The following is a 144,179-nucleotide window of genomic DNA, read 5'->3' on the forward strand; positions in this document are numbered from 1 at the left end:
CCCTCGAAAATGGCAGAAAATTCATTTGTACTGGAGTTTGCATGTTTAGAAAGAGTCCTCTCACAGTTGCAGAGTTAACCATTCTGCCAACCCACAGAAACTGGAAGTCCCACTTACAGATGGGTCACAATCCGTCTGTTTATGCTGATGATCTCCAAGAGTTAATAAAATATAGAAGAGTCTATAGTGAGCTTTCAAAACAACAGCTAGCTACTTTCTACAGCTCCTCACAGCCAACCACATCAACCAGGTTTACAAACAACAGTGTGTGTGTGTGGGGAGTCTCAACAAACCCTATGAGGGTGATAATTGTAATGATGGTTCATATCTTCACCCTATGTAATTTTATGGGAATTGAGAGTCTAGCCAAATAATAAGTTCCAGCCCCTTTTATCTGCCCAGTTCCCAGCACACTCCCGAGGTGTCTGAGGCACTTCTCACCCTAACCTCTTACAGCAGATTGTAACAATAACAAGGGTAATGACAAGTTCCCAATCTGCACCGTTCCCTTCATTAAGGAGCCCTGGGAGCTTCAAAAACATTCATTAATGGAATCTGACGAAGCTTAGAAGGTGGGAAGACTCACCCATTTCCAGTTTTCAGGTGGCTACGTGGAGACGGGGTCCTAGAGAGGTCTGAGTTTCTGTCACGAGGCTTAAGGGCAGAGGGGAACTCGGGGGTCCTTGGCTACTTTTATTCCATGTGACCTGGGAGTCATCTCTGGATCTGGGGGCACCCCCAGCCGTATGCCAAGTGACTTTCCTTCTCTCGGCCTCAGTTTCCCTTCGTACAGAAGGACATTTGGGGCCAGAAAGTGAGTTTGGGCCAGAAGGTTTCCAAGGTCAACCCTGAATCTGCCAGCACGGACCCCCCGCCCCGCCCACGCGGCAGTTGGGGGTGGGGGGGTCCAGAACCTCCCGGTTTAGGGTTTGATTAGACTTGTAGCAGAACCAGCTTGGGGGTGGGGCAGGGGGTGTGTGGGTGGGCTGAGAATGCCAGCCAGATTTCCAAACAGGTGAGCACCATTTGATGGAAAGCAGGTCTGAGGAGGCCAGGTGAGGCTCTAGGGCCAGCTCGTAGTCACAAGTCCCTAGGCTGCCTGCAGCAAACAATGAGATTAATGCCAGCGTTTTCCATTCCCAGCCCAGGAGCTGGGTGGTGAGGGGCGTCCTCCTGGCTGCGGGGCGGCAGCGGGGGTGGGGTGGGGGGGAATGGATTGAGGAGGGTAGGTATGGAGACCAGAGGGCTCGGTCCGGCTTTGGCCCGCGGGCAGCGGGTCAGGGGGCCGCGGGCAGAAGGCCTAGGACTCGGACGTGGGTTTCAAGTCCCAGGCTCTCGGCCTGGTCCCCAGGGACTTGGGCCTTTCGACACGGAGAAGTTAGCCGGTCCTCTCCGGGTGGGGGGCGGCGGGCAGGCTCCCCGCCTCCCGGGAGGAGGGGAGGAGGGAGGAGCCCGGCGGGGCGTGTCGCGCGAGGGAGCGCCGCGCGCCCGGTGCGGCCCCCTAGGAAGTGGATTTGGTTGCTCCGGATCCAACCCCGCTTCCAGGTTTTCTGCCGTCCCGGCCCTGCGTGCTCCCGCCCGTCTCCGGCACCCCCCCCCCCGCCCCGCCGCCCGCCCCCTCCCCCTGAGTGCCGCCCGCTGGGCCAAGTTTGTCGAGCGTCGCCGCGCGCGCCGGCCAGTCAATCAGCGGTAAAGCTGAAGAGGGCACAGCCGCGCGGCCGAGGGCAGAGCGAGCCGAGCCGAGTCGAGCCAGCGGAGCGGACCAGCGCCGGGCAGCCCGAGCCGCGCGCCGCGAGCGCCCGCCGCCGCCCACGCCCTCCTCGGCCCCCGCGGCGCCTGCCACCTTCCCCTCCTTCCCCGCGCCCCTGTCCCGCCGCCGACCAGCTCGCCCAGGTCGCTGTCCCCGCGGAGTCCGGAGGTCACCGGCCCGCGCCTCCGCTCCCTCTGGGCCGCGCAGCGCCTCCACGAATTCCTCCTCCTCCTGCTCCCCGGGCCGGGCGCCTGGCACCGGGGACCGTTGCCTGACGCGCGAGGCCCAGCTCCACTTTTCGCCCCGCGTCTCCTCCTCCTGCTCTCCTTCTCCAACTCCTCCAACTCCCTCGCCCTCTGACTCCGCTCTCGAGCCCCTGTCTCCGAGCCCGCCCGCCCGCCACTTTCTGTCCGGTCCCAAAGGTGGGAGCGCGTCCGCCCCGGCCCGCACCATGGCACGGTTCGGCTTCCCCGCGCTGTTCTGCACCCTGGCCGCGCTCTGCGCCGCGCTGCTGGCTGCTGAGCCCAAGTCGAAAAGTTGCTCGGAAGTGCGACGTCTCTACGTGTCCAAAGGCTTCGACAAGAACGATGCCCCCATGCACGAGATTAACGGTAGGTGGGAGCCCCCGGGAGGCGAGCTCCGAGACGGGCACCCCGTGAAGGGGCCGCGGCAGCCCCCTTGCCCCGCCGGTCTCCGCGCCGCGGGACGCAGGTAGTCGAGACGGAGAAATGGACGGGCGCGCTGGAGCGAGCCCCGGTGCAGAGCGTGCCCCGCGGTGCGGCGGCCCCCGGTGCGCCGCGGGCGGAGAGGCATCCCGGAGTTGCCCGGTGTCACTCTCCCGCTCTGCTTTCATCCCCCACTCCCCTCCCACGGTCTCCCGGGTCCCAGGAAGCCCCAGAGGACTCTGGCCCGCAAAGTGCATGTCACCGGCTCCCTCGCCTTTTCCGGATTGAACTCCTTACTGGGCTCCCCGCTTTGTTGTCAGGGTGACTAGAGGTCGGGTGGGGGTGGGGGCCGCCAGTGAGGGGGGTTTCTAGAGCTTGCCAGAATCCCGGGGGCGCGAAACATGGAATTTGAGTTGATGTTTCATTGATTTTCTTTAAAATCTCCCCGCCTCTCTCCACTCCCCGCCTCTCCCACCCCTGACATGGATTAGGATTTTTAGTAGCTCCAGCGGCTTTAGAAGTGGCCTTTAAAAAGAAAAACGACTCTCCAGCCCTCCAAACCCTGACTTTTGGGAACTCTCCTGCTTTCCGGAAGGTGTTGGACGAGAAGGGTATCCCCCCCTTTCTTTTTTTCTCACCTCATTTTAAGGGTTAATTGCACTTTCAATTACAAACCTTTGAAAGGACTGATTACAGGAAACCTGAATCTCAGTTTGGAGATGGTTATGCAAATAGAGACGGTTTAGCCAGTGAAAAAGTTACCCGGATTTCGGCGCTGGGGATGCGTGGGTTGTTTGTGAAAGCCCTTCTCCGAGCGCCGGGGAGACAGGTTTGCGTCGGGTGTCCTTCGGCCTTCCTATCCAGGCGGGCGGCGGTGGCCGGGCGGGTCCCCTCTGGGTGGCACTCAAGCATTCGCAGAGAGGCCAACTGTTCCACATAGCCCCGCGGGCCGCGCCGGGGCAGGTAGCCTGTTCGCCCTGAGGGTTCAGAAAGAATCTCGAATCTAGCTGGCCGATGGCCAGCTTAACCTAACGGAGAAGTGAGCGATTCGAGCCCCGGGGGCCAAGCTCCATTCCGAACCTTTCATGGAAGTGAGCAGAGCGCGCCTTTGCCTCGCGGTGTTGGTCACCCGGGTGGGGCGGGCAGGGGGGCGGCAGCCCCAGAGGAAATACTGTAATTTCAACCAGGCGCTTCCAAAGACTTAGGAAGACTTGGGGGTCATTTTTTGGAAAGGGCTATTAATACCCTTGGAGATTAAGTGCAGTCATCAATTACACATAAATTACAAAGGTAATTGAGGGAAGTTGCTGGGCACTTTTAAGAGTGTGACCGGCATCTATCTAGAAATAGAACCCAAGAAATCGGTGGAGCAGCCTAGGAGCCCACGGCACCTGGGCAGTTATCAAGTAACTCGCACATTACTGATTAGAGACTGTTTGCCCTTGAGCTGCTTGTCTTTTGGGGAGCTCAAGTCTGTCTTCTCAGCGGGACGAGTTTATTGGCTGGAGAGCCCTAAAAAAGCCCTCTTTCTTTCCCCTCTCCCTCCCGCCCCTCTTGAAAAAGTAAAGTTAAGCCAGCAGCCACTGAAGCTTGGAGGCTCCACAGGTCAGACCTGGGGTCTTTGTGCTCTGCACGGTTTGGGCCCCGGGGCCCAGCGGAGATGATTGGCGTGAAGGTTACAGTTGTCATTCCCACGTTTTGAAGGGATAGATGCAGCGATGCACTTAATGGGGATGTGACAAGTTTTCTCTTCTGTCCATGCAAAACAGTATGTGCCTTTGAGGTGCACTGGAGGCGTTAAGGGAGTGGATGCTGAAATTGCCCTCCCCACCTTCTCAAGCTTTGCTCTGTGCAGCCTTGCAAGGGAGGGACATCTTTCCCAGCCAGCATCTCAGGAAAAAGGAAGTTTGCAGGGTGCTCAAGGACGGTGCTAGGTGTTCCCTTCGATTGTCATGGTCCCCAGAAAACACCTGAGGAATACTTTTGCATAGATGTTTCTCTGGACGTACCCCCCCTAAAGATAGGAGCGTTATTAGTGACCAGCAGCAGGAAATGGAAGCTAATGTGCTCACACCCAAAACATTTTATTCTTTTTGTCTTGTCCTTCATCTCCCTCCCAGGGCTGCTGCTTTTATTTCCCCTTTTGAATGACCTACTGGACTGCATTCTCCCAAGGAACAAAGGAAGTGCCTTTTTAGCTGGAATCCTTGGAAGACCACCAAGGACTTTAGCTCATGCAGTGCAATTTCGCACCACTTTCAACAATAACAAAAATGCATGACTGAATGGCTCAAAAATGTGGAGTGTTAGAGGCATTCATTTGAGTCTAGGACACTGTCACAACACAGACAGACCCAAGTAAATACCTTTAGATGGTCAGTATAGAAACAGGGGTAATCTTTACTATCACCCTGGTCTCTCCAGATGCCTACATTGTCCTTGTCTCCCCTATGCTCCACTCAGATAATTTTGGTCATTTGGGAGACCATAGTCAATGGGGTGATTTGAATGAATTAACTGCCAAGCACTTTCCTTGGTTGAGGCGGGAGGTGTGTGTATTTTCTTAAGTGCAAAAAGTCCGCGATTGTTTTCCAGGCAAAGGGTCACGGGCGTCTGAGTGCCTAGCCCCAGGCTTAGCCCAAGTTGAAGGTTTGATTCCCAACGGCCTTGCACTTGCCTTCTAGATGTTTGAACAGGCTTTGAGACTACTCCACGTTCTTAAGGACTCTCGGTCTTTTAAGATCATAATTAAGATAATTTGATGTGCTCTCAAGGGTGTCAGGGAACACATCAGACTGACAGGGCCTCCTACCTAGGTCTTTCTTGCATTGCCTATCCACTTGACCCCTGTACTTACCAAATAATGGGCAGCTCAGATGCCATGATCAAAAGAGATCTTTAACACAAAATATAGATTTTGATTCAGCTTTCAAAGGGCATACCTTCTGGAGCACATACTAGGTATGATTTTCCGTGGAGGCACTCAGCATTGTGGAGGCAGCAAAGAGGATAGGAGGGCTCTGCCACTAGGACCTTCCCAGGTAATAGGGAGATAAGCTGTGTATATACATGATGGGAATACAACATGGTGTGTGATCAGTACCATATGAGTGGTACAGGTGAGGAGAAAGGAGGGTCTGGGGAGTTCAGGGGAGAAGGGATTTGGGACTAGGGTATTAACTCACTAATGGTAGTTCAGTAGTTAAAAAAGAAAATATTTATGGTGAAAAGTTGTAAAATCTTAGCATTCTCATTGTGCCTCTCTCTATATGGACAAGATAAAGGACATGTAACAGTTGACATTTTATTACTCATCTAATCTTTGCTTGAAATTATCTTGAGGAGTGAACCAGTTTGGTTAGAAACCTTAAGCTTGCCAAGGTGAGATCGAAGGCTACCAAGGAGAACTTGGCATCATAGTTGTGATTTGGGAGCTTTTGCTTCCCTGTTCCCATTTGGGTTTATGACCAGCGCACCTGTGAGTGTGCTCGCAGCCTCATGCGTATATCTCCAAGGGAATCACATAAGCTATGCTAGGATTACGTGGGAGAATGTGTGTTGGAGAAGTAGGAATACTTTCTGCTATTGCATTGATTATTACATGTAAGACACACAGCATGTCTTCAAGGTTGTAATACCTCTTAAATACTTAAACTCTGTGGGTTAGATTTTGCTGAGAACTTGTGATTTTTCTCACCTGTCAGTATAGAAGTTATCCCAAGTTTCCCGGACATGCTCAGAAAAGAACTTAGGAAAAGTTCTAGCTTACGCAGCCCAGTCTCTAGTTAGAACATACAAATATAAAATGTTTGATTCAGCATAATTACTATTTTCCTTTTTGATTTGACTCACATTGGGTTGCATGCAATTTCAGGATTAGCTGGAGACTAGACTGAGGAATGAAAAAGGAAGTTTTCTTTTGTTGTCTCAACAAGGGAAGCAGCATCAGTGTTCATCTAAGTCAGTTGGCTCCTGAATAACATCATCTGTTTTAGCACTGAATTGGTTGCAATATATGTTTTCCAAAAATGCATTTTGGTCTGAGTGAAAAGATGGGTGGCTATTAAGTGCTTTCTCTGGGCCTGATCCTAAGCATGATCGTCCCAACTCCCATAGAGGGCTGGTTTTGAAAACATAGGCTATGAGAGAACCTATACTTGTGCACTCTCTGCGACCGCATGGGCTATAGCCCACTAGGCTCCTCTGTCCATGGGATTATCCCAGCAAGAATACTGAAGTGGGTTGCCATGCCCCCCTCCAGGAGATCTTCCTGATCCCAGGGATCAAACCTGTGTCTCCTGCATTGGCAGGCAGATTCTTTGCCACTGAACCACCTGGGAAGCCCATGAAAGAACCAGTAACTAACTAGTGAAAGATCATTATCACAACACTATGCTGATGCTGTACCCTAATGGAGACAATCTAATGTTAGCTGTAAATTGTATTTCCTGGGCCATGGGGAGCCAAAGATAGCTTCCGAGGAGGGGAATGTTATTAGTCACACTGTTTCTGGAAGATAACTAATGGCACTGGGAGTTCAGGGTTGGTGAGGCAAGGGGGATAAAGGTAGGGAGGCTGTTTTAAATAGTTCTTAACTGGTCTACCTGCCTCTTGTCTGTCCCCCTCCCCCATTCCATCCTTAGTCTCACCAGCTTCCTTTCCCTTCAGTGCTGTGAGTGGAGTCATTCCTCTGCTTTGAGCTTCCCTGGCTTCAAGCATCTCAGATGATTGTTTCATTGAGTCACTCCTGAACCCCCCAGGGTTATGTGCCTTCTTCTGAAACCCTGGCTTGAATCGGATCCATGGTCTTTGCACCCCAGCTGTCTTGTATCCTAGTTCATCGTGTGCGTAGGCACATGTGTGTCTTCTTGCCTCAGCTGTAAGTAAACCGAGGGCAAATGGCAGCTCCTGGTGTTTTGTGTGCCCAGTGGTCCCAGGTACAGGAGTGCAGTGAAGTATTTGTTAAACAGTTGTGTGTATGGTGGGAGCGGGGAGGGAGTCACATAGACAATTAGATTGCGTTGTCTGGCAGGACACCAGGGCAATCATCAGATTATGCTGCCTTGATAATAGATCGTCATCCCATGTTCTCTTGCTCTCCTGGGAAACTTTTAGGTCTAAACATTCTGAAAAGCAGTGAATGTAGAGTAAACCTCCTAGAAATGTTATTATAACTTGGAGACTGTTTTTATTTTTTGATGGGACTACTCATCTTTACCACTTCATTAATAACTGAGTGTCATACGGATTTTTCAGAAGGATTCAGAATTCTGATTTTCTTCCTGGTTTCTTTAAGAAACAAACAGTTGAGACCTGTGATTAGGCAATTTAAAGCAAATGGAGAAGAGTAATTGAACACCTTAGATTCAGCATATAGAGCTGTTTGATGCACATCAGTGACCTTTTAAAAAGAATCTTGTTTGTTGTCTTTACCAAGGTGAACAACACAGGCTTCAGAATATCGATAGTTTATATAAGCTGGGACTTCCCTGGCGGGCCAGTGGTTAGGACTCCATGTTTTCATTGCCAAGGGCCTGGGTTCAATCCCTGGTCAGGGCACTAAGATCCCACAAGCAATGCAGTGTGACCAAAAAAAAAAAAAAAATGTTTTTTAATATAAGCAGACACACTAAAATGTGAACAGGTAAAAACTAGCATTTTCAATTCCACTTGGTTAAACATCTGTTTCTTACTATAGAGAACATGAAAGTGCAGAACATTCATGAAGTGATTCCATCCTGGAGGTAATTTGAAATATTATATTTAATTTCTGATGCATTTAATTCAGCAATCTGGTGGGAGAGAAAAATCAAAGAGATCCATCAGCCAGGTATTCAACTTTTGAAAAAGAAACTCTAACAAATGTTAGAAATTAGGAAAAAAATTGAATGGAAGAGTTAAAAAAAAAAGTCAATAACCTCCAGGAAGCCTGGAAACTATGTAAAAACATCTTATTGGAAGCCCAGATAAATGTGTGCCAAACATCAAAAAGACCAGCTGCTTGGGGGAAGAAAAAAAGAACCCGGCATGACTAACTGGCAGAGTGAAAGAGGCTGCTTCAGGGAAAAAGGCATCTTTCACAAAATGGGAAGAGTTTAGGAAGTCCATGAGGTATAGCAGGGCAGGTACAAACTAGAAATTAAGTGAGTCGAAAGAGAATCGGAGGTGAGCCTTGCCAGGGACTTGAAAGAGGGCCCAGGTGATGATAATGGTGAAAAGCGTGGGCTAAGTGAGTCCAGCCTCTCAGAGGAAAAGCAATATGGCTTCTTTAAGGGGCAGCCATGCCTGATTAACCTCCCAGAGTTCTTTGAGAGAAAAGAATCAAGTGCATGCAGGGAAACAGACCTAGTTTAGACTGTCAAGAATTAAGCAATGGGATTCCAAGGCAGAGTATATTCAGGAAATTCATTTACTTTGGGATAGGTGAGAATGTTTGCTTCTTGAAAAAAGGAAAAGGGAAGGGAGGGGGAGAGGGAAGAAACCCCACTGTCCTAGGTAGAGTAGTTTACATAGAAAGACCATGGTTTCTTAGCAAGAGCAGGTCTAGCCTATCTCTGTGTCAAATTAGTTATTTGATCCCTTTGGTCAGGTTCTTTCACCTCCATTTGAAAAATGGGTGTGGGGTTGTTAGAAGACTGGATTACATCAGGGATTCTCAACCCTGGCCATGCTTTAGAACCACTTGGAGAGCTTTTAAAATCTACTAGTGCCTGGGCACTACCCCCAGGCCAATTAGATCATACTTTTTGGCAGTAGGGCTAGGTAAGTTTTCAATTTTTCTTTTCTTTTTTTCCTTTGGCCATGCTGCCCAGCACGTGGGATCTTAGTTCCCCTAGCAGGGGTTGAACCCTCACCCCCTTCGTTTGAAGCCCCTTGTAATTTTTTCAAAGCTCCTCAGTGGTTCTCATGAGCAGCCATGGTTGAGAAACAGTGCCCTAGATGATCTGAGGTCCCTTTCACTTCAGATTCTGTGATTTTGAATAAATAAATTTCATCATAAACTTAGAAGAGCGCTTTGATTGCGGTCCAGTGCATGCTTGTTTTGATTTTGGTTAACTTGGTTTTAAGAGAAGGATCTGTTAAACTTGGGGAAAATATTTTGTAGTCAAGATGCAAGTACATGCCATCACCAGTGATGCTTTGCTGATGGTTGAGAAATAAAGACTAGGACATTGAAAGTACTTTGGAGAGATTTAGACAAGAATCCAGCCTTGCTGTTGTTTATTGATTAAGTGTCAGTGTGCTGGGTGATACTTCTTCCCTTTATCTTTATTGGTAAAATAAAAAAAAAATCTCTTTATCCCTTACTTTAATGTCCTCTTTGCCATGTGTTTATTCTCTTCAAGTATCTTATCAAGAAATAGAAGTACAGTAAATCCCTAGGCTTCTGGCCGGCATAGTCATCCAGAACGCAGCTGGGAATGTGGAAGTAAGCAGAAAAGCTAAATGATGGAAACAGCTGTCATAAAGCCCATGCATTCTACTTGGAGAAAAGGCCTTCAGAAATTTATCATCCCCGATCATTGATTGAATGCCTTTTGTATCGAGCAGAATGCTAGGTGCTGGGGATTCAAAGATTTTGTTCAAAACCAGAATCCAGCTTTTTGGAGGCACTTATATTCAAATTTGGTAGATAGGATTTATAGGTAAGAAGATAAAAAGCTTAAGTTACCTTGCTTCCCAGTCCAAAACTGATTAAGAGTAGGTATAGGAGTAGCCAGTAGTGTCGGTTAGAGAGTGGATGGGTCAGAGGAATGGGTAAGTTTAGAGGCTTGATATCTGGGAGGACTGAGAGATGACAGTGTGAAACAGGTTGGGCGGCCAGAGGCTGAATAGTAGACCCAGAACTTGCTGATCCTTGGCAGTTGGAGCCCTATTAGGATGGGTGAATACTCAGAGACACCTCTCTAACCATTGAGGGCACTGGTATATTTCAGGGCAGTATTAAATAATTGTGTTTGGAATATTCTGATTTAAAACTTAAGAAAGTGTGTGTGTGTGTGTGTGTGTGTGTGTGTGTGTGTGTGTGTGTGTGTGTGTGTGTGTGTGTGTGTGTGTGTGTGTGTGTGTGTGTGTGTGTGTGTGTGTGTGTGTGTGTGTGTGTGTGTGTGTGTGTGTGTGTGTGTGTGTGTGTGTGTGTGTGTGTGTGTGTCTATACTGCATAGCTTATGGAATCTTAGTTCCCTGACCAGGGATCGAACCCACATCTCCCTGCAGTAAAAGCACAGTCTTAATCACCGGACTGCCAGAAAAGTCCCAGAAAGTATATTTTAGAAAAAGTGGATGCCTTCAAAATACAGAAATTGCCCTTGAAAGCATATGGCCTTTTTAGAGCACCTAGTTTCCCCACAGTGCTGGGTCAGTAAGGAGTCAATTCTGTGTGTCACTTTGTCGTTTTCTAGGGGGGAAAAAAAAGTTAAAGGCTGTGTATCTTTCTGACCCAGGGATCAAACCTGGGTCTCCTGCATTGCACACAGATTCTTTGCCATCTCAGCCACCAGGGAAGCCCATTAATAATTCAGGATTTACTCACGGTCAGAACTTTTGGTTGGTGATTTTGTTGCTCTGAACTTTTGTCTTCTAAGCCCCCTGGAACGTCCCAGGTAGATTTTGTTTTTATACTCTCTCCACCTGCTAAACTCACCTTGGGAAACTGACATTCTGACCTGAAGTCATCAAAGGCAAGGGTTGGTTTTGAGTTAGGGGTGACAGGTATTTTTTTTTAAATTTAATTGAGTGTAGATATTCCTTTTTCATCAGCCAGCTTTTCTTTCTTTTTAAAAATGTATTCTTATTTATTTTTGGCTGCGCTGGGTCTTCACTGCTGCACAGACTTTCTGTGGTTGGGGTGATCGGGGGCTACTCTCTAGTTGTGGCGTTTAGGCTTAGGGTACATAGGCTTCAGTAGTTGTGACACACCAGCTTAGTTGCCCCATGGCATATAAGATCTTCCCAGACTGGGGATTGAACTCATGTCCCCTGCATTGGCAGGTGGATTCTTTACCACTGGACCACCAAGGAAACCTGTGACAGGTTTAAATATGTGTATGTTGGTTTCGCTTGTAAACATTTACCAAGCTGAGTAAATGGATAATCATATATAAAGAAACAGTAGAAGTTAAGGACGGGGGTACTATATTAAAGGTGAGGACACATTGGAGGGTTCCCATCTCTGATGAGGTGGCTGTTTGAACCTTTAAAGAAAAAGAAGCCATTCCTGACGGATCACACGTGCTCTGAGAGGCTGTGTAGCTCCAGGTTCTATCACACTGCCTGGCACATGATAGGTGTTACAGAAATGTTTGTCGTTGACGAATAAGTTCAAGCGTGATTTGTGACTTTGGTAAATTCCTTCAAGGAATGAATATTTCTATTCATCCATCCCTTTTAATTCAATTAATTTTAACTATTTTAAAATTTCGAATACATTCAGTACTAGATGCCTAAGTGAGAAAAAGAAATAACCTTTTTTTAAAAAAACAAAAACCAACTTGTAGTGTTTATTTTTCAGTACGTCCAGAGATGGAAGCTAAGTATTTCATGTGCTTTGTTTTCATCCTGGTAGACAAATGGTTGCTGCTTTTTACATTGTCTTTTCCAGACATTAACAGGAGTTCCACGGTACCTGTCGAGGTGCTTCTAGAGAAAAACAACCATTGCTCCTGTTTCTTGCTTTGGCTTCTCAGCCTGGTGTTCATGTCCTTCCCCTTCTTCAGGCGGCTCAGGTTGGGCCCCAGGCAGGATTGCCTGTCTTTGTCTAGTCTAGCTCAAGGTCACCTGGTTCCCGCCAACCCCCCGGCCATTGTTTTCATGCCAGTCCTTTCTCCTCCCAGCTACTTTGTCTTTAAGCCTGGCTTCTTCTTGATGTTGGGTTTCTGTCTACAGGAGCAGCCTGGGAAGTGGTTTCTCTTGGACTGCAGAGGTTTCCTTAGTTCTCCAAACCCTTGACGTCGGCATCCCAGCAAGCATCAAGCCACAGGAAAAATTTTTTCCCTTTAGTTATTGTTTCTATTCCACCACCCGGGTTTGTCTCCATTGAGTTTTCAGTCTGGTGTTTGGTTAGAGATGAAAACAAAGCACTGTGTCCTTGCAAACTGCAGTGTGAAGCATGTGGTTAACAGTTACTACTTGCAATGGTCCAGCCTGAGTGGGAGTATCATTTTTCTTGGCAGTCACTTCACAGAAAGTCCTGCCTCTTTGGTGCCAGAATAAGCAGTCATTACATTCCTGACAATTTATAGTCAAATTATTATCTACTATTGTTAAAATTGCCTTAATTATAGAATATTTCCCCATGCGAAGATTTTAAAAAGCAATGCAAGACAACTTTTCACTGGTGTACTTCAGAAATGGTCCTTAAAAATCACTTGCTGACTAGAAGGTCAGAAACTATGATGAGGAATAGTTTTTTGTGTGTGTTTATGGGGAGACTTTTTTTGTCTTAAGGGGAGGTGTGTGGTGGGTTCACTTTAAACTGAATCTGAGCTAAATGCCCCCAGCTGGCTGGTTCATTAATATTCTGCCTTGTTTATCCTCAGTTTGGAACTAATGTTTTTTTTTTTCCCTGCCCCTTCAGGTCCCATGGGCCTGGATACATTCTGGGAGGAAGGCTCTACTGGTGGGAGGTGGATTGACCATTAAGCCATGTGGCGATGGGAGAAGATGGTCTTGTAACTTTCAGTTCAGAGGGCAAATGAAGAAACCAGAACCTTCCAAAATAAGAGACTGTCCATTTCCTTGTGATCAGCACACAGATTGAGATGACTGTGGGAAATGTTTCTGTTTAGATTCTTTCAGAATCTCTGCCTTTGGGCTCTGCTTTCAAGATGTATCCAAGAATCTGTCTTCGTCTTTACCACCCCGATAACTACAGTCCTGATCTCATCCCCCATCACTTCTTCCCTGGATTATCACAGTTGGCTTGACACATCTCTGCTCTGGCTCTCACTCCCTCCTCCTCCCCATCAGTCTATTCCCAGCACATCAGCCAGTGTGATACTATTCTGTTAAACCTCACTGGGATCTTATCACTTTTGCTCAAAGAGCTCCAGTGACTCCCCTTGCCACCCACACGGAAAGCCAGAGCTTAGGGAGCCTTACAGGGTCTGCCTCTTGCCCCCTCCCATGCCAGATGGTACTGTCTTCTTTGTGTTTTTTGTTGTTGTCTCCACATGCTGGTCTGTCTTCCTTCTGGGTTTTGCTTACCTGTCACCTTCATGGGGAAGTCTTTCCTGACTTCTGTCAGGAACTAGAATGCCCACCTCCACATAAACTTTGTCTCTCTCCCTCACTGCTCTATTCAGATCTCACAATCTGACCCGAGGGCAGGGACTTTGCCTCTTTAGTCACTGTCCTATCTACACCTGGTGTCTAGCACATTGCTTGGTACTTGGGTGTTCACTGAATAAATGAATGCATGAGTGAGTACTCCTGGTAAGTAGCATGCGGTTTACCCTCCAAAAGCCTTTTCCTAAGAACATCCTACTTGTGAGTGTGAGGCTACTACATACCTTACCCTCCCTCTGTAGAAAGAGAGTGCCTAGGCTAAAGGTTTATTTAACAACTGTTTACCAAGTGCCTCTGAGTTGAGGGGCATCATTCTGGGCACTGGGGGTAAGGCAGCCACTAGTGCCTTATACAGTCCTGGCCTCACACGCATGGGGCTCACGGTCTCGATGAGGCGACTGATATTGACTTGACAAATCTCCAAATCAGTATCTAGTGACAGCTGTGATAACTTCTTCCAAGGAGAAGCCCTTGGGCTTGGGTGAATGATGATCAGAGTGAAGCAGAGTGTTTTGGGACTTTTGAACCTGCACTTAGGCCCATAGGGCTCTTCTCACTTCCTAGGAGGTGTGTGTTTTACACCATCACACCCCGCCCCCCCCCCGACACATACACTTGAATGGCAGGGTCTTGAAATGTAAGTCTGCAGCACTTGGGACAGCACGGGGGAGATGGGGCTGCATTAGCACTCTTCTCTGGTTTTGTCCCTTGGCCATCACTTTAGAGTCAGAGTTTCCGTGGCACCAGGAAATGCAGAGAACTCTGTGTCACTTTGCACCATTGTCTTCTGTCCTCGGCGTGCTCTGCAGAGGAACCACTAGACACTCTTGAGTACTGAACCCTCCAGGTTTCTGTGAAAGCTCAATGTCCATTCTTAATCCTGTAGAGACCACAGAAGTGCAAGTTAAAAACATTTACTGAAGTATAGTTGATTTACAATGTTGTATTTAATTTCTGTTGTGCGGCAAAGTGACTCAGTTATACATATTCTTTTCCAGTATGGATTATCACAGGATGTTGAATATAGTTCCCTGTGCTATACAGTAGGACCTTGTTGTTTATCCATCCTATATATAATAGTTTGCATCTTGTTTTTGTTGTTCAGTCTCTCAGTTGTGTCTGACTCTCTGACTCCATGGACTGCTGCACACCAGGCTTCCCTGTCCTTCACCCAGAGTTTTCTCAAACTCATGTCCATTGAGTCAGTGATGGTATCTAACCACCTCATCCTCTGTCGTCCCTTTCTCCTTCTGCCTTCGATCTTTCCCAATAAGTCAGCTCTTTGCATCAGGTGGCCAAAGTATTGGAGTTTCAGTCTCAGTCTTTCTAATGAATATTCAGGGTTGGCTTCCTTTAGGATTGACTGGTTTGATATTATCTAAGCTTTTTTGACATTATCTGTATCTCATTGTGCCTCCGTCACGTCTGACTCTTTGCGACCCTGTGGACTGCAGCTTGCCAGGCTTCCCTGTCCTTCACTATCTCTCAGTTTTCTCAGATTCATGTCCATTGAACCATCTGCTAATCCCAAAGTCCCAATTCTTCGCTCAGAAACCCCTCCCCCTTGACAAGTCCATTTTCTATATTTGTGTTTGTTTTTGTTTTGTATATATGTTTGTTTGTGTTGTATTTTAGATTCTACATATAAGTGATATCTTATGGTATTTGTCTGGCTTATCTCAGTATGATAACCTCTAGGTCCATCCATGTTGCTGCCAATGGCATTATTTCATTCTTTTTAATGGTTGAGTAATATTCTGTGTGTGGGGGGGCGGAGGGGGTGCTTCCCTGGTGGTTCAGTTGGTAAAGAATCCATCTGCCAAGCAGGAGATGTAGGTTTGATCCCTGGGTCAGGAAGATCCCCTGGAGAAAGAAATGGCAATCCACTCCAGTATTCTTGCCTGGGAAATTCCATGGACAGAGGAGCTACAGTCCATGGGGTTGCAAAAGAGTTGGACATGACTTAACAACTAAAGCAACAACAAATGTGTGTGTGTGTGCGCACATCTTCTTTATCCATTCATCTGTTGATGGATGTTTAGGTTGGTTAGATTTCTTGGCTATTGTAAATGGTGCTGCAGTGAATATAGGGGTGCATGTATCTTTTCAAATTAGTATACTGTTGTCTGGGTATATGCCCAGGCATGGCATTATAGGATTATATGGCAACTCTGGGGCTTCCCTGGTAGCTTAGATGGTAAAGAACCTGCCTACAGTGTGAGAGACCCAGGTTCGATCCCTGGGTCGGGAAGATCTCCTGGAGAAGAAAATGGCAGCCCACTCCAGTATTCTCGCCTGAAGAATTGCATGGACTGACCATGTGATTGCAAAGTCAGACACCACTGAGCGACTAACACTTTTCACTTTTTCACGTCAACTACTAGTTTAAGGAACCTCCAGACTGTTTTCCATAGGGGCTGCACCAATTTACATTCCAGTCAACAGTGTATGTGGGTTCCCTTTTTTCCACACCCTCTTCAGTATTTATTATTTGTAGACTTTGAAGTGATGGTCATTCTGACTGGTGTGAGGTGGTGCCTCATTTTAGTTTTGAATTGCCTTTCTGTAATAATTGAAATGCTAGGGTTTTTTTTGACCAAGTGGCTCAGAACAAAGCCCCCTGGCCTCATGGTGACTGTTCCAGTAGAATTCTGGTTCAGCAGAAATGGATCTGATGCTTCTGCCAGTCGGCAGCAGGATTCCTTACCTCTGCAGGCCTTTATGAATGGCAACCAAGTGTGCATGTCTCCCTGGCTGTGTGTGTGGGTGGTGGGGGTGGTGAGCGTGGAGGCTGGCCAGGAAGATAGGATTGTAAGCAAATGCAGTCTGAGTGATAAGTGTTCCCTGCAGTTATCAAGGGAACAGAATGGGAAAGAGCCTTTCCTGCCATACACCGTGCCCCTCAGAACAGGGTTGACTCCATTTCAGAGTTTGATACTATTTTATTTTTAAAAAAATTGAAATAGGATTGATAGTTTTCAGAATTTTGGATGAGTGCTCTGGATAAAAATAGGGCCTTATTTTTGTTAGTATGTTCAGAAATTCCAGGCTCTAATGAGGGACCCTGAGGCTGAATTACGCATAGGCACCACCTTGCATGCTTGATAGTTTCACGTACTGGTATACAAGTAGTCATGAGATCCCAATATTACCAGTGTTTTGCAGTGAACTGACTGTATCTCTAGTAAATAGGTTGTATGCAAGGACCAAATCTTGTTTAGATATGCAGATTTACGTGTGCCCTATTTTATATATGGATTAAAATATGAAGCTTTTGGTATATGTCCTATTCTAAATAATATAGGCTTGCACTGTCACTATATAAGAAAAAGTTGCCTGATTAAAAATAGACATAAGCATTTTGTTTCTTGTTGTCCAAGCAAGCAAATGGTTCATATGCTATGAAGTACTCATGGTGTGGACTAAGATATGTAGGTTCATGTTGAGGCAAACCAATCATTAGCTCTCTAAGCATAGCTTTACCTTTAGGGAGAAGTGATTAATTGTCTCTGCTTTTATTTTAAAACAGACACAGCATGGACCGTTTTCGCCAATAACCTAGTGTTTCTCTTGGAGCCCGGAGATTTTCTCTTGGTTCCTTCTAAGTTTTAGAATGAGAGATTCTGGGATGAAGGAAGCTGAGGCTAAGCTTGTTTATCTCTGCTGGGTCTGTAATAAAAGGGTTTGCTAAGCTAATGAATAAGTACATTAGGAGATGTTTGACACCTGCAGAGGGGAAGGGAGTTATCACCAAACACCTCAAGGACAGCCATTTTCATTGAGACCATTGTGTTCATTACAAATACGTCTGTTTATTGAAGTAGGTCTCTAAGTTGCTTTAAAACTTTGGTGGGGTTGGGGTGGGGAGAAGTCACCTTGTGTTGAAAAAGTGATAAGTCTGCGTTTCTTTAAAATATTGTATAATTCAACCCATATTCCCTCCAATTAGTCAAATCTATAGAAGGCATTTCTATAATTGACCATAGCAACATGAGTGACTAATGGCAGTTCTGCTGTTAGGGTAGGATATTTGTTTTCTTTCTTGAAATCCCAGCAGCTGTTGTATCCTCAGAGTTTGCAGAAGGGAAAAACAGCCCCCCAAATTGAGATGTGTTTTTCATGTGAGAGGAATGCAAGCTGATCACTAAGAATAAAGGGAAATGATTGCATTGGCATAGTTATTAATTTCAGAAATGTCTTTGAATCTGTGCTATATGCTGGAGTGTTATGCCAGAGCTTTGTGGCTTCCTGGGGTGACATTTAAGAAGTTTAAGACTTAGATTGTGTATTTTGCCAAATATAAATTGCCTCTAATATTAAGTGTTTTTCTTAACAAAAATTGGTTGTAAAGGAATTTTTCACCATTTTCAGTTTATTTGATGTGTGATCAAACCCTCAATTTTTATCATAGTGTATGTTTAGTAGTAGACACTCTTGTGGGAGAAAGAATGCCAACTGTAGACAGCTTCCTAAAGGTATGTCACTTATGATAGTCATTCTTGGAAATGAGGGACAATCTTGATCATTAATTTTAAAAAGGAAGAATAGGGACTGCCCTGGTGGTCCAGTGGTTAGGACTTTGCTTCTGCTGCAGGGGGCATGGATTCAATCCCTGGTTGGGAAACTAAGATCCTGCAATGCTGCACAGAGTGGCCAAATAAATAAATAAAAACCTTAAAAAAAGGAAGTATAGGGCATTTTATTCCAGCTAAATGTAAAATGCTGGCAATTTCTTTTAATAGCACATCACTCTAGTATGTTTCTTGGTTCTATTGAATTCTGTCCACTGAAGCAGTTGACTTTGTGCTTTTGTTCCTTTTTAAACAATTTATTGTAACCTTGATGGGACCTTTCTGACCTCCTTTCTCTTCTCTTCCTTTCCTAATATTTGTTTTGTTTAATCAGTCAATATTGATATATTTTCCCATTAAAAAAAAGAAAACAGCCGAGAAGAGGCTAACATGATTTCATCAGCTTTCTAATTGCTTTACTAATGGGAATCTGTTGGTCCCTTCAACATCAAGGGTGCAGTTTTAAAAGGAGCTCGTGACCGATTCTTCAGCCATATGTCTTTACTTTTTAAAAATCTGGCAGGGCCTGAAATTTTGAGAAGTCATGTCATTTTCTTCCAAGGCTTTAAAATTTTAATTGTAAAATAAATCCTACCTACTTAAGATCATTTAATCCATATTCAGTAAGATTCCTACAAGCATAGTGATCATTATTATTTTAGTTACAATAGATAGCATATACTGAGTACTCGCCTTCGGTCTTTTTAGAAAGCATTATGTAGATTAACCCATTTTATATAAATAAAATAAAAAGACACATGATGGAAGGAGAGGGGAATAAGGAATTCTAAGAGAGAGGCTTATGCCAGTGAATGGGCAAGCTGATAGGCTTTCTAGGTAGCTTTTATCAGCCAGTGGGAATTTGCTGTATGACTCAGGGAGCTGAAATCAGGGCTCTGTGACAACTTAGAGGAGTGGGATGGGGTGGGAGTTGGAAGGAGATTCAGGAGGGAGGGGACAGATGTATACCTATGTTGATGTATGGCAGAAGCCAACACAATATTGTAAAGCGATTGTCCTTCAATTAAAAATAAAGACAAGAAAAAAAATATAAATCCAATCACATTGAGAAAAAGAAACCTGACAGTTCTTAAGGCAATACATTTCCTTGTTGTTACTAAACCTAGAAAGAATTTATTATATAGGTTCTTAAGTAAAAGACATCAAACAGTATAATAATCAGTGTTGTCAACATGATTTCATTTCTTGTACTGATCTCCCATAAAACCCCAAGAAACAACATTTGAGAAATTCAGTCTGGCTTTTGATCCATGGGATTATCTTTAGTTGAAAGAATTCAACTCTTCTATCATTCTAGATAACTGCTTCCTTTTCGTGTATGAATTCATATCTCTTGGTTTCTGAGTCAGAGCTCTCCTGTAATGGCCCCCTGATAGCAGCTATTACAACCACCTGAAATGTTCAGAAAACCAGGAAGAGTTACACACCAAGGGAAGTGAGAGCCTGTGGGCTGAAGCCACTTTAGATCTAGGGATTGAAACCATTTGAGGGAAGGTGGACAGCATCTTTGATTCTTCAGCCATTTTCCTTCTCCCTGTCCTGATTGACTCTGCTCTTAGGACTTTGTACCTGGCCCTCAGAATTGTCACAGCGTCATTTGATCTCCAGAAGTGAAAGTGTTAGTCACTCAGACGTGACTGACTCTTTGTGACCCCATAGATTGTATCCCGCCAGGCTCCTCCGTCCATGGAATTCTCCAGGCAAGAATACTGGAGTGGGTTGCCATGCCCTCCTCCAGGAAATCTTCCCAACCCAGGGATCGAACCCAGGTCTCCCTCATTGCAGGCAGATTCTTTACTGTCTGAACCACCATGGAAGCCCATTGGTCTCCAGAGATACTGTTTATAGTAGGCTAAATTTTTTCCAATTGAAAAGATGGTATGACAATAATAATAAAGAGTAACTTTTATGTCCTTTTCACATCATAGTTCAAACCCTCTTCACATGAACACGTTTTTATGTGATTGAAATTATAGTGCTTGGTGTATCTGCTGTTTTTCTTCCAGTTTTATTGAGGTATCATTGACATACAGTATAATGATGTTATTTATATATACCATGAAGTGATTATCACAAATTTAGTGAACATTCATCATCTCATGTAAATATAACATTAAAGAAATAGAAAAGAACTTTTTCTTATGAGAACACTTAGGATTTACTCTTTTAACAACTTTTATATATAATATACAGCTATCATGCTGTACACTACATCTTTAGTACTTACCTTATAACTGGACATTTGTACATTTTGACCACCCTCATCCAATTTGTCCTGTATCTGCTACTTGAAACAGAACATGGAAAGTGCTTCTGTAGCTCTATACAGTGCAGATTTGCTAATGGCCACATAGATGTCTGTGGAGTTGATGCACCTGAATCTTTTACCTATGCCATGCGACTGTGTAGTTATTTTTGGCGGTTTGTAGATGCACGTGTTTATGTGTGTTGGGTATTACATTGAACGCAACAGTGATCATCTACATACCTATGTGTTTGGCTTCTGTTGAAGAACTTCCTTCAGTTAAATTTTATGTAAATCTGTTTTTTTTTTAAAAAACTTTCAGAAAGCTTGGAGGAAAAAACCCAGACACATTCCTCTGGTGTTTAAAGCCTTTTGGCAGCACACACCAGACTCCTCTGTTTCAGGTGTGCAGGGAAGAGAGGAGAGAGGAAATCTGAGATTTAACCTAGGGACTTGGTCATTACTGACACTTGGTCAGCTCTAAGAGTTCAGTTTATTCCAGCATTTCCCAGATGCACTCTCTCAGCTCTTGTCAGGAACCTACATGTACTTTGCTTCCTAAAAACGTAGTTCAGCAATATTTCGAGAAACAGTTCAAATGTTGGCTGGTCGGGGGATGGCGATTAAACCTGAAGGAGAGTATGGATTTTTTGCTTGCAGGGCATTTTTCTGTGGTTCTTATGCCCTTTGGAGGAAAGTTTCCCACATGTTTGTGCGTGATATTTTAAAAAAAGGTATTTGGGGGGGAACCCAAACAAAACCCATTCTAAAAACATTTGTCGTCTAAACAGAACTTCCTAGAAAGCAGTGCCATTGTTTCTCAAAAGAGGGGCTCGTAATAACCCTCCTTCTCACTGCTCTCCCAGTTTTTGACAATGAAAAGATTTTATGACTATTAGTCGTGAAATGGCTTACTTCAGCTTCTTATTCTTTATGGAAAATAACTTTGCTATGCCTAGTGTCTGTCTCTGGTCAAAGGGCGTTTCCTCTGTCATTGGCTTCCACGGTTTGTCTGCTTTCAGCTTTGCTTGGGAGGGTACAGTCTCGCCTTTTAAATTGTCAGCTTCATCTTTTATCTTTCAACAGGTCCTGGAAGAAAAATCATCCAACGGCTTCTTTCCAGGGTCAGTTTTTGAAAGATCCAGGGCTTGCTTTATTTTGACAGGTGGCTGGTGAAAGAGGTGCTTACAGGGTGGGGTAAAGAAGGAGGGGCGTCTAAGTGCAGGAAGAGAATGGTTGGCTGTTGCTTCTGGGGCTTTCTGACACAGCGGCGAGTAATTATGATGCTCTTTCTCCTCAATGGGGCGTTGAAGGAGGAGTTTGCCAACAAGTCCTCCAGTTGGAAGACAGCTGTACCCTTTTTAGAACCATTTTGGGGTCTTTGGGAACAGAATTAGGATCTGTAGAAGATGCAACTGTGTAGATTAATTGGCTGCAGTGATGCACAGGAGTGATGAATCATTCAAAAGGTGTCCTTCTCCCGAGGACCTGTCACTTAGGATCAGTCCCAGAGGCCAGGCCAGCATGGTATCTCAGGTGGTCTCAACGACCCTGGTGTTCTGGGATATCTTCCAGTGGTGCTGACTTGCTTTAGCCACGCTTACTTTAGTTTATAGCACCCCTGGGGATGGCTAATTACTGACTGCCCACTGGATAAGGTAGTGCCTCTTTGTTATAACTGAAGCAACTCCCCAGGTCATTTAAATTTGGGTTATTTGTAACTTCCAGAGATTGCCACTTATAGGGTTCATGGGTCTTTGTGATGTTTGAGACGTTAGACCAACATGTGGATTCCTTACATCTTCTTTCCTGTACCAGACTGCCCTCACCCCTCTTCCCACTCTACATCCGACTCTTATCACTTCAGCTTCTCTTTCCTGAGCCATCAGTTCAGTTTATGTCTTGTTTCATTTGCACAACTCAGAATTATACAACAATATTTCAGGTGGTTGGAGGAAAAGGAGGAGAGTATTTTCTTTTTTGATTCCTACAGCCTCCCTAAAACAGGAACAGTTTTATTTTTGGTGTTTTCGACTACATTTAACAGATTAAGTCCTGTTAATAATTAAGAACAAGATGTAAGATGTAAACCGGTCTAAAAAATTAACTAGTAAAACAAGTGAAGCTCAGACAGTTCAGAACTGAAAGGATTCGAGATCCAGGAGGTGCTTTTTCAGACCCCCTTTTCTTGCTCTAGGCCAGTTCAGGCTTCCAAGTGGCTTCGTGGGAGGATACAAAGTGATCAGTTGGGGTGAAAGGAGGGAGCAGAAGATGGTCCATGTTGCCTTTTTGTACTAGAATACTGTGATAACAAAGGCCTCTTGGAAAGAGGGCCATCTGCTGAGGCAGCATAAGCCTTCTATCATGAAGGAGGATGCTTGTTACCTGGGGTTTTAGGAATTCACTGTAAATTAAAGAGTCTTGATATTAAAGAAGATGGCTCAGTTTCCTAAGTGAAGGCAGGTGCTGGCAACAACAGTAATAATAAATTTTTTTATGGAGAGGTTTCAAGAAACTTGACAGTATGCTTTTAATGGCTTTTAATTCCTTTGCTGACCTTTCTGGAAGTTCTAAGGTATTTCATTATGCTATTCAATTTCAATATTTACATTAGACTTTAAGCCAATTTGTTTGGTTTGATTTTTTTCCCCTAAGTGGACACAAACTATAACATAAGCACAGAAATATAGCACTGCCAGGCAGGAGAGAGCCTTCCTTGGACCATGTGTGACTCAGGAAGCCTGGGTCCTGTGCCCTGTTTGGCCCCTGACCAGCAGGGTGATGGGCATTCAATAACTCATCATATCAGGGCCTTGTTTGTCCCTGGGGTTCATTAAAGGAGGGCATTTAACTAGATGATCCCTAAGATCCTTTCCAGCTCTGATACTCTATATTTCACTGCAGATGTGTTGAGAGCTGATGAGATGATCTGGAAAGATGAGAGGAATATGAGGAAAGCCCTTTCCTCATTGCATATGTATTCTTGAGTACAATAAAACCTTGAAATGAGCAGTTCTGGGTAAATGAGCTTTCTGAATGGTTTTTGTCTCCTTGCTCGCTGTCAGCTGTCATTCTGTACCGCTGTCAGCATGCCCGCTTTTAGCAACTCCTGTCCATCCCCCCCCCCCCGCCCCAACCCCCGTCTTGGCTGCTTCCCTTGTGGTCTTAGGAACCATAGCATTAACGCTCATCAGGACTCTGTGCCAAGTAAGCATACAGAAGCCATGGGGGGAGGGCCTCTCCTATGACCCTAGCCCATGGACTTTGGCCGATCAGAGCCTTTGGAGGCTTATTTTTAGGTTCCAGATAGGCTGTGTGTCACTCTATCACTGTTTGTCTCAGGCTAGACATTAGTGTAGTTAATAATCACATTTCTTCTCTAAGCTAACTAATAAGAGTAGGTGGATGAGAGGAGGCTAGGATGCACTGAGACTGGAAAGGGGCTGGGAAGGCAATGTGTATCCCAGGGCCTAGCCAGACGGCTCATCTTGTAAAAGATCAAAAAAGTGGTTTGGAGAGGGAAGTAAGTCACAAAGAGAAAAACAAATTGTGTATGTAAAAACACATATATATGGAATCTAGAAAAATAGTACTGATAAACCTGTTTGCAGGGCATGAATAGAGATGCAGACATCGAGAACTGACTTGTGGCAAGACACACAGCAGGGGAAGGAGAGGGTGGGACGAACTGAGAGATTAGCAGTGATATATATACACTACCGTGTGTAAAATAGATAGCTGGTTGGAAGCTGCTCTACAGTGCTCTGATGACCTGGGGTGGGGCGCGATGGAGAGGTGGGAAGGAGGCTCAAGAGGGAGGGTATATATGTACGCGTGAGTGCGTGCTAAATTGCTTCAGTCGTATCTACCTCTGTGACCCTATGGACTGTAGCCCGCCAGGCTCCACGGTCCATGGATATTCGCCAGGCAAGAATACTGGAGTGGGTTGCCGTGCTCTCCTCCAGGAGACCTTCCTGACCCAGGGATCGAACACTGTGTCTCCTGCAGCTCCTGCATTGCAGGCAGATTCTTTACTGCTGATTCACTGGGAAGCCCTGTAAAGTAATTACCCTCCAATTAAAAACTTAAAAAATTTTTTTTAAAGACAAAAAAAGTGGTTTGGGGTGAAGAGCTAGGCTAAGGAGCTATTTGAGAAAGTTGGAGTCACGTAGCTTGGATGCTTGGATTCTAAAGAGAAACATGCCCCAGGCGTGCCTCTCTGCTTGAAGCAGGATGCTGGCAAGCGCAGGCTGCCCCAGCAAATGTGTGTATGTTCAGGGTTTGCTTGTCTGGCTGGTGCCTGGAATGTTTCATGCGAGCTTCTGAAAGGCCACAGACATCTTGCTCCCTGTGACTCAGGGCGTAGTCCCAGAGTGGGAGTTTGAATCAAGTTAACCCTTCAGCAAGTTCAACGACTAGGCATTAACATCCCGATATGCTTCCTTATTCTGAAGTCAAAGGATTCATCATTATGGCACAGTAGCATACATAACCCACAGTCGAGGGTGCTAGCCACACAGTGTATTTTGTGGTCACTGTTTCTGCACAATGAAGTCTCTGCATCTCTCTCAGACCTTTGCATCCATTTTCTCTGATACGCACAGTTGGATAGCTCTTCTGCTTACCCGTAGCATTTTGTGAGGAAGAAATAGAAGGACGAATGAGTGGATATTAGAATAATGAGTATTCATTCACTTATTCTGTAAGTGTTTATGCAACATCGTCTATGTGCCCAATTAAGTGGCAGTTACTAGGAATATAAAAAGACTGCATCTCAGTCCTCAAGGAAATAATCCTCACCTATTAAAACTGGCTATCAGTTTTATTACTTCTCCAGGTCTGGAAGCTCCTTGAAGTCAGGCACCCTGTCTTGCTCAGTTCTATAATCCCCCCATCTTGCCTTGCACACAGTACAGGGGCTCCATAAGTGTTTATTAGCTTCATCTGAAAAACACCCAACTTTTTGCCCATGGGGGGAAAAAAAAAAAAAAACAGGCTTACATTCCCAGAAGCTTTTTCCAGACCATCGTCTTTGGCTTGATGCTTTCTTTGATCTAATAACAGCAGGCATGTTAGTCTTTGAAGCACACACTGCCCTCGACATCAAGTGGACTGAAAACACTGATCACTGTCAGCCAGGTACCGAAAGGGTCTTCTTTTTATTGTGAAGCCTTCAAAGTAAGGACTTCTGCCCATTCGTACTCCTGGATAAGTGCACATTCCAGCCCACCACCAATCTTGTTATGCCCCGAGTTCCTAAAGTGCTTTAGCTACAAACATGTGCATCTATTGAAAAGATTTGATGCCATCTACTCAGCTGTAGGAAAGCCCAGCAGAAGAATTGTCCCAGGAAGAATAAGGCTTTTAGACCACACAGCAGTGTTGGAAAAAACGTCTAATCATCTAGTTCTTGAGCTTAAGTCTAGCGTGAAAATAATATAGCTAGGGATAATTTACGCTGAGGGTAAATGGGTGTTCAGAGTTAGCAACTGAAGAACTTACTGGGGGAATTCAATTCAAGCATTGGAGCCCTTTAATTCAAGCATAAGTGCTGCACGGAACTTGAAGGGCTGCTACCTCGCAGGTCACATGATTAATAATCAGCAAGCCTTTCGAAGTACAATGATAAAATTAAATCCAGCTCTCATTTACAGGAAATGCTGCCTCTAGTACAGATTATAGACTTATTAGGTTTATCTGGCAAGGCCTGTCCTTTAAGTGCTATATAATTATTCCTAAACCTTTCAGGAAAGAATTTGAGAAATAATATTTGAAACCCATAAGCTATAATTCACTAACAAGGTGGAAATTTCATTTAGTCGTCTGTGCTTGCTTGCTTATTTATTTATTTTATTGTTCAAAAATTAACCTTTACTCACCAGAATTGCTTCCAGTTCTCTGCTGTTTCCATTCTGGCAGACAACTATAAATAACACAGAATTAATATCACTACAAAATGGTTTATTTGCAGCATATAATTGAAACCCACTGCTGTTTGCACAGGGCATGACTGCAATAACAGGAAATGCTGGGAGACCAAAGGAGACACTCTCAGCCCACCCCAAGGATAACTGGAGGCCTTCTCCCATAAAACTGCTCGGCCCTCGTGAATGGAGGCCGGTGTGTTTTGGCCAAGGATGATTTAGCGGACATCTGTGCAAACAGGCTCCTGTCAAGACACAGTTGGTCAGAAGTCACACAGCAGACTTGAACAGCCCTTTGGCCAGCCGCGCAGGTATCTGCCTTTATGGGCTGCAGGTCCCAACCTCTGCTACCACTAGCAGGCCGGGGTGCATGAAATTTCTTGATTGAGCCCTCAGAGGGAGGTGCTGGGGGCTTCTGGCTGCTGTCCCCCTTCAAGGCTTACAATAGAATCTGCTGTCTAATCGCCATGAGAATTAGCTTGGGGTCCAGAAGCACCGGGTGTGAGTTCTTTCTTCCTAAAATCAAATTTCTGCATAAAACGAGCCCTCGTCTGAAACACATAAACTAAACGGAGTAGAAACTGGGCGGGGTTGGGGGGGATGTCCTTTGTACTCAGAGAATAGGTACTTTTACTTCAAATGTGTCAGCGTGAATTAGCACTATTAATGCTTTCACAACTCAGCTAGTTATTGAGCCGGCCCTTAAAACAAGGGAGGCGAGGGGGATTTGAATAGACAGATCTCTGACTTAATAGCCACTTCTCAGGTTGTTCTTTAGGCTCTGAGCATGTGCACCTGCCTCCCATTTCCATTAACGTCATTAAGAGCTGCGTATCGTGTGTAATACAGGACCATCAGGGTTCTTTATGGCTGTTCTTTGAAAGGGAATAAAATCATGTTCTTTTCATTCTCCCTAAAACATGACGTGTTAAAATTAAGAGCCGTGGTGCTTTTGCCCAATTACTTTTGCAGATAAAGTTTCTTGATAATCGCCTAGAAGTGAATTTTAATTTAAACAAGCAAATTGTGTATTCTTTGTTTAAACATTTTCCAGTTCCATTTTGCCCTGGTAGAATCCTCTGAAAGAACTGCTGAGATTTAGAAAAAAAAAAAAAAAAACACCCCTCCATCACCAAACACAAGTAAAATGGATGCCAGTGCCCTTACTGCTATTTCACAGCCCACTACCTCCCCACGGGGCCCCAGTATCAAAAATCTGCTGCACAAAGCTGAAACCCCCATCCTATCCCCTCTGCCCAACTATTATTTTAGAAATTGCCCTTAATTTTAGCATTAGCTTAATAAGATACGCCATCCACAAATCAAACATGAGGGAGTTTTGGCTCCCTCACTTTTGGAGATGTAGGTCAGAGCAGCAGAAAGACCTCAGCAGTTAAATGACCTGCATTGTGACTAGTACTGAGCACCTATTCTGGGATAAGCTTCAGGGAATCTTTCATCAACTTCATAAGCATCTTAGAAGATGATTATTATTTTTTTTTCATTTTTCTGATCAGAAACTGAGCCTCAGTTTTTCTAACTGTAAAATAGGATACTACTTTCAGGGCTTCTGGCGATGACAGAATAAAACAATATATGGAAAAATGCTTCAAGAACCATATGAACCATACCAGGCGCCATTATTGAGACAGCTACTTCTGATTATGCACAGGTGCTTGGAGTGAAAAAATGAAGCAGAGCAAAGGCTAACAGTTTTTTCAAGAGAACACATTGGTCATAGCAAAACCCTCTTCCAACAACACAAGAGATGACTCTCTATACATGGACATCTCCAGATGGTCAATACCAAAATCAGATTGATTATATTCTTTGCAGCCAGAGATGGAGAAGCTCTATACAGTCAGCAAAAACAAGACCAGGAGCTGACTGACTCAGATCATGAGCTCTTTATTGCCAAATTCAGACTTAAGTTGAAGAAAGTAGGGAAAACCACTAGGCCATTCAGGTATGACCTTAGGATTATACAGTAGAGGTGACAAATTGATTCAAGGGATTATATCTGGTAGATAGAGTGCCTGAAGAACTATGGATGGAGGTTTGTAGCACTGTACAGAAGACAGGGACCAAAACTATCCCAAAGAAAAAGGCAAGATGGCAAAGTGGTTGTCTGAAGAGGGAGATAGCTGAGGAAAGAGGAAAGGCAAGGGAGGAAGGAAAGATACGCCTAACTGAATGCAGAGTTCCAGAGATTAGCAAGGAGAGATGTGGTTGAGTTGCTGAGTTATGTATGACTCTTGCAACCCCATGGACCATAGTCTGCCAGGCTTCTCTGTCCATGGGATTTCCCAGACAAGAATACTGAAGTGAGTTGCCATTTCCTCAAGGAGAGATAAGAAAACCTTATTAAGTGAACAATACCAAGAAATAGAGGAAAACACTAGAATGGGAAAGACTAGAGATCCATTTAAGAAAATTGGAGATACCAAGGAAACATTTCATGTAAGGATGAGCATGATAAAGGACAGAAATGGTAAGGACAGAAGCTGAAGAGATTAAAGAAGAGGTGGCAAGAATACACAGAACTATACAGAAAAGGTCTTAATGTCCTGGAGAACCATGATGGTGTCCCATCACTTTATGGCAATAGGGACAAAAGTGGAAGCAGTGACAGATTTTGTTTTCTTGGGCTCCAAAATCACTGGGGACGGTTGGTGACAGCAGCCATGAAATTAAGACTCTTGCTCCTTGAAAGCTATGACAAACCTAGACAGCATATTAAAAAGCAGTGACATCACTTTGCCAACAAAGGTCCCTATAGTCAAAGCTATGGTTTTTCCAGTAGTCATGTAGGGATGTGAGGATTGGACCTTAAAGAAGATAGCGCTGAAGAATTGGTGGTTTTGAACTGTGGTGCTTGAGAAGACTTTCTGAGTCCCTTGGACTGCAAAGAGATCAAACCACCAGTCAATCCTAAAGGAAATCAACCCTGAATATTCATTGGAAGGGCTGATGCTGAAGCTCCAATACTTTGGCCAACTGATGTGAAGAACTGACTCACTGGAAAAGACCCTGATGCTGGGAAAGATTGTTGCCAGGAGAAGGGGACGACAGGGGATGAGATGGTTAGATAGCATCACTGACTCAGTGGAGGTGAACCTGAGCAAACTGTGGGAGGTAGTGAGGGACAGAGGGGCCTGGTGTGCTACAGTTCATGGGGTCACAAAGAGTCGGACATGACTTAGCAGCTGAACAGCAAGTTTCAAGTAAAGATCACAACCAAACGAGCCCAATCTTTTGACTGTTTCTGATGTTTAACAACAGAATTAAAATTTTTAAATCATTTCTGACATTTCTCCTAAGACCACCTCGATAACATTTTTAGACTCCTTTTCCCCAACCTGCCACCCCATAAAAATTGATTTGTAAATATCACTGTGGATCACCCTATTTGTGAGCAATATTGAGTCCTTAAGGACATATTCCTGTGAGGCAGAGGTTGTGTCACCCCTAAATACATTTTGTTTATTCACTTACAAGTTGGAAAGGTGCAGGGACTTGGTAAGGAAGTAATCCTAGGCTCTTGGAGGCATCAATTACCTGTATTAAGGTACATTCTGATACTCTTTTGCACACAGATGTGCATTTGTTATGAGTCCTGGCTTAGGGTTCTCTGGCCCTGATCTGGGTTCAGAAGGGCTGCTGAGGGGATCCTCAAGGGCAGTGCCTCCCAAGAGGCTCTTAGAGACTAGAGAGAGAGGGACTTAGTCTTTTCAAGTTGGATCCAGTTAGTCTTCCTGTTTTTCAGGGGTTGGGGTTATACCCCTGTGCCCAAGATCTGACATCTGTGCTAGGAGCTTCTTAAAGTGAAAGTGAAACTCAGTCAATCACGTCCAACTCTTTGCGACATCATGGACTATACAGTCCATGGAGTTTTCCAGGCCAGAATACTGGAGTGAGTAGCTTATCCCTTCTCCAGCTGATCTTCCCGACCCAGGAATCGAACCAGGGTCTCCTGCATTGTAGGTGGATTCTTTCCCAGCTGAGCTACCAGGGAATCCCAGGATCTTCTTAGGGCTCCTGGTTACTGGTAAGGTCTTTGATGACACCCCCGGGGAGTGATGTCTGACCTAGGACCTTTCAAGGTTCCTGCTTGTACATATAGCCCAAGGTCTGAAGCCTTCCAGAAAGGCTTTCCATGTGCCAAAGACAGGGCCAGAGTCTGCTTTTGGCTTGGGCTCTCCCTCCCACTCAGGTAATTGTGCATCCTTAAGTAACCTTTCAAACTGAACACTGAGACATTTATAGCAACCCTAAAGTTCCTCTCATCTCATCCTCTGTCTTTCCCCTTTCAGAGTTTGAACTTTGAGATCCAGGGTGGGGGTAGGGGTGGGGTTGTGTGTGTGTGTGTTTTTTTTTTTAAAGAAATGAGTTTAATTCACTGAAGATTTAACAACAGGGTATGGCCCTGCTCCCAGCTTCAGCTGAAGGACATGGCCTTTGTTTGACAAAGATCCCTAAGACTTATTAACTTGTAAAAAACTGATAGCATGATCCTTTCCAGGAAAAAAGGAGAAAGAAAGATTGTATGGGTCCTTCTCATAAAGGAGTCAAAATTGTCCCAATCAGGGCTTTTTTATTTTGTGCATGGCCATTTGCTGTAGGTGGTAGGTTCCTATGGACACATTAAAGTGCAGTTCTTTGTGCATTTTTAGTTCTCTGAAGAAAATTCTCATGTTGCATGATCATGATAATAAGCTACATGATTTTGAAAGGGCTTTTTAACTTTAAGAGCACCTCGTAATATTTTTAATGGACTTTATTTTTTTAGAGCAAGTTTAGGCTCAGCAAATTTGAGCACAGAGTGCAAAGAGTTCCCATATAGCTCCTGCCTTGCCCACATGCACAGCCTCCCCCACTATCAACATCTTGCACCAGGGTCGTACATCTGTTGCAGTCTGAACCTGTGTTGCTATATCAGTGAGCCTGCATTATCAGCCAAAGCCCATCCTTTCTTTACATTAGGGTTCTCTGGTACATTCTGTGGGTTTTTGACAAATGTATAATGACAGGGATCCACCATTACAATGTCACATGGAATAGTGTCACTGCCCTAAAAATCCTCTGTGCTCTGTGTATTCATCCTTCCCTCCTCCCTGCCACCCACCTACCCCACCCCCAACCCCTGGCAATCCCTGATCTTCCAGTTGTCTCCATAGTTTTGCTTTTTCCAGAATGTCCTATAATTGGCATCAGATAGTATGTGGTCTTTTCAGATTGGCTTCTTTCAGTTAGTAATGCGCATTTAAGCTTCCTTCATGTCTTTTCATGGCTTGATAGCTCATTTCTTTTTAGCACTGAGTAATATTTCATTGTCTGGATGGACCACAGTTTGCTTATCCATCCACCTACCGAAGGATGTGTTGGCTACTTCTAGATTTTGGTAATTATGAATAAATCTATAAACATCCTGTGCAGGCTTTTGAGTGGACATAGTTTCCAGCTCACGGATAAATACCATCTAGCATGTTTAGCTTTTTTTTTTTTTTTGTCTGTGTGTGTGTGTAATAAAGTTTTATTAAAGTATAAAGGAGATAGAGAAAGCTTCTGACATAGGCATCAGAAGGGGGCAGAAAGAGTACCCCCCTGCTAGTCTTCAGCTGGATGTTACATGGTCACTAAGTAGGAAAGAAAGTGTTAGTGGCTCAGCCGTGTGACTGCATGGACTGCAGCCCACCAGGCTCCTCTGTCCATGAGATTTTCCAGGCAAGGATACTGGGGTGGGTTGCCATTTCCTTCTCCATAGCATGTTTAGTTTTGTAGGATACTTCCAAACTGTTTCAGAGTGACTGTGCTGTTTTGTATTCTTATCAGCAATGAATGAGTTATTTTTGTTCCACATCCTCACCAGCATTTGGTGTTGTCAGTGTTTTGGATTTTAGCCATTCTGTTAGGTGTGTAGTGGTATCTCATTGTTGTTTTAATTTGCAGTTCTCCAGTGATGACATGGAACATTTTTTCAAATGTGTTTTTGCCATCTGTGTGTCTTTGGTGAGGTGTCTTCTTAGGTCTCATGTTTTTAATCAGGTTGTTCATTTTCTCATTAAGATTTTTTTCATCCTATGATGTTCATTTGTTCTCTTCTAACTGGCAGCTGGACTTTTTGATTTTGGTTACATATCTCACCTAAGATATGTAGGTTTTAAGGCAGATCATGCCTGGTAAATGTTCCCCCTGGGTTTGCTGAAGGATTCACTTTTATTACCACGATTCTGGTGAAAGGGCAAGTAAAAAGTTAGTGATCAACTCAGTGTGCAGCTGCCAGTTAACCTGTTGAATGTATAAATCTGTTGAATGTATAAACTTGTTGAACGTATAAGCCCAGTTGGTTCTGCCACTTTGTGGTAAAGTGGTGAATGGAAGGTTATCTGAAATCAGATGGGAAATGAATGTGAATGGGTGTGACTCAGCAAAGTGAACTGAGGGAACTGGTCGATGTTTGTGTGTTTATGTGTGTGCTTGCATACACATTTTGTGGATTCCTACATGATTTGTTTCAGCTGGTGGAATTGTTTGCTTTCTTTTCTTTTTTCTTTTTTTTTTTTTAACCTAGGGTTTCTTGATGAAATCACCAGTGAAGGAACGATGTGGGAGCTGTGAAATTCACATTATGCCCAAATTGTTTCCTAATATAACAATTGCAGTAGAAAAAAATTACATTTTCAAAATAAGCATTGTACCCTATTAGACTAGTCAGTTTCTTGAACAGGGTAGGGGGGGGTTAATTTCATCCTCAGAGTAACTGCTCACATATGACCTCCTTTGTCCAGCTGCTCTTGACAGCCCACCGACCAAGGCTCTTATCACCAGTCAGTCCCTCCACGAGAGGCCTCTTGTGCTGCCTGGGGAAGCTGGTTAGCATGCAAAGAGTGATTTCTGGTTTTATATTGATGGGAGAACGCTGGGTTGTTTAAGACCTCTAGCTTACTCAAATTGCTGGTGTGGATGAGGCATTGGCCAGCACTGAGTGGTGAACGGGCTTCGCTGGAGTGGACTGTCTTCCTAGAATAATTAAAAGCATATTGAAAGTTGGTCTTCTTTGCAGTCTCTGGCATGGATTGTAACAGGACTGGATTCCAAGTGTCTTTCCTGTGTACTTTTCCCCTTATGGATTACAGAAACCATCTCTTGCTAAGGAGAACTTTCAATCATGTCAAAACCTCATTTTCCAAGGGAAAACAACACCTTAGAGAGGAATTTATTTTCAAAAATAGACATTCACTTTGCATATAGACAAGTGCTCTAACAACACCATGTTGCCCTTCTGTTCTGGGGAATAAATACATTATTGTTAGTTTGGAGGAAGGGATTCTTTGTAAAAGACAGACACTCTGCTCTATGTGTATTTCCAATGATCCCCCTCACTAAAGATGCCATGGCTCTATCATTCTTGGGGAGCTTTGGGGTTTCCTGTAGATTGGCTGAGACAGATAGGTCTGTAGCCTTAAAACTTCTTGCTACCTGGGAGCTACATCAAAGGTATGGCACTGCTCTGCTTGATTGGGAATGGGTCCTTGGAATTAGGAGCTAACATTTTAAAAAGGTTTTGTGAACAAAATTCAAGACCATCCTATCTCCGGGTCAAAGCTTTGTAGTTCTCCTGGAGGCCCATGTTTCTCTGTTATTACTCGCTCTTTAGAACCACTCTCTTCTCTACAGAAACTCCATTTCAGCACTGCTTTTCATGTGTTTCTCCTTTCATCCTCACAAAACATTGTAAAGTTACTCTTCTCCACAATTTTCCACTTACGGGGCTTAGCTCCAAGTCCCTTGCACTGGATCAAGCAACATGCAGTTTGAACCCAAAACTTTTGTTTTTAACTCTTTTTGTTGTTGTGTTAGATTTCATATAATAGAGAATCTACCATTTTTCACCCATTTCCTTCTTTTTTTCTTTTTTGGCCATACCGTGTGGCTTGTGGGATTTTAGTTCCCTAACCAGGGATCAAACCCACGCCCTCAGCAATAAAAACGTAGAGTTCTAACCACTGGACCACCAGACAGGTTGCCATTTTCACCATTTTAAAATGTCACAGTTCAGTGACATTTAGTACATTCCACAATATTGTGCAACAGTCAACACTCTAATTCTTTTCTCATGTCAAAAATTCATCTGCCGCCCCCCCCCCCCCTTGGCAGTCATTAATCTGCTTTCTGTCTGTAAGCATCTTGTCTAATCTGGATATTTCCTATAAATGAAGTCATACAATGTTGGAACTTTTGTGTCCAACTAATTGACTTAGCAAAGTTTATCCACACAGTTGCATCTATTGGTATTTTGTTCTTTATATGGCCAAATAATAGTCCATTGTACGGACATACCGCATTTGTAATCCATTCCTCTTTTGATGGATGACCTGGGTGGTTTGTACCTTTTGGCAATTTCAATAGTGGTACTATGAACATTCATCTACATGTTTCTGTCTGAACACCTGTTTTAATTTTTCTTGAGTCTATATGGAGGAGTGGAGTTTCGGGTCATATGGTAATTCTATGTTTCACTTTTTGTGGAGCTGCCAAACTGTTTTCCACAGTGGCTGTGTTGTTTCATACTCCCATCAGCAGGTGTGAGGTGCACGCGGGTCTTTTTGAAGCCAGAGGCTGTGTTCATTTTCTTAGGCCATACCATCTCATAATAAGTCCCCAAAGGTTCCAGCAGCCCCTTGCCAGGTGTCCCCTCCAGCCAACAACAGAAGCAGGTTTCAGGGGGTCTTGTGTTGTGAGGGGAAGTTGTTGTTGGTAATTACAACTTGGGCTTGGGGTAAAGAACAGGTGTTTGCCATCTTCCTCTTCCTCTGTGTCAGACAGTGAAGAGTGTAGGTGCTGGAACCACACACTGTGTGAGCTGCCAGGGAAGCCGAAGAAATACCCAGAATGGGCAAATCAGTTACTACCTAGGATTTAGGGAGTGATAACTGTGGTATCTTCCCTAGTGGCTTAGATGGTAAAGAATCTGCCTTGTAATGTGGGAGACCCGAGTTCAGTCCCTGGGTAGGGAAGATCCCCTGGAGAAGAAAATAGCAACCCGCTCCAGTATTCTTGCCTAGAGAACTCCATGGACCGAGAAGCCTGGTGTGGGCTACAGTCCATAGGATCACAAAGAGTCAGACACGACTGAGTGACTAACACACAACTGTTGTATGGAGTTTTTAGGAGTCACAAAAATATTTTAATCTTGGCTGTGCTGATGGTTGCAGTAATTCTACTGAAAACCATTGTGTGGTATATATTTTTTTGCCACACTATTCGGCTTGATTCCCTGAGCAGGGATTGAACCTGCATTCACAGCAGTGAAAGCACTGGATCACCAGCGAATTCCCTGTGTTTTACTTTAAATGGATACATATTATATTAACATCTCATTAAAACATTAAAAACCAGAGTTCGCTCTGGAGCCTTACTGCTGCTTATTAGCTCTGGCCTGGGACAAGTTCATTAGTGCCTCTGTTCCAGGGTTCATATGTATAAAAGGTGGTAAAATAATAGTTGTATCTACCTCATAGAGTTGTGAAGATCAAAGAGGCTGATATACATAATATAGTGCTTGGCATGGTGCCTGACATATAACCAGTGCTCGGTGCATGCTGGTAACTATTAATATTAGCATCATAAAATAGTTTCTGAAGGTCCAACTGATAGATGGTGTTCATGATGGGACAATGAGGACAGGAATTAGGTAGAATTCCTCTTAAATTTTGAATTCTTAGTTCAACCCTACTGCTGAGGGCAATCAGCAACACAGGACCGTGTAATGAGGCAATAATTTGGATAGTAATGGGAGATGAGGTCATGTGGCAGGGGGTGTTGGGTAGACCTAAGGGCTAGAAAAAGAATATTGGTGCTGATGTGGGGGAGGAAATTGTATTAAAAAGGCTGCTCTGCCTTCACTGACAACAGATGTTGGGACGTCTCGGGCTCTGAGCTCCAGGGCCTCTGACCCCCTTGGAATTCTCTCCAGTTCCTTTGGAGGTCACGATCCGATAGTTGGAGGAGTCCTCGTGTGGAGGAGTCGTGGTATAGAGTAGCTCCCTTGGATAGGTTTTCTTCTCGCTTCGCCTAATGTATCCCATCCCCAGGAACCTGGGAGGTGGTAGGTGCTCGTGCTAGCAAAGAAAGCAGCCACTTTTCAAGAGCAATGGAGGAAAAGGCTGGAATGGGATGGAAGGCAGGCACCTAAAGGACAGTGAAGGACCTGTGAGTGAAAAAGAAAGCTGAACAAAATGCTGAGCTGCTTCTGCCAGTTGCTCTCAGGCTGGAGGGCCTTCAGAGACAGCCGAGCCATCATCTGTGTTCACACTTGCAGACTCCAGGCATGGGACAGCCTCCTGTAGGAGGGGCACACAAGAGCCAAGACAGCCACCCTCCCCCCAGTACTTGAGAGAGACTCAGAGTAAACACATAAAGGAACTGAAGATCGTGTCCAGAGAACAAGCCCACAGGTGCCACAGGCTGGCCATAAACTGAGTGTATCAAGTGCCCAGAGAGTCAATATGGTTGCGTTTAGGTTCACCGGGTGCTTTCCTTCTACCTCTGCACCTCCTTTCCATAACCCGGCGTCCTACATGGACTGATCATGTTTTACAGCTGGGAACACCCTGGATTCCCGACCCGCCAAGTGATTTGTCACCAAGAGATGGTTCAGCATTGCTGTCTGCTTCTGCGAGGGTATTTGTGTTGGATTCCATCATCGGGGTAGATTGCCTCTGCCAGCTGAAGCCACACACGCACACGCCGTGCCCGAGCCCAGGCCCTGGGCCGTCACGGCAGATACATTGCCAGGATGCCGGCAAGTGTGAAATGCCATTGGCAAGGACCAGGGGCTGGAGCGTGCAGCCCTGTTCCCCTGGGGAAGGTGGTTGTGGGCTCAGATGTACAGCTTCTTCCTGCCTGCTCGCCAGCCCCTCCCCAGCCTGCTGTCTGTCCGTCAGCTGCAGGACCGCTGGCTGGTGCCCGTGGGCTGCTCCTTGGCACCAAGCCAGTGGCGAGCTAGGAGCCTGTGACTTTGAGACTTGGCCCTTTTCAGTTCTCTTTGTTCCGAAAGAAGTTTCATCCTGGCTCTCTTCAGTGGCTGCGGAGGATTAGGAGAACCCCGGGGAGACTTGGCTATAGGACAGCTCTCAATGCTGTGCTGGGAAATTTGAAGAGGGGCCATCTCTCTCTGTCTTAGTTCAAGTGACATTCTTCTCTACTTTCTTAAATGGGTTTTTACTGTTGCAAACACTACAGCATAATCCCTGCGTGTACTTTTGTGATTTTGCAGCTATGGAGGGGATTAGACCAGTATCTGGACCAATAAAATATGGTAAGGACTGTTGAAATGGACAATGTGAAGGAAAGTTCAAATCTCAGTGCTTGTTTTTAACACTTGGACTAGTTAGAATCAGTGCTAACTTTTCCAGGTTAGGATTTCTTATTCTTTTTTTTTTTGTTTGTTTTAAAAGAAAACGAGAAGTCTGCTTTTCAGTGCCTTGATAAAAGAAGGGATGCTTTGCTCCCCTGAACAGAGCTTGACAATCGGATCACTAAATGGCCAAAAGCTATGGTATCCCCAAGTACAAGTGGGCCATTTTCCAGAATGTGTAACTACTTGTACTTTTCCCGGTTTAATATTCTTAAGAAATGGAAATCGCCTCTGTTGTAAAGTGGTTTCGTATTAAGCTTTTTTACTAGTGTTAATGGCTTTTAGCATTTTTTTAAAAAATGCTATTTACTCCATGACTATGAATAACTTGTTTTCTGAGCATCTGATTATTAAAATAGATGGACAGACCTTTCCATTTTCCTTAACTGTCCTTTGGTGTAAATATGAGATAAATGCCTCTATCCATCTTGTTAACCATGTTTCTTTTGGTATCTTGGGGAGAACTTAACTGTGAGCTGCTTCTGTTAGATTTATTACCTTGAGGACACATTAACAAATCAAAAAGCTATAACCGACTGCATATATACATACCAGAGGTGTGGAGTTCAGTTTCTGTAATCCTGCAATACACAAATGTTGGCAGAATTTCCATGATTGTATTAATCCTGTGAGCTACTCCATCATGCATGGTAGCTGATATTTACAAATTGAGGTCTGGAATGGTCAGAAGCTTTGAAGATGTTTTATTATGCAGTATGTGAAAGTGGAACTGTTTTAGACTCTATTGGCTAACCGGGCAGCAAAAAATACAGTCTCCTAATAGGCTGCAGCAATCTCCTAACAAACCTGAAGGCTCCTGGAGAGTTTTTATAGCCTAAACCAACAATGTTTTGTCAAAGGTTTCACCAGGGTCTTACTCCCTATGGATGGGTTTTTGATATCTGCTGTGAAATGTTAGAGTCTTCCCCGGTGGCTCAGATGGTAAAGCGTCTGCCCGCAATGCGGGAGACCCAGGTTCGATCCCTGGGTTGGGAAGATCTCCTGGAGAAGGAAACGGCAGCCCACTCCAGTACTCTTGCCTGGAGAATCAAAATGTTAGTTCATTTCTGTCATCCACCTACCTGTTGACTGACTTGCTTAGTAAATTTCTGTATTGTGGAATAGGATAGCCCTGCTACAAGGAGCTCCTGGGTCTTTAAGGGCTCTTCTTGATTAATGGGCGGAGAAGGTAATGGCAGCCCACTCCAGTCCTCTTGCCTGGAAACTCCCATGGACAGAGGAGCCTGGTGGGCTGCAGTCCATGGGGCCGCTAAGAGTTGGACACGACTGAGCGACTTCACTTTCACTTTTAACTTCCATGCATTGCAGAAGGAAATGGCAACCCACTCCAGCGGTCTTGCTTGGAGAATCCCAAGGACGGAGGAGCCTGGTAGGTTGCCGTCTATGGGGTTGCACAGAGTCGGACACGACTGAAGCGACTTAGCAGCAGCAGCAGCTTGATTAATGGGAGAGGATTTGAGCGTAATTAGGAATCACATTGTTTGAAGACTGGAAGTGGAAGCCCAAGAAGAGTCACTGATTTGTCCTCAAGGTCATAGAGTTAGATTGAGTCAGCCTTGCTTCCTTGCAACATATGTAACAGTTTGTATAGAGGTTGCTTTTGCCTGCCCACCCACCTCCCCCACCTTGGATACTTTCACCCTTTTGAAGGTTTCTATGATGAAAGAAAGCCTTGGCTCACCCTGGCCGTGTTCTTTGTGACTTTCCACATTTCTCTCTCCTCCATTCACCTTCCACCAGTTGTCTTTTTCTCCCATCTGCCTTCTCCCTTCTTGTTCCTTTCATTTTGTTGTTGTCGCCCTTCTCTAGAAAGTCTCTAGGTAGTGTTCAGTAGTTTCAGAGCAGCAGATGATATTCCAGGAACAAATGAATTACCCTTTGGTTTGTCTAAAGAGTAGGACTTTCTTTTTCCTTTGGTGGCTATGAGGGGAGTGTTTGTTCTGGTTTCTCAAAGCCTTCCCCAACCACAGCAGTCTCATGGATTGGAGTATTTTTCCGCCAGCTCTACAAGTCATACTATGAAAGTCATCATGTTAAAGTGTACAATTCAGCGGTTTTTAATACAGTCACAGAGTTGTGCGACCATCACTAACTATTTTAGAACATTTTTGTCACCTTCCCCAAAGAAACCCCTTTAGCCATCAGTCTCCCTTTTAGCCCCTGCTTAGTCCTAGGTAACCACACATCTGCTTTCTGTGGACAGAGGGACGTCCTGAGGGCCCTGTCTCCAGTCCCTTCCCTGTGATAAGAGAAGTCGTGGACAGTGGCCTTCCTGATTTTTGCCCATTTTGCCTCAGTAACTTGAGATGAGTGTGCCCTGTATTCCAATTCCTATTCTATAGGCTCTACAGTTGGACTTTGCAGAGCCTCCCTTTCTGATGTCTGACTTCTGCAACCTTGTTGTCAGATGATGGCATCCCCTTTGCTTTGGAGCCCTGGTAATGGGAAAGCCCAAGACTGGAAGCTTCCTTAAGGCAGGGACTTGGAGACCCCAGCTCTGAGCCCAGTGCATGCTTGCCACATGGGAGATGCTCAGTGTTGACTAAATAAGTGAACTTATTCACTGATATTAACAAAGATGAATGCCATTGTGTGTGTATGTGTGTTTTCTTTAAATAACCCAACTTTGGAATCATTTTTAAAATAGCATGTAAAGCTGTTGTCAGAACAAATTTGAAATGTATGTCATTCTGTGTACTAGTGAGACATGGGTGCTTTTCTCTCAGCCGTTTTGTGTATTGTCTTGTGAGTCTGGTGCTCTGTCTGTTTGAAGGGGGAAAAATAGAAGGTTTAGAGGATACAGTTAGACTAATGCTATAGACATACTCCATGTAGCTAGTGCTATACTCCATGTAGCTGCTTTGGTTCTTTTTAGCATTGTTCTCCTTTATCTGAGGATGAGCATCTGGTAAGGAATGCTTTTACTTGCCATTGAGGACATGCATGTTGTGCATTCAGAAAATAAGTGGTATTGAGAGATTCTATAAACTCCTCTGAGTACCGTAACAGGGGGCCTGGCGTCCAAGTTGGTGTCGATAAAACATTAATGGGGAGAGTGCAGAAGTTCAGGGCATTTTGAAGCTCAGCACATGTTTGCATCTCTCTAAAATTGGTGAAGACTCCAAAGTGAAACCTGTAGGATCATGTGGTTTTAATGTTGTCCTGCAATAAGATATGAAAAGCCACACACTAAGGAGCACAATATTGAAAACTGCTTTGAACTTGCAAACCCCGCTATCTCGGCTGTCCCGGCAACTTTCAAAACGTGATAAGCAGGAATGCAGCAGTTCCAAAGACATGTGCTTGCTCTTAAGCAAACGCCTCAAATGCTCCTAATTTGTACCAGAGACCTTATCAAAGGCCTTGGCAAAATTTCCAGCTTGGCAATTATGAGTATTAGTTGAGCTTAACCTCTGAGGCGTGGGGTAGGGGTGGGGAATGAGCATTTCATGCAACTCTCATCAAGTCAGGTGGACAGAGAGTGGAAAAGGAACTGAGCAGCAAAGGGGCAGGAATTTGAGAGGACCTTCTTTTTTGAGCCACCAGAACTTTCCCTCCAAGAGCACTGTCCCCACCGGGCAGGCTGTGAGAGCTCATAATTTATGAATAACAACGTTAACCCCATCGGTGAACACTTGGCTTCGTGTTAAGCTTTGGATTGTCGCTGCTCCCACCCTTAGGCTCCATTTAGGAGCCTGATAACGCTAGGAATCAAGCCTTTCTAAAGAAATTGCTTTCATTGTTCATTCTTATTAAAGACTTTTTAACAGTCCAGAAGACAAATTTTGTGTTAGGAAAATAAGTGACACATATCTGGGTGTCTGTGACCTTGAAGTAATGACTGTTTTTCCTAGAATTAGGATCTGTATTTCTTGAGAAGCTTTTAAGTAGATTGTGAAAGAGCAGGTCAGAGGAATATTTTCAGAGATGCAGAGTATCTATAACTTTGCAAATACAATGGTCAGCAACAAGAATTTTGAAATAACTCCATCTTCCTCAGGAAGGCTGAACAAATAGTGTTTATCAGTAAATGGGGGCCACAGCAGTTTTTCTCTAACATGTGACAGGGGAATAAAAATCTTTCACTATATTTTGGCATTTAGGAAAATGCTGTAATTTGCTTTTTGGGGGAGTGGGGAGTGTGTGTGTGTGTGTGCATGTGTATGTGAGGAGGGGGAACACATTTTCCTTTATACCATATGTTTCAATCTTTATTCATTTTCAGAAGATGTAAGAAACAGGAAGAATTTTGAAGGAACTAGTAAGTTAGGTGTTACTGTTGAACCAGAAACCACATTTGCTGATATTTTCTCCATAAACATGTGAGAGTTTTGGTTGTCAGGAGCAGTCCTGAAGCTGACTGACTGTGGGGGTGGGGGTCGTTGGTCACAAGTAGGGGTAGATGACTCAGAAGAGAGGGGCCCGAGTGTTAAGCTTGAGAGTGGTTCAGGAGGTTTCTTTCCAGAAAATGAACACCAGCATGTTATGATTGCCCTTAATTTATACCCTTAGGGCCTCCTTAAAAAACAAAAAGACATAAATTGAAAAGCAAAAGTTGGGCTTCGTGGAGACTCCTCAAACTGTTGAGCCAGAGTCTGGGTAGAGTGGCTTGGTATTGGCCTTGGGTGTTGAGGGAATGGAGGTGCTTATTTAGGGTAGGTGGCCTCATTCATTGCTTTGAAAGCACCTGCAGCCCTTGGCTCAATCTTAGAACGACTTTTAGAATGTTCTAGAAAGCAAATTATCTTGGGACCTCAATTTCTGTTGGGTCAGTGAATTGCCTCTCCCTGTGAGAAACCTTGTAACTCATATAATGGCCTAAGGGTTTTCTTAGATTTATATGAACCAATTTGGAAAAAGAGAAATCAACTCAAGCTTGTTTTTTTCCTATCAAAGAAAGGGTATGCCCATTAAAGACAAACTTTGTGTATGAAGATGGCTTTATTTATATTTAGAAATGATGGCTGCAGGCTTCTCTTTGAGTTTATTTAGATTCCAAAACCTGAGCATGTTTCAGCACTGGAGTTGGGAGGACACTGACACTTCCCCGCAAAAGACAGTAGTGATTTGAGTAAAGCAGAAGTTTGAGTAATATGTGTGTGTGTGAGAGAGAGTTTTTAGTCCTGCAACTGAAAGTTATTTAAGATAATGAACACTGTGATTCAAAGGACTGCATATTTCCCTTAAGAATATCAGTGAGAATGAGTTGCTTCTTAGCAATTTTTGTAGTTCTGCCCTGTCTTGTTTGTTGTGGGGGTCATGACAGACTCTGAGAGAAGAGATATTGAGGCTAGTTTAGGCCTGGAAGTCAAGAATAAAGTAGGCTTTTAATGAACAGTTTCAAAATGTGCCATAGTTTCCAATTACATTTATTATTTGAACACGAAGATGGCTTAGGACTTTTAAGAAAAATGATGTTCATAAAACACACTGAAGAGGAACTTGCTGAAAGATTAATTTCATATATGTGTGTACACACACACACAGCAGCTAAATTGGGATGCCACAGCTTGATGAATTTTTCAAATATTTTAGCAAAGGTTTCAGAGCACTCATGAAACAAGCTAAGGATTGCTTGTCATAGCTAATAAAGTTTGCTTGGATCTCACTTAATTTTTCTGCTTCACTTCACAAAGTAATTGAAACTTCCTTTTTGCTTCGAAACCCCCGCCCCTCACCCCAAGAGCTAGTCTTAAAAGAACCTCTCTTTTGGTTAGCAATTCTATGGAATTTTTCTGAATGTAGGACTAGGTCCTTAAATAGTTACTGAGCTAGTGGTCGTTCAGTCCTCGAAAGGGAAGTTAGTTAAATCTGTAAGTGGCTTCTGGAGGCTGAAGAACATCCAAGGAGGAAAAAATGGATTATTACAACTGGAGTATTTAAAGCATCTCTTAGGTAAGACTGGAAGTATGACCCAAGTCGAAAAGTAGAGAAGGAACTGTCCACCTGGAACAATGAAGGTATGAAAAAAGGATCTCCAAGCAACCTGAAGAACTTACGTATGGGAACTCTGAATTGATGCAGATGAGTCCAAATGATGAGCTTGCCCAGTGTTCCAGCGTCTGCTGGTTGGCTTCTTTATTTCAAGTGGTTCTCTAGAAAATTGCTTTTTTCCATCAAGTAAACCAACCCAGAACCCTTAACCGACTCTTGCAAAATAGCCTCTCCCTCCCTCCCTTCCACCCATAGTTTGTTTTGGGTTGACAGTAAAAGACAAGACAGATTGTTAACTTTACCAGAAAATTTGCGGGGTGGCTGGGTGGGGGGCAGCGCTGTGGACAGGTTTTGCTGCTGTAGCTGTGAGGTGAACAAAAACCTCAGATTGCATGTCCCATATTCTCAGGGCGAAAACACTTATTTTGGGAGCAATGTGGGTGGGTTTTGAGGCGCTTTTCTGTTTTTGTTTTAAAGCATTTGGTAAGAAGACACTTGACTTTGAAATTTTATTTTCATATGTACTGGCTTGAGAACTCTGACCTCCCACCTCCGCTCAATCCACCTTGTCAGCTTTCATTTTTAACTAAGTAATCAACTGGTTGACATAACTTGCTTATTTTAAAAGCAATCATATGGGAGTAATTTGGCCTTTTTTTTTTATCAAGTCGAGTGTTAATTATTTTGATCTGCCTCTTGAATGGTGGGTTGTTAATAGTAATATTAGTCACAGCTGGGCTGTGAGTGCTTGATTCCAGATTCCTTGGTTGAATGTTTCATAGGTCACTAAACAATTTTATGATGAAAATGATTTATTTAAAGCCTAATTCTTGACCTCTCTTTTCCCCCAGTGCCTTAGGATAATTAAATGCTCAGTACTGTACCTCTAGTTACTTGCTGTTCAAGAATTCCTCATTTCAGTGTTCATATCATATGCAGAAAGAATTATGTATCCCGGAAGGAAAGCTTTGTAAATACTGAGGTGTTTAATTCAATTTAAATTCATTTAGGAGAGACTAGTACCATGGATGGAGTGACTGCATTATAATTCACTATGCAAACGAAGCATTTGAAAAAAAAAAATTGACATTCTTGACTAGGTTTCTTGTCATTCATAATAGTGTATTAGGTTTCTTAGCTCAAATGGTCTAATGTGAATACATTTAATATCATTTAAGACAGACTCTGGTTATCTCATGTAAGTGACAGTGGCTCTGTGAGAACTATAACTTCATAGAAATATAAGAAAAAACAGGAACTAGGGTCAAAAGCCCCACAGGGTATAAAAAGGTCATAACCTTTCTCAGAGGAGGCAAACTTAACTGATAAACTAGTTTTTGAAGAGCACTTTATTACATGAAGGAATGTAGTAACAGGACTGAAAGCAAACATATAGCAGTAGTAGAGGTTAAATCAGTTGTATGTCCTGCTTTGGGGGAAGATTAAAGGATGCAGTTTTATGCAAAATTATTTAATTATAAGTAGGCCAAAAATGTCCTATTTTTGCATATCAAAAAGGTACAGATCTTCCTCAACTTAACAATAAGTTGAAAATGGATTTAATGCACCTAAGCTACAGAGCATCATAGCTTAGCCTAGTCTACCTTAAACATGCTCAGAACACTTAAAAATAGCCTACAGCTAGGCAGAATCATCTAGCACAAAGCCTATTTTATGATAGTGCTGGAAAAATCATGTAGTTTATTAAATACTGTCCCCAAAGTGGAAAACAGAATGGTGGTCTGGGTACAGTGGTTTATGGATGGTTTCCCTCGTGAATGCCTGGCTGACAAGAGCTTCAGTGGCAGCCACTGCCCAGCATCACCTACCACATATCCCTAGCCCAGGAAAAGATCAACATTCAAAGTTTGAAGTGTGGTTTCAAGTAGAAGAATGGTAAGTTGAACCACTGTAAGTTGGGAACGGTCTTTACTGTATTTTATGACATCTTGCACGTATACATCTATGTATAAGTAGGATTTGGGCTTCCCTGGTAGCTCAGATGGTAAAGAATCTGCCTACAATGCAGGAGACCCTGGTTGATCCCTGGGTCGGCAAGATCCCCTGGAGAAGGGAATGGCTACTCACTCCAGTATTCTTGCCTGGAGAATTCCATGGACAGAGGAGCCTGGTGGGCTGCAGTCCCTGGGTCGCAGAGTCGGACACGACTGAGCACACATAAGTAGGGTTTTACACTTGGATATGTGAGCAAAATCAAGAAGCCATGTCAAAGTCTAAAGATCCAATATTTGTTTTTCTTGCCACACCAGTTCCCCAGACCAGAGCTCGAACCCCTGCCCCCTGCATTGGAAGTGCAGAGTCTTAACCACTAGCTTGCCATGGAAGTTTGCTCTTATATCCCTTAATATTGAAGTAATGCTGTCAATATTTTCTTAGATTGCAAAATTACCATCTTGAAGATCTTGAGAATGAAGCTCTAAGTGAATCAATAAAGTCTTTTAGATGATAAGTAATGAAAGGACAAAAGATGTTGAAACGTGAATACTTTTCTTAACAGTGCTTTTGTGAAATGAAGACATTCCATTAGACTTTGGTGTGGTGGCTGGAAAGAATGTGATGTATTCAGCATGGATGTTGGAAGTTCTGTAGAATATGCTACATCACTGGCCCCGGGGCTTCCAGGTGGCCCAGTGGTAAAGAACGCCTGCAATGCAGGAGATGCAGGTTCGATCCCTAAGTCAGGAAGATGTCCTGGAGAAGGAAATGGCAACCCGGTCCAGTATTCTTGCCTGGAAAATCCCATGGACAGAGGAGCCTGGTGGGCTACAGTCCACGGGGTGGTAAAGAGTCAGACATGACTTAGTGACTGAGCACGCACACATCCTTATCAAAGGGTTTGGTTTGACCATTCAGATAATTGAGATTGAAGGATGGTTTGGCCATCCAGATAATTGAGATAATTGAGATTAAATTAAGACTTCAGATGCTGCCAGGAAAAGTAATAGCATATACATTTCATCCCCAGTTCCGTTTCAAGATGATTCAGAGTTGGAAGATAGACAGCATAGAGTTTAACCACTAGGCATTTTTTTTTTACCCCTTTTATTTGAAAATCTCAGCAAATACTTTACTTGAAATATTATAGGTGAGAGAGGGGCTCATTTTTCCAGTTTGCCCAGCACAGTCCAGCCAGGTTCATACCTGTTGCCAGCGTGATTGTTAATAGTACTTCTTTTCACTCTCTTAATGTGTCCTGGTGCAGACTGTAATTTACCGTCACCTTAAGAACAGGGAATGGTATATTCACAAAAAGAACTCAATAATTTAAAATGATTTAAAAGAGTCTTGCTCCAAAAGAAAAGTGGGTAAGTGAACTTGCAAATCTTTTCGAGATGTGACTTAGCGTAAGGTTGAGGAATGAAGCAGGAGCAGATTGATGTCCTGGCAGGTTCTGTGTATGTAGGAAGATCACTAGAGGCAAGAAAGCCATGTAGACGATGTCTAGAAAGAATCACTCAGAATTGATTCTGATGACATTCCAAGGCCACCGTTATGAATAGCACTTCTGTCGCTGGTTGCGCACACAGGTGCAGTAGGCGCAAAACAGTCAGGGCTTATGTCCTGGGAGGGGTTTTGTGGGCTCTCAAGTGTCTTCCTCCCTCCATAGTGCTTCTGCCTGAGAGTTGAATATGCAACTGCCTTCCTCCAGGGCTTGCCACTGTTTTTGTTTTTGAAATGACCAATAAAGGGAATCTTTTCTTCTTTGTGAACCTCTTTCCAGGGAACAACAAAGAACAGCAAAGAAGTGTTCTTTGTGTTTTATTTGTACATTAAAAAAAAAAACTGGTTAAGATAGTATAGGGTGAAACTATGAATTATGGTTTTGTGCCCAGTGATCAAATATCCTCAGCCTAGCAAACACCATAATACCCAAGTTGTACAGAAATATCCAAACATTGCAGAGGAGGTGTTTTTTGGATCAGATTTATGTGTTTATTATGATGGCATGTAGTTTAGTGGACTTCGAGCTGGGAGACTGATTTCCCGGCTACATTGGATGACCTTGGATAAGTCACTTAATCCCTCTGTGCTTTAGGTCCCTTTTCTATTTCTTGAGGCTTAACAAGGCTACAGAAATCCTCTTCTGGGGTTGGAGGAGTGAACTGCTGGCTTCCAGGAGATGTATTCACTCACTCAGCCTAGTGTCTCACTTGCTAAAACAGGAGAGGTCATGGAGGGCTTTGTAAGTGCCTTCAGCTCTAACCCTTGCCCCAAGCAGAATGAGATTCTGAATGCGGAAAGTTCCCCGGACAGGAATGTGCAACCTAAGTGCAGTGGGAGGTAAGAGGGCCTGGAACTGGCCTGCCTGCAGGACTATTTTTAGTTCTGGGGCACTAAGGGTGGGTCAGCTCCTGTTCCAGGGCAGTGTTTTAAACTAGAGCCTTGAGTGGCAGGCCCCTCTGGGGAAGCTTTAAATTGGGCCAGGATGGGGTCCCAGTCCAGCCCTGGCTGACGATAGGAAAACAGTTTGGTTGGCAGTGGTAGGTCAGTTACAAGTTATTTACAAGTAGAGTATCTCAGTTGAGAAACCTGGATTACCTTTGAGCAGTTGGAAAGTGCTTCTTAAGCAGTGTGGTTCAGAGAGACATGACAGAGAGAATAGGGCAAGGAGTAAGGACAGACCCACAGATCCCCATGTTTTAAAAGCACCTTCGTTCGTTAAGTCCAGATTCGGACCATCTCAGCCTGCTTTCTGTGGAGCCCTGTCCCCTTGGAGTTCATTGTCAGAGAGCTTCACCTGTGGACCTTTATGGTCATGGGCACAGGTTATGTTCATCCTGCTGACTGTCAGTGGTGATTAGAACATTTTTTAGGCTTTTCTTACCTTAATCAATTGCAAGCTATTTGGCCTCGATTCTTTTCAATAGTAAATAGAGAAAGACCATATATATTAGACCTGGAGCTAGCCCAGAACTTAAAGTTTGTTGCTTGGACACAGTTTATGAAGTTGGTCCTAGGGACTTACCGCTGTCCTGCTAGGCTGGCAGTGAGAGTAGATTAGTCTGGCAGTGGTCCTGGGAAGAATGTTTTGCTTTAGTTTACTACCGTTTAACTCGTCACTGCTTTTCAGTCCTCTACCCTTTGATAGAATGGGAATCATTTTCTGTTTGTCTGTGGTAGAAGTTTAAAATTCGTTTCCAAAGCACAAGTCTGCAAAGGGGCTCCATTTATTTGTCTAGAAATGTCCCCCCATTAGCCTTGGCAGGCCTCCAGCCTTGCAGACGTAATGGACCGAAAACTCTGCTAGTTCCCAGATTTTGGCATTCATACATTGGAATGTACAAACTGAACCACCCCCACAGAGGTAGACAAAACTGTAGTCTCATAATTTACAAAAATACAGCTACTCTGTTTGGCCTGCTACTATATGCAGAATGTAGAAGTTGCCTTTGAACTCAGAGAAGTGGGCTTGGAGAAGAGAAAGTACACTGCAGAAGGAATTCAAAGTGGTCAGATCTGCCTAAGAACCTCTAAGGACTTCCCGTTGACTAAGAAGTCAGAGGTTTAGTCTGAAGGCCGTTTCCAGCCCTCCTATTCATTCACACATTGAGAACTCAGCCAGGTACTGCGGCCCTAAGGACACTCAGGAGAATAAAAGAAACTGTTGACTGCGAGAGGAGCATTAAGTCTAGGAGCTCATTTGGGGGCCGATGTTCCTCAGCTCTGCCCTCCACTGGAAGTCCCCGGGTGCCCCGGAGAAGCAGAATCATGGGAACATAAGATCTTAGAGCCAGAGGGGAGGTCAAAAGTCATTTAACATACGAGGTCATTGAGACTAAGATAGCCAGTTACTTGCCACACTTCACCCAGCTGCCTTGTTGCAGAGCCAGTTCGAGGACCAAGGCTGCTCATCTTTATTGCTCTTTAAATGATACTGTGCTACTGGTGCTCTCTTTTTGGCCTCAAGAGAACTTGGGAGACTTATAAATCCATAGATGTTTGGGAATGTCTCTTAAGACCAACAGGTTGGGAACCACTGAACTGAACCATTGAAAATGAGTGTGTGCTATAATGTAATGATAACGTTTGGCGCTTTGGTCTTGGAACTTCATGTTATGATCTGAAATGCTTTTAAACTTGAGTCACCTCAGTGCATACCTGAGCCATGCATGCCTTCATTACATACTTTTGACCTGAAATACATAAAGCTGATAAGGACTTGAGAAGGCTGCTCTGATAGCATGTAAACACTTGGAGGGCTGATGAATGTCCTGCTGTATCCTTGCTGTCCAGCTCTTGAGGGATTGCTTCTTAACATTTCATCAGCCAGTCATTTGCCATTTCTGATCTTACTGTCTAAAAAGCACACCCTCTAACCTAACATCCAGTACAGGATGTTGCTCCATCTTTTTGCAGGGAAAAAGCATGTGAAACAGCTGCAACTATTTAGGAAAGATGAGTAATGCAGAAAATAGTGCATATTTGTAGGTTTTAACAGACTTGTTTCCTTTTCTAACAAAAAATAAAGGAAAATAATCAGTCTGTAGGTTTGGAAGACTTTAGAAAATAAAATAACTCTAACTTTGGTTTATTAAATGATGGAAATTCTTAAGACTTTCATGTTCTGAAGAGATTTACCACTCAGTGTTTCTGTTGAACATCAGAATAAAAATGGAGTAATTTGAGTATGAGAGATCAGTAAGTCAGAGGATATTCTGGCAAGAAACCTCAAATTCAACAGGCTTTCCAACAGATGGTTTTGACATGGAAGCTTGGTAGGATATTATAAGTGCACTGGAAATGGAAATGGGTGGGGTGGGTTGGTGGAATAATCCATACTAGAGACTCCGAGCTCCTTTAGGGCAGAGAGTATGCTCATTTTTTTTTTCTCACCATCTGGCACCATGCCTGACATATACTGGGTCCCCAATAAATGTTCATTGAGTGACTAGAGAAAGAAAACTGGTGGAGATAGGTACAGCAAGCAAGGTAGTGGTGAATGACTAATGATACCGGGATTAAAAAGGAGAAGTTTTCAAAATTAGGTGGAAGCCACAGGTTGTATCTGTAGGCAGTCACCAAAACTACAGTTGAAATAGAATGAAAGATTAAGAAAAAACAAATTGGGGGTGTTGAAAAAATAACTAATTTGTCTTTGGGGCTAAAATTCTGCAGCTGTGATCAGGGGAAAAGCTCAGCCCAGCAGCCTGAGTAATGAATAAAAAGAATTTTTCAGAATGGAAATAAATCAACAAGTTCTGTGACCCTCCACTGCAAGGCCAATTGCTGCCTCCCAGCATCTTTAAGAATGACATTTTACCCACCCAAGCCATTCTCCTCTAAAATGAATTGATAATGTTTGCCTTAGTAGTATCTCTTGTTAGAGAATGAGACTGCCTTAAATTTCTTACTCAGGTTTTAGCTGTGTCAGAAGCAGTGGATATTCTTAGATTTTCAACAGCATTCATATCTGGATATCTTTGGGATAATTTGTTGTGTTCTGATCCAGAAAGTTGATTATGTGTTCCTTTTACCATTTCTGAAAGATGTGATTCACATGAGAGTTATTAAAAAAAGAGGAGAGTGTTATCTGATTCTTATTTACTATTTCATTCCAGTTTTACAAGTGTGTGTGTGTGTGTGTGTATGGAAGTTCAGAATGCTCTCTCTGGCTAAATTCTAGGATGAAAACAGGAAGTAGTGACTATATTTAAGTGTTTTCTTATTTGAGGGATTAAAACCCATGTTTTGGAGTTTGTTTTGGTCATCACTCCCAATTTAAATGGCATTGTTGTTTTCTGGTGGCCAGAGCAGCTTGTGGAGACCAATAACTTGTGTTAAACTTGTATGTGAGGCCATTTCAGATGGTATTCTTAACTCTTAAGATGTCTCTGGGTGGCATTCAGCATACTCTTTGTTACTATTGTAATTGGGTCTGGCATTTTTTAGCAGTAAAGTATTTTAAAATTAAGGTCTGTACTAAAGAAGGAATGCAAAATTAAGGTAGAGTACAGTGTAAACATGGGGTTCCTGGTGGCTCAGGCAGTAATTCAGTTCATTGTGGTGGTCTGGCACTAAAGCTGCAGTATTTCTGAGATATTCTTCTTTGCTATATCCATACAATGAAATACTATATAGCCACAAAGAGGAATGAAGCACTGATACATGTTACAGCACAGATGAGCCTTGAAATCTTCGTGCTTTGTGAGAAAAGCCAGCACAGAAAGACTGTATATCGTATGATTCCTTCCATATGAAACGTCCAGAATAGGTAGATCCATAGAGTCTGAAAATAGACTGTTTGCTGGGGGCTGATGTGTGTAGGCAGTTGGCAGGGGGAGAGTGATGGTGACTGCTAATAGGCATGACATTTCTCTTGGGGGCGAGGGAAATGTTTTAGAATTAAATGGTTGTGATGGTTGCAAAACTCTATGAACATACCAGAACCCAGTGAATTGTACGCTTTAAATGGGCAAAGTGTATAAGGTTGGAGGGGTGGGTGTGGGAAGAAGCATGTTAGTGTCATTTCTGATGTCTAGTTCTCAAATGGCTAATGTCAGGGTTCATGTGACTGATGGGATTCAAGAATTACAACCTGGACCACAGGAGAGCAGAGCTCTACTGCTGCTGCTGCTAAGTCACTTCAGTCGTGTCCGACTCTGTGCGACCCCAGAGACGGCAGCCCACCAGGCTCCCTCATAACCAAAGAACTTGTGCCACCTTGCACAAGTTCATCCACATTGGCAGGGAACTTCATTTCCTCTTCTATAGACCGAGGAAATGCGATCTCAAGATCATTATGTCCCTTCTAGGTTTTAGTGCTTGGAAACTTTGATAGCATTATTAACATACAAGCTTATTTTACCGTTTTCCATTCCCAGAGAATGAAGGGTGATGTTGGGAAATGAGCAGTGGGAAAAACAGCATATCCTTTTTCATAACAAAAGGATTGAGGATGTCTGGAGAAGGGTGAAAGAAAGAAAAAGAACTTGGCTTAGTCTCTTTGAGCTGCTATAACAAAAATACCATAGATTCGGTGACTTAACAGAATTTTTTTCTCACAGTTCTGGAGTCCAAGACCATGGTGCCAGCAGAGTCTAGTGAGTGTCTAGAGTCAGTGTCTTGGAGAAGGAAATGGCAACCCACTCCAGTATTTTTGCCTGGAGAATCCCATGGACAGAAGACCCTGGTGGGCTGCCGTCTCTGGGGTCACACGGAGTCAGACGTGACTGAAGCGACTTAGCAGCATTAGAGTCACTGTCTAGTGAGAACCCCTGGAGTGTTTTTATAAAGTCCCTCATCCCGTTAATGAGGGCTCCACCCTCATGACCTAATCACCTCCCAAAGGCCCCACCTCCAGATACCATCACATTGGGGGGTTAGGTTTCAACATAGGAGTTTGGGAGGTGGAGGTACACAAACATTCAGCCGATAGCAGAGCTATAGGTTTAAAAAAACAAATATGGTTTTCCAGACTGGTAGGCAAGGGCACGAATGTCAGGGTAATTCGTATTAGTGATCCAGGCCAGGAATTGACAATAATTTACCCATGCACCCCTTGGCCTCTCTGTCATGCCATTCCCAGCTCTCAGTCATTCCTCAGTTTTCTGTCCCTCATCACCATTTGTTTTTACCAATAGGAGCATCATCTCTGGGGACCCCCCCCCAAACTCCCTCTGCCCTTAGGCTGGCTTGCCTGACTTGACTTACCTGTTCTTTGTTTTAATTTATTTATTTTTGGCCAAGGGGCCTGTGGGATCTTAGTTCCCCCATCAGGGATGGAACCTGCACCCCCTGCAGTGGAAGCACAAAGTCTTACCCACTAGGCTGCCAGGGAAGTCCCTGACTTACCTGTTTTGTGTAGTGGAGACAGCTGTGCAGATCCGCAGCAGCACCCATTCATTGCGCTGAGAGGAAGCAAGGAGTGGATACGCTTTTTCTGAAGAGTCATCATCGTGGAGGTTTTCAGGAAATAAAGCTTGTGTGCGCGAGCCATCCCAGAGGACTGTTTTCAGGACATCTCTCATTGAGGAGGCTCGTTCCCCTCAGAAGTGCTGGCAGCATGTAGGCTTTCCATCCCTTCTTTAGCAAGGCATTACTCAGCATCCAAATCGGGGTCCTTTAAAATTGTAAAACCGTTCTGAACTTGTTCTTACCAGTGTAGAGCATTTGTATTGTGTTTGTGTTACATGTAGGGTACAGGTATGGCAAATGACATTTGGTCCTGGCAGTTTTAGAATGAGAAATAGTGAGTTTCTGTTTGCTCCAGCTTCTCCCCTTCTCTGTCCGTTTTCTTCATGGTTTTGGTTTCTGTTTTGTTTCCTTTGTGGCTCAGCTGGTAAAGAATCCAACTGCAATGCGGGAGACCTGGGTTCGATCCCTGGGTTGGGAAGATCCCCTGGAGACGGGAAAGGCTACCCCCTCCAGTATTCTGGCCTGGAGAATTCCATGGACTGTAGAGTCCATGGGGTTGACTGAGTGACTTTCAAATTGTGTTTAATTTGTTTAGGGGTCTTTTCCTTGCTGAGTCCTGCCTTGTCGCTTGTTCTCTTTTGGGAGACATGAGCAACTTTTGTTTGGGCACTATAAGATGAATGAATGAGAAAACGTATGCAGTTTTGTTTTCCAGAAACTTTGGCTATTTTGGTCTTTGATATTACCCAGGTTTTCTTCCAATTTCATTTCCCCAGAGTACTTCAGACAGCAGCGGTGTTTTTCCTGGTGTGTGCTTCTTCTAAAGGCATGTGGTTTGAGAGATTACTCCACTTCAGGATCTTATTTTTGCTTTCTTCTTGGATGTTTCAGATCAGTTTCCTTCACTAAGATCGGGTTGCCTTGAGAGAAAGAACGATCTGAAGTGCAGATAGCAGAGTCTCTCTCCCCAAATGAGAAAGTAGGTGTTTGAAGAAATAAGCCCACTTTGAGAAATAAACCTTATTTTCATGTTTGCTTAACTCTTTTCTCTTAAATCTTCCGGGATTAATATTTTTGGTAATATGAATCAGCCGTTTGATGTCCTTTGAAAGGAGAAAACAGCACTCTGGTCAGTTGTATCCCTGGTATGGACACCACACTCAGCTGAAAGGAAGAGGAATGTTTTGTTGAAACAAAAAAAAAAAACTAAGGATTTAAATGTATACAAAATAAGCCAGTTTTCCCTAATAAATTGCCCCATTGATCTCTTTCTGAACACATCTAGAACTTTTCATGAAGCTCTTGAGATGTATGCTCAGACAACTGTTGACCTTACCCTTGTGACATTAAAATGTTATATGTTGGTTGTGTTGCTTTCTCTGAAAAGGAAATATTTGGGGTAACAGATTTTTCTAGATAATTATTCTTTTATACATCAAACAAACTTATAAAATGTTCTAAACATCTCTGTGAAAATATCTTGGAAATATTTATTCTCTTGCCTAATTAACTAGAATGATAAAAAAAATCATAATTAGTTAAAGAAGACCCAGGGCCATCATGGAAATCATTTAATAAATGATACTCTAACGTGGTCATGTCCTTAGGGCTTTTTGAGGGATGGGAACTCTTTGCCCCTAAGCTAAATGGCCCCATACTGTTCTGCCTCTGTTGCTTCTGCCTCCCTTTTCAGCCGTCACTTGAGCTGTCATTGATTTGGGTTCACTCTTTGTCCTTTTTCACCCAAGGCAGAACTGAATGTCTAGAAATCAGACAGCAGCAGCAGAGTGGGTTAAATAGGCAACTGGAATATTTGTGTGCAAAATAAAGGCTACGTCCCAGAGGGTGGCTCCAATATTCTACAGTAAATTTCACAGACGTTTGTCCCTGCACCCCACCTCCACCCCCGCCTTGTTGTTGTTAAAGTCAGCCTTCTCTTGCTCATTGGGTTGTCTCAAAAGTTGAAGCAGTGTGTAAGTGAGAAATTGCTATGCTTCTGGGGTTGTTTATTGAATGGGTTTAATATATGAGAAGTCAATAAAAAGAATACTCTTAAAGCCTCTTTTAAAACTTTGGAATTCTGCTTATTTCTTTTGTATCTTTTAAGGTTCAGTGGTAGTATACGGGAGCAGGGGTACACGATAATGCTTTCTGTTAGCACCCTCCATAAATTGTATATGCAGGGTCCCATTTATTCAAATGCATATTCTCCTTGCCTCACCAACCCAGCAAGCTCTGGTTTGTTAGATGAACAGGAGTTTTCTCCTTTGCCAAAATATTTGATGTTCTGTCTCCTCCATAGGATTTATTTTTGTAAATATGCAGTGATTTCACCTTTATCATAAAATTGGCCAGCCTACTTGATTCGGGAATGAGCCCTACTGGTTTCTACTTCCCAGGGTCCCCTTCAGAACCCTTCTTATGAATAGGAATTGCATTGACAAGCAGCAATTTCTCGGGCAGTGGCTGTTTGTAAAGATGGCCTACACATGTTGGCCAAAACAGTTTTACCCTTGAGTTACTTCAAAACTGACTGGTGGATACCATCTGGTCCCAGTGATTTATCTACTCCTGGTTTGTGATTAGATGCATAGCGTCGTGTTTACCACTATTTGATCTAGTACCTCTGACCTGCCGAGTTCAGTGTTCTGGTTTGGTAATGCGAACCTCCGAGACAAAGAATTCATTCAGTCTCTCAACCTGTCTCCTTTTTAGCTCTGTGACTGTGATTAAGTGAGTCCTTGGATGCTCTAAATGGCTTCCTCCCTTTGATAGAGAGAAAGAGCCTCTTACTCTGTTGATTTGGCAATCTCTTGCAAGTCGCTCCTGCCTAATTTTGATTTTGTGTCTAACCTCCATGCCTTTTGGGCTTTTCTCTATACCCAGTCTGGGATTAGCTTTTTATTTCATCAAAGATACCTTCACTTCTTTTTCACTCTGGCCTTTTAGCTGTGCTGAAGTTTCTCTCTTCTCTCTCTCTCTGCAGCCCTCTTTCAAAATATAAGTGCTTGGGAGCACTTATCTCTGAAGTAACAGGTAAAGGACTCTTCCCCTCACCCCCAATTTTCAAACTAGTCTCCAGATATCTTGCATGTTGCTTACTTTTTGAGCTCTTTTTTTCCCCTCCCTAAATAATGCCTGGTTTTGTCATAGTTTCTTACTCTAAAATGGGGGGTGGGGGGGCGGAAATCCATGCATTGTGTTTTGCACTTTTCTCTCCCGATGAGTTGTTGAGTTGCACAGGACTATGATCCCCATTACATACTCTTTCTCCTGTTCCTCAGTGCCTGAGTTCTGTATACTACTCAGGATCAAAGCCAAGGGTATCTCAGGCCCTTGCTCTCCCCTCCCTCCCTGCAACACCCCCCCACCCCACCCTCCATAAAAACACTTGTTCAGGAAGCATTTTTTATCTCTCCAAACCTTGCCTACACATCCTGGCAAGTAAGTATTATGGTGATGAATTTTCCTTTTCTTACTCATGTCTATAAATCTTAGGCATGATTGTGAGGTGTAATGGAGGGAAATCTATGGTCCCAGTTTAAAACCTAGTAGAGGAAGACCTGTTTGACAGAAATAGCAAAGAAATAAAGCGAGTAGAAGGAGGTGATCAGGTAATAAACTGACAGATGCTCTGAGGTCAATATACTCTCATCAGCAACATCAAAAAATCAGCAGTTAAATGCACCACAATTGTGCAGGGAGCTGTCATTTCCATCTTTGTTCTCCCTTGCTTTGATGTGATAGGGAACGAATTCCCTTCATCTCAGGGTGAGTGGGTTTTTTTTTTTTCCTGGTTTTTATTTGACACACATTTATCCTTAGATATTCTAAATTTCTGAATCATCCACCTTTATCTTACAGAGCAGAGTGTTCTTTCAACAGAATGATTGGCTAGTAAGAAAGAACTGATCATTTGTCAGCATAGTGCAGTACGTACTCCAGGCGTGCGTATTCTTTTTTTTAAGTAAGATGCTTATTTAAGTAAATAGGAGTGTCTTATTTCAACCTTTTGATTTGTATTTGTGAGTGCAGGAGTCTTAGAATACAAATGCTTCATACTTTACATGTAAGAATACTTAGATATTGATGCAGAGTTGATTCCTCAAAATATTAGGCTAGGCTGTTGCTGGTATTTCACCCTTTTGACTTGAAATAATGGCAGCTTCATATGAATCAACCTTTATTATTTTTTTTAATCTCCCAGCAGTATAACAGAGTCACTTTAAAACTAAAAAAAGGTTGTCTAATCTGTAATCCCGAAGTGATATTGCTATAGCCTGAATTTTTACCAAGGGACAGTCTGTGTTTTGGCTAAATAAAGCTAAATTGCTGTTTTTTTTTCTGTAATTTTTAGAAATAATGGTTCCTAAGCCTAATAATAGTAGCTGTAGTAGTAGTAGCAGCAGTAATAATCACAACAGGAAAATACTCTTCCTTTAATTAAATATAGTTGAACCCCAAGGCATAGAAAGGATCACCCTTCTGAGAAATACACAGCCATTCCTGTATATATAGATGAGGGGTTTATGGTAACAAGATCCCCCAGGAAACCAAAATCCACAACACATCCTAGCACATCGTTCCATATGCTTTACCTCATCTGTAGATTATTTATAATACAATTTACACAATGTAAATATTATGTAAATAGTTGCTGGACATTGAGTGGGCTTCAGCTTTTGAAATGGCCTTTCCTCACTACATTCAAATCGATTCCAGAATATGACTGAAAATCTTGACCTGATAATGCAGAAACTGAAGCTCCAATACTCTGGCCACCTGATGTGAAGAGCTGACCCATTGGCAAAGACCCTGATGCTGGGAAAGATTGCGGGTGGGAGAGGGCAACAGAAGATGAGATGGTTGGATGGCATCACCGACTCAATGGACATGAGTTTGAGCAAGCTCTGGGAGATGGTGAAGGACAGGGAAGCCTGGCGTGCTGCAGGCCATGGGATCGCAAAGAGTCAGCATGATAGAGCGAATGAACAACGACAATGTGTGTGCTCCTGTAACAGTGGCTGTAGTTTGGGATCATGCTGCCTTGGCTCAGAGTTAGAACGTAAGATTAAATAGATTTTATTTTTCAAGTGAAAAGTAAAAATAAAATCTTTCAAGTGCACAATTTATGGTTCAATGAAAAGGGACAAAGCTATTTTCTGTTCATTATTTCTAGTTACCAATACTCATTTAAGTACACTAAAATGTTTTCTAATTCAAACAGATAAGCATGGTGTTATCTTTAAAAGAGGTGGACATTTAATGTCACTTGGCATTTGTTTTCATCCTCAAAGACAGTTTTAAAAATTGCCTCTCTTGGGTTACTGTGGGATCCAGAAAAACTACGAACTTGCACAAATATATGTGTGTCTGCAAGGAGAAGGTTACTTTAGTTTTATTTTCCTTTGAAGTACCTTTAAGTATATTCTTAAAATATATCCTGAACCACATACCATTGTTTGTTTTTCACATAGGATAAAACATCTTCAAGGAAAGGAGCCAAAAACAAGTATATTAAAGTGACATACTCTTTTCTGGCAGAAAGTCCCAGTATGAAACTGGGTCCTTGAATTATCCAAAGGAGACTGTATTTATTGCCCTTCTTTTCTAAGAGGGGCCATTTTAATAATTTTGCTATCACTTCAAAGACTTTTCACAATAATTATAGTCAATAATTGCAGTAGTAATGCAGTATGCCATCTGCAGACTCCGTGTAATGGAAACTAAAGAGAAAAATATGTCCCTCTGCGTGATGGGAGTTGCCGTGAACTCGAGGCTCTGGTGCCAGATTGCCACTAGCATCAGCTTTAGGTGGCCCTCCTGGTCCTCAGCCCTGGGTCCTCTACCAGTTTCCTTTTCTTTGTCTTTCCCTGGACCCATTTCTCTTTAGTTCTTGCTGTCTCTCTCTCTCTCTACCCCTGCCACCAGCACCCCTCCCATCCCCCAAGGAGTACTGATACCTTCTCAGACTGGAGGAGTAATTGGAACTTCTTTGGGATCAGATATTTGACCAGATCAATTGCTTTATGAGTGAGTTGGCCCATGGCCCCAAAGATTGATGGAAAACAAGTTGGATATTGAAATAATGAAACAGATGCTTACTCTCCCATTGCTCCAGGCCGTGGAAAGCTGTTTGATGCTTTGAATTTGTGAACATCAGGCCTCCAGACTGTGTCCTGGCCAGATTCAGACTCTGATGCTCTGGTGGCTCTCTTAGGTCCTGTGACAGTGGCTCCAGTGGCAGCTCTAGGGCAGGAACCTTCTGTCTTCTTTGAGGCTCAAACCAGAACGGCCTCTCTCCTTTCATCCCCACCCAAAGCAAAAACTGGGAACAGGAAACCCCTTTATACCTAGTTTTCTGACAGTTCTACAGGAAACAGGGCCAGGCCACCTCCAATATACTAGTTGCTTTCTGGAACATTCATATCTATCTCTGTGGCCTCGGATCTGGCAGGCCTATATCTGAGGATGGTCAGGAATTGAATAGGCCTGTGAGGACTTGAACACAGAGCAAACGACTGGTTTTTCTCTTTTCCTTGTCACTTGCTGGCAAGGGCAATCACTTTTCCATCTTCTTCTGTAAGGAAGTAAATTTTTGCTTGTGTCATAAATAAGTAATCACGTTAATCCGTTAATTTAGTGCCCAAGATCTGCCCTTATTTTTCCCTTCTCTGTGATACTTAAACCAGAGGAAAATGGTAGGTGACTGGCATGGCAGCCCAGCCGAAGAATTATTTCCTAATTGATACCTTACATTTAAGTACCTTTTTGTTGGAGTTTCCGAGCCCAGAACAAACAGATTTTTCCTAGCATGGTAGAAAGAAATTGTGTACTATCTCAGTTCCTTTGCTGTTTGGTGTGTTAGTCACTTGAGGGCATAGAAGCTCCTCTCCTGAGACCACAACAGCAAAAATTGAATGGGGTGTCACACCAGTGATTTATTGACTATTGGATATTAAGGTTAGGGAAGTTCATCATCAAGGGATCAGGTTTAGATTCACAGACTTTTCAAAAATCAAAGCATGAACATTGTCTGAAAGATGGGGTTTTAAAATTAATTTGAGTGGTTAGTGACCTGATTTGGCAAGCCGAATAGCTAAAGCATTTGTGTGAAGCTTTTCCTTTGTGGATTTTGCTTTATTGACCAAGAAAGGCAGCAGAACTAGATCCTTAAGGAATTTGCTCATTGCAAGGTTTTGCTTTGAGTCTAAACTAATATCTTCTGTTACTGTTGAGGACTCAAAAAATGGCCACAGCATATCTGGCAATGTATTATATCATGAGCATGTAACTTTCTCCCAGCTTGTCCAAAGGACCTACTATAAGGCACATCTCTTGAAGCCTCAGTGTTAGATGCATGAGTTGTGGTGGATTTACCTGGTATAGAATCACCTCTTCTCCTGTCTTTTGAACTTGAGTTGTTTCTAGATAAGATCAGAAGACCACAGAGATCTTTTGGGGAGGGCATGGAGGAGTGGAGTAATTCAGAATATACAGTAAGAGGGAGAGAGAAAAAGCCTATAGAACAGCAATAAAGTCCACATCAGATTATCTTGTCATTTTCAAGACGGTGGAGCCCAAGCATTTTGCCTTCTCTGCACTGAGGAGTGGCATCTAGCATGTAAGACACGCTGGGTAAAAATACTAGATTCTGGGAGTTGGTGATGGACAGGGAGGCCTGGCGTGCTGCGATTCATGGGGTCGCAAGGAGTTGGACACGACTGAGCGACTGAACTGAACTGAAAGCACCCCCAATTTTTTGTGTTGCCAAATTGGGCCAAAGGTTAGTTTTGGAGAAGTGAATCAATACTTTGATATAGACTTGGGAAAAATTTTAGGACAGGGTTTCATCTCTTGAGGTGGACAGGTTGAAGTAGTAAATATATTGAATTTTCTAATTTTAATGAACAAACAAAATATAATCAACAGGTCTGAGCCTAAAGGAGAGATTCTGAAAAGTGAGATTGGGGAATTGGATGGTGTCAAGGAGACAGTCATTAGAATAAATAGGGAGATGGCCATTAAAATAAATCTCAGTTAGACCTGGGATGCCTCACTTATAAAGACAAGCAGGTAGAAGATATAATAAAGAATGGGACCATGGAAAGTTAAGCAAATTTAATCTTGTAGGAAGGCCAAGATCATTTCTATAAGTGGAGTCTCTGCTTGACTAATGACCTTGTGTTTTACCAGAGACTAAAGCATATGTGGATGAAGGGTAACCAGCGAACTTGATCTATCTAGGCTTTCAAAAAGCTTCTGGGATTGCACGGCAAGCCAAGGCAATGTAAATTAACTGGCATCACCATAGAATTGTGGGACTGTTTCACCAAGTACTACGATTGGCTTAGAGGCAGGATGCAGAGGGTTAGGGATGATAAGTCTCTGTATAGCTACATTAAAGTGGCATTCTCTCCAAAATTAGGATGGAGAAAATTTTGCTTAAAACTCTAGTAAATGGCCTAGGAAAGGAAGTGTACTTTACTTTTGGCAACAAAATGGGAATGAATTCTAGGGGTCTGTCCCAAGGGTGGCAGGCCCAGGTGTTACGATACTAGATAATGGTGAAGAGGAGTTTTTTTGAGGGTTGAGGAAAACCCTCAAAACGAGGGCTCTGCCTTTCTTCCATCTGCCTGTGCTAAGATGTGCTAAGGCTGAGTTTTTCTCTCATGTTATAAAAATGAACCCCTATTGAACTGTGGTCCATGCCCATGTCCATGGGAACGGAGACCAAGAGTCCTTACATGCAGATCTGTAGTGTTGTTCAGTCGCTCAGTCATGTCTGACTCTTTGCAACCCCATGGACTGCAGCACGCCAGGCTTCCCTGTCCATCACCATCTCCTGGAGCTTGCTCAAACTCATGTCCATTGAGTCGGTGATACCATCCAACCATCTCATCCTCTGTCAACCCCTTCTCCTGCCCTCAATCTTTTCCAGCATCAGGATCTTTTCCAATGAGTTGGCTCTTCATACCAGGTAGCCACAGTATTGGAGCTTCAGCATCAGTCTTTCCAGTGAATATTCAGGGTTGATTTCCTTTAGCATTGATGGGTTTGATCTCCTTGCTGGGCAAGAGACTCTCAAGAGTCTTCTCCAGTATCACAGTTTGAAAGCATCAATTCTGTATTAGGGTAACATGTAACTTACTGTGAAAGTGGATTTTAAGGGTTGTAATGAAGTGCAAACTAATCGATTTCATTGATATCTGGCTAGAATTTTCAATGTATTTATTTATTTATTTGCCTACATCAGGTCTTAGTTGTGGCATGTGGGATCAATTTTCCTGGCCAGGGATCGAACCTGGCCCCCCTTCACTGGGGAAAGTCTCCTGGCTAGAATTTTAAAGACTGGTTCTTGTGGCTTGAAATCTGTCGTTAGAGAATAATTTTTCTTTATGTGAGTCAGTGAACTTTGTTATCATTCAAAGTAAAAGCATTCTAAATAGCCATTTGGAGAAATATCTTTGGGAGAATTCCTAATGAATGACTGTGTTGTTCTTTATTTTCACTAGAAAGTAGCTTTACTGAAAACCTATTCTCACACTATTCTGGAGAGAGGAATTTTAGATATGTCTTGAAAAGGGGTGAGTAAAGAGAAGCTTAGGAGGGTTTTTATTTTTCTAGTTAACCAAGCTGAAAAGAAGCATGAGAAAATAATGTTAAAAATAGTCATGACCCACACGACCCGTGACATGTCTATAAAACAAAAAGTATTAATATTTGTATTAGATCAAGTGTCAGGTATTGATAAGCCTCCCCACCGACTACATTTTTTAAAATAAACTTTTAATTTTGTATTGGGGTATAGCTGATCAGGGTTTCCCAGGTGGCTCTAGTGGTAAAGAATCCACCTGCCAGTGCAGGAGACAAAAGAGACATGGGTTCAATCCTGGGTCCAGAAGATCCCTGGAGGAGAACATGGCAACCCACTCCAGTCTTCTTGCCTGGAGAATCCCATGGACAGAGGAGCCTGGCGGGCTACAGTCCATAGTGTCACACAGAGTCATATACAACTGAAGCGACTTAACACCCCCCCCCCCTCAACACACACACACACACATAGCTGGTCAACAAACAATGTTATGATAGTTTCAGTTGAACAGTGAAGGGACTCAGCCATATATATACATGTATCCATTCTCCCCCAAACCCCCTTCCCATCCAGGCTGCCACATAACATTGAGCAGTGTTCCATGTGCTATACAGTAGGTAATTGTTGGTTATCCATTTTACAGTGTGTACCTGTCCATCCCAAGCTGCCTAACTATCCATTGCCCCCATCTTTCCCACCAGCAACCATAAGTTCAATCTCTAAGTCTGAGTCTCTTTCTGTTTTGTAAGTAAGTTCATTTGTATCATTTCTTTTTAGATCCTACTATATAAGGGATGCCCACCAACTGCATTTTTCTCCTACACATGGAAATAAAGTTGGTATCCAGATGTTGACCCTTTCTCATCTTGTTGTGAAACCTCAATGGCTGTGGCAGATTATCTTAGAATGAGGCTCTTGGGGGGTTCTTTAGAGATGAGTGGGAAATAATAAGGAAAATCACTCACTATTAGAAGTGTGGTGTTCAATCAGCCCCTGGGAGGAGGGGGAAAGGAACATAGCCAGTGTTTTTTCTGAGGATGCCTTCTTCCTTGCCTTTCTCTGAGGTCTCATGTGCTTGCCTGCAGGAGACTGCTCACAGAGACCATCTTAAGACTTACACTAGACTTACACTAGGGGTGCAGAGAAAGGACAAGATGCTGGTGGCCAGCATCGCCCCATTCTGAGAATCCCATCCTGAGACTCCTCTGAGCCTGGTCTTAGAGATGTCTGAGACCTTTGAACTGTCTTAAAAATGGCCCTCCCGAGGCCTTGGTCTACCAGGAATTCGGACACACGGTGTGGGTACATAGGTTCCAGAAAGAAGTACCATTGGGCACCAAAGGAAAAAAAAAATGTTATAGCCAGTAGTGTTTCCTCTCTAGGCCACTTTTTATTTGTAGTTGAATATGAAATAGACATATTTGGTCTCAGGCATTCTGTTAAATGAAGAAACTCTGAAATGATGCTACCCTAGGTATGTGCACCTGACTCATTGACATGAAAGTTCTTTGTTACTTACAAAACGAATAAGAGACGTTCTTTTCCTGCCTCCTGCTCCCCCTCCCCTGATCCAAGATCCCCAATACATTTCAGTGAGCCTTTTATTAGAAACGACTGCTTATGTGGTATTTACTGGATCCTCAGAATTGTTGAAGAGATTTGGGTTAATTGCCAGTATTATTATTCCTGTTGAGTCCTAGATCTGGATGAAGTGGTTGGAAATGTGCAAAATAGATGCAGTCACTCTGGCTGCTCTAAAGTAATGGTAACATAAGGTCAAAGTATGCATTTCAGGCCATTTACTCAGTTTGGTTGATGTGCCTTTCTTTAGTAAACCTTTGGTACAGTTAAAATGGGGTTTTAAGATTGTCGGATAAAAACTTAGGTTCATAATTTGCTTATCAGTATAAAGCAATAAAAAGCTCTGCTTGATTTCAGTCTGGAGTGGGTTTTAAAGCTGTTGCAAGCTCCCTGAAATGAAGTATGGAGTTTGAAAGTAGCAACCCTAACTCTTCCAACTACGCTTACATGAAGTATTCTTAGAAAAATATAATAAAACTGACGTTTGAAATGTATGTTTCTGATTGGCCTTCTAGAGTACCTTGCAGGATTAGTGGACCTAAAAATAATTGGCAGCTAAGCCATCTAGAGCTATATTTTGGCAAGGTTTTGCAAAATGCTCACTAGCTGCATTTCTCCTACTGATTGGTAGGTGATCTCAAATCATACATCTCCATAATGACTATAATTTATGTGCTTTATTATTAAGGTTTAGGCCAAGTGACTTCAGGCTTTGGATGTGCATAGCACTTTACTTGCAGTCATTTCACTGCTGCTTTGCAAGGGAGGAAGGATGGATTAATATATACATTCCCCACCCCCCTGGGATTATTAAAACCTTTAGAGATTTTGTTTCTTTGTTCCCATGAAGCAGAGCATTGTAGATTCCTCCTGGGGTTCTTAGGTATCCTGGAGGGGCTGGAGTTATACAGCAACCTGTGTTTTAGCTCACTTTGTGGCTCCATGAATTTAGATCGAGAAAGTGAACAGAAACTATTTTGGTAACCCTTGAGACCAATGGCTAGGAATTGTTTACTTCAGAACAAATAAAAATTAGGAAAAGAGTAAAGTAGCAATTGAGGGATTAGGAAAATTACCCTAGCAAATAATAGCTTGATGTGATTCCCCAATATTAGGATTAAATCAAGTGTTTGATGTAATACTGATGAAAGGCAACTCCCCCACATATTTATCCTGTTTACTTTGAAAACTGAAGCTTGCTTTTTTTTTTTTTTTAAAAGAAAACTTTATCCTAGAAGTGTTAGATTTACAGAATTTGGGAAGATAGAGCCCAGAGTTTTCCTGTACCCCACATCCAGTTTCTCCCGTTATTAACATTGTATGTTTCTGTGGTACCTTGACACAATTGATAAACCAATATTGATGCATTAATAACAACCAGTACAATTTTTTAAATTAATGGTTTCATTGAGATATGATTTATTACCCGAACAATTCATGCATTTAAAGTATACAGTGGCTTTTAATATACTCACAGAATTGTGTTTATCACCAACATCAATTAGAACATTTTCATTATCCCAGAGATAAATCATACCTTTAAGCTTTAACCCCTTCCTTACTTCTCACCCTTGACCGCCACCCTCCCACCTCAGCTCCATGCAACCACTTTCTGTCTCTATAGATTGACCTAGGCTGGACATTTCACATAAATGGCATCATACAATATATGGACTTTTGCAAGTGGCTCATTCACTTAATATAGTATTTTCAAGAGTTCACCATATTGAAACACATTTCAGAACTTCTTTTCCTTCTTATGGCTGAATAATATTTCATTGTTCAAATACATCCCATTGTGTTTATCCATCCATTGTTGGACATTTGGCTATTATGAATAATGCTGCTATTAACATTTGCATGTAAGTCTTTGTATTATTGTACCATATTCATAATGCTTCCTTCTTTACAAAGGGCTCAGCCTCCAGGGGGTAAGTGATTTTTCCTAGAGCTTACAGTGAATCATACAGGTCTGAGATTCAAACCCATATTTCCAACTCCCTGTAGCAGTCTTCTTATCCCCAGACTACCATTAGACCTGCAGAGTATCAAGTATTTGGAAGTTTTTAAAATTCACTTCTTTAAAACTGCTTGTCAAGAGCTAAGTTTTCATAAGCCTCATCAAAGAGGTGAAAGAAAGAAATATAAAACATTAGTAAAGGAAATTGAAGATGATTCAAAGAATTGGAAAGATATTCCATGCTCTTGGATTGAAAAAATTAATGTTGTTAAACTGACGAAAAAGTGATTGATAGATTTAATGCAATCACTATCAAATTAGCCTTGAAATTTTTCACAGAACTAGAACAAATAATCTCAAAATTTATATGGAAGCACAAAAGATCTAGAGTTGCCAGTGGAATTCTGAGGAAAATGCACAAAGCAGGAGGCATAACCCTCTCAGACTTCAGACAATTCTGCAAAGCTACACCTATCAAAACAGAGTGGTATTGGCACAAAGGCAGACAGTGGAACAGAATAGAGAGCCCAGAAATAAATCCACACACTTAAAGAGACAATTAATCTTCAACAAGGGAAGCAAGAATACACAATGGGGAAAAGATTCTCTTCAAGTGGTGGTGGGAAAGTTGGGCAGTACATGTAAATCAGTGAAGCTAGAATACACTCTTACAACATACACAGAAATGACAAGATACCATAAAACTCCTATAAGAAAATATAGGCAAAAGATTATCTGTCATAAATTGTACCATTGTTAGGTCACTCTACCAAGGCAATAGAAATAAAAAAGAAACAAATGGGACCTAATCAAATTTACAAGCCTTTGCACAGCAAAAGAAACCATAAACAAAAAGACAACCTACAGACTGGGCTGTAATAGTTTCAAATGATGCAACCTACAAGGGCCTAATTTTCAAAATATACAAATAGCTCCCACAATTCCATAAGAAAACCCCCCAAACAACCAATTTTTTAAAAAAATGGACACAATACCTAAATAGACATTTCTTCAAAGAAGATATACAGATGGCCAATATGCACATGAAAAGGTAGTCCACATTGCTAATTATTGGGTAAATGCAAATCAAAATTACAATGAGGTCTCACTCCACATCAGTCAGAATGGCCATCATAAAAAAATCTACAAACAATAGATGCTGGAGAGGGTGTGGAGAAAAGGGAACCCTCCTACACTGTTAGTGGGAATGCAAATTGTTATAGCTACTATGGAGAATAGTAGGCTTCCTACTATTGAGAATTGAGGGTTCCTCAGGAAAAAAAAAAAAAAACAAAAAAACGGGGGAAACATACCATATGACCTAGCACACCTACTCCTGGGCATATATTCAGAAAAGATAAAAACTCCTAAAAAGATACGTGCACCCCAACGTTTATTGCACCATTATTTACAATAGCCAAGACATGGAAGCAAAGTGAGCGTCAGTAGACTGTTGGTTTAAGAAGTTGTGGTATTTATATATAATGAAATATTACTCAGCCGTTAAAAAGAATGAAGCAATGCCATTAGCCACAAATGGACCTAGAGATTAACACACTAAGCCAGAAAGAGAAAGATAAATACCATATGATGTCACTTATATGTGGAGTCTTAATATAGTACAAATGAACATATCTATGAAACAAGAGACACAGATGGAGAACAAACTTGTTGTATTCAAGGGGGAAGGAAGGACAGGGAATTTGGGATTAGCAGATGTGAACTATTATGTAAGATGGATAAACAACAAGGTTGTTCCCTATATTGCACAGGGAACTATATTCAGTGTCCTGTGATAAATTATAATGGAAAAGAATATACATGTATGCTTGAGTGTGTGTGTGTGTGTGTGTGTGTGTGTGTGTAACTGAGTCACTTTGCTCAATAGCAGAAATTAAATACAACATTGTAAATTAACCATACTTCAATAAAATTAATAAAGCAAAAACCCAGAAATAAACAAAAAGCTGAGTTTTCTCCAAATTCCTTTTTGCTTGAAAGGCTTTTGCAAAATCAGAACCCCTTACATTGGCAGTTTTTCTAAGGACTTTCCAGTCAGTTCTTCTCAAATGCCTCTCATTGCAGTGTTCACCCTTAGGGTGCAGTTTGTATATTTGTTATTTACCAAAGGCATTTGGTTTGCGTTTTGAGTAAACTCAGTTGGGCATCAGAGAATGTCTGCCTTCCAAATTGTGCTGGCACAGGCAAGCCTGAGTTTTCTGCATTGTGTCCCATACACTGGCTGCTGTTTCCTCCATTTAGGACTCTGGCAGAGTAATCCTGAATAGACTTATTCTGTCTCTTACCAGTACAGAAAGCTGACACCCTAGTAGTAATTACAAGTATTCCTGTATAACCATCTCCCTCCAAATGTGTGAGAATCTGAGAGACATTTTCTTGCCTTCTAGTTGGAGTTCAAAATGAAATTACAATTAGAAGTAGTTAGGTTTATAGTAAATAGGCTGGGAGCTGGCTAAGAACCTAACCATCATTTTTAACATTTTCTATAGATAGGTGGGTTATGAATAATTAGAAGTAAATGGACGTTAGCTGCACCTCATCTGTACATCAGAGCCAGCTTTGGAGGGAGGAGTGAAAAAGGATGGACTGGATTCCTCATACTCAATGCCTGCTCCTTTCACCATTGATTTGAAGGGCTACAGAGGGAAAAAAAGAGCCAATCCACACTCGGCAGGATTGAGTAGAAATTTATTGTGATTGTCTTTGTTCAGCTTTGAAAAACGAAGGCATTGATATTAGGACTAAGGAGAAATTACATCGCTGGTGTGATTGAAAAAAGTTTGGCTCTTTCGAGTGATTTTTTTGTTTTTAATGCCGCAGAGTTAGGCTTTAAAAGCACGCTTCATTGACTCTCATCCAAGCCTCTGAGGACAAGGCTAAGGGACCTTTTTTCTTTTGAGGGCCACTGACCCACAAAGAAAAAAACCTAATCAAGGGCCATGTACAAAAAGCAACTTAATTTAGGTGCTTCCTTAGAAATCCATAAAGCCTTCAATACACCTGCTTTTGAACTTAAGAACAGGGAACTCTCAACAAGTATAACAAATATAAAAAGTCCTTCAGTTTCTCATTACGTGCTGTTAAAAGAGGCAGAGTGGGTTAAGAGAATAGGATGAGAAGAGTGAAAAGGGGTGAAAAGGTAAGGGACCCGAAGAAGGCTATGAAGAACGCAGCCAGGGTCCCAGAAGCAGGAGGTTGAGTTAGGGACGTAGAGGAGGCAAATGACGGTTGTAGAGCATAACCCTGTTTACTTGTACTGTTGGACGAACTAAGACTCCCAAGGCTTCTGTGGCTCTAATGCTTCAGGCGTTGAAGCTAGAGTTCTTCAGAAAGGGCGTGTGTCCGCAGCTCCTCTCATACGCTCACCCCCGGCCCCAGCAGTGGCTGTCGTCTGCCTGTCCCACATTGGATCCTGTTGTGCCTGTCCTCTGCTCTTTCAGCCTAAAGACCAAATTGTGACATGGTTCTTAAATGAGAAGCACATAGGATCACCAAGTTTAGAGGAGATCTCCAGAAACAAAAGACATTTCTCATTCAGACCCAGGATTTTAGAAGCAGTCTCCAACAAAGTGGAATGTCTTTCCGTCGATACGTATGGCCTGGCTTTGAACCATAGAAACCATTTTTTGGTGTTAAAGTAGAACTGTTAATGTTTTAAAAAGCAGACGAGTTGCTTGAGTTCTTACCAGTGTGCAGGGCTCTAAATTCTTCTTCAGATGCACCAAGACTTGTCCCTTTTCCTCCCTTTGAACTTCTCATCAGCCAAAACTGGTTATGGCACCAAATCCCTAGTAGCCCAAGTATGGTTTGGGATTTAATTCACAAGTGTGTCTTGGACAGGGCTTCTGGCAAGAATGTCACATTACATTTTCAAGTAACACTTTTTAGAAATGCAGACAGATAACGTGGTGTAGTCAAGGCTCAAATGAGCAGAAGTGGCTCTGTGATGATTTTTAGCCTGTGAAAATCTTAAAAAGTAGCTACTCTTATTATAATTCATTTATGTAATTTTGTACACCCTAAGTTCTCATTGTATTTCAATTCATTTTCTATGTGGGGTATGAATGTGATACGGATTTTTTTTTAAACACAGTTACAGCAAGTACTGTAACTTGTACTTGCTGTAGTAGTTGGGGACCTTTGCATTATTTTTTGTGTGAAGATTGTGTTGGGGGAGGAATCCTCCACCCTGAAACCAGGAGACAACTGGGTATCTCTTTGGTAATTAGATGTCTCAGTACCAAAGACCTGCTGTAAACTTGATAAGCCAGTGAGGAGGCAGTTTTGTTTTTGGTTATAACAAGGTGTTTCCAGAAAACTGGGCTTCTTCCACTAATGAGATCTAAGATGGTTGGCAGCCTCACAGGTCTAAACTCTTTCACATCCTTCCTTAGCCCCCACCCCACCCCATCCCCACCCCAAAGGTTTGAAAATGGCAAAAGAAGCATTTTGTAGTTTCTGGATGAGGAAGTTATTTGAAGATTGTTTCCCTTCTCCTCTTCTTTAAATAGCCCTTTACTGCTGCAAACCCATTTTTGTCCGGCAGTAACACTCTCCCTACTTTTTAATTGCCAGGAAGGAAGGATGATCAGGAATATATCTGATTATGTAATTATTTGCATCTGTGCAGTTGACAACACTAGTGTTAGTCAAATAAATTGCCAACACCATGTTATCTGAAGTCTGCCCCTGCCACAAGGCTACTTTGCTATCTGTCCAAGGTGAAGACTTATTTCCTCTAAGCACCCACAGCCAAGAAGCAGCAGTGGTTGGCTCTGGCCCAGTTCATGTCCACGATTAGTGTTGTTACATAGATTTTACTGTTCATTCCTCATCCCTTGATTTATTATTCACACTTAACCATTGAAAGGTTAAGTGTGAGTTCCTGAGACCTTAGGTCTTTTCAGAACCCTTTTATCTATCATGGAACATGAACTGCAGCAACAGGAGGAACAGTGAAGGTAGATCCTTGTAAACATCAGTAGAAAATTATACAAGGATACCTATACCACACAGTTAATATTGGCATAACTAATGTGATGGTACCTGGTGGGATTATTTTTGAGTGGTGCCATATCTCTTGGTCATTATATGAGAAAGGCATGGTCTGTTCAAAGGGTAAATTTTGGTCTGTGACAGAGGAAGAACAAGGTAGGAGTGAAGTTTGGGGTTTACAAAAAAGAAGCTTTCTAGACTCTGATGTCAAAATCACAAACAGAATGCTATTGCTGTAGGGGAGGCAGATGGTTTGTGCATTGAGCTACTATGGAGTGAATGTGTCTTAGACATTTTCCTTGACTCTGAGCTACCTGAAGATTACATTTATTGAAAGCCATTAGTCTATTTGGATGAATGAGTGACTACACCACACACAGTCATAAGGTCAATCTTCTAGTGTCTTAACACCTGTATGGAAGATGCTGGACAAGAAAATCTTGACAGCTGGGCTTTTGCAGGAATATCACAGACAGAGATGAAGCCAAGCATGGGCACCTAAATCAACCTCTTCCCTCTTGAACTTGATGACTTATGGTGGAGATTGATTGTCGTTCATTTTATCTTCCAGGTGATCATTTGAAAATCTGTCTCCAGGGTTATACCTGCTGCTCTCAAGAGATGGAGGAGAAGTACAGCCTACAAAGTAAGGAGGATTTCAAAAGTGTGGTCAGCGAACAGTGCAATCATTTACAAGCTGTCTTTGCTTCCCGCTACAAGAAGTTTGATGGTATGTATTAGAACTTTGGTCTCAGTAAGTGTAGTCATTTGCTTGCTTATTTATTTATCACCATGTTGCTTGTAGGATCTTATTTTCCTGACCAGGCATTGAACCTGGACCACGGCAGTGAAGTGCTGAGTCCTAACCACTGGATGGCCAGGGAACTCCCTTGAATTCATGTTATACCTTTTAGTCAAGTCACATCCATGAGCTGCCAGTGAACTTTGTACAGTTGCTTCTCCCTGAGCGCCCTTCTCCTCTCACTGCTCGTTTTCTCTCAAGATGCTCTCTTTCCTGGATCCCAGGGGCAAGTGAGCCTTACAGCTTTAGTGCTAGAATCCTTCCAGATACACTAGAATCTGTATGGTCTGGTAGCCATTATGGAAATATGGTCACAAGAAGCCAAGGAAGAGATTAAAGTAGTTTGAATGCTTTCGTTTATTTTCTTGGGTGAATACACAATAGTGTTGTTGACGCAAATCACTTAAAAAAAAGCTTTCTAATAAAAAACAGGCATCTGAAAACTTAGCCAAAATAACCATATTCTGCAGATGCTGGACTTCAAATTTAATTTCAAAATGGCTCCCCCAAAGCCAACCAGAATTCCTAGAAACCCTGTAGAACACAGGACTGAAGCTCAGCTCTCGAGTGTCCATGCAGCGGCGACCCAGAGATAGCTCCTGGGCTCTAGTCTTCAGTATACTGGGCTCCATCCAGGGCCTCATTTTAGCTGGAGCTTCAGTAGCTCAGATGGTAAAGAATCTGCCTGCAGTGCAGGAGACCTGGGTTTGATCCCTGGGTTAGGAAATCCCCTGGAATAGGACATAGCAGCCCACTCCAGTGTTCTGCCTGGAGAATCCCCATAGACAGAGGAGCCTGGTGGGCTGTAGTCCATGGGTCACAAAGAGTTGGACACGACTGAGTGACTAACACTTTCAATTTCACACTTGGTCTATCTATGTGACACTTGATCTTATGGTCTATCCATAGCAAAGCCACGAACGAACCGATTTCATAATGTCCCCTCTGCCAAATACGGATTCTCAGATGCACACTTCATCTTTTCAGAGTGAAGAAATAGCCAATCTGAGTTAGATGAGAGGGACTTTAACATATCTGAAGCAATGTAATAGATAACAGACTTTCAAAACTAGAGTTATGTGGTCCCAAACACCTCAGGATTCCTTTCTCTGGTGCTGTTCACTCAGTCTGAAGATTGTTGTGAAGTAGATTTAATTTTAATAGAAATAATTTCCTTTGCGCCTGTTGTAAAGGCCATTCTAATTACATAGTACCTTTGAAGCATGCTTTTCCTGACATTCTGTGTGGTGAAGAAGTATAAGGCAAATTTTCAAGATGTGAAATGTCTTTGAGCATTTCTGCAAAGGGCTCATTACCATGGTGAGAAGTGGGACTAAATTAGATTTGATCTAGCTGATAAGGCAGTCCCCAGTTAAAGAACAGGTTGTATTTCATATGTTGGCTTTGAGATTAGTTATTTGAAACTGATAACTGATTTAATAAGTGTTAGTAGGTTCCCAGGCTACATGACAAATGGATAATTAAACTGTAATGTAGGTGAACTAAATTTTTCTATGTACCAATTTTTGTGCCCACTTTCCCCAACACTTTGTATGAAGAATTATGCTTAGTCTGTATCTCCTTTCCCTAAATAGATGGAAATAATTTACATATTTCTGTATCCTGTTGACACCACGTGAAGATGAGTGTTATTGGCAAAAGACATCATTAGACCACCTGTGTCTCCTCCTGGTCACTAAATTTATCAGTATGGTCATTGAAAAGAATGGTATTCTCTTGACTATGGCATTTCCCACTCAAGACAATAACTGAGAAAAACTTAGGAAGATAGACGGTCATCTTTCAAACATGAGATGATAATTAAAAATTACTACTTGGGGGTTTACTAATGGGACTTAAAAGGGAAAATTCCAGCTCTTTAGAAGTGGCTAGCCTGTTTGTAGCCTGCTGGAGTGGAGATGAGGCTGTTAACTTCCAAGGTCACCACCTCCAGATCACCCCATTTCTTATTAGACATGTATCCTCCTGGTGTGGAGCACAGACATTTAGTGATTTCTCTTGCCGATGGGCCTGCTGGTTTTCCTATTCTTTCACCTTCACATTCCCCATGGTTTTATAGCGTAATTCGTATGACTCCAGTGTGTTAGTTTTTAAAAAGCCATACAAAGAAACTTTATCAGTAAGTGTTAACATGTTTTTTAAAAACGTAGAGAAAAACAGTTTCTCTTGGCCATCCGTACCAGGCTTCACCTTCAATATATGTGTTTGATTATCAGTTTCAAAACTGGCCATGAAAAATTATTATGAAACTCCAGCTTGTCTCTTCTGAATTCACATTAGACTATGGCATAGACAATAAAGGTAGGCAGCATAGATTTAAAATTATTTGGAAGGTGTAGTAGCTAAAATGTGTTTGACCTGCAGATCCGAACAGAGCTTGGATATTTTGCCGCACCCCGCCCCCAACCAAGTTAGGTTTTCTGAGACAGTTAATTGCTTCTATATGGTAAAAATTGAATGGTAGCCAAGAAACCATCATCCTCTGGTGGGTGCTGCATTTACTGATTGATTTTTAAGGTTGGCAATTATGACCTGCCAGTACTCCACAAGGCCTAAAGATGATGTTGAGTGAAGTTGTGCAGAGGCTGTTCTGACTCTCAGAAATTCAAGGGTGGGGTGATTTGGTCACCACCTTTGTAAAAGCCAAGCCAAGGGTTATTGATGTGAATGGAAGGCAGGAAGTTGAGCAGAGTAACAAGATGGCAACTGGAAAGACAAAATAGGGCAGCAAGGTGGTACAAAGAAGGCTAGCAGTAAGTACTAAGTAAATAGTGAAGGACACATGGGAACAGAGGAGGTCAGACTACTTTAAAGAAGCATCTTTGGCCATCTCCAAGCTTATAGTATAAATTCAAAGTGGCTATCCTGAACTCAGGCAACTTCCTCTATCATCAAAACCTCAGTCATGTTTATGAGATACCATTTTTTCTAAGGCAGGAATAAGTATTTTTTAAAATAAAATTTCAAATAAAAATGAGGTTTTTTTGAGGCTTTTCAGGAACTCACCCTTTTTAACCAGAAGGCATCCCATTATCATACTGCCTCAATGAGCTCTGGGCAGAGTCCGAGCACCAGCCCTGGCGTTTTGGAAACAGGTAGTCCCCTTATCTCTAAGGTCCATTGTTCTACACGTTTAATTTTCTGTTCTTTGCACCTGTACAGTATATAAACCAGTTTTTAAGTTGTAAAACACGTATGTGTTTTGAGACCTGGCTGAAATATAGAACTTCCTTAGGCATCAGTCCCCCCACCCACTCTCTAAAGACCTCCCCCCCCATTCTCAGATATCCCATATATTAAAGCCATACCTCTGAATTTAGGACTCACCTTTGTATTCTCCTATACTTTAATCTACTCTTTGACTTAGAATGTTCAATACCAGAAATCTAGAGACATGGAGCCAGATAGAGTTAGCTGCTCCCCCTCTTGGTCAGTTCTGGGAATTTTTCTTTCTTTCTTTTTTTGAAGTATAGAACTGCTAATTAACATAGCTGAATCAGTTGTCTCATAAATATGCTAATCAGATACTCCGTTCAGGGGGCTTTGAAAGAATTGCTTGGCAGAAATAATAGAAGTAGGGCATAATCCGTGTTTGGGGACCACAACATAAAGACCCGCCCCCAAATGTCACATTTTGTGAGGCTAGTTGTTTTTAAAAGAATCAGAGCTAAATCAAACAACCCAAATAGATTAAGAAGATTAGAGCTGCCATGTTAAATGTATTTCCAAATGACATAGTAAAAATGATGGTAACAACCACAAAGATCAATTCTTGCTTACAGACTCCTCAAATCAAATTATTTGCACGTTGTTTTGCAGGTTCAAAAAGACTTTTTAAGGAAATTGCAGTGTTGTCTGATGGTAGTCCATTGGGGAAACTGCTTTCATTTGCCATTGTGGGAGCAAATGTAGCAACTTTGGGCAGGAGGTGGAGCCTATGGAGTTATCAGCCTGGTTCTGCTGTGAACCCACTGTGACCTGGGGCAATTAACTGGTCTCAGTTTTCCCATCCATAAAATGAAGGGGTTGAGTTGGATGCTCTCTAAAGACCCTTTCAATTCTACAAATTCTGTGAATCTTCTAAACATGTGACCAGACCAGCTGCTTCAGTGAAAGGTCTTACAAGATGTTAATTAGGCGTCTGCATGGTCCCCTCTATTTTCCTCCTATCATTTCTTAACCCTCCGCTACTTTCACCAGGTCTTTGAAAACCCTCTCATGGGCCTGAAGCTTGTTAACTCGAATAATAGTAGAAATGTTCTGAATTAGCTTAAAATGCACATAAAAGAAATAATTGTCTGTCCCATCTATCTGAAGAGTGCTTCATGTCCTGCTTTTGTGAAATGATAGAAAACAAGAGGGCTGGAGAGCTTAAGTGAAGGGTGGCCACTCTTCAGATGGAGCCAAATTTGTGTTTTAATCACTGACTAAAAATTTTCCATCGTTCATCCTGGCCATTACTTCATTAGGCCAATAGGCAAAGCAGTGTGGAGATTCAGTGAGTTGAAGGCATTCGAATTCACATGCCCATGAAAAACAAATATATAGCCAACTAAACCTCATGGCCATTAGCTAAGCTGAATTTTCTGGAATTTTCCTGACCCCTGACCATAAGTATTTTTCAACTGCATAGTTCTCTTACTGTCCTTTGCAAGGCCATACCAACTTACTAAGGACTTCCTGGGTCTTTAGTTTAAGTCTTAGACATCCTTAAAATAGATGTGTCATAGAAATGTGTAACATACACAAAACATAGTGTTTTTAAGCCTTACCTCGGGTCTCATTCATTAAGATGTCTTTTTTAAATTTGTTGCTTCTTAAAACTTCTATTAAAGCACAGGAGGCAAGATGAGTAGCCACAAAAAGTATAGAAAAAGACATGAGGCCTCTAGCCTTCCTGCAAATGCACTGTTCCTTTCAGATCATACTGTGCTTGGAAAGCACGGCTACTCTGTTTTACAATTCTATTTTCCTTCTTTTGTTTTTTCCCTCCATACAAAAGAGACTAAAAAGCTGCATATTTTTTCTAATTCTTTGAGAATCTCTCTTGAAATGTGACTAGAACGAGCCACTACTAGTTTACTGTAATCAAATCAAGAGCTCAGACAAGACACACACGTTTCTGTATTGACAAAGGTTTTCTGCCTTTTGAGTTGTTACCTCAGGTGTGACCAATTGTGACTGTGGCGTTGGCTCTCTCATTGGAAATGCCTGTGCAGCTTTCAGCGCGCCCTGAGCACTCTCTTCGGGCTCTGCTATTAGCTGTGGCTTCAAGCAGCAGCTGATCTGTTTGGAGGCGAGTAAATACACAGAAGAGCTTGAGCCAAACTGCTTTTATCTGTTTTTGTTGGTTCATTGTGCTTTGAGCCTGGGAGTTGAGAACCTTGTTGATGATCTCTGCTCACCCTTTTTTTCCATGCATCTGTCTGTCCTGTCAAAGAAAAGGGCTTATTTGATCTAGCAGTTATTCTGATTGAGAGAATTCCCAAGCCATTCAGGCCTTTCTTGTTCATTGTCCTGGCCCATCTCCACCTCTCTCTCTCTCTGTCTCTCTCATAATAAAGGGGACTCAAGCAGGGAGTGCTACATGGGCACACCTTTTCTGTAGGTCACTTTGGCAGTGTGTCAGACGTGTCACATAGGTTCATTTATACCCTTTGATTCAATAATTCTGCTTCTAGGTATTGATCACAGGAAAGAAAAATCTGCATACAGGTTTATGTACAGGAATGTTCATCACAGTGTGGCTGCTGCTGCTGCTGCTAAGTCGCCTCAGTCGTGTCCGACTCTGTGCGATCCCATAGACGGCAGCCCACCGGGCTCCCCCGTCCCTGGGATTCTCTGGGCAAGAACACTGGAGTGGGTTGCCATGTCCTCCGAATCTGTAACTAATGAAAAATAGGAAATCAGTCTAAACATCCCATAGTGATTACATTATGATTTGGCCATAAAGTGTCATAGTATGCAGTTGCTAAAAATGATATTTCTGGAAGCTTTTTAATCACATCAGAAGTGCTAACCATACAGTGTTACATGAGAACAGGGTATAAATACAGTATGACTTCAACCGTGTGACAACACATTCCTTCGTAGAAAAGGCAGGAAAGAAATTCAATAAACCATTGTTGTTCTCTCTTAATGGTGGGATTATGGGTAATTTTTATTTTCTTCATACCTTGCCATATTTTCCACATTGCTGTGACTTCAAAGGAATAGTTTGTAGGAAAAAGTATTTTTTAACAAAAAATGTAAGAACTACTTTGGTGTTTTGCCACTTTTGGGTTATTTTCAGCATCATGATACTCACTGTAGACAATTAGGAAAAAGTAGAAAAAAATGCGTTGAAGCATTTAAGTTGGATGAATATGATAAGGGAAAAAGTCATTTTTGAAAGCATGAGGTGGATTACTTTTCTGATTATGTCACTGCAAAATTGGAGTGAACAAAATTGAGAATCATATTGAAAAACATCACACTGATTCCCCAATACCCGACCATCACCTCTGTACACCTCATCTTTTTTTGCTCAGGGAGATAATGTATATATGTACATAGAAATCAGAATCATAACTGATTATGCTACTGTGTATCCTCATTTTTCATTTCATATTAGATCAGATAGACTGTATATGAGGTTTGTGTATAAGGTCATATCATACAATAGATAGACATGGAGGTTAGTATATGGAGCACTTGGAACACTACTCCAGCCTCTTTCTTTCTTTCTTTCTTTTTTTTTTTTTTTTTGTTGGAGGTTTCTTAAACCTGCCCCCATGGGCCCTTCTCAGCGAGAAGGGATACAGCTGTGCTAAGGTGACTTGGCTATCTGGTGCTGGGAGGATCATTACTAGAAATGGAACACGGGAAGGGCTTACAGCACTGAGCCTTGTGTCCTGGGCCAAGTTACCCGGGAGAGAGAAAGGAAAGGAGCTTTAGCATTCAACATGCATTAACTACTGAAAGCAACCTTGGGAAGAAAGGGCTGCTCCTACTGTGGCTGGATCACCCAGCCCCTTTCATATGTTAACAGCCCCTAATAAGGGCCGCAGCTGGCAATGGCCTTGTCATCCTAGGAGAGGTCCATTGTTGCTGAGGAACATTAGTCAAGTACAAGTCCTTTTAGTGCACCATGCCCTCCCTAGCAGGCACTCCTGAGGAGGGACCTTATACCAAGCTGGAGGACAGTGCCTGTTAAAAACTTAACGTGGATTTGGCCAGAAAAGCAAGACCGAGGAGATAGTCAGAAGCCAAAGTTTCAGTTTGGTTTGGTCAGTTAAATGCTTGTTTAATTTCCTCCCCCCTGCCTCCATTTGTAGATACCTATGTTAGCTGTTCTTCAACAAATACTTAAGACCTTGGGTGGAAAGCATAGCTAGCTATAATTCTCTGAGTTTTCTTAACTGTGAGAAGTATGATTTGTAGCATTTACCAGGAGGTTTCTTTCTCAGGAATTTTGTGGATGTGGTAACTTACTGTTTGCACACCACACCAGGGCTGTGAAATAAGGCCTTTACAGTAAAGAGGAAATTAATCCTTATATGTAAAAGGCAGCTTCCCAATAACATAAATACAAGGGCGTAATTTATAGCACCAAGCAAATGGATTGAATAGAGAGGGCTCCCAGTCTCTTCAGGTCACGGGTTAATTCTAAAATGCATTCTAGCTCATTAATCAATAGCCGGTCGATTGTTTATAAAGTAGTAACTAATGGCATTTAATAGCAGAACTGAAGGCCTTTTGACCCATTTCAAGAATTTTGAATGTTTATTTGATGCAAGACAAGTGGCAGTGGATAGAAGTTCCAAAAGCACACGATGTTCTTTTTGTAAAAGACAGGATATTTACATAGAAAACTTTTATATGGAAAAGTTTTGCCTTTTCACTCTGGTAGTTTTTCCCATCTTGAATGGCTGCTACTGACAAGAAGAATAATCACCTTTACAAAAAGGAATCACTTTTAAAGGTGGAAAATAGTCCCAGTCTCTTAGCTCAACCCTTGCATTGAGCTGCTTCTGGCAAAGAACATAGGTGAAATACGTAGGGGTGGGGCATTGACCTACTGTTTCTGAATTCCTAATTTTCCTTCCCCTGATTCTTTGCCTTGATCTTTTTGTATTGGGTTAACCAAAAAATTTATTCAGGTCTCTCTATATTGTCTTACAGGAAAACCTGAATGACCTTTTTGGCCTATACAATATATATATATATATATGTGTGTGTGCTATATATGATATTCTGTTGTAATATCACATGTAATCTCTTCCCTGGATTTCTCCATCCCATGTTTTTCACTCAGGAGTTGCTCCACCCTTGTGGATGTCTGGGACATTTTACAGCGTTGTAAGCTACAGCCATTAAGCATCTTTATCTTTGGCTAAATTGCTCCCAGTTTTATAAGGTCTTGGGTCTTAACTGTTCTCCAGCAGCTTTGGCTTAATTGATGTTCGCCCAAGAGGGATAATATTTGACTCTGCCAAGAAAGATAAAAACCAGCCTTGAAAGTTTTTTTTTTTTATGACTGTATATATAAAGAAACTCTAAAGGTGACAGTATCATTTCATATATCACGTATGGTGTCCATTTATTGAGCAGCTATTATGTGTGAGGCATGATCCATAATGAGGGGAGCAGTGATAGTCCTATTTAATGGAGGAAGAACCAACAGAGGCTCACTGAGGTTTAGATCTTCTGTCCCATCAAGGTCACATAGCTCATAAATGAGAGGTCTCATGCCTTTCCCACTGTGTGATGCTGCTTTAGATCCTGGCATGTTACACTCTTTCTTTCCATTGCTATGTTAAGTGGTCATTCATGAGCCCTAGGTGTAGCAGCTGTTTTATCCTTAGAACATAAACCCTTAAGCCGCCAAACTGAAAATTGAAGGAGAAATAAACCCTGATCAGAGATACCGTATTTCAAATGCTTATTAACTGTCTCCTCTCTGATTCTTCTTTCAGGCACCAACAGCATCACTTAAAACTGACTCCCTGAGCAGCATTTTTCATGAACACAAGCAGTTCCTACAAGGGAGATCTGATTTCCAATTAATTCAGCTTCTGATTGTGGTGGAACTCTGGTTGACACTGCCCCTGACTGGTTCTGTTTTAGCCACCAACTGTCTTCTAATTGGCTTTAGGCATAATGTTTATGAAGGAATGATTGCAATCTCAGGCCCACACGGTTTTCCTTCGGGAGTTAGGATCTGATTTTGAATAATGGGGTAGAAAGTGGAGCTTTGCAGCAGTGAATGAAGTTGCTATTGATGGCTGGGGACCATGTCCTGAATGTCTAGTTTGTGTTCTGCACCCCACTGTAGAAGGAAATATAGGAAGGGGGGGGATGGGGATGTGAAGGAATCTACAATAACATATGAGAGCTGCCAGTTTGGTAAGAGGAACAGATGCAAAAGCTTTCCTCCCCGCTTTTTTCCTTACAGCAAATTGTTATGCTTTGACTGGTATTGTACCCAATTGGTATGGATTTTAGAATCTAAATTATGTCTGCCATATCCTTAAAAGATCTCTTTGAGAAAAAAAAAAAACATAGGTGGAATAGTCCTATTTACCAGGCTGATAAGAACATGTCTGGGGCTTCCCAGGTGGTGCTAGTGATAAAGAACTCACCTGCCAATGCAGGAGACATAAGAGGTGCAGGTTCGATCCCTGGGTCAGGAAGATTCCCTGGAGGAGGACACCGCAACCCACTCCAGTATTCTTGCCTAACAAATCCCTTGGACAGAGGAGCCTGGTGGGGCTCCTCCAAGAGGTTGCAAAGAGTCAGACATGACTGAAACGACTGATCAAGAACATGTCTAAGGAAGGACCCCTGGTGGTCCAGTGGCTAAGACTCCCTACTAACAATCCTGCATTTGATCCCTGGTCAGGGCTCTCGATCCCAAATGTTCCATCTAAAGAGCCCATATGCCACAACTAAGACCAAACACAGCCAGATAAAAAACTAAATATTTTTTAGAAAAGAACATGTCTAAGGAGAAATGAGATTGAGTCTCTTGGATCACTTGACTTTTGTTCTGTTGACTTTGTAGGTGAGAAATAGATGAATATTAAAAAAAAACTTGCTATATGAAATGAAAGATTAAAGGATTTTATAGATGCTTTCAAAATCTGGTGCCTCCATAAAAGCATGTGTGGAAAGTAGCAGGATAGTAAAGGTGAATTGGATGGAGAAAATTCATCTTCCTAGAAATTTTCATTACAGTCTGCTTGGGCAGGAATATGGATGGCAAAACCATGTGCTTTGATTTGAGCACATAGCAACCACTTGGTACATACTTGTGAAATTGCATAGTTCAGAGAGAAATTATCAGATTTCTAACTCCTTATATCAGTGCTTTAGAATTTCTGTATATAATCCATTCAGCCTTTTTATTTGCAAGTTATTGCCACACTAAAGAATCTTTTAAAATGTGAAGAAAACGAATTAGAGCCTAATATGTAGCACCAAACTAAACTCTGAAAAATATAAGCTAACATCACACACATCTGCATGCGCGCACACGCACGCACGCACACACACACACACACCCCTTCCTAGACAGAATTTGAGTCCTGGGAGATAAAGTCCATTGTGGTATTAGGCAGAGAACATGCTGTGTTAAAATCAGATCTGTTCTTCATTGGATCATTGATCTTGTACCTCAGTATAGCTATATAACTATATCTATACCGATCCACGGGCTTTTGACACAAATGAGGAAGTCTTGAGAATGTTTTATTTTTACCATAAAATTTGCAGTGTCTTAGTGATTCTTTGACCTTGAAACTTTTAAGCCTAAAAAAGTAAACTCTGACCTTTCATAGTAGTATTCAGTTAAAACCAAGCTATCCATAGCATTCCGCCCCCACCTTTAAAAACCAAGGTTTTAAAACCATTAAAAACCACTCATTAGAAATGCGAGTATTCAGAATTATTTAATGAGTCGTGAAAACACAAGTCAAATCATTCTCAACTTCCCATTTCTACAGTAAATGATGTGTGCCAATTTTATGAGCAATATAGTAAAAATCCAGCATAGGGAAGGACCTATGCTTGTCTTTGCCATCCTCTCTTCTGGATGGTGAAATATTAGTACCACTGGGTTGACACAAGTTTTCCATGTTGATATCAGTGACCAGGCTTTATTTTTCCAGTATGTGAGAGCCAGCACCACTTGGCAAGGATGCTAGTGACTCAAGGACGGTATGGCAAGTGGACCAGCTGACATTTAACGTCTTTTCTCACCCCAACTTTCCCCAGCTTTGAAGTCTTAGAAAAATGCTACCTCTATCCTGACTCTTGGTTTCGAGATACTTCCACATGAGGAAATTCACCCCCGACCACCTTCAAGAAATGACCCTCAAGAATGCAACAAAAAAAGCTAAAACCCAATTTATTGGAAATGTACTTTCTTCTAATTAAAGCATTAACCCTTATCCTGAATGCTTCACATTTAGCACAGTTCCTGAACTGGTAGTGACTGCTAGTGAGAGGCAAAATGGGACAAGTTTCATTGAGAGTCTTTTTTTTTTTTTAATTGAAGGATAATTGCTCTACAGAATTTTGTTGTTCTCTGTCAAACCTCAACATGAATCAGCCATAGGTATACATATGTCCCCTCCCTCTTGAACCCCCCTCCTATCTTCCGCCCCATCCCACCTTTCATTGAGAGTCTTGATTCTCAAACTGTAGGGTGTAGCGGAGTCCCGAATGGCTGCCCCCTTCCCCCAGGGTTTCTGATCCAGTAGGTTTAAGGTGGGATCCAGGAACTTGTGACCCAGTGATGTCGATGCATGTCTATACCATGGGACCACAGTTGAGAACCACTTGGGATCTTGCTGAGAATGAGAGCCCTTCCCAAGTACCTGATAACTGTAACTCTCTTCATATGGTTCCCCTAGTTCCTTCTGTACTTTATGTCCTTTCAGGGAGAGAATTTTGGTAAAAATGCCAGGCTGTACAGTATAATGGGGGTTTCCCTTTCTCTCACTGAAGAAAACTCGGGAAATAAAAGGCAAACAGTAGGGAAGGGTTTTGTAGTGCTATTCCATTTTGATAAGCTCACTAATGTTCTTCTGGCTTTGAAGGAGTTGTCTTATTTTTCTTTCTGCTCCACGTTCACTTGGAGGCAGCTTCTTTCTTGATGCAGTCTTATATTTTGCTTTGGTATTTATTACATTTCCTGCTTATAAAAGTGATACCATGAGGTGTTTATTTTTATACCAGACATAGATTCTTTAAGAATGATTAATGTTGCAGAAGACTGTTAACTCCTCTTTTCAGTTAACTTCCTGAGAAAAGATTCAGGAGAAACTAATTTACTATTTGTATTTAAGAGATTAAGTCTTTAACATTTAGGCTTAGGCTGTGGGAGTATGTGATGCCACTCCAGTACTCTTGCCTGGAAAATCCCATGGACGGAGGAGCCTGGTAGTCTGCAGTCCATGGGGTCATGAAGAGTCGGTCACAACTGAGTAACTTCACTTTCACTTTTCACTTTCATGCATTGGAGAAGGAAATGGCAACCCACTCCAGTGTTCTTGCCTGGAGAATCGCAGGGATGAGGGAGCCTGGTTGGCTGCCGTCTCTGGGGTCGCACAGAGTCGGACACAACTGAAGCAACTTAGCAGCAGCAGCAGTATGTGATGGCCAAAAAGTAAATCTGGGAGGCGGGGGGAACAGGTATTCTTTTTTCCCTATTTATTTTCCCGTGTTATCTTATAAATATACCAGATCTATGGTTGAATCTGTTATGCATTTCATTTCTGTCTTTCTGGACTGAAAAGAATCTCATGGTGTTACTGTATGAATCCTTTAGGAGCCCAAGGCCACCTTCGGTTCGGTTCAGTCAGTCATGTCTGACTGTTTGCTACCCCATGAATCTCAGCATGCCAGGCCTCCCTGTCCATCACCATCTCCCGGAGTTCACTCAGACTCACGTCCATCGAGTCTGTGATGCCATCCAGCCACCTCATCCTCTGTCATCCCCTTCTCCTCCTGCCCCCAATCCCTCCCAGCATCAGAGTCTTTTCCAATGAGTCAACTCTTCGCATGAGGTGGCCAAAGTACTGGAGTTTCAGCTTAAGCATCATTCCTTCCAAAGAAATCCCAGGGCTGATCTCCTTGCAGTCCAAGGGACTCTCAAGAGTCTTCTCCAACACCACAGTTCAAAAGCATCAATTCTTCGATGCTCAGCCACCTTGGTTACCCCAATTTATACTGATGTCACAAGGAATACCTGAGAACTTCTTTTCTTGCTTATGTGGGGTGTTTCATTACGTTTCTTGGCTTCAAGCATTTCCCACGCAGTTTTCTTATATGTCATGTAGATGTAAGGAGGAGAAAGGCAGTTGAAATCATGTCTAAGTAAACAGCACATCTTGACAACACCTGTCTTGGTGTCAGGTTACAATGAGGAGGCATTATTCACCTCAGTTTAGATTCTTACAGTAAAAAATTCAGGGAAACTTTATGTATTCATTTTTGTCCAGTTCTTTATTTACCTTGTGACTGACTGAGAAAAGGAGGGAGGGAGACAGTTTTAGTTTTATATTGAGTCCTGAGAAATTGTTGGTTTAAAGTTTGTTTTTTTTATGTAAGTGTGTTTGTGACATAGGTTTCCTTTCAGTGACAAACTATCAGAGATGCCAAATTCCCCTAAAGAAATCCACCCTATATACAAGCATGTTTTCCAATTTAATATCCGAATTTTTTTTTCAGTGTTTAAGTTTACCTGAAAAGCACTCCTATTATTTAATTAGTGAGAACCCTTTCCGTTTTGGTTTTGTGTTTAGAATTCTTCAAAGAACTACTTGAAAATGCGGAAAAGTCCCTGAATGACATGTTTGTGAAGACCTACGGCCACTTGTACATGCAGAATTCTGAGCTGTTTAAAGATCTCTTTGAAGAGTTGAAGCGCTACTATGTGGCAGGGAACGTGAACCTGGAGGAAATGCTGAATGACTTCTGGGCCCGCCTCCTGGAGCGCATGTTTCGCCTGGTGAACTCCCAGTACCACTTCACAGACGAATATCTAGAGTGCGTGAGCAAGTACACAGAGCAGCTGAAGCCCTTTGGAGACGTCCCTCGGAAACTGAAGCTCCAGGTCACTCGTGCATTTGTGGCAGCCCGCACTTTTGCTCAGGGCTTAGCAGTTGCAAGAGATGTCGTGAGCAAAGTCTCAGTGGTAAGTACTGTTTACATTCTATGTTGTTTTGTTTCATGTTAAAAGAAAGTTTGGGAGGTATGGGAAAATAAATGACTAGAATTCCATTGCCATCTTTTCTCTCTCTCCCCTCTTGTCACCTACGCTTTGTCCTGATAACATGAGCACTGTATTGCTATAAACAATACAGTGATGACCATCTTCATGTATCGTTATCATTCTTTCCATGGTTTCCTTGGTAGCCGTTTTTAGAAATGTGCACTACCTGCTCTTGACGTAATGGGTTTGCAGAATTATCAGGAAAGAGAATGAAATTGTATGCAGGAAAGAACAGACGCAATGAACCATATTTTCCTCATTTGTCAATTACAAGAATCAGACAAGACCAGTATTTTTCAGACTGTTCTTTGGAGCCAGCTAAGGGGGTACCTCAGGGGCCTCCTTGATAGGAGACAAGGCAGACTCAGACTTAGTGGGCAAGACTCTGCATCTGTGCCTTTACCTCCTGGCTGCCCTAGGAAACCTTTGCTCTCCTCAGTTTTATGTAGTAGGGTTTTTTGTTTGGTTGGGTTTTGTTTTTGTTTGTTTTTTTGGCTGCACCAGGTGAGTCTTCGTTCCCCAACCAGGGATCAAATCCATGACCCCTGCAATTGGAAGCATGGAGGCTTAACCACTGGACCACCAGGAAAATATTTTGAGCAAGATTTCAAGGAGGGAAAAATTCTATGCCTCCTTCACCCATCCTCTCCCCACGGTGAAATCTGAAAACATTTTGAAGGCCTTTCTGCCTCTACCTTTCCATGACTCAGTGCCAGTGAAGTCGGACAACTAATTCCAGAGCAAAGTTATCTGTGTAGGACTGATCTTAGTGCTATTACCATTAGACCCTCAAAGGGTCATAACCCAGACAACATGGGCAGACCAGGATTCATGCCCCCCCCTGATTATAGAGGAAACTTAATTTAAGAGAATGAAGATAATTATGTATTGTGAAAATTAGGTGCTTATCAGATGTTTCGTTTCAGCATTGCATGGTGTGTTAGTTGATTGGTGCATTCATTTTCACAGTTGTGTGTGTTCACGTTTCCCAGCCTTAAAATGACAGGAAACAATTCTTTATAGCACATTTTGTTCACTCCTTTTCCTCCTGATATTTTCATCATAAATTGCAAAAAAAAGAAAGAAAGAAATGTTGGGGCATAGGAGAGTTGGGTAGGAGCAAGTAGGGAGATGATGGTTATAATTAAAGGAATAGCCTGGTTCCTGAACTTTGGCCCACCTCAGCACCCATTATTAATTTTGGAGATGCTCATGTCAGAGCCCCTAGTCAATGCATAGTGAGTCCAGATCAAAGTTATTGACATCATAGTTCCCCTCACACATCTACCCTCTTTCAGCAATTCCTTGCATTTATCCTAAGCTGAGTAGCCAGTAAGGCACTGCTGTGTGATTTTGAATGTCTGTGTGCATGTGCATGCCAGAGAGAAAAGCAAGGACTAGAAAACCCTTTGCAAGCGTTTTAAAGTGGTTTCTTTACATTAACCTCCCCCTTCCCTTTGAGTTTACTCTTGGGAAGAAGGACCAAGCTGACACAAGCCTGCTGTGGTGTTAGCCTCACTTAGCAAGGTTGGGGCCCCTTTAGAGAACTGAGATTCCAGAACCCCTAACTGGAGGAGGAAGGTGGTGGTCAGAACAAGGAAGCAGGTTGGAAGCTTGAGGGCTAGAAGGCTAGTCTTCGTCATGCCACCTCCCAGAGGAGAGAGAAATGAACACTTGCAGCTTCCCTGTGTTGCATTCGTCTTGACATAGTTTTCAGAATTAACTGTGGGCAATCAGTAAGACTGACCATTCACCCTTACTTACCTATGCAGTAAAGAGTATGTGACCCAAAAGGAAAGAATCACAATTTCCGATGTTGCTTTTGATAAGAATTTTTTTTTAAGCAAGAAAGAAATATCTGTGTACCTTAGTTTTGACAAGCGGTATAAGAAAGTTACTTTCCAAATACGACCCTAGATTTTTTCAGAATTGATCCCTATTCTGTATTCTCATGTCTGCCTAAGAGATATTTGCATCATTATGTGAGAATGCAATGAATACAAGCTATAGAGCTCAGTTTACTTTGAATAAAACATTACTTGCCAATTGTTTAGTGGAAAATACTGATATGACTTAAAACATTTTTATTAAAATATAGTTTATTTCCAATGTTAGTTTCTCATGTACGACCAAGTGATTCAGTTATGTATATATATATACACACACACACATATTTTTCATATTCTTTTCCATTATGATTTATCCCAGGATTTGAATATAGTTCCTTGTGCTATATAGTAAGACCTTGTTGTTTATGTATTATATATAGTAGTGTGTATCTGTATTATGTATTATATATAGTAGTGTGTAATCCCAAACTCTTAATTTCTCCCTCCCCCCATTCCCTTTTCCCTTTGCTAAGCATAATTTTGTTTTCTATGAGTCTGTTTCTGTTTTGTAGATACGTTCACTTGCATAATCTTTTGGATTCTATGTATAAATACTACCATATGGCATTTGTCTTACTGTCTGACATACTTTACTTAACATGACACTCTAGCTCCATCCATGTTGCTGTAAATGGCATTATTTCAATCTTTTTTATAACAGAATAGTATTCCATTGAACAGGTACCACATGTTCTTTACCCATTTGTCTGCTGATGGGCATTTAGGTTGCTGCCATGTCATGGCTATTGTCAATAATGCTGCTATGAACATTGGAGTGCCTGTATGTTTTCAAATTAGAGTTTCTGCCATAAATAAACCAAGGAATGAGATTGCAAGATCATGTGGTAACTGTTTTTAGTTTTGTAAGGAACCTCCATATGGGGCTTCCCTGATAGCTCAGTTTGTAAAGAATCTGCCTGCAATGCAGGAGACCCTGGTTCGATTTTTGGGTCAGGAAGATCCGCTGGAGAAGGGAGTGGCTACCCGCCCCAGTATTCTGGCCTGGAGAATTCCGTGGACTGTATAGTCCTGGGGTCGCAAAGAGTCAGACACAACTGAGCGACTTTCACTTGCCATATGGTTCTTCATAGTGGTTGTAGCAATTTACACTCATGCCAGCAATGTAATAGGGTTCCTTTTTCTCCACATCCTCTCCAGCATTTATTATTTGTAGACTTTTTAATGATGGCCAATCTGACTGGACTGAGGTGGTACCTTATTATAGTTTTGATTTGCATTTCTCTTAACAATTATTGAAGGTGAGCATCTTTTCGTGTGCTTATTGGCCATCTGTATGTCTTGCTTAGAGAAATGTGATTATTCTAAATATTATGTTTATAATTAGAAACCTTAAAAATAATATTTTGCTTCACTACTGAGCATCTTCTCAACCTAAGGACTGACTTGAAATCAAACTCTTCAACTAGGTTGAGTTGTATCTAAATTACGTAGTAATAAGACACTCAAGTATGAAATCAGTTTCTGAAACTGCCAAAACACAAATTATGTAAAAACCTATCATCTATGTAATGTTTCTTTTTAGAAGGTTGTAAATTCATTACATTTGTTTTTGGACTATGACTACCAGTTCAACAGAGATTTTAATTTAAGGTGTAGTGTATATTTAAAATTGAAGATGTTGAAGAAACTACATTTGATTAATACAATAAGTAAGCTCTAACAGTTTGGGGACTCAGGGAATGTTTTTTCATATAGATTCCCACCCCTGCCAACTGTTATCCAATTGTACTTTAAAGGTGGACTAGAACAACCCAAGAAATAAATATTTCCTTCTTTTAGTATCCAGTAGAATTAATTAGCTTTTTAAAGAGACCCACCTCACCCACTTCATCTAACAAGAGGTCAGTAAAGTCAAATATGAAGACCATTGCGGTCTTGGGGCTAGTTATTGCTTACTTAACTCAGAGATGTTCCCACTTTCTCTTCATGAGCATATGCCCTGCTTTTCCAGTTTACTTGTGCAACAAAAGGGTTGCGGTTACGTGTTGAGCAATGATTTGATTGTCACTAAGCCTTTTAAAGGCCATTAGCACCAGCAGGCTTAACTGACGGCAAGAGAAGTCACTTCTTAAAGTATACTTGCCTTGCTTCAGTTTTTCTGGGCACAGACATCCAGAGATTTCAGCTTACTCCATTGAGCTTTGCAATTCAAACTGCAGAAAAGTTCCTTTAATTAGGAACAGATGGTTAAAGAATATCCCGGTGCTCCACATCTTTGTATTACTTATTCCATCTTTACTTGTCATGGTTCATGATACATTTCTTATTTACCTGCTTGCAGCAGCAGTTTTGCCTGGAAGGGTGAAGTCTGTTGTGGTCTTTCAAAAATGCACAAGTGGTTACATGCACCATGAAAATCAATAGCTCCTATGCCAAAGAGAGTTGCATTCTCATGGTTTCAATTAACACTGACATAATGGGGCTATGTCTACACCCCCACCCCAAACCACGGGGACTATAATTAGAAATCAGTGCTTTTTAGCATTGTGATGTCTAAATAACTATCCTGCCTTGAAAACGAGATCCATTGATGCCTCTTAATTTCTGTCTATTTGCAATGCACCAACACCTACAAGAGTACTATACAAATTATTTTCCCGTTTTCCCAAATTGTTATGTCTATTTTAAAAATGAGCAATACAAAAAAGCTTTTAAGCGTACATATATATTCAGCCCTTAAGATTCTTTTTCAGTCACAAAGACTAGAATTGCAAAGAGGAAGGAGGGAGGTATATATATTCTCTACACTATAATATATACAGAGGTAGAGATGAGGAAGGTAGGGATATGGGAAGTGTCACGGAGTGAAGATTCTCAAAATGGTAATAGAGCCCTCTACAAGGGGGGAATACAAAGATGCTTCAATTTAATCACAAAGTCGTGTCTGACTCTTTGTGACCCCATGGACTGTAGCCTGCCAGGCTCCTCTGTCCATGGGATTCTCCAGGCAAGATTACTGGAGTGGGTTACCATTTCCTTATCCAGGGGATATTCTGGACCCCAGAATTGAACCTGCCTGGCAGGCGGATTCTTTAACCACTAAGCCACCTGGGAAGCCCCTTGACTTATTATTAACAAGTCTACTTAAAACCACAACAACACGTATTTTCAAGCATTTATGTAGTTTCAGTTTTACCTACCATGTGGCCCTACATACTCCTGCATGAATCTTAGCTTATTTCATGTTTTTTGTTACATCTTTGAAATTCTATTATTAGGGAAATAGGAGCATCTTCGCCTTCTTTCTTTGCCCGTGTGCGTATTGAATCCAAAACTAGTTGGGAAATTGTTAAATAAACCCTTCACATCTCACAGCATGTTTGGGTTCCCTATCTTTTTCTTTAACCATAATTTGGAAAACGATTTCCTGTTATTTTTATTGGGTGCTTATGTTACCAAGCAACAGATAAAAATCTAGAGCCTTTCTGTTTGTTCAGTACTATTGGCAGCACAGGGGAAAAATGTTGTAGTGAGTGTATGTTAGGAACTGGAAGAAACTAGGAGGAAATGTGTTTTTAACTTGAGTGCCGCATGTCGACTGCCATCACTGTGTAATGTGGCTGAAGGCTCGTTCTGAATTACTGAAATGAAATCCAGGCTGTGTGAAGAGCCTTGGCTCCAGCATTTCTCTTTTTTAAGGCGGCTTGCAGTAGTTTTTAATGTGGTGTTTTGAAAATGCAGGTTATTTGGTAGAAAGTCCTGATCTATATTAAGAGAATCTTTGCAGAGAAAAGGACATTTCTGCAAAAGCTTTTTATAGCAGAAATGGCATGCAGCTGTCAGTGTATATTCTGAGGAAGGTAGGAACGAGTATTTTCAAGAGTCTTTACTAAGTTAAAGAGTCTTTACTAGTTAAAAAGGGAAAAGAGGATTCCCACCCTGCCCCCCACCCCCAACCCTGACAGACTTTTACCATAAAACATACTAGCAGCTAAGATCTAAATGCTTGTTTATCTTACCATTTAGAAATACCTTAGTCAGTCTTGAGGGGCTTCCCTGGTAGCTCAGCTGGTAAAGAATCCACCTGCAATGCAGGAGACCCTGGTTCAATTCCTGGGTTGGGAAGATCCCCTGGAGAAGGGATAGGCCACCTACTCCCATATTCCTGGGCTTCCCTGGTGGCTCAGACAGTAAAGAATCTGCCTGCAGTGCGGGAGACCTGGGTTGGGAAGATCCCCTGGAGAAGGACATGACACTCCACTCCCATGGACAGAGGAGGCTGGTGGGCTGCAGTCTGTGGGGTCACAAAGAGTCAGACATGACTGAGCGACTAAGCACAGCATAGTCAGTCTTGAGGATTTCATAAGGCTTGTAATTTGGCTATTAATGTATTATTATTATGCTCAGTAGCTGAAATTGATTTTGATTTGCATTAATAAAGAAATATTGAGTCCAGATGATGTTCCCTTTCTATCTTTTAGGTCCCCCAAAGTAAACAAACTAAGCCATCCCATTCTTCTATAAATAATGTCCAAAGCTTCTTCTTATGCTCAGGCAGTAAAGAATCCGCCTGCAATGTGGGGAGACCTGGGTTTGATCCCAGGGTTGGGAAGATCCCCTGGAGGAGGGCATGGCAACCCACTCCAGTATTCTTGCCTGGAGAATCGTCATGGACAGAGGAATTTGATGGGCTACAGCCCATGGGGTCACAAAGAGTTGGACACGACTGAGTGACTAAGCACATGTAAATGATATGTCATGTTCTACTAGAGATTGATCATTTCTGCTACATTTAGCTGCAAGTTTTTCAAAATGTGAAAAGTTCGGCAAAATATATATTGTTTTTGGTTTTGTTCAAGTAACCTCTTCTCTCTCCATGTTTACCAGTGTTTACTTGAGCTTTTGAGTTTTTTGTATCTCTACTGCTGGTGAATATTTTCTTTCTCACCCTGTAGCACCTTGAAGCATTTTAAGGGTATAGCATTGAGTGCATGAGTCATTAATCTTTGTTAAAAACTGTGTCCTCTCATCCATAGTTATCCAGTCATATACTGTTCCATGTAGAGCAGTTGCGTCCTAACTTGCTCTCCCACCTTAAAAACTGGTGAATAAATTTGAAGCCTGAAAACCAGCCCCAGAGCTGAGATAGTCACTGTGTGTGCATACCCTATGCTAGATCGTGGAGCTGTGGAGAAGGGCCAGCCCAGTGGGCTTCCCTCAAGGTTCCTATGTAATCTGTTACTCAAAAGATACACATTAAGGAAATTCAGTGTACCTGCTCCCAGACAAAACTGCTCGAGTTCAAATCTTGGCCATTTACTGGAAGATCTTGTGTCTGTTCCTTAATCTCTTTGGGTCCCTGCTTCCTCATCTGTGAAATGAAATGATAATATTCATCTCCTACAATTATTTTGAAGCTTAAATGAGTTCATACGCATGAAGTACTTTGAACGGAACCTGGCACACACAGTAAGTACTTACTATCATATAAACCTGTGAAATCCAATAAAAGGTATCAGAAAATGAATTCTAACATTGAAGAGAATTTTTCTCTTCAATGTTTACATCTCAACCTTCATGATCATGGTGGTTTAGTCGCTAAGTGCTGTCCGACTCTTGCCACTCCATGAACTTTAGCCTGTCAGGTTCCTCTGTCTATGGGATTCTCCAGGCAAGAATGCTGGAGTGGGTTGCCATTTCCTCCTCCAGGGGATCTTTCTGACCCAGGGATCAAACCCAGGTCCTCCTGCATTGCAAGCAGATTCTTTACCAACTAAGCTACGACGGAAGCCCAACATAGAAATTGCATTAAGCATTCTCTCTGAGACCTTTAACCCATTCTTTATGTAAGTGGTTCAGAGCAAGAAGAGAGGAGTGTATAGTTTTTCTGTTTCTTCCAAATATCATTTTGAGAAATAACTATTAACTACTAAGAGAGGTCTGAAATATCTGACTTTTATAAAAGCCATCATAACTAACCCCCACCCAACTCCAACTCCAGCTCCAAGGATTCTGGAAGTCACCAGTGGACTCAAGAGACCCTTCTAAATAAAAATAAAACATATCAAATGTTAGTCAAGTGACCCAAAGGAATAATCAGATTGATCATTTTAAGTGGTATGGCATGCCATAGAGAATCAGTACATAAGCGAGGATTAAAGAAAGATCTTAGAGTATGGTTACCCCTTTTGTTAATCCCCACGTGGCATGATCTACCACTCAGCCTTGGATCTTCTGGAGTAAATTACTTCAGTAAGTAAGTTCTTTGAGGACTTCAGAGGAGTAATTGATTTTGAGTGTTACAAGGTAGTAGAATGTGAATGAAGTTGATTTTATATTCCAAATTAATAAATCCCCAGAACAAAGTATGACTTGGTCCACTATTATATCTGCCTATGGGTGAAAGGTTTGCCCTTGAAATCTTGGCAAGACCATTGAGAGCTTGTAAGGGAGCATGGTAGTCCTGAGTCAAAAAGTAGAATTTGTCCTTGGTACTCTGGATTCACCATCCTGAGCTTGGTCTGGTCAGTGAAAGTGGGGACCCAACACCTGAGGTGGGGTAGTTTCATCACTTCTTCTTGGGGAATGAGCATTGAAGGGGATCCCTATTTCTATAGTTCTCATGACTGTTTTAAAAGCCTTTGTCTTTTACTGTTGCCTCATTGCACACGAGGGGTTTATTTCCCAGGTTCTGAATTCCCTTCATGTAGAATACTGCATGGCGGTCTGAGTAGTGGTTGGCAGACTAAAGACAGATTTTCTCTAACTTTGCTGTTTCCAATGTCCTTTCTCATCCTAGCTTTCTTATAATTTCCCCGTCTCTCTTCTCAGTCTGGTATTTAGTGTTTCCCATAGCATATTATAGCTGAGTGACTTGTGATCATTTTTAGTAGTTACACAACAAAGCATGTGCAGAACATGAGCCAATACTTAGCCAAAGTATGAAATGGGAAAGCTCTGCCAAACCCAGCTTCATAATCTTCCTTTCATAAAACTCAACTGTGTCGCTTCGTTTGCTCTCTCTTTTTAAAACTTCAGCCTCCATCATCCTATTTAAGGAAAGGATAGTACTACAAGGCCTGCTGCCTAAATGATTTAGCTTATAGTTGAACCAAGGATATGGTGAACCCATCCTAGAGTTATCTTTGACCAAAGTGTTTCTTGAGCACGGTTATGGAGTTTAAGTTTTTGCCTATTTCCTAATGGTCTATACCATTTTGAAATGTCTTTTGTGTTTTCCAGAACAAGTCTCATAGTCTAGAAATTCCTGCTTGCCTTGCTACCTAATCAGAAATGCATTCCAGAAAAATCTCTGGCCCATAGTAGGTACCCAGTAACTACTTGTTGACATTTTAACTCTTCCTACCTTGTTTTCTGCTACAAGTCCTTTTTGCCCCTAATAAACATTGTAATGAAAAAAATGTCACGCACTAGCCTGCTTTTCACAGACATTTTTTTATAATAGCTCTGTACCTCTCCAAAATCCAGCCATTTTAGCAGTCTCACCAGTGTGGAACCCAATTAAAGATAGAAAACAAGCAATGTTTAACATTAAAGTTTCATATTATTCTCTTTAAAGAGGCAGTGACACATGACAGATGTGGAAAATGATTTCAGTGTTTGCTGAGGTGCAGTGCTAGAGTCAGATGCAGCGAAGTGGCAAGTCCACAAGTCAATTGTTCTCTCTGGCTTTGGTTTCTTCATCTCTTAAATGTGAGAGCTATGCTCGGTGATCTCTAGGGTCTCTTCCAACTCTTAAGACTTCTATTATTCTCTGACCACCCTCCCTCCAGGCCTGTTTGTTCCTCTGTCAAATGAGAGGGTGAGAAAGTATCAAAGTCCTAAGTCTCTGTAACTTTAAAGGTGTGCTCTTGTTTTTTTTTTTTTTTTGGTCCAGAAAACCTAGCTTTCTAGCATGGCTATTCCTTAAGGGTATTGGTTAGCCAAGATTTTACTGTATATTAATACGTGGTTAAAAGGACCAATTTAGTGCCTAGGAAAACATTTGGCACTGGTTAAAACTGTGGAAAAGTCCTAATTCTTCCTAGGGAACCTTGACTTCAGTGTATACAATTACCTCCTGTTGGACAGTCGTCCCCCTTTACACTTGAGTTCTGTTTGAGATAAGAGAGAGTGTGTGTACATCAGATAGGAGCCTAACGGTGTGAAGTTTTTCTCCTGACAGTGTTAATCCCCCATTCCTGTTCCTAAGGCTACTGTTGATAAGTGGTATCCAAAGTTACACTCCAGAGCAGGTGAAGCACACTGCTGCACTGTCCCGTGTCCCAGCATCTGTTCCCTGCGGTGGTATCTGCTTTCACAAGCCTGTTTGCAGAACTGGTTGGTACTGATAGAGAGGAATGCAGTAATCCTCTGATACTGACTCCAAAAGGGGAGGGTGGGGCCGAGAGACTGAGAAGACAGGACCTCTTGGGGGGCTGCCAGCTCGTGATCCTGGCCATGATCCTTTCTAAGCATTGATGGAAATGAATGACAGGATGGGATCAGCTCTTCTATGCCCAAGACAATTGCATCCTATAGAAGTAGAAAGATGAAACTAAGTCTCATTTGTCTGCAGAGGCCATCGAGCCACATCTGACTTCGGTGCCGCCTTCATCCTTGCTGCTTCCCTTGCTCATGAACTTTTAGTAGCTCTCTGTGTCCTGCCATATGGTGTCTTGGTTTCTGCCTGCTGTCTAAGCCCCTTAATAGCCTGGTCACATATGCAGTCCATCCTATACGCAGGCAACTTTATTTCCCAGAATCCCTCAACCCCATCCACAGTCTGCTCCATACCATGTATGCTTTTGTTGATTTCATTCTCCCTTAACTGCAGTGTTCTCCCTTCATTTGATCATTTCAATCTAAACCACTTGTGAACAGCAGATGCAAACTATTGTATATAGAATGGATAAACAACAAGGTCCTACTGTATGGCGCAGGGAACTATATTCAACATCAACACCCTGTTATAAAACATAATGGAAAAGAATCTGAAAAATATAAATATATGCACAACTGAGTCCCGCTGCTGTACAACAGAAATGAAGCACAACATGGTAAATCAACTATACGTTAATAAAATTTAAGATATAAATAAATCAACCCCTTCTTCGGAATGTAACTAAGTCCCATGTCTTCTATCATGTGGACCCTGAGCACTCCATGCTTTGCTGCTCTCAAGCCTCAGACAGCCTTCACATAACCCCAAGTTCAAATTTATTCATATTCTTCCATGTAGGATACATCCATTTTGCCTTCTGTGCAGCTATGGGCAGAGAAAGGAGTACACACGAGCTACCCTTCTAAACCTTGACTGGGGGGCTTACATTTGAAAGGGCGGTCTAGCAGTTTGAAAAGAAGACGTGCTCAGATTACAGTCTGGCATGGCACACACAGTGATGACCATCTGAAATGGGTGGGAGTAGTTGAGTGTGTGTGTCATATGCAGCTGAGCTGCTGAATGTTCATTCCTACCTCCCCATGCCTTCCTAGCATACCCTTTTTCTTCATCTAATCTTGCTGTAATTCACCTCTTCGGTAAGCATGCCAGGCCATGCTACATGTGATCCGTTGTGACTCATATGTGAAATTCATGGCCAAGCCTTCAAAGTCAAGTTGATAGATTTGCAGTAGATATGCAGTTGCTGTCTCTGTCTTGGTCCCACCATTGTCTATTTCTTCTCCCAAATTAGGTGAATCCCACCACCCAGTGTACCCATGCCCTGGTGAAGATGATGTACTGCTCCCACTGCCAAGGTCTCGTGACCGTGAAACCCTGTTACAACTATTGCTCCAACATCATGAGAGGCTGTTTGGCCAACCAAGGGGATCTTGATCTCGAGTGGAACAATTTCATAGGTGAGCAGGCGATTAATGTGTTTGTGTCACTCCCGGGCTTCCCAGGTGGCCCCCTGGTAAAGAACTCACCTGCCAATGAGGAGACATGGATTCGACCCCTGGGTTGGGAAGATCCCCTGGGGGAGAGCATGGTAACCCACTCCAGTATTCTTGCCTGGAGAATCCCATGGACAGAGGAGCCTTGTGAGCTGCAGAGTCAGACACGACTGAGCGACTAAGCACCCACACATGCACATGACTCATTAGAGATAGCTCACCTTCCAGCCACAAGAAATGTTTTATCTTTTAATTAAAAAAAAATTTTTTTGGCTGTGCTGCATGGCTTGTGGGATCTTAGTTCCCTGACCAGGAATTGAACCCCTAGCCCCAGTAGTGAAAGTGCCAAGTCCTACCCACTGGACCAGCAGGGAATTCCCCAAGGGATGTTTTAATTGTCAGCGATGGAATTTCTGTTCATTATATAGTGATTCCCGGAGTTCTAATGGTACTCAAAGTTCATACCGCTCTACTAGTAAATGTTCCCTTGAACTAATGGTGGTATTTCTGAAGACAGTGGACACCAAGCAAATACCAAGTTTCAATAATGAGAAAGTGCCTTTTTGACATTTTCCCCCAAAGGTTAGTTTTAGTTCTACATTGTAGGCTTGTATCCATGTAAACGCTGGAGTACAGCTATCACTGACCTGTGGAAGGAGCTTTTCAAATGGTACGTTTGTGACATTGCAACTGAATCTTCTGCATACCTGCCAGATACCACTTAGATATTTGGATCAAGTGTAATCTGACTGTGGAAATTTAGCAGTTATATTTCTATAGAGGATTTAATGATCACAGACTGCTCTGGTGAGAGTGGAAGGACTTTTGCCCTGAGAATTTCAGAGGTCAGTGTTCTCACCTACAACCTGAAACCTAGAAAACCTATTACTGGAACCCAGACAGCGATGGAAGTGACCTAGCCCGTTTCCAAGAGGGTTAAGTATGATTTGTGGGAAATGACAAATTAGGGATAATTGAAATATCCAGTCATCAGCTCCCTGGATGCCTGCTTAATGCATATGGGAATCCTGGAATGTTAGTGGCAGGTGTTGAAGCTGTTATCGGTGTGGCTGCACACACAGACTGTCAGTACCCTAAAACAAACTCTCTCCCACCCCGCAGTTGCATTTGCATAATTGCAGATTTTGAGCGTCTTTGTAAGCACCTATTTTTCCACTTATTTGTCCACATCCTGGGAACATGTATGCAATTTGCTGTGGGGAGGGGAATGAGGGGATTGGAGCTGGGGAATGCTTTTTAGTCTGCATGAGATCTAATTATATTAACTCTGAAAGTGCATCAATCAATTGGCTCTAACAGATTCTTGAGAATACTGACACAAGGAAACAAAGATGTGAGTATTAAACACCGCAGCACTATTGTAGGCTAAATAGTTCAAAGCTAGAAGACCTGAAAAAGAGTCCACACACAGAAAAGCAGAATCCCATGAAAGAGAAGGCCTAAGACCAGACACACACACACCAGTGGCACATCATGCCCAGAAGGAAGCCATGGGAGAAATTGTTACTTGAAGATAATTTCCAGATCGAAATTAAAGTTGATATACTTTTTCTTTTCTATCTTTTTTACTCGCCTTCTCACCTCCACCTGCAAATGTCATGTTTGCAATTCACTTTTGCTTAATTCATTTTTAAGAAACAAGATGGTTTGCCTTTTCACGTTTCCCTGTGGCACCGAATGTGCTAGTTCTCTGGGCAAAGCAGTAACACCTGCACACAGGGATCTAGGTTGGCTAACTTTTCTACAGGCACATCATGAATAACGTAAACCATTCTGTTATTCTGATGTGTCTGGGAGAAAGTGTAACTCATAAATTTGTCTTAAAATACAAATTCTAGGGACTCCCCTGGTGGTCCAGTGGCTAAGACTCTGAGCTTTCAATGCTGGGGCCCTGGGTTTGACCCCTGGTTGGGGAACTAGATCCCACATGTCACAACTGACACCCTGTGCAGCCAAATAAATTAGTAAAAATAAACATTTACAAAAGCAAATTCTATATATTTTTCCAAGAGCTTGCAGGTCCATATCAATACCATACTCTGGCTTCCTTAATTTACGTCTTCAGCCATGTACTCTAAGTCAAGGAGGATGTCCATGGCTGCTGTTCTTCCTGTGCGTTTTACAAATTACATTCGTTATCTTTAGAAACAAAACTCAAGTGGAAATTGGTAGGATTTCAGAATCAATTTTCCTCATTTATTTTAAATATTTTTTTTGGAGGGAGGAGGAATATAATTCTATCTAAACTGAATTTTTAATGGGTATTTTATTCTTTATTTCTAATAAGCTGATATAAAAGGCCAGGAGCAACAGACATTGTTAATCTCCAGTGCTTTTTCATGGATTTTCACAAGGGTTTAATTAATTTGCTCAGTGGTTGTCGAATTCAGTCCCAATTTACATGCCTGTGCCATAAGTTCAGTTTTTTCTTTTCCCTTCACAAGGAATTTTTCCTCCTTTAAATGACTGCAGTTAATGAATGGTCAAGGAGGGCTTTTCCCCCCTGCTTCTTTAAATCAGATCACGGGGTTAAGTCGGAAAACTGCCTTTTGTTCATCCAGTCTGGTCTTGAGGCTAAAGATGTGGGTTCGTGATTATCAGCAGCACAGAGCAAAAGGAATCACTTTCTTGTGAGAAGGGGCTGGTTTGTTGCAGGGTGGGAGGGAGCTGTCATGAACACTGAAATGCTGCAGTCAGACTAGAACCTTTAAAGAGACTAAGGATGAGTTTTTCAATCTGCCTTACCATTGTGCCCTCCTCTCTCTCTTGAACTGCACCTATTAAACTGTCACCCACCTTGATAAAGGTGGATCCAAATAGTTAAAACACCTTGGACTTGGTTTATAAGCGGTTATAGGAAACCCTCTTTTTGAATGACTCCCAGCCAACCTTCTTCATATCATGTGTCGCTGCCATTGGGGATTTAGTATGAGGGGGTTGGGATTGCTGGCTAGGCCATCAGCCAGTTCCTGGCAGGAGGCAGCCTAGAGTCATCAGAAGCAATGACACTGGATTTGATACCATCAGATCATGGAGGCGCCCAGTAGATGGCTTAGCAGGACCTGTCCCAGGACTGAGCAGGGACTTTGGCTCCCGGGCTGCAGGCTGTGGGCAAAACACAGCCTCACTCACATTCTTCAGCAGCACCACACGCAATGCTGGTATGACAGTTTTAGCCCCACTCCCTTCTTAGGCCCTTGTGCATGGCCAGCTGGCCTGGAGTTGACAGACACCAAATGATACTGGGACGGATTGGGGGCAGGAGGAGAAGGGGACGACAGAGGATGAGATGGCTGGATGGCATCACTAACTCGATAGACGTCAGTCTGAGTGAACTCCGGGAGTTGGTGATGGACAGGGAGGCCTGGCGTGCTGCGATTCATGGGGTCGCAAAGAGTCGGACACGACTGAGCGACTGAACTGAACTGAAAGAGCCTGAAGAATCGGGGTTTGTGTTCCTTTTCACAGGCATGTTCGTGATCTGGCCTTTCCTCACCCCTAGGGAAATAAGTAGTGAGGGGATGCACTGTTTCCTTCCTATGTAAACCTCTGTATTTGGGATTTTTCTCTGGAGCTGGTGACTTCTTGGCTCTGAAGGTCTGTGCTCTGCGGACATGGTGGTACTGATGCTTTGACAGTGATGAACATGTTTAGGTTTTGCTCCACTTGTTTACAGAGCTCCCCTTTCACTAGCACATCAAATGCATTTTTCCTCTCCTGGAAAAATGGTATATTCACGCCGGCAGGCTTTCCTTAGAGGTTGGGAGCGTCAGGTTTTGGTGATTACCACAATGTGACCTGAAACTTCATTCATTATGACTTTCCCCCCAAATATGCATTGCTTGGAAGTCTGCTCATGTTTTGTGACATTGGAATTCTGGTTGAGAGAAATGAGCTCGAGCTTTAAAATATTGGGCCACATTTGTTCTTGGGGGAGGTGGAAGGTTGCTGACCACCTGTGAGCTTAGGTAGAAGTTCAGCTGTGGCCTATGCTTTGAGAGGGACTTACTATGTTCTAGAACCTTGCCCTTCTTTCCAGCAGCTGTCCTTGGACTACCTGAAGGCTGTGGAGTCTGTGGACCTAACTGTCCTTTAAGGGGAAAGAGCACATGGAAGAGTTCACTGCTTGTCATAAATGAGGCATCCTTTTCTCATTTGGATATGACCTTTCCAGTTTCTTCCAATTTTGCACAATAAGTATCAGGGAAAACTACTAACTAAATCCCAAGAACCATGGATGACAAGAAAACCAGTACAGGGGGTGATTTTCTTTAAGAGATTCACCGTGTCCTAAAAAATTCTAGACTTTTCCAAAATGTAGAAATGATTTGCTGAGTAGTTAGTGAAGGATACACATTGTAAACACAGATTTTGTGCCCTGTCTCTGTTTTTTTCATTTGAATAAAAAAGTGACACATGTTTTTTGCTTTAAAATAACTCAGGACCCTTGTATTTGAAATTGGAAGTTTATCTTAATACAAAAATGCATTTTACAAAATGCCATTACTTGTGAAGTCCTTAGAATTCCTAAGGAGGTGCCTAGGAACACTTTCATTTATATTTTCTAACTGCGTACCCAAGGATCTGAAAGGGTTTCATTTAAAAAATGAAAGAAAAGAATTGGTATGCCAGGATTTGAGCTGATTTATGTTTTTGACTCTTGTAAATCAAACATGAAATGGGAAGAGCCTTGGAAGTCCCTGGGTGAGCCGTCATGTTATTCTGCTCCCAGCCTTAGGTGTGTCAGGCAGGAGCTAGGTCAAAGCTATGCAGTGACAGCTACTGACACGTGGAGGGATGAATTATCAGTGTAATAGAAGGTTCCCGATTGTGTTTTCTTGCTGGGGGAGTAAAGTCTTCATCTGGCCACTTCCCACTCTAGAGAGCTGGTGGTACATAGCGACTGCCTGAATTAATGATGATCATGCCTCCCCCTCCAACACCCCCCCGCCCCGACACACACAAGGGAAACAAAGACAGTAAAATAATCAGACTGATCACTCAAGGCCAAGCTAATGATTTACTTTGTATGCTGTATTGTTCTGCCCCAAACCTCATGTTAGATGCTATGCTGATGGTGGCTGAGAGGCTAGAGGGTCCTTTCAACATTGAGTCAGTCATGGATCCCATCGACGTGAAGATATCAGATGCTATTATGAACATGCAGGAGAACAGTGTGCAGGTATCTCAGAAGGTAAGGAAGGCAGGTCCTGGATTGGAGAGGTGGGGCCCACTCTAGCCTGCTATGCCTCATGTGGCCACATTTATGCCCATGCAGGTTTTCCAGGGATGTGGACCCCCGAAACCCCTCCCAGCTGGTCGGATTTCCCGTTCCATCTCAGAAGGCACCTTCAGTGCCCGCTTCAGGCCCTTCCATCCTGAGGAGCGCCCTACTACAGCAGCTGGCACCAGTTTGGACCGATTGGTGAGCCCTGGGGCAGGAATGGCCATGTTTAATGGCAAAAAAATTTGCTCAAAATGCAGTTTGATTTGGAGGATTCCAAGCACAGGGTCTTTTCAGGTGAAACTTTTCCAGCAAATTGCACAGCAATGTCAGTGAACCTGCTTCTCTGATTTCCTCGCTCAGAAAGTTCATCCATAGAGCTAGGAAGTGGGGTGCTCTGAGGCTTATCTGGACACTTACCTTTTATGTCACAGTGCAGGTAACTCATAGGCTGGATTCTGAGTCATCAAAGCCGTGCCAGAAGATACTGTGTTTTTCCAGTGTATCTCTGGGGCGTGGGACCTGGTAGGCCTCAGATGATAGTTCTAATGAAGAACAGGAATGGACAGTGGGTGTAGGTACTAGGCAGCTTTTTTTTTTTTTTAATGGCAACTTAATTCAGAGCTTGCATTTCATCTGTTAATTCTTGTGGTGATTTTATACATTTTACATAGAAGTATTGGGGTGACCAGAAAGGTTGTTCAGGTTTTCCCATGATGTGGGAAAACCTGAACGAATTTTTGGCCGAGCCAAAATCTGCATTTTTTCTTCAGACTCCAGAGAGGCTCTGGAGATACTTTAGACATGATCTGAAGGCACATGTGTAGGTAGTTTGGGGTTTTTACAGAGGTTTTTGTGTTCTCTCTCTTTCTCTTAATGAGGTTACTGATGTCAAGGAGAAACTGAAGCAGGCCAAGAAGTTCTGGTCCTCTCTTCCTAGCAGTGTCTGCAACGATGAGAGGATGGCTGCAGGGAGCAGCAATGAAGATGATTGCTGGAACGGGAAAGGCCAAAGCAGGTGAGCCGTCGTTGACCAAGTGTGCAGTTTCTCCCTACATGATGGGGAACTTTCAGAGAAGGTTTGCTCGGTCGTTTCAATGAGGCATTGTGAAGCCTTTCACAAGCAGGTGGCAACAACGTGGAAGATTTCTAAGCATTCTTAGGAATTGGCGTAGAAGTGTTGGGAAGGCCCCCAGCTACTTGCAGAGAGTCTCAGGGCAAAGGTTTATGCCCGTGGTTATATGATAGCGTTACTGCTGCAACCAAGGATTGAGTTGTTCTGACAGTGTCGTTATTTTTCATATTTAATACCTGTGATCCTGTGCTTGATGGCATGGCCGCATCAAGTACCACTTCTCAAAAGATCTCATTGTCTTCCTTGATGATGCTCTGTGTCCCTCCCCTACATACCCAGTAACTTAGACAAGTGTCCACTTAACTCTGCCCCACCAACCTCCACAACATGGGTAGTTTTCAAAAAAGGTCCCAGAGTGGAGGAACATGTGTATCCCCAGGAAGAGGAGAGATTCTGAGTTATTCAAAAGGCAAGCACTTGCAGTTCACTGCAAGTGGCAAATACTAGAACCTAGCAAGAATCTTTGCCAATCTTCAGCAGCTTTTGTTTTACTGATCCTCTTAACAAGGTCCTTTCTCATTGCAGGTACTTGTTTGCTGTGACAGGAAATGGTCTAGCCAACCAGGGCAATAATCCAGAGGTGCAGGTTGACACCAGCAAACCGGACATACTGATCCTTCGTCAAGTCATGGCTCTTCGAGTTATGACCAGTAAGATGAAGAATGCTTACAATGGGAACGATGTGGACTTCTTTGATATCAGTAAGCATGTGTGCTTCTAAAGAACAGATTGTTATGTTTGTGTGTACACCTCACCTTGAGATGAGAAAGAACGGAATAAACATTCCTCCTTTTTTCCCTCCCCCAAAAATAGGTGACGAAAGCAGTGGAGAAGGAAGTGGTAGTGGATGTGAGTCTCAGCAGTGTCCTTCGGAGTTTGAGTATAATGCAACTGACCACTCTGGGAAGAGCGCCAATGATAAAGCCAGCAGCGCTGGGGTCCCCACTGGGGCCTGGGCCTACCTCCTCACCATCTTCTGCATCTTATCCCTGGTTATGCAGAGAGAGTGGAGATAATTCTCAACCTTAGAGAACAAGTGTTCATCGTCAGTTACAAAGGCACTGGTTATCACTTTTATACCATCCTAGTGACTTTGCTTTTTAAATGAATGGACAACAATGTACAGTTTTTACTATGTGGCCACTGGTTTAAAAGATGCTGACTTTGTTTTTTCATTCAGTTTTGTGGGAGAAGGGGACTTGTACGTAAGGTCAGTCCAGCCTCCTCAGAGTCATGTTAAATGTGGCTAACGGTGTAGGTACAGAACTGTAGTTAGTTGTGCATTTGTGATTTTTATCACTCTGTTTGTTTGTTTTCTTTCTGTTTGTGGGGGTTTTTTCCTTTCAATATGATCTCACCTTGTTTCTTACAAGAAAACCAGGGTCCTTTCTTGGCATGTAACGTACGTATTTCTGAAATATTAAATAGCTGTACAGAAGCAGGTTTTATTTATCACGTTATCTTATTAAAAGAAAAAGCCCAACAAGCAGTAAAATTGCCATCTATCCCTGTTGTTTTAGTTGCCTTATCTGGAGAGAAGAGGAGGTGTTGTATCTTTTCTTCTGCAATGTGAAGGCACAAGGGGGCTTCTGAGCCACTTGTCAGGTTGTGTTCAGGCATCAATACAAGAAGAAGGTTATACTTCATTTATAGCTGGTGACTGGAAGAGGCTGCAGACTACCCATTTTGGTTGAGCTGGGTTGTATAAACTTCAATCACAGACCAGTCCATTTCTGGAAGCCGCTTATCCATCTAGAAGATTCTTAATCTCCCTCGAAAGATATAAGGCATTCAGGGTATCCCAGGGTATCACACTTAATTTGGGGGTGGGTTTGGTTTGGTGGTGGTGTGGTGTTTTTTTTTTTTTTTTTTTTAAATACAGGCAAGTTAGCAAGCCACTGTGCTGGTCTTTGTGTCCATACTTGACCCTCTCTAACGAGATCAGGTGTGTTCAGGGTAGTATGGCCATAGACCACCCTCTTTGAAGTGATATCCCACCAGCAGAAGTAAGTGTCTAGCAATCTCACCTGGTCCCTCTAGTTCCAGATTCCAAACCCAGTCATAGCCATCTGGGGGGCTAGCCAGAATTGGGGTACAGCCTGGGCGCAGGCAGTAAGTATCAATACTCAAGCAAAGTGTTTGTCCATGCATGTGTATTTGCATTTATTTGGTTTTGGATCCCAGTGTTTTGTTTTTTAAAAAAAGAGATTCTAAAGTGTCTCATTGAGTCTTTTTCTTGCCCAGCCCTGCCCCATCTGAAAGCCAAAGGTCTTGCCACGGTTCACAGCTGTGTGCTACCCTATCAGCCAAGCAGCCCAGTAGGGGAGCTCTGAGTGTCCAGATTTTTCTTCTCATGTTGTTGGGCGTTTGAGTGGGGGGCAGGGAGGAATGGGAGTAGGTAAAACTGAGAAGAACATATCTTTAACCACACAGGTGAACTGACAAAGGCCATTAACTCTTGTCCCAGACCAAAGAGTAACCACTGCCTTGGCCCCTTTGGGGCCGTTTCCTTGTGTCTTTACCAAATGATAGCTCATAAAACTGTGAGAATGTAACAAATCACGTTAAAAGGAGTTCCAGAAGTCTTCAGAAAGAACTACACTCTGCAAAGTCTCTTCTTGCTTTAGACAGCCATTCAGATCCCAACCCATTCCCCAAAAGCTGAAACCCACAGAGAGGTTGTTTGTGTTATTGTTCAATCTTCAGTTATAAGAGTAATTCTCTATTTTTATATTGAAACGTAATTACTTGATAGCTCAGGGTCTACATTTCATTCAGCTTTTTACACCAAATTCTGCAGAATGGACAAATGGAATATTGGGGCTGTTATAAACAGAGGCTTAATTTTATTAGAAGTAGCCAGTTATTTATTGAAGCATGATGTTAATAAAATAGGCATATTCTGGCTCATGTGTATAAGTTTTGTTTCTTTTAAACAAATCACAGAAGACGTAAAATTGAGAAGGCGCTCCATTTATGTATGAGGAAAAATTGATTGTAAATAGCTAAGCTGCCTTGTGAGAACTTGGAAAATGTGCTGATACTTAGTAACTACCTCAGTTGTGAGGAATTTCCTTTTTAGCTTAGATTGCTATTACTTTTACTTGGTAGAAATGAATCTGGTCTCCAAAATGTGGCTCAGAGAGTTATCCCCATAGACCTTGTTAGATTGTTTTTAATTTAAAACCTTGATCTCTGCCCAGCTGTTTTCTTTCAGTCAAGTTCTCGAAACCAATAACATTTTCCGAATTAAATATTCTTGAAGGTTCTTCTGGAGTCTAAATGATTTGTTTTCTTTCTTTGCAATTTTTCCTGTTACTCTTTTATTATTTAAATTGTCTCTTGCCTTTGAACTTGAACTATGAAATAAACAAATCATAGATTTTTCCATTCAGGTCTGACTGGATAACTATTGGCTTCCAACCAGCTGGCAGGCTCACACCCACACTCTCCCCAAAACAGAAATACAGGCAAGTTGAATATTTTAAAAATCTTAAGAGTTCAGTATATGAAGTAGAAGGAAAGCTTTGTGAGGAGACCTGACTTTTCCAAAGCCTCAGTTAACAGCATGTGAAGAGTTTGTGCTTTATAAAGTCATTAATTAATTACTGGTTATTTTCAAACACTTCACCCACTCTGTACCTTAAGAAACATGTTACGACTCTTAGATTGTATTTTATTTCAAAACTAGTAATTAGCACCTGTTATTTTGCTAAAACTGTACAATGGACTTAGATTTTTGAACTTTAGTTTCCTGGGTGTTAGAAACCTAACAGTATACAAATAATTTTTTACAAAAATTAACAGTTACATCTTTAAAGTAAAACTTACTGTATGTGATTACAAAACCACAATAAAAATAGGTATAGATGGTGCTACACAAAATTCTACTTTCCCTTTTGTGTTGGCAGAATATGTCTATTTGCATAGCTAAAAGCTATATGTTAATAACAGTATCTACTACAGGAAGCCTCTGTGTGTGTGTGTGCACTTGCTCTCAAGCAAATACCACACTATCAAATACAACTTTCTTTTTGAAATAAAAAAAAGCACTGAGAAGAATCTTCTAAGTAGAACTTAGTGGGAAAAATATAATTTGGCATTCTGTGATATACTTTAAAAATTCAGTTTCTATCTTTAAACTCCTGATTGTTTTCTTTTAAAAATCCCTTTCGTATATGTGAAAAATACCTGAAAGATGACATGGTAATACAGCAATTCAAGCCCATCAGTAAGGCTAATGGCCATGTAATAATCGCTTGTCTAATTGAGGTTTTAAGTAGGTCATATATGGACGGGGTTTAAAAACAAAAACCTGTACTACAAAAGTACAGAGAGAAAGTTTCTATCCTGTTCTTGCATTCATCTGCTCAGTTATCCCTGCACCCTAAATAAACTTATTAGTTATTTCTATATGTCTTCTTCCAAAGTTCCTTTATACAAATACAAGCAAATATGAATAGAGGCTTTTCTTTTTTGTCTCTTTACCTGAAAGGTAGAATATTATGCCCAATCATCTCATATTTGTTTAGGTTTCTCATAATGTTCAAAAGTATTGAGAGGAAGAGGAGACCCTAAAGGACTCCTGTTCAAAAGGCATGGCTTCTCTGTGCTACCACAATTTGCATTTTTACTGCATTTTGGCCCAGATTAATCTGAGTAATTTTTCAAGAAATAAACATGGAATTGATGAGCAGTTTGGCATTGTAGTACTGTAATCCCAGAGTGCACAATTAGGATGCTCTCTGTGCTTCATTAAGGTTTATCTTTGGCACTTTGTTTCTGTATCATCACCAGCAAAGAAGACCTTGGGCAACGCGATTGGATAGATCCTCTTAGAGCGCAGCACATTAATACCACCGTTAATGCTTAGAAATGGTTCAAGAAGGAAATGTCATGCCCTAGAGTGGACTCATATTCTATTAAAGTACTCTTAATGTTTCCTCAAGCTCAAATGCCTTGAAATAGCATCAGCCACCACACAGGAAGGAGATGAGAGTGTTAGGGAAATGTGTAACTAGATTGTCTGGGATGCCACATGAATTATCTGTCTAGTGGTCAAGAAATCATTAGGATATGCACGTGTCCAAGTTCAGTTTTCATGTAAAATTAAGTTTTTACTCATCAGGGCATGAAGTGACTTCTAAATTCAGAAGTAATCAGAAAAATTCTGAAATTCATTTTTCAGCTTGAGGGTCCATGTGTGGAATTAAATGTCCAATTTTACTCTACTTTTGATATTTCTTAAACATTAGGAGTTCTGTGGGGAAAAGTATAGGATCGTTGGAAAGAAAAAGATTTTCATGCATCAATCCTGCCAGGTTCATGCTGATAAAAGGTGAAAGGTATGGTTAAAGAATTGGAGAAACAACACATGTGTGATGACACAAGATGCTTTTCTAAAGGGTTCATGGTCTGGGACTTCCCTGGCGGTCCAGTGGTTGGGACTCCACACAGGAGGCATGGGTTCAGTCCCTAGTCAGGGAACTAAGATCCCATATGCCTCTTTGACACAGGCAGAAAAAATAAAAATCATTAAAGAAAATAAAGAGCTTGTGGTCTTATAGACTTTAATCAAAGTTCCCTGCACTTTGGGGAAGTTTTGCAACAACTTTCTTGCCCTACTATGTGTTGCTGTGTTTCTTACCAGAGAGAGTTGGAAGTCCTGTGTGTTTGTGAGTGTGTATCTACACAGGTGTATTTGTATATTTTCAAACAATCCCAGTTAGACTTTACCCTGTCACTTAGGGCTGCCTTCTCCCTGCTGGCAGTGGTGTATGCTTGGGGAACGCAGACAAATTTTAATAATAGCCTAAGGGAAACATAATTAGGAAGGTAAGTCTCCTGCCAAGGGTGGGGGGGTGGGAAATGCACGCACATATAAAATGCATTCCAGATAGAATTTCTTAGATTAACCACTGCCTGGGATTTGCTTTTCTGCCTTACCATCGACAGCCTCAAGTTGCCCATAACCCTCTCTTCTTGGTGACTTGCTGCATGGGGCGGTTTGTGCCAAGTTGGCCAGAAAGAAAGAATCATGGTCAGCAGGTGGTTTTCTGAACACACCCTAGGATCTCAACTCTCTGACTACAGTTGACTTTAAAAGTCTTTAGTGGCCCTGCTCTCACTTCCCTTGTTGTTATTGTTCAGTCACTAAGTTGTGTCTGACTCTTTATGACCCCATGGACTGCAGCACACCAGGCTTCTCTTCCGTATCTCCCAGAGCTTGCTCATACTCATGTCCATTGAGTCAGGTGGCCAAAGTATTGGAGCATCAGCTTCAGTGTTGTTCCTCCCCATGAATATTAAGAGTTGATTTCCTTTAGGATTGACTGGGTTGATCTCCTTGCAGTCCAAGGGTCTTCTACAACACCACAGTTCAAAAGCATCAATTCTTCAGTGCTCAGCTTTCTTTATGATCCTACTCACATCTGTACGTGACTACTGAAAAAACCATAGCATTTACTATATGGACCTTTGTCGGCAAAGTAATGTCTTTGCTTTCTAACATGCTATCTAGGTATGTCAGAGGTTTCCTTCCAAGGAGCAAGTATTCATGGCTGAAGTCACTATCCACGGTGATTTTGGAGTCCCAGAAAATCTCACTGCTTCTACTTTCCCCCTTTCTATTTGCCATGAAGTGATGGGACCAGATGGCCATGATCTTAGTATTTTGAATGCTGAGTTTTCAGCCAGTATTTTCACTTCTCACTTAAATATAAGGAAAAATTGTTGTTACTCTTGATGTTGGAGTTCTGAATACTTTGCAACAAGTTTTGGCAGCAACAATGAACAAAAAACAGCACATTGACTGTAAAAAACAAAGTCATTCATTTGTACTTCTGTTAATTCACCTGCAGTGAGGCAGGATGAATCTCCGTACCTGGTACTAAAGCTGGGCCACGGCCATGATCTCACAGGATCTTGCAGAGTAGAAACCCTTCCATTTTGCAGATGTGTCAAAGGGATAAGTTGGGTGACTTGTCCTAGGGGTGACAGGTAAAAAATGCAAAAACAAGAGCTTGGTCTGCCACAAAGGCCTGCTTATCTCGGGCGCTATTTTTCCTTCTATTACCCTTTCCCCTTTATTTCACGTCTGAATCAGCAGGAAGGGATGATGCTTGTCAGGCTTACTGCATGAAGAGCTCTCCTGGTCCTGTGGAAGGACCAGGGTAAGGATCATGGCAGACCTTGGCTGCAGACTTTGGCTGGCCCGAGTAGAAGGCGAGAAGTCGAGAACCACCTAGAGACAATTCTTGAACATTTTTCTAACCACACACCATGGCTCCTTGCTCAGCTGACTTCAAATCAGAGCTTTGACGATAGTGCAAGGGGACTATGTGTTCTCTGCTTTTTGGTTGTGGGATCTTGGGTTGGTTTCCTGAATACATGTCCAAGTGTGCCCATCAAGCAGTATGTGCTATAAAGCTTCAGAAGGGTCCTGCTCTAGAGGTATTCTGGCTTTGGTGTTTGTTCTCAACCTTGACACGAGGTCCAGAGAGATGTCATTGAAAACCAGCAGGGACCAAGGGCTCTGCCTCTAAAAGAAAGGCAAGTGAAGGCCTTACTTGTCTACGGAGAGAGGTGCTGAGAGGCCATGTGACCCCCACCCCCAGATGTTGTGGGAAGAGCAAATTCCTAGGACTCAAGACAAACCGTCTTCTTAGAATGTGTAAATAGTCCATTTTGAAGAAAGAGGAGTTCTTCCTTTACTCAATGAATAGTGACTTATGTAACTGGTTAAACCAAAGGTGCTGTAGGCTAATGATGAACAAAATGGTGGATGGGAGTGGTGTAGAGGCAGCGACTGTGGGGGCTGCCAGAGGTTGGTGTTCACCTTGCCCCTTGGGCCACTGGCCCACACACAAGTCAGAGCTGGATGGATCCTTATGTGCCCCACATTGTATAATTTGTCCTCTAAGTTCCCTTTTGGAGAACTATGTGCAACCAATTTGAAATTCCTTGTAATATTGAAACAGACTCCAAAGATGAAATACCTAGAGATGTTCGCCCTTGGTGAGCAGAGGTCTCCAATGGCTCTGGGTATATGGGCCTCCCAAATTACATGGGATTTGAGGCAATAATCTGATCTCTGACACGTCTGGCCTTGCTCTGTGTTGGAGGACAAGAGGGCGGATGTAAGTAAGATGGCGTCCTCGTCAGGAAGCCCCTGGGGAGACACAGGGATGTAGGACTAACTGTTCTGAGCATGGTAGTGTGATAGGTATAGGTAGTGAGCAGGTGGAAAGGAAAGGTGTGTAAAGTGCAGAGGTGACAGTTTTGCTAGTACAGGGTGGGGCAAGGGTGGGGTCAGTAGAAAGCTCTCAGGAGCCAGGCAAGGCAATTTTCAATTCAAGGGGGTGGCTAAGACTCAAGCTCCCAGTGCAGAGGGTCCAGGCTCGATTCCCGGTCAGGGAACTGCAAGGAATCAAATGCTGCAAGGAAGATCAAAGATTGCATGTGCCACAACCAAGACCCAGTGCAGCTAAAGAAAGAAATATTTGTATAAAATTCAAGGAGGGCACAATCTAATGCAAGTTATTGAAAGGACTTGACCTGTTGCCCAGTGTGTATAAAGAAGATAAACTAAGTATGAGTCGCCCTTGGGTTTAATCACATGCTCAGCACTATATAGCCTGAAAGGGCTATAGTATGAAAGGACTCTTTTCCCTTCATAACTCATACACTCTGGTCTCCCCCAAATGATCTTGATTTGGAACTCTCTGGTAATGACATCCCAGTTCCACTCAAGGAGTACTTTTTGGATGTCCACGCTCAGAATGCAGTCAGACACATTCAAAGTGCTCCTCCCAGCCCATCAGACATTGGCATTCTGGCCATTCACCTGCACAGGTCTTCTCCATTTCTTTGAGCACTGCCTCCAGCTCACCTGCACGGCCCTGCCCCCCCCCCCAGGCCCTCCAGAGCTCCCAGGTATATTCAGCTACGCCCTTCTGCTCTGGCCTGGCTCTGGAGAAAAACAGAGAAGGATCCCAGGAGTCTGGTTTCCCAGACAGCATCCTGCACAGACCTGGGATTGCAAGGGAGTGAGGAAACATCCTGAAACATTAGACAACCAGTGAGGGGGATGAATGGGCCAAATATCTCTCAGGTCAAAGGAGGAGCCCCGCCTGCTTGCCTCCTGCCATCCCAGGTGGCTTATGTCACTTTACCACTGGGGTAGTCAATCAGTTTGAAGACTACGAAGCCTCCACTTCACTTCTTTATGGGCTTTTTGCATCTAGACTTTGGGTGCTGGAAACACAGTGATGTTCCAAGGGTAAGGAGTGCTCCTCTAAGGGATGAGGAATCAGGAGCTGCTTCATCCATCACAGGCCTTTGCCTAGAACAGAGGCGATTTTACAAAACCTTGTTCACCAGGTTCTATGGCCACTAAGGTTCCTGGAGGCGGGATGACCGCCTTCCCAAGGCCTACACAGAGCCCCACCTCTGGCAGGGGACCCAGGTTAGAGCCTGTACAGGAAGGAGCCCCAGCTGCAGGACCTCTGAGATCCTGGCTCCGTCTGCCCTCTTGGCACCCTCGTTGTGGGCTGCATGCTATCCACATTTAGAATGGAGCTGGCCTGGACACCGACCATTGCTGAATGATAGCAGGAAAGCTGCATTTAGATCAAAGCCTTAGGCTGAGGTTTTCTGGAAAATGAGCAAGGAGAATGAAGCCTGGTTCTTGCAGGCAAGAAAAGATTCTAGCTTTCTAATAATGTTGTTCTTCAGTCGCTAAGTCTGACTCTTTGCGACCCCATCGACTGCCGAATGCCAGGTTCCTCTGTCCTCCACAATCTCCCAGAGTTTGCTCAAATTCATGTCCACTGAGTCAGTGATGCCATCCAACCATCTCATCCTCTGTCTCCCCCTTCTCCTTTTGCCTTCTTATTCTGATTTGAGGGTTCAAAACAGAGGAAGATCCAAAGTGTCTCTTGACCTCCCATCACCCTGACCTTTTACTGTTCTTCATCCCCAAAACATGCCTCATCTCTACTCTTCTACCAGGACCCCTAGAGGAGAATTCCACACACTAAGCCTTCTATCTAGGAGGCAGGCAGACAGAAAACTTAGGCGAGCACCTGTCCAGCCTCTTAATTACTCATCCCCACCTGACTTCTCTCCACCTTTCTCCCACCAAACTGAGTTCCTTGAGAGTTGCCATCTCCTTTGTAAAGGGCTTCCCTGGCGGCTCAGCGGTAAAGAATCTGCCTGCCAATGTAGGAGATGCAGGTTCAAACCCTGGGTTGGGAAGATTCCCTGGAGAAAAACCACTCCAGTATTCTTGCCTGGAGAATCCCACGGACAGAGGAGCCTGGCGGACTACAGTCCATAGGGTCGCACAGAGTCAGACACGACTGAACAACAGCAACAATCCTGTTGTAAATAAGCGCTTTTCTCTCCTGGTCACATAATGAAGTTTCCCCAGCTTCTCTGATTCCAGAATTGACAGGGAGAAAGGAAAAAGCTGTGCAGAAGTGTTTTCCAGGATCAAAGTCCCATCTGTATCTCCCTGAAGAATCCAAGCTGCTCTTGGAAGACCAGTATGGGAGGGAACGGGTGATGCTGAGTAATCCCCTGTTCTGTCTTTCCTGTAATCTTCTGGCCCAGACCATGTGGATTAAAGAGTGATTTCGCCATATCTGTATGAGATGTTAAGAGGACAAGATCCCATCAAAGACTGTGGTATTAGTTAAGCCCATCCTGGCTTAGGTAAGGATAAATCCAACTCAAAATGATCTAAACAACAAGGGATTTATCATCTCATGTAACAAGAAGCCATGATGTAGGGAAGCTCCAGGAATGCTTATTTCTCAACATTATTATCAAGGATCCAGAGCCTTTCCATCTTTTAACTTTGAGCTGTTGAGTAAGAAAGCTAAGCTAATCAAGATTCGTGCCCTGGGCAGAGTCCAGTCTTATCTGAAAGACATGGCCACAGGGAAGAGGATGAACACTAAACTACCCTGAACAAATTAGGGGCTGATCAGCAAGGAAGACGAGAGGAATGGCTATTGGGTAGGCAGATAACTGGGTTGGTGACACCAGTAGGCACGTAGGGTGCTCTTGCTGCATCCAGGATGGCAAAGTGCATGGTTGTTGTTTGGTTGCCAAGTTGTGTCTGACTCTGCGATCCCATGGATTGCAAGCCAGGCTCCCCTGTCCTCCACTCTCAGACTCATGTCCATTGAGTCGGTGATGCCATCCAACCATCTCATCCTCTGTTGTCCCCTTCTCCTCCTGCCTTCAATCTTTCCCAGCATCAGGGTCTTTTCCAATGAGTTGGCTCTTCGCATCAGGTGACCAAAGTATTGGAGCTTCAGATTCAAAAGGGCATTAGGCATCAGCAACTTTGACAGGGATAGAAAACTTCACGGAGCTTCAGGGATTCCAGAATGTAGAGCTACACAGACATAAATTCACCTTCTAGACATACCAGCTCAACTCAATTCCCAGGGTCTCTTCAAGGAGTTCCAGGTGAATCTTGAATCCTTAGTGATTGGTTGTCCTCTACGACAGTCCTGCCAAGCGGTTGCCCAACCTCTGCTTGAACAGCTCCAGTGACAGGGATCTCACCGCTTCACAAATGGTGTTATCTCTAGGCAGGTCTAAGTATTAGAAAGGGTTTTCTGCCGACTCCAGAGTGTCCACATATGTACTGTTTGCTCAGTGATTAGGTGGCAAAGCCTTTGAAGTTGCTGTTAGTGTTTACTGGAAATGGAAGTTTTCAGATGTTTCTAACTAAAATTTCCTTGCAGATTCATAAGTGTTGCCAAGAGATATTTTTAAAAATAAACAACTGAGTAACTCTGGGAAAATTTTGGCTTGTCTGCATTAAGATCTGTAGATATTTTTCATAATTCAAACCCATTTTTGGCTTGACTGGTTTAAATTTTAACAAGAGATTAGACCATAGCATAACCTAATAACTAACATTTTGGGGGGAAATGTTTTAAGGAAATGCCTTGTGGTATTAGCTTTGAAAGTAGTCATTGTATGTGAGTCCCACATAGCTCCTGCCCCAGTTAGACTGGAGAAGCCTAGCTGAACTCCTGGTTGTCCCTTGGGGAAGAGGAGGTCATTTCCCCTGGTACCATCTCTTGCTGTGAGAGTAAGATAGTGTATTTGGTGTGTTCACATGAATTCAGATGAATGGGAAATAGCAATGGCTTCTGCCTTGGCCGTGACCGCTCAAGGACTTGGTAGCATCGATGGCTGTGCTGCAGCAGGTGGAAGTTGAGGACAATGTCTCAAGGGAATTCTAGGGTAGAGATTAAGGTATGTTTAATACCTTAATCCCCTAATAACTGTTCTTCTCTGACTACATGGATCACCCTTCCCTGATCAAACCAAAGGAAGTTGCCCAGGCTCACCAGAGTCATAAATTCTAGTCAATTGTTTTTAAATCTCAATATGATGTTATGGAAAGATTTTCTCTATGTCCAGCTGGGAAGATTGCCCATAAGTGTGCCTGCATTGTCAGAGACATGATATTACTTTTAAAAAAAACTGAAGTGTGGTCAATGTACAGTATATTATATAAGTTACAGGTGTACAATAGAGTGATTTATAATTTTTAAAGGTTGTATTTCATTTATAGTTATTATAAAATATTGGCTATATTCCCTGTGTTGCACAATATATCCATATAGCTTATTTTAGAATTCACTCCCTACCCCTTCATTGCCCCTACCCCTCCCCTCACCCCACTGGTCACCACTAATTTGTTTTCTATATCCTTGAGTCTGCATCTTTTTTTTATTATATTCACTAGCTTGTATTTTTTCAGATCTACATTTAAGTGATAATCATATAGTATTTGTCTTTCTCTGACTTATTTCACTTAACATAATGCCTTTCCAATCTTTCCATGTTGTTGCGAAATTTCGTTCTTTTTCATGGCTTAGTAGTAGTCCACCCTATATATGTACCATATATTCTTTATCCATTCATCTGTTTATGAACACTTAGGTTGTTTCCATATCTTAGCTATGAACATTGGGGTGCATGTATCTCCTCAAATTAGAGTTTTATTATGAAATAAAAGTAATATTTCAAGGTTGATTCCCCAGTGAGTCACAGGAGCAGTGAGGCGCTAACCTCTTGAGGGAGCAGCCTGAACAGATACCATTGGAAAAATGAGGACATGTCTGTTAAAGGAGAATGGCCATCTGTGACTACTGGGAATTGGGAGCAATCTCCTGAAGGTTGGCTCCACAGGCTATGTCAAGCTCTAATGTTACCCCCTCTTTTCACCACTCTCCAGATTCATGTTCATTCCCTCCACCACCAATTCTGAAGCCACTATCCTTGCAGAAACCCACTTCCTTCCACCTCCCTTCTTTGGGACTGTCCACCCCATGTTCAGATATGGGGTTTGGGTTTGGTTTCAGCTTTGTAGAAATATGATTAAGGCAGAGTCATACTTCTCTAACAGTGACCAAGAGCTTCACATAGCCTGTGGAACCAACCTTCAGAAGATTGCTCCCAATTCCCAGTAGTCACAGATGGGCCATTCTCCTTTAACAGACATGTCCTCATTTTTCCAATGGTGTCTGTTCAGGCTGCTCCCTCAAGAGGCTAGCCACTCACTGCTCCTGTGGCTCACTGGGGAGTGTCTTCCTAGGCTGTGGCACACTTAGGGGCCCACCTCCTAACTATGATGATGGATATAAATTTTTTTTAATAGCCAGAAGTTGGTAAAGGCCGAGTCTGATGCCCTGACCAAAGGAATCGGTCACTAACCAGATCCTTCTGCATACTATATGGGTGCCAAGGAAGCCAAGTTCTCGTAGGGTGACCTCAGTGTCAAGGTAAGTAATTTTGCTCAGAAATGAGATGTGATTATGAAAGGAGAGAGATTTTCTCATATGGCTCTCAGAAACAGGTTCTGAAGGCAGGTCACATGAACAGTTGCTTCAAGTCTGTACTCGAGAGGAGCTGGCATGCTTGGAAATGTAAGTCCTGCTCTCTTGTTAAAAGTCACAGATTGCATGACCCTATGGACACATGGTGGCTGGTGTGAGGCTGCGTCAGGAGGTCCTATCAACTGGGTGGTCTTATCCAGCTCACTTTAAGGTTGGCCGTTGTCATCTTGTCACCCATGACCTTCTTCTCTGGCAATTACCACTGGTGTGATCTGTGCTCAGACCCATCAGAGCCTCAATCTGTGTGATCTCTCAGGGACAAATTCTGAAGCTCAAAAAAATTAGTGAGAGAAGCCAGGTTTGTCCCAGGCCCCCTCTGCCTCCCAAGTATCAGTCTCTTCCTACCCTAGGGGCTCTGACATTGACAGGGAACAATATCTTCAGTGGAAGCAATGACATTGTCATTGAGGGATTTGAGGTGAGGGTGGCAAGGAAGGGCAGGGCCCTGGAGGCTGCTTCCAAGTTCCACAAGTCACTCATTAGCCCTGAAAAACACCAGCCACTGTACTGTTTCCCATCCTCAAGAGAACGTGCCACCAAGATGGTCTCCAGAACCTTGTAATGCTTGGCCAAGAGAAAGATGGTTTCCATTTAGTCTATACTTTCAGCTGCTTCCCCCGAGGGAAGGCCTGGCCCATCCACTTCACTGCGTAAATAACAGGTAGGAGGACCCTGTCTGGTGACATGAGCCGGACTTCTTGGGTGCCTCCACAGATTGCAGATAAGCTGAGTGAGGACTCAGGGTGGAGGGCACCATGAGTGGATACCAGCCAGACCACCGTGGCCCAGGCAGGTTGGTTATACAGGCGGATCCCTGCTCTGGAGAGGGCTGGGCTGGTGAGGAATTGGAGGCTGTTTCAACAGTCAACGTAATCTGAGACCTAAGTAAAAATATGTGTTTGGAAATAGAGACAGTCATATTGGAAACAGGTGGGGTTTGGGCTTTTGCCATTTTACTCTCCATTTTACCCCCAAAAATGGATTGTCTGAGGCCCACAGTGCTTTTCTGGCTCCAAAGTCTGCCTGTTTGGGGCTTGGAGCTTCACTAAGGATGAGGCCTGCTTGAGCCTCTGTTCTGAGGGGGGCTCCTTGAAGTTTACCAAGGATATCGGGTTTCGTCAAGTTACAGACCTTGCCCCAGAGTGAAGAGCAGCTGCTGCTGCTAAGTCACTTCAGTTGTGTCCGACTCTGTGTGACCCCATAGACGGCAGCCCACCAGGCTCCACCATCCCTGAGATTCTCCAGGCAAGAACACTGGAGTGGGTTGCCATTTCCTTCTCCAGTGCATGAAAGTGAAAAATCAAAGTGAAGTCACTCAGTCGTGTCCGACTCTCAGCGACCCCATGGACTGCAGCCTATCAGGCTCCTCCATCCATGGGACTTTCCAGGCAAGAATACTGGAGTGGGGTGCCATTGCCTTCTCTGGTGAAGAGCAGCAGGAAGCCCAATTTCTGTCCTGCTGGTCATCAAGTGTGCCTATGCTTCCTGGGGGCAAGTGAGTAAGCAGCTGCAAAACTTACTTGGAGGGGACTTCCTTAGTGGTCCATTGGTTAAGATTCTGAGCTTCCAATGCAAGGGGCACAGGTTCCATCCCTGATCAGGGAACTAAGATCCCATATGCCATGAGGTATGGCCAAAAATAAACTTACTTGAAGCCCTGGCTGTACACCAGGTACAGTGTAAGCATGTAGGAGAGACAAAGATGGGGCTTACATGCTAACACAAGGCATAATATGCACAGAAAATGATAACAGTAGAAGGTAACACAACTGCCAATCAAGCACTAGGGCTCTCCAGACTGTTCTCTCAAAGCTTACTATAGTGCACTGGGAGTGTTTTATAAGTAGGGTTGATTCATTAGTGTGTCCCTTGATGCATTTATTAATTCAATCCATAAACTCTTCTTCCATGGAAAGAGAGGTCATTCACACAAGAGTATGTGTGTGTGTTTTAAGTGAGGGCTCCTGGTTATTATTTAAATAATGAATTTCCTTCCTTTCTGCAAACCATACTCTCATCTTCACCCTGTAGTGAGTGTATATTCAAGTGCAGGCCAGAATCAGTCAGAAAGTGATCTGTCCAAGTGTTGCTATGTGAAACAGAAAGCTGTTTCCATCCATATGCCGAACCTGTAATACCCTGCATCTCATCTCATCTGTAATATTTTATCATTTTTAAAGAGAAACAACACTCATTGTGTATTAGTTACAAGTGGTCAAAGTAGGGCTTAATTGGAGTTTTTGTGGGTTGGTGCAATTGATGTGCTGGTTCCATCAATGTGAAGGTAAGAGCTCAGACAGGTTGGAAGGAGGGCATAGTGCGGCTCCCACCACCACCAGCCCACTCTGGAAACTTCCTTTGGATCAAAAGGACTATTATGTTTAGGTAACTCTTGGATGTTTGAATGCAATTTCTAAAGTACTACCTGCTCTAAACATCAGTGTTTTGAAGACAATTTAATAGATTACCTTAGCTGGGATTACTTTACCTACAGCTGGGGAGGGTAGCCAAGGGCTTGAGGTGGCCCTTATTGTTAGCATCACTTTTGATTGTAGCTTATATTAAAAGACTACAAATACGATGAAGAAAATAAATTTAATGTGAGATTTTCCAATGTGTTGGGCCACATTTGGCCATCTATGGAATTACTGGGGAAATTACCTGCAAGATTTTACACAGTGATCTCAAATATTTACTGGAATGTGGTGAATACAGAATCACCGACATATACAAATCCCGATGAATTTGCAGGTGGGTATCTGCCTGCTGGGTTTTCATCAGTAAGCTAGACGATTCTCTGAATTCAGTTCCCAACTGGGAAGTTCCACCCTGGCACTTTGTTTCATGTAAAAGCATGAGCAAACTTGCTGTGGCTTTCTGGCTCTCACTGAAATGCCCTGGAGTCTTTCCACCTCTCTGCAGTCTGTGGGGCTGAGCCTCAAGTCGGACTGCATGGCTCTGGAGCCAAAGGTGACCTGAGATTGGAGGCCATTTAGTTTATGACCATTTGGGGGTCTTAAACCCTCATGAAACTGAATGGGTCTTTTTAATTTTGTTGCTGAGTTAGTGGGGTAATTGCTTCAAATTCCATTTCATTCTGGCTGGGGTCTCATGTTCTTGTTTTGGTTACTTGAGGATTGTACTTGATTTTCTCGCTTGAATCCTATAAAGGTGCTGTCCACAGTGCTCTTAGGGGACCATTCTTTGGCCATTTTCTCTGATACCTGGTAAGCAACTAAAAAGTCCTGCTCCTAATCCGTGACTGGATGGAGCAGGAACAGGGAATTTTGATCTTAGTTGTGAATCTTTCAATGGACTCTCCTGTGAAGCTCATTCTTGGAGGACACTTCCTTGTTAAGGGAGGACCACAGATCTGAAGGTAGTCTGCACTGGATGTGACCAGAGGGAGGGAAAACAGAGTGTTAAGTGCTTTGTATACCTTTTAAAACAATTTCTCTTTGCATATATGTGTGGGTAAAAATATACCTATGAATATGCTTTAGTTAGCATGAAGTCACCAAAGTTAACCTAAGTAATGAACTTAGAGACCCTTCGAAACCTTTTCTGGTCTCTTTATGCTATACTGAAATCCCCATATAATTAGCCATTCATTTTTAAATCAGAAGAAATGAGTCATATTTGTAGGTAAAAATGTTGAGAAATAAAGAGGAAAGGGAGAGGGTAGAAAAAGATCAGGTTCAGGCACAGTGCATGTGCTTCAGATTTTTTTTTTCCTGAGACTCTGAAAAGAGAAATGAAGTTTTGAGTTTACCAAGCGTGCTTATATAACTTCTATGCAGAGTACATCATGAGAAACGCTGGGCTGAAACAAGCACAAGCTGGAATCAAGATTGCCGGGAGAAATATCAATAACCTCAGATATGCAGATGACACCACCCTTATGGCAGAAAGTGAAGAGGAACTAAAAGCCTCTTGATGAAAGTGAAAGAGGAGAGTGAAAAAGCTGGCTTAAAGCTCAACATTCAGAAAACGAAGATCATGACATCTCGTCCCATCACTTCATGGGAAATAGATGGGGAAACAGTGGAAACCATGTCAGACTTTATTTTGGGGGGCTCCAAAATCACTGCAGATGGTGACTGCAGCCATGAAATTAAAAGACGCTTACTCCTTGGAAGAAAAGTTATGAGCAACCTAGAGAGCATATTCAAAAGCAGAGATATTACTTTGCCAACTAAGTTCCGTCTAGTCAAGGCTATGGTTTTCCAGTGGTCATGTATGTATGTGAGAGTTGGACTGTGAAGAAGGCTGAGTGCCGAAGAATTGATGCTTTTGAACTGTGGTGTTGGAGAAGACTCTTGAGTCCCTTGGACTGCAAGGAGATCCAACCAGTCCATTCTGAAGGAGATCAGCCCTGGGATTTCTTTGGAAGGAATGATGACTTAAGCTGAAACTCCAGTACTTTGGCCACCTCATGCGAAGAGTTGACTCATTTGAAATGACCCTGATGCTGGGAAAGATTGAGGGCAGAAGAAGAAGGGAGCAACAGAGGATGAGATGGTTCAGAGGCATTACTGACTCAATGGACATGAGTTTGGGTGAACTCTGGGAGTTGCTAGTGGACAGGAAGGCCTGGCTTGCTGCGGTTCATGGGATCACAAATAGTCTGACACGACTGAGCGACTGAACTGAACTGAATTAGGTTTTCTGATTTCAAAACAGGTTAAAGTAGGGTTTCCTACTTTAACTATAACTATAACTATAAGCTAGAATTGAAATTGAGGCCAACTTTGTCTTCTTAGACTTAGAAAGTATTTTCCAGGCAGAGTATTTTAAGGCACAACTTTCCTCATAACTGATCAGTATATACAGAAATGTTTGAACAAATGCCTTCTTCATTCCATAGCAAATAAGGTGCTGATAAGATACAGGAGTAAAAATATAACCACCTGTTCAATAAGGAGTTGCAGAGGGGAGAGAGAGGGGAGAAGAATGTGTGTGTTCCTATGTCCTCAACCCAAGGACTTTCCTAGTGACCCAAGTTACTAAAAGAGAAGTGAGTGAGTCCAAACCAACCTTTCATAACATTTGCTGCTTTCTTAGAAATAAGCTGCAACCAAGTATCAGGCAATGTTCCTTGGGCATTGTTTGAGGGCTAATTTGCAAAAGTCAAGTGAAGGAGTTGTTTGAATCTTCTTTGAAAAGCACCATGTAGCTTTTAGGAGATTTATCAAAGTCATTGAAGTAGCTTCTGAAACAAAGGGAGGATGTAATATCTTTTTTTTTTCTTGGCCACGTAGCATTTGGGGATCTCAGTTCCCCAACCAGGAATGGAACCCATGCCCCCTGCAGTGGAAGCTGAGAGTCCTAATGACCACCAGGGAAGTCCCATGGTATATCTAAATTGTATAAACCTAAGTCATTTGGGGGCTAGAAGGCAGCTGAAGGTGAGGCAGCTTTAGAGGAGCCAGCATTTTGCATTCACATTCCCTTCGTCTTCCTTGCCTGCTCTTTAGTCACTCAGTCACGTCCGACTCTTTGTGACCCCATGGACTATAGCCTGCAAGGCTCCTCTGTCCATAGGATTCTCCAGGCAACAATATAGGAGTGGGTTGCCATTTCTTCCTTGCCTACTTTTTCAGTAATGGATTTGTCAACAATAGGATTGACCTAAAGAATTCCCTGAGAGCAACGCCTTGTTATTGAGCAAACAATTAGAGTAAGAATGTTGAGATTTGGGCTCAAATTGTATTTTGTTACACCGACTTCCTACAGATTTCAGGTGAGTATGGTATGTAGGGCTTTAACGTGAAATGATCTCTATGAAGAATTTCATTTTCCCAGGATCTTTGAATGAAATGAATACTGATCCACTATTGTTTTCTCCCAGGGCTTATCTGGAGGGAGAACAGAGGGGCTATAGAAGAGTGTACTCCTCTCTTTCTTTGGGGCAGAGATCAAGCAGATAAGAGCGAGGGATCTTCAGCCAGCAGGGACTCCCCTTCAAAGCAGGAATGTGAGCAGGTCAACTCTTCCAGCTCTTGAAGGATTTGGGTGAGAATTTGTGTGTATTTACGTGTATAGAATTGGACAACTAGCCCTCTCAGCTTGGGCTCATACATCAATTTGATCAAGGGCTTCTACTTAAACTTCTCTTGACAAGGAATGTTCATCCACACAGAGCTGGAGGGTCCCACTCTTCCCCCAAACCCATGCTGCCATCACCCAATTCCCTGGAAGGGTAAGGCACCAGGTGCAAGCCTCCTTAACTGTTACCGTCCACCCACATTTCACCATTTTATTGATGAGAGTATCATGAAAGACAGTACAGTTTAGAATGCACAGAAGATCAGCAGATCTTTGAACATGCAGTAAAGAAGAGTACTCATTGAACCAGAATATCTGGAGCAGGGGCTTTGCTGTTGTGTGAGTGATGAAGGCATTATTAACAAAAGTCAGCATCAGAAACCCACTTTAAGCTATTCTAGGCTATTGGTTTTATTTTTGCTGAAGAAAGCTCTTGCAAAATATAATCCATGCTGTAGGTTCAGTCATTCTCAATACTTTCCATAATCTTCGTGATGTCCTGTGTTTAACGCCCCCTCCAGGTGTTGTTATGGAAACATGAACACTACGGTCCTTCCTGCTTCCCGTCATCAAATACTGCTCTTTGACTAGAGCTGCTCAGAGGTTTCCTCTTTAACCTTTTCAAGCCCAGTGGTGTGTGGGCTCCACATTCTTTTCTAAATATGCAGAAGCCACCTGTTTGAGAATGTGGGCCAGAATATTGCTGGGGCTCAGTGTCAGGTTCAGCACTTTGCCGTTTCCGGAATCCACCCATATGTGTGTCTATATTTAGTCACTGCCATCAACATTTTCCATCTCTTACATGTTTAGCCAACTTTTGTGTGGGCTGTTGCTTTGACCTTGCAGTGAAGTTCTAACCGTGTATGGGACCCAAAATAAATAATTAAAAGATCATCTGTTCACCACAGTCTGCAACCTCCTCAACCTATTTCATTTCAGCTACAGTTGGGACCTGAGCCAGGGACACTAGAGAGACGAACAACTCCTCTCAATGGCTTTGGGTCGCTGAGGGTCTTGTACCTGCAACTTGGGTTTTGCTCTTTAGCAGAAATGCTTGCCCACAGATGCACAGCAGGACCCCCATCCTCTCTAAGAGGGGTGCAGGTGACATGATGGGGACTGGTCACAGATGCCTAGGCCACAGCATTCTAGAAAAAGCCAAACCCTCTACGCATTTGAGTGGGACAGAGATTGGTGACAGAGACTATTTCTGGGAAATCCACAAGGGGAAGGAAATTACGCTTTTATTTAATAATTTCCTGCATAATATCTGCTTCAAATGAACACCCTGGTGGTCCAGTGGTTAGGACTCCATGCTTCCACTGCAGGGGGCATATGTTTGATCCCTGGTCAGAGGACTAAGATCCTGCATGCCTCATGGTGTGGCCAAAATAAAAATAAACTAGCCCTTTCTTTAAAAAGAACAAAAGGAACAGCCAGGAAAGATTAGCAAGGAGAGGGGATGTGACAAGTTGAGCCTCCAAAATCAGGGGAGTGTTCCGGGAAGGGCCTAGGAAGACTCCATGATGCTGCAATCCTCAGCTTATTTCTGGAGCTCTGCATGTGGCTGGTCATATGTTAGCCTCCAGTGAAATATCCCCTGTTTAACAGCAGAATGGAAAAGCAGGTGATAGAGTAAGCCGTGGGTAGTCAGCTCCACGAGGAAGGGGCCTAGGTTTGTCTTGTTCAGGCGCTTGTCCTGGAACAATGCCTGACACAGGCTAGGAGACCAATAATTATTTAAGTCCATAACTATACATAGTATCATAATGTAATGTAGTTTAAAGAACAAAACATCAATAAACTCATCGGTCCCCTTTGAAGATATTAGGTAACTAAGTCATTTGGAAAATGGTGAATCGTAAGAAAGAATCAAGCATTTATCTTTGTTTTCTATATAAACCATACTCCCAGGGGAACAATATTATGAGGGGAAGATTTGTTTTATTGAAAGCATTCCAGCTAATAAATGAGGAGAGATGGACAGAATTGAGGTGTCAAGATTTTGTATCCACTAATAAATTGATGAATCCAAGCCTCTATCATCAGTTGCATTAGCATCATAATAAGAATGACCAGGCATCGAGTGCTTCCTGATGAACTTCAAGCCACCACTTATGAAGGAATCGGTCAAAAGGATCATGCTTCTAATTCTAACTTTCAATTGACAGGAAATCTAGGAAACAACACAGTACATTGCCATGAGTAAAATCCAGACTGGGAAACTGGACAAGACAATTGCAAGAGGAAAAACAAGAGAAAAGGGGAATTTGAGAGGTTTTAAAAGTCTTAAGAAATTTATTGATTAATTGCCATGAATGAATTGGAGGTTGATCTTGATTTGAACAAATAAATTGTTTTAAAATCTTCTTAAGGGATTTCCCTGGGCTTCCCTGGTGGCTCAGATGGTAAAGAATCTGCCTGCAATGCAGGAAACCTGGGTTTGATCCCTGGGTTGAGAAGATCCTCTAGAGAAGGGAATGGCAACCCACTCCAGTATTCTTGCCTGGAGAATTCCATGGATAGAGGAGCCTGGCAGGCTACAGTCCATGGGTTGCGACTGACTGATTAACAGACACACACAAGGGAGTTCCCTAGCAATCCAGTGGTTAGGACTCGGCACTTTTGCTGCTGAGGGCCCAGGTTTGATTCCCAGTTGGGGAACTAAGATTCCACAAGCCTCGTGGTGTGGCCAAAAATAAATAAACAAATCTAATATTTCTTAAAAGAAAGAAACAATCATTGATGGGTGAATGATGGCAAGTTGAAGCAACAAACTGCAGCTTGACAAGCTTGTCTGTGCTCAGTGGCTAGCCCAAGCCACAGGGCAGTGGCACTAATTTTAGTTCCCACCTGCTGGTGGAAACAGGGCTCTGAAAATTCTACCAGGCTTGATTGGAATTAGTATATGCTCCATTTCAAGACCAGTTATCAAATCAGCCAGATAAAAATATTTGTAACTTCCAAGGGTTCTGTTTAAGGATGTAGGAGCCCCCTGCACCAAGGGTGGGGGAAGCTGCAGCCTGGTGAGTGGCTCAGAGCTGGACACTGTTGGCATCTTTGAAAGTTAAGGGCAGTTAGGATTGTTAGTCTAAACGGGAATATTAAAGTGGAAAAAGGTGTCAACAAGAGGCGGCCAAGCTCATTGGAGAGCTCATTCAGGGTGAGGAGAGAGAAAATGAAATTTGCCCACGAGAGAGCCATCCTGACTTACTCCACTGATGGAGGTGTAACTTCGATAAGGGTTACGGTCTAGTTTGGTGATGGTACATGCCATGATTTTCTGAATTGTACTGGTTCCAAATTGATTTCTTACCTCACTGGCTTATTTATCATTTGGTTTCTAGCCCCTATCTGCTTCCCCCAAAGGATCGGAGGCGGCTTTCTTCCCTAGTGAATCTTCAAACAGGACCATTTTGAAAGACCTTTTCACACTGCCAGCAGCAGCGGGAGCCAGCAAGGCTGCAGGAGGCAGGCTGGGCCCCCAGTTCTGGTTACTGAACTATTATTCAATATGCCAAGTATTTACAGGGCACCTGTGTGCATAGTTCTCTGGCTACAAAAGAGAAAGAAAGGCTGTTTCTGTCCTTTCTACTTGGCTCAATCCACTCCCAAGGCCTTGGGAATTTGAAGGGGTGGGGAGCAAAGGTGAGAACCCTGGAACAAAAGGGGACATGTGGCAATTAAGAACTCAGGAGCCTCCTATAGACACTAAAGGATGGCCGGGCCCTTTTAGACATCGCCGCCCATGCTTCCCAAACTGAGGCCCGCAGACCCTTAGGGCTCCAAGACAGTGTGCTGGCCACAGGATAGGACTTGAAACCAGCGGAGAAAACGTATGTCTTCTTTTTTATATATTTATTTATTTTAATTGGAGGCTCATTACTTTACAATATTGTGGTGGTTTTGCCATACATTGACATGAATCAGCCATGGGTGTACATGTGTTCCCATCCTGAACCCCCCTCCCACCTCCCTCCCCATCCCATCCCTCAGGGTCATCCCAGTGCACCAGCCCTGAGCACCCTGTCTCTTGCTTAAAGATATTAATTAGAAAGTGAAGGCAGGGAGGGACCTTTGTTTTTCCCTTTTTAGACTTGTTATCTCTATATTAAAACAAACACATAGGCATTTATAAAATGAAAACATGAGATTTCAAAGAAACTCCCTGCTTATGGCAGACTGCTTCAGATTATGCTCTGAGCCAGCCTCCCCCAAACCTCTCCCTTCGGTGGGACTTGTATTGGGTGATATTTCTGTGGGGAATTTTAAGGGCCTCTAAGAATGATGACTGTACATCCCAGTGCTGCCCAAGTCCCATATCAATACAATGTGCACCACAAGTGTAATTTCAACTTTCTAGTAGCCATGTTCAAAAGAGAAACGGGACGGGTGAACTTGATTCTGGGAATAGATTTACCTTAAGGTGACATACCCCAAATATTGTTACCTCAACCTGTAATCAATATTTTAAAAATTAGTAATAAGATAGTTCACTTTCTTTTTTTTTTCACAGTAAGTCTCCAAAATCTGGTGTGTATTTTCCACTTACCACACGTCTCAGTCCAGACCAGCCACCTTCCCAGGATTCAACAGCCACACGTCACCAGTGGCAACCTTGACCCCACTGGCCCCGGGCTGACAGCCTTCCAGAGCAGAGGAGCCCGACTGCCGAGAATGCACTGCGTGGGCCTCACCTCATTTTGTAAATGAGGAAACAGGGCCAGGACCGGAAGGTACAGTTTCTAGTCTGTCTTCCTAAACTTTCCCAGAAAACTTTGTATTCTTATGTCAGATCCTTACCATTTTATTCCTTTACAGCGTGACTATTCTCTTGCTTGGAGAGAAGACAGACACACACACACATATACACCCACAGAGTATTTGCTCACATCCTTTGCCTTTTGCTTTCCACATTCCCTTCCTAGCCCCATACAAACCAAACTGCTCTTTCCTGTGGCCTGTTGCCCCCAGGTCCAGCCTTCCAGACAGAAAAAGCAGACACTCCAACCCCAGGTCAGTAGTTCATAAGTGCTACTGACTTCACGTGCAAAACCCTCTCCATCCCCACCCTGACCCACTCCACACACATTCCCACATTTTCAAAGAGGCCTTCTGGAAATCACGCCTTATCATCACTTTGTGGGTAACAATGTATCAGGGCTATGGCCTTTTGGGGTGGGGTGGCTCAGTGCTATTCCAGGAACCTGTACAGTCATTGTTACAATCAATGAAAAAATCCAGTGACTCTAAAGAAGAAAAGGAACTCACCCACAAGCCCTCTCCCCAAGCATAAGCACTGCTCATAGGATTTCCTTCCTGCACGGGGCCTTTTGATGGGCCTGAGACACTCGGAGGAGGGCCAGCTGGGACCGGGACCACAGTGGCCGTAACCTTGTCTTAGTGAGTTTCCCACAGCTTGGCTGCTTGCAAGGGCTTCCTAGGGAAGGGGAGTCCCAGCCCCTCCCCCCAGGCAGCCCCTCCTTATAGACGTGCACTTGCCAGGGACTGGCCCACTCTGTCCCCAGCACAGCCTGAAGCTGTCAGTTGTGCACACAGGAGCCCAAGCAGCCTGTGGAGGTTCCTTGACCCCACTGGCCCCGGGCTGACCCCCTGCCAGAGCAGAGGAGCCCGACTGCCAAGAATGCACTGGAATCCCGCTGAGGCTGGAGCCGAGGCCGCGAAAATGCGCGGAATGCCATTTGTTCAGACACACTGGCCTTTGCACAGAAAAGCTCTTTGGGCTTCAACAAAGGTAGGATGCATTGTTTCAGGACTAAGGGTCTGATCCAAGTTCACTTCAGTCGGTCTTAAAAGGAGGACGCCAGCTCATTAAAAACAGAGCAAAGCAGCAGTGCTGCAGGGATGACTTGAACTTGACAAAGTTCCCACCCGGTCTCAATTTTGAGACTGATGTCAGATCTCGTGTTAAAAAGAAAAACCCAAAGGAGAAAAAAAAAAAAAAAAGCCCTTGGGCTGTTCACAAAATGGGTACTCATAAAGATAATTTCACTGTGATCTACAGTGTAAGGAAAAGATTTAGAAATGACTATGATTTAGAAAATGATTTTTGTAATTTAAAAATAATTAGAATTAATTTTCATTAACTTGATGGGATTCCATTTTGGTCGTGGTGGAGGAGTGTGTGCTAGTGAGAGGCATGTGGTGAAGTAACATCAGAACTAGGCTGGGGCTGCCTAACATTTACCTAATACTTTCCATTTGACACACCTTCTTTAAAAAGTATTTTTTCCACATAATTAAAATATAACCTTCAAGGTAAGCAAACGGGTATGGGCTGTTTCTATGGTGAGATGAGGAAACTGAGGCAGCTCACCAAAGGTGAAGGGACTAGGTGACAAGGCTGACAAGACTTATCCATTAAAAATAATGTTAATAATACAATCACCATTTTAATGTTATTTTTACTGTGTTAATAATACAACCCTCAGGGACTTCCCTGGTAGTCCAGAGGCTGAGATACCACACTCCCAATGCAGGGGACCTGAGTTTGATTTTTGATCAGGGAACTAGATCCCATGTGTCACAATGAAGATTGAAGATCCCATGTGCTGCAACTAAGACCTGGTGCAGCCAAATACATAACTATTTTTAAAACATCTCACTCTTTAAAAAAGTTATCAATTATATCACACGTTATAGCTTGGTGTAACAGGCAAATTTGGTCTTGGAGTATAGAATGAAGCAGGACAAAGGCTAATAGAGTTTTGCCAAGAGAACTCACTGATCATAGCAAACACCCTCTTCCAACAACACAAGAGAAGACTCTACACATGGACATCACCAGATGGTAAACACCGAAATCATATTGATTATATTCTTTGCAGCCAAAGATGGAGAAGCTCTATACAGTCAGCAAAAACAAGACCAGGAGCTGACTGTGGCTCAGATCATGAACTCCTTATTGCCAAATTCAGACTTAAATTGAAGAAAGCAGGGAAAACCACTAGACCATTCAGGTATGACCTGAATCAAATCCCTTATACAGTGGAAGTGAGAAATAGATTTAAGGGATTAGATCTGATAGACAGAGTGACTGATGAACTATGGACGGAGGTTCATGACATTGTACAGGAGACAGGGATCAAGACCATCCCCATGGAAAAGAAATGCAAATCAGCAAAATGGCTGTCTCGGGAGGCCTTACAAATAGCTTTGAAAAGAAGAGAAGCAAAAAGCAAAGGAGAAACAGAAAGATATACCCATTTGAATGCAGAGTTCCAAAGAAGAGCAAGGAGAGATAAAGCCTTCCTCAGAGATCAATGCAAATAAATAGAGGAAAACAACAGAATGGGAAACACTAGAGATCTCTTCAAGAAAATCAGAGATACCAAGGGAACATTTCATGCAAAGATGGGCTCAATAAAGGACAGAAATGGTATGGACCTAACTGAGGCAGAAGATATTAAGAAGAGGTGGTAAGAATACACAGAAGAACTGTACAAAAACATCTTCACAACCCAGATAATCATGATGGTGTGATAACTCACACTCACCTAGAGCCAGACATCCTGGAATGTAAAGTCAAGTGGGCCTTAGGAAGCATCACTACAAACAAAGCTAGTGGAGGTGATGGCATTCCAGTTGAGCTATTTCAAATCCTAAAAGATGATGCTGTGAAAGTGCTGCCCTCAATATTTCAGCAAATTTGGAAAACTCAGCAGTGGCCACAGGACTGGAAAAGGTCAGTTTTCATTCCAGTCCCAAAGAAAGGCAATGCCAAAGAATACTCAAACTACTTCACAATTGCACTCATCTCACACGCTGGTAAAGTAATGCTCAAAATTCTCCAAGCCAGGCTTCAGCAATACATGAACCATGAACTTCCAGGTGTTCAAGCTGCTTTTAGAAAAGGCAGAAGAACCAGAGATCAAATTGCCAACATCTGCTGGATCATCGAAAAAGCAAGAGAGTTCCAGAAAAACATCTATTTCTGTTTAATTGACTATGCCAAAGTCTTTGACTGTGTGGATCACCATAAACTGTGGAAAATTCTGAAGGAGAGGGGAATACCAGACCACCTGACCTGCCTCTTGAGAAATCTGTATGCAGGTCAGGAAGCAACAGTTAGAATTGGACATGAAACAACAGTCTGGTTCCAAATAGGAAAAGGAGTATGTCAAGGATGTATATTGTCACCCTGCTTATTTAACTTATACGCAGAGTACATCATGAGAAACGCTGGGCTGGATGAAGCACAAGCTGGAATCAAGATTGCTAGGAGAAATATCAATAACCTCAGATATGCAAATGACACCACCCTTATGGCAGAGAGGGAAGAAGAACTAAAGGGCCTCTTGACAAAAGTGAAAGAGGAGAGTGAAAAAGTTGGCTTAAAGCTCAACATTCAGAAAACTAAGATCATGGCATCTGGTCCCATCACTTCATGGGAAATAGATGGGGAAACAGTGGAAACAGTGGCTGACTTTATTTTTGGGGAGCTCCCAAATCACTGCAGATGGTGACTGCAGCCATGAAAATAAAGGACGCTTGCTCCTTGGAAGGAAAGTTATGACCAACCTAGACAGCATATTCAAAAGCAGAGACATTACTTTGTCAACAAAGGTCCGTCTAGTCAAGGCTATGGTTGTTCCAGTAGTCATGTATGGATGTGAGAGTTGGACTATAAAGAAAGCTGAGCACCAAAGAATTGATGCTGTTGAACTGTGGTGTTGTAGAAGACTCTTGAAAGTCCCCTGGACTGCAAGGAGATCCAACCAGTCCATCCTAAAGGAGATCAGTCCTGGGTGGTCATTGGAAGGACTAATGTTGAAGCTGAAACTCCAATACTTTGGCCACCTGATGCGAAGATCTGACTCATTTGAAAAGACCCTGATGCTGGGAAAGATTGGGGGCAGGAGGAGAAGGGGGTGACAGAGGATGAGATGGTTCGATAGCATCACCGACTCAATGGACATGGGTTTGGATAGACTCTGGCAGTTGGTGATGGACAGGGAGCCCTGGCTTGCTGCGGTTCATGTGATCGCAAAGAGTCAGACACGACTGAGCGACTAAACTGAACTGGACTATAGCTATGTGCATGCTCAGTCACTTCAGTCATGTCCAACTCTTTGGGAGCTTTTAGACTGTAGCCTGCCAGGCTCCTTCCTCTGTCCATGGAATTATCCAGGCAAGAATACTGGAAAGGGTTGCCATGCTTCCTCTAGGGAATCTTCCCAACCCAGGGATTGAACCTGGATCTCCTACATTGCAGGCAGATTCTTTACCCACTGAGCCACCTGGGAAGCCCTATCACTTATATGTATTCAGTTCAGTTCAGTTCAGTTGCTCAGTCGTGTCTGACTCTTTGGGGATACAAATGAGAAGTAGAAGTGCAGATGTGGAAACAAATGTATGGCTACCTGGGCATAAAGGAGGGGAGGGATAAATTGGGAGATTGGGATTGATGTGTACAAATGACTATGTAAAAGAGATAATCAATAAGAACCTACTGTATAGCATAGGGAACTCTACTCTGTGATGACCTACATGGGAAGAAAATCTGAAAAGGAGTAGACATATGTATATGTATAACTGATTCACTTTGCTGTACAGCAGAAACTGACACAACACTAAATCAACACTATGCCAATAAAAATTTTAAAACAATAATACAATCATCATTATCATCAGCCTGCCAATAACATCTGACATATATACTGCCTCCTTCATGCTAGTTACTGTGGTAAGGGCTTTGAATATATTTCCTCATTGTGCTAACCATAGCTCTATGGGAGAAGGTGTTGTCATTCTGCCCAGTTTATAAATGAGGAAACAGCAGCACACTTGTCTAGAGTCACACAAGCTAGTATGTGTCAGAGCCTGTATTTGAACCCAGACCTCTCCAACCCCTAATCCTCCATCCCATCACCTTTTCTCCTTAGCAGAGTGGAAAGAGCATTTGAGAAATATGGACAGTAGTAATTGCAGCTCTGTCATGTTTGACTCCAATATACACTCCTTCTTTCAGCATTTATTGAGTGACTACTATATGTATGGCTCTGTGTGTGTGTGTGTGTGTGTGTGTGTGTGTGTGTGTGTGTGTGTGTGTGTCTGTGTAGGGAACATGGTGGCAGGGGCAGAGGTTAGAGAGAAGAGATCATTAAGAAATTTGCTTATTTACTAATTATGAATTTATTTGTCCACTGTTCCTGTCCTCATCGTGTTTATCTCCTGGACGAAGGCATGGCAACCCACTCCAGTATCCTTGCCTGGAGAATCCCCATGGTCAGAGAAGCCTGGTGGGCTACAGTCCATAGGGTCACAAAAGAGTTGGGACACGATTTAGTGACTAAAACAACAATGATTGATAATCTACTGGGAGAGCCAGTCCTCAGCTTAATGCAAGAAAGGGAGGAAGGGATACACTCTCCCCTGAAAACAGCCTAAGCATAAGGCAGGGCCATGGGGCCATGTGACCAGAGCAAGGCCAGGGAGAGCAGGAAGCTGCATGTGATTGGAACCTAGGGTATAGGGAAGCTTGAAACAGTAAAAGGGGGTCCAGAAAGGCAAAAGGCAATTTAGGGCCAGATGCTTGAATGGAATGCTGAAGAGTTGAACTTTTATTCCTTGGGTGATGGGGAACCACTGAATAATTTTGAGCAGAAAAATGAGAGAAGGATATAACATGCTACACTTTTTTGGGGGGTAAGGAGGAGTCAGTATGGCCACTCTTTGAGGCATGCAAGATCTTACTTCCCGGCGTCTGCAGTGGAAGCACCCAGTCTTAACCACTGGACTGCCCGGGCTTGCTATGCTTTTTAGGGAAGCTTGCAGGAGAGGCTGGAGGAAAGTGCCTTCACTAAGAATGCTGGGAGAAGATCCTGAGTTCCGAGTGGAACGAGAGACATCAGATGATACTTCCTATCAACTATAGCATGCGCCTCGTCCACCACCTCTGAGATTCCAGTTTGGAGGAGTAAAAGCATTGCCATGATCTAGTAACTTAGTTCTTAGGAAGAAAAGAACAGGTCCTCTTGGAGGGCATTCCACCTACTGTATTAGTTTCCTAATGTTACTGTTAACACATTACCACAAATGCAGTGGCTTGAAATCACACAGATTTATGATGTTCAAGTTCTGGAGGACAGAATTCCTAATATCAAGGAACTGGCAAGGCTGTGTTCCTTTGGGAGGCTTCACCAGAAAATGGGTTTTATTCCCTTTTCCAGCTTCTTGAGGCTGCCCACATGTCTTAGTGGACGACACCTTCCTTCACTTTCAAAGCCAGCAACCCAGCATTTTCAAATCTCTCTGACCTCTGCTTTCATTGTCATATCTCCTTCTCTGACTCAGAGTCTCCTGCCTCTCTGTATATAAGGTCTTATAAGGTCTTTATAATGACAATGGGTCCACCCGGATAACCTCGGATCATCTCCTCAACTTGAAATCCTTAGCTACATCACATCTCCCAAGTCTCTTTGGCCATATAAGATAACAGGCTCTGAGGATTAGGCTGTGGACATCTTTAGAGTGGGCATGGCCCATGCCCATGCTCCTTTAAATCATCTATTTCTCAAGCACCTTAGAGAAAAATGGCTGTCCATCAACTGTAGCTATCTATTTAGACTTTTTTCCTGGTACTTGAAATATTAATAACCTCAGATATGCAGATGACACCACCCTTATGGCAGAAAGTGAAGAGGAAATGAAGAGCCTCTTGATGAAAGTGAAAGAGGAGAGTGAAAAAGCTGGCTTAAAACTCAACATTCAAAAAACTAAGTTCATGGCATCTGGTCCCATCACTTCATGGCAAATAGATGGGGAAACAATGGAAACAGTGACAGACTATATTTTCTTGGGCTCCAAAATCATTGCAGATGGTAACTGCAGCCACGAAATTAACAGACAGCTGCTCCTTGGAAGCAAAGCTATGAACAACCTACACAGCATGTTAAAAAGCAGAGACGTTACTTTGCCAACAAAGGTGCATCTAGTCAAAGCTATGGTTTTTCCAGTAGTCATGTATGGATGTGAGAGTTGGACAATAAAAAAGGCTGAGCACCGAAGAACTGATGCTTTCAAACTGTGGTGCACGAGAAGACTCTTGATGGTCCCTTGGACAGCAAGGAGATCAAACCAGTCAATCATAAAGGAAATAAACACTGAATATTCATTGGAAGGACTGATGTTGAAGCTGAAGCTCTAGTACTTTGGCCACCTGATGTGAAGAATTCACTCATTGGAAAAGACCCTGATGCTGGGAAAGATTGAAGGCAGGAGAAGGGGACAACAGAGGATGAGATGTTTGGATGGCATCACTGACTCAATGGACGTGAGTTTGAGGAAGCTCTGGGAGTTGGTGATGGACAGGGAAGCCTGGCATGCTGCGGTCCATGGGTCTCAAAGAGTTGGACATGACTGAGCGACTGAATTGAACTGAACTGAAGACTTTTTTCCTGATACTTGAGAAAACTCTGATGGAGCCACCAGTTGGGCCATAAGTTCATTTGGATTTTTCCATAAGACATTATAGAAAAATCTGAAGAACTTTGTAGGCAATCCCGTATAATGCCTCCTACAGGAAGATGCTATGCTTGGGTTGGTTCCCAGAGGGCTGCAATTACTGAGGTAAATCTTTGGACCAAAGTAGGACTGCCCTTGCCCTCAGTGAAGTGAAAATCACTCAGTCGTGTCCGACTCTTTCTGACCCCATGGACTGTAGCCTGCCAGGTTCCTCTGTCCATGGAATTCTCCAGGCCAGAATACTCGAGTGGGTAGCTGTTCCCTTCTCCAGGGGATCTTCCAAACCCAGGGATTGAACCCAGGTCTCCTGCATTGCAGGCAGATCCTTTACCATCTGAGCCACCAGGGAAGCCCACACCTGACCTCAGAGTTCCTGTAAAATTTGTTCTCAAAAACCACCTTGCACAGGAGCCTGGGAGCTGGCATTCCCTGCCCAGCCCTGGAGCTGTCACAGGCAGCGAGGAGTTCACACGGTTCCTGGGAGCAGTTCAGCAGTGCTGTAGCCCAGGGGGACTGTGAGGTCTTGTTATCCAGGGAATTCTGGGACTGAAAACTAGTTTTCTTGTTTCACCTAAGGAAGGCCAAATAGAAAGGTTAAATGAGATGATGAAAAGAAAAATTCACTGTATTGCTGCATGGGGGCAAAACGCTTTTAGCGCTCCATGTGAACCCTTCCCATCTTGTGAGGAGGTTAAGCAAGAGCTGTCTGGATACATATCTTGACTGCGTGCTGGACCCTCTGATGGAAACCCCATCCATTTGAATTTCAGACAATGGTTGAGTTAAAGATTTCTTTTCCCATGGCTATGAATAAATGAGCAAAAGCATGGTGTAAACTAGAATGCCTGGATGAATGAAAGAGCACGAATGTCTCCATCCCCCACAAGCACTGCAGATGTGTGCACTGACAAAAATATAATACGCTGATTAAAAGCCATTCTGTAACTGTGAAAACTGACAACAAATTGATCATTATGCTATTGACAAAGCATCGACCTGTGAGGAACTAAAACCTTAAACTGCTGTTTAAAGCCTCCTTTGGCCACATAGCAATACACGTGTGTCAGTAATTTACTGGACACATTTCTGAATACCTTTGCCACTCTCAGAATATGTTTACCTTTGACAACATTGGTTGCCAGTGGAGAACATAGCTTCTTGAGATTAAAATGGATCCTATCCAGAACCAGGACCAGAGTGTGCCCATTGGGTTTGTCAAAAGGATATTAAAACATGAAGACAGAAAATAACAAAGGAAAGATGTAAGAAAAGGGAGATTGGCAGTATAAAGCTGTATAAAAACCAATTGGTCAAATAAATATGGATTTTAAATTAAAAAAAATGATTCAGTGGATCCTTCAAAGAGTTCCATTTAATCGTTTTGTTAGGCTGAACTTGATGACTGGATGAAAATAATCTTGGAACCAGCTTGTGGTGTCTGGCACACCCCATCTCTGCTTTGGATCACTTTGTGTATGCATAGAATAAGCTTTAGGGCTTTAGCATTCCTTGATGTTTAGTGTACTTATTTTATCAACTGTTTTCAAAGGGACCTTTAAAAGACTTCTTTGCCCACTCCACACACCACCCAACCCTGGCCTGTTTCATGGCATTATTATTATTTGAGCTAAGTGTGTTTTGAATATATTGCAGCTGAGCCTCTGGAACTAAAATGGAAGGTTTTGAGTGATGTAGTGTCCGGGGCCTAGACTAGCCTCCCCCAGACAAATGCCTATTGATCTTCGGAGTCAGCTGCCCAATGGCCATGCCTCCATTGCCCAAAGGAATGGGCCTTCCCTCCGTCCCCGCCCTGTGACTTCTCCCACAGCCCCCATCACATCACCCGGCACATGATTTGTGTACCTGTCTCTCTTCTTCAGAGATGCTTAATGCCTCCAAGGCAGAGGCCTTCTCTAATTTTTTTTTCTAAAACTTATAACAACTATTTCAATCACACAAGTAATATCTCGAAACAATTTCATTGTTAAAAAAAGTGTAAATAAATAGAGATAAAATACCATTTCTGTTCATTCCCCTATTTCCATTCCTTTCACAGCTATCCAAATCCTTCTATTTTGTTTTTAATTTTAATTTTATCATTAATTGTGTTTATAAGCACCTGACATTAAATTTACCATCTTAATCATTAAATATAAACTTAAGTATAAAGTGGTAAGTATATTCACATTGTTGTACAACAGAGCTCTACAACATTTTATTCTTGCAAAACTGAAATGCTATGCCTATCTAACACTATCTCTCCCCCACTGCCACCCAGGCCTGGGCACCTTTCTCCTTTCTGTCTCTGTGAATGTCATTACTCTAAGTACCATATATGAATAGAATCATACAATATTTGTCCATTTGTGACTGGCTTATATCACTTAACGATGTCAAGGTCCATCCATGGTATAGCATGTGTCAGAATTTCCTTCCTTTTAAAAAAATTTAATTATTTTTGGCCATGCTGCGTGACATGTGGGATCTTAGTTCCCTGACCCAAGATCAAACTTGAACCCCCTGCATTGAAAGTGCAGAGGCTTAACCGCTGGACCACCACGAAAGTCCTAGAATTTAAGGCTGGATAATATTCCATTATTCCATTATATGGCTCTATATTTTGTTGATCCATTCATTCATCAATGGACATTTGGGAAGCTTCCATTTCTCGGCTATCGTGAATAATAAAGCAGTGAACATGAGTGTGCAAATATCTCTTTGATCTGCCTTGAATTATTTTCTATATTAACCCAGAAGTGGCACTACTGGATTACTAAATCATCTTTCTAATTTTTTGAGGAACCATCGTATTGTTTTCCATAACACCTGCATCATTTTACATTCCCACCAACAGCAAACAAGCGTTCCCTTTTCTCTGCATCCTTGCCCACACTTATTTTTTGTTCTTTTGGTAGTTGCCCTTCTCATCGGTGGTGGTGGTTTAGTTGCTAAGTCATGTCCGACTCTTGCGACCCCATGGACTGTAGCCCACCAGGCTCCTCTGTTCATGGGATTCTCCAGGCAAGAATACTGGAGTGGGTTGCCATTTCCTTCTCCAGTCCTCATGGGTATGAGGTGGTATTTCACGGTGGCTTTAGAGAAAAAAATTCTCTAATGATTACTGATGTTGAGCATCTTTTTGATGTTGGTCATTTGTATATCTTCTTTAGAGAATTGTCTGATGAAGTACTTTGCCCATTTTTATTCAGCTTAGCTTGTGTTGTTGAGTTGTATTAGATGTATGATTTTCAAATATTCTCTCACATTACACAGGTTGTCATTTGAGTCTGTCAGTTGTTTCCTTTGATGCATAAACATTTTTAAGTTTGATGTAGTCCCATTTGTCTTTTTGCTTTTGTTGCCTCTGCTTTTGGTGTCATATCTATCCAACAAAGCATTGCCACATCCAATTTGTTGAAATGTTTCCTCTATGTTTTATAGTTTTAGGTCTTAAGTTTAGGCATTTAATCCATTTTGAGTTACTTTTTGTATGTGATGTGAAGAAAGGGTCAACCTCATTCTTTTGCATGCAGACATCCAGTTTTCCCTACACCATTTGTTGAAGGAAGCATTCTTTTCCCCTTGTGTTTCCTTGGCACCTTTGTTGAAGATCATTTGACCAATATATGCAAGGATTTATTTCTTGGCTCTCTACTCCATTGGTCTATATGTCTTTATGCCAGTGCCACACTGTAACGATTACTATTGCTTTGTAATAGGTTTTGAAATCAGGAAGCATGAGGCCTCTAGCTTGTCCTTTTCTCTAAGATCACTCTGGATATTCTAAGTCTCTTGAGATCCCATATGAAGTCTAACGGCAATTTTTGTATAAACAGAAAAATCTAGCATTCATATGTAATCTGTAGGTTTTTTTAGAATATTTTTTTAAAAAACTGAAATGAAATCAGACCAGGCAGACTTCTCTGCTTTTGCCATGCAGCGGCCTCAGCCTCATGGTGGTGCCTGTTGAGCCCTCCCAATTCTTTTAAGCCATTGCACAGTCTTCAGATGATATGTAACTGTCTCCTATATGTCTCAGGTGGCTTCCCACATGGGTCAGAGATAAAGAACCTGCCTGTCAATGCAGGAGACATAAAAGATGAGGATTCTATCCCTGGATCAGGAAGATCCCCCGAGGAGGGCATGGCAACCCACTCCAGTAATCTTGCCTGAAAAATCCCACGGACAGAGGAGTCTGTCAGGCTACAGTGCATGGAGTTGCAAAGAGTTGGACACGATTGAGCAACTGAGCACAAAAACATGTTTGGTAATGGTTTGATAGTAATAGGTACTGTGCTAACCTCTAGGTGTCAGAAGGGAAAACATAGGTAATAGGATACAGCTGTGAACAAGACAGCCAGGACATCTGTCCTCAGAGTGTTTACATGCTAGTTGGAAGAGAGAGATAGTAACCCAAACTGGAAGATAATTTCTGATTATGGTAAATGCAATGAGATAAATCAAAAGATCACATGATGACATTGTCTAAAGGTTGGAGGGATCTTGAATTAGTCATGGGTCATGGAAGGCTTCAAGGAGCCATTCATGTGGCATGTAAATGTTTGTTGAACGACTGAATGAATGAACAAGCAAATGAAATACAGACTGAATAAATAGAAGTAAGTTGGTTTCTGGTATGAATATATGTTTATCATTCCATACTATATGTAACTCCGTATACAGAACAGCTATAGCTGTTCTATAGAGACTTAGTTGTCTTCTAAGAATAGATCATGGGGTGGGTAAGTCCAGAAGTCCCCAGGTTAGATGATGCCCTAACTCAAGAAGGGGCCTAACAGAGTCAATGATGAAGATCGAGATTTTTACTCTTGGGTAACTTGAGGCTTTGAAGCTCCTAGGCTGATGCCCTCTTCCTTAGGGGAAGGTTTGAGAGAGGAGGTACCACGAGTTTAGTGTGGGTAACGTCAGTTGTCTAGCAGCACCTGGCACAGGCAATTATAGGATGTGCACCTACAAGGAAATCTGAATTTGGGAAGAGGAAAGACTTCACGGGAACAGGAAACAGTGAGGAGGAGCTGGGGTGGCATCAGATCTTCCCAGAACACGGAGGCAGAGCTGATGCCAGAGCCAGAGACACTGTCCTCAGTGACACCATTGCCTTTTCGGGGCTGTACTCAGAGGGGTGGCAATAGACCTTGGGTGCCAGGCCAGAGGATGTTCCATGGCTTTTCCCCTGGAAGGGTGATAGTAGGAAATTTTGGCCATAGATGAGACTTCTCCCTTGATAAGGTTTTGTGTGACAGCACCCGTGGGGATTTGGCTGGGTTTTCATGAATCACTAACCTGACAGGGAATTCCTGGATTTCTGCTTATATCCTAAATGGAAGTTTCATGTCCATGGACATGGACATATATATTCTCTGAAAGTCCATTGCATGACAATGGCCCTTTACGCATATTTCCCAATACGGTAGATCCTCTACGTGTGAGCCTTCAAGCTGCAAGCTTTCAGCCATGTGAACGTGTATTTGCATGTGCAGTCATGTAAGCTAGTTCACGTGTCTGGCATATATTGTCACATGCGTGCATCCTCTACAAGTGGTTGCACTTGTGCACTTTACTGTAAAGTACTGTAAAGAGTACAGTAGGGCAGTATTTTTATTTCAAGCCCAGCATGTCTGGGAGCAAGCATAAAAGCAGCAGCCATATAGCTGGGATTACTGTACTTTTCAAGGTACTGTACTGTAAGATGGGCTTCCCTGGTGGCTCAGACAGTAAAGAGCCTGCCTGCAGTGCAGGAGACCCGGGTTCAATCCTTGGGTTGGGAAGATCCCCTGGAGAAGGAAATGGTAACCCACTCCAGTATTCTTGCCTGGAACATCCCATGGATGGAGGAGCCTGGCGGGCTACAGTCCATGGGGTCACCAAGAGTCGGAGATGACTGAGTGACTTCACTAGGTATTATTTGTGTGAAAAGTATTATAAACCTATTACAGTACAGTACTATATAGCCAACTGTGTTACTAATAGTTGGGTATTAGGCTAGCTTTGTTGGACTTACAAACAAATTGGACTTAGGAATGGGCTCTTGGAATGGAACTTGTTTGTATGTAGGGACTTATTGTAGTCAGGCACAGATTCAAACCACTTAAAGAAAGATGCCATTGAAAGACCTGTATTGGGGATTACGAGTCCTAGGTCTCAGCCTATGACATTTCACATGATGCCCAACCTCCCTGGACTGCAGTTACCTCATCTAGAAAATGACCACATGATTCCAGCTGCTCCTTTCAGCATGAGATTCAATGATGATATAACTCTTGCAAGTGTAGTTATTCCCCTGGGACCCATGGTGATTTTTGTGCAAACCACAGAGGTCAAATGGGCCCAAGCCTCTTGGGTATGGAGGAGGAAAAACAGTACATTATTTATAAGATTTCCTAGATTCTGAAGTAGTTGGGTTTGTCAAATATGCAACGATGAAGGAAATTAGAAACATAAGGTTAGGAGTGAAGGGCTGCCACTCTCCCCTGGTGGTCCAGGGATTAAGACTGTGCTTCTGATGCAGGGGGCTCTGGCTGGTCCCTTATCAGGGAACTAAGATCCCACAGGCAGCCGAAAGGAAAAAACAAACAAACCATAAGAAAAACAAATGTCAAAGGACAAGAAGGAAAAATCA

General features: G+C 42.7%; 1 protein-coding gene across 1 annotated transcript; it reads left to right on the plus strand.

The window, feature by feature from the left end:
* The first annotated feature begins 1,677 nt into the window (after positions 1-1,677).
* GPC4 (glypican 4) lies at positions 1,678-108,468 on the plus strand. The gene is made up of 9 exons (XM_027963675.3): positions 1,678-2,361; positions 72,436-72,594; positions 86,478-86,869; positions 98,493-98,658; positions 103,779-103,909; positions 103,994-104,140; positions 104,821-104,957; positions 105,600-105,775; positions 105,888-108,468. Exons 1-9 carry the CDS (start codon positions 2,202-2,204, stop codon positions 106,088-106,090), a joined length of 1,671 nt encoding a protein of 556 aa, XP_027819476.1. The 5' UTR covers positions 1,678-2,201; the 3' UTR covers positions 106,091-108,468.
* The last annotated feature ends 35,711 nt before the right edge of the window (positions 108,469-144,179 follow it).

This window comes from Ovis aries, chromosome X (assembly GCF_016772045.2).
Source record: "Ovis aries strain OAR_USU_Benz2616 breed Rambouillet chromosome X, ARS-UI_Ramb_v3.0, whole genome shotgun sequence".
In the NCBI taxonomy this organism is placed as follows: Eukaryota; Metazoa; Chordata; class Mammalia; order Artiodactyla; family Bovidae; genus Ovis; species Ovis aries.

Excerpts from the sequence above, each read along its gene's own strand:
- GPC4 (XM_027963675.3), top strand. The coding sequence starts at position 2,202 with ATGGCACGGTTCGGCTTCCCCGCGCTGTTCTGCACCCTGGCCGCGCTC. Across the intron at positions 72,595-86,477 it reads CCGCTACAAGAAGTTTGATG|AATTCTTCAAAGAACTACTT; the intron begins GTATGTATTAGA and ends TTTTGTGTTTAG. Across the intron at positions 103,910-103,993 it reads GTGTGCAGGTATCTCAGAAG|GTTTTCCAGGGATGTGGACC; the intron begins GTAAGGAAGGCA and ends ATGCCCATGCAG.